The 144,179-nt window shown below is 41.9% G+C and overlaps 1 protein-coding gene and 1 long non-coding RNA gene across 6 annotated transcripts; both read left to right on the forward strand.

Moving 5' to 3' along the window:
• Positions 1 to 43,244: 43,244 nt before the first annotated feature.
• On the forward strand, positions 43,245 to 110,006 carry F13A1 (coagulation factor XIII A chain). 5 transcript variants are annotated; one of them, XM_064425533.1, is made up of 16 exons: positions 43,245 to 43,293; positions 47,572 to 48,591; positions 51,757 to 51,910; positions 57,482 to 57,670; positions 69,201 to 69,452; positions 76,075 to 76,193; positions 81,814 to 81,921; positions 84,415 to 84,589; positions 87,748 to 87,886; positions 94,172 to 94,275; positions 95,082 to 95,170; positions 96,029 to 96,182; positions 96,766 to 97,053; positions 101,125 to 101,285; positions 104,099 to 104,235; positions 108,051 to 110,006. In XM_064425533.1, exons 3-16 carry the CDS (start codon positions 51,763 to 51,765, stop codon positions 108,193 to 108,195), a joined length of 2,208 nt encoding a protein of 735 aa, XP_064281603.1. In that variant the 5' UTR covers positions 43,245 to 43,293; positions 47,572 to 48,591; positions 51,757 to 51,762; the 3' UTR covers positions 108,196 to 110,006. The 5 variants fall into 5 exon arrangements, with proteins under 5 accessions (XP_064281603.1, XP_064281570.1, XP_064281580.1 ...); XM_064425500.1 differs by lacking the exons at positions 43,245 to 43,293; positions 47,572 to 48,591 and adding an exon at positions 48,644 to 50,604; XM_064425510.1 differs by lacking the exons at positions 43,245 to 43,293; positions 47,572 to 48,591 and adding an exon at positions 50,637 to 50,834.
• Positions 110,007 to 111,819: 1,813 nt separating this feature from the next.
• LOC135288335 (uncharacterized) lies at positions 111,820 to 113,139 on the forward strand. Its single transcript, XR_010351506.1, has 3 exons — positions 111,820 to 111,939; positions 112,238 to 112,373; positions 112,918 to 113,139. It is a non-coding gene; the product is annotated as an uncharacterized LOC135288335 (long non-coding RNA).
• Positions 113,140 to 144,179: the final 31,040 nt, after the last annotated feature.

The raw sequence follows: 144,179 nt of genomic DNA on the forward strand, positions 1-144,179 counted from the left end.
CACGAGCTGTATCCTGGTTTAAAGGCACGCTTTTCCCTGGTGAACATGCACTAACTGTGGTGGTTTTTTCAAGTCCTGCAAGATTTGTACCCTGTGTGAGCAGGGGTAGAGTCTCCGCGATGCTCCTGCTACCAGCCTGTCGTGCAGCCTGGCTCCCCATCCTCCTCTGTTCTCTCAGCTGGATTTTGATTGGATGCCTGGTGTTTCCATGATGGCAAGTGATGATGGAGTTTGGAGCTCTGACAGCTCTGCAGTGAACACAGGGTGGTTTTATTTTCTAGAAGGGGATGTTGTTTGTCAGGACCCAGGACATTCCTCTGGCTGCCCTGGGTGATTTGACACCCTGGCAAGGTGCTCGGAGACCTTGGCATGGAGTCCAAAACACCTGTGCCTTTGATTTTAGCTCATGGAAAAAATTACCAATATTGTGTGAAGATTTACAAGCCACAAGAGTTTGAGTAGAATGATAGTTAATTTGTCACAGGGTGAAAAAGTAAAGTTTTGGGTGTTTTAGAATGGGGGTACAAGAGGCAAGATGGAGTAATCTGGGCATGTCCTGTCCTTCTTCTCCTTCTTCTTGTCCTCCATCTTCTGCTGGGATGATGCCACTTTTAGGTTGGTTTAGAGTAGAGATAGACTGTCTAACAGGTAATAGGTATTGGAAAATTGTTGTAAATAAAGTATACGTATTTCTTAGTATAAAAAGTTAACACCACCCCAAGGGCAGGCACTGTGCCACAACCTGACCTGCTGGACACATCTCAGCAGGTCAGAGAAAGAATGTAATAGATAAGAAAAAATAAACAACCTTGAAAAGCAGAACTGAAGAATCTCAACTTCTTCTTCGGTCATGGGACTGGAAAAAAAGACTTTCTAATACCTCGGGAGTCACCACAACCACAGAAACCTGAGAGTTGTTGAACATTTTTTTGGTAGATTTCAAAGTAAAAGTAAAGTAAATTTTAGTACTGTACATATAATTTATGTAATTTAAAAAAAAAAGATCATTAAAAGTTCAGGCCCCCAGAGACATGAGCTTGGTCATGTCATTCAGCATTCGGGGGGTCAGTGTTTCTTGTGGCTGACAGGCTCCTTTTTGCTTTGACCCTCTTTGTCCATACACATAAATCTTGATTATGAACTATTTGGCTCCCCTTCACAAAATGGATGTGTCTTCCATGATATTCCACAATCCTGGAACTGCACAGCAAACTAGAGTTAGGGAAACCTCAGCATACAGAACCCTCTGACAACACAAATGTCAGTTCAGAGTGACTTTCTAAAAGATGTGCTCAACTTTCATAGTTTCATTTCATGACTTCTTTCTTCACTAAGGATTCTTTCTGAAGCAGAAATACAGTCCCAGCAGTTTACTCAGCAGAGAATTAAACAGTTTTCTGGGCAAAAAATGTTATGTCCCACCTGGAAAGGGGTCATTTTCTGGTAACCCTCACCCAGTGCCTACACACGCTCTTCATGAAGTTGTGTTAGAAGCAATTGGGCGTACTGCAGTATTGACTGGTTTCAGGAACAGAATGGAAAGTATTTCCTTTGAGAGTTGGAAAGCCAGGAATCATTTTTCATTTGGCTGTTGGATGGATACCATTACTTCTGAAAGCAGCAGCACAGGGCAGTGTGACTGGCTTGGGACAAACATCCCAAACAGTGCATTGGTTAGGTGGAGACATTTCTAAGCACTTCATTCCCTTTTCTTACATATTCATAGAAGTATTTGTCTGGGGGAATATGCTGACCATTTTTATCCAAATTCCACATATAATGTTGTAACAATCATCTAACACTGACAGAAAGTGGTGGCAGGGTACCAGAGAGTGGCAAGTACACAGTTATAAGTGAATTTCTTCTAGCAGTTATAAAAGGTAAAAGTTTCTCCTTTGTTCTTCATCCATCTTATGCATCTGTTTTAACAGATATTTCTGTACAGCTGGAAATTGCTAATTCAGTGTGGCTGACCCAGAGAACTCCCATCAGTCAGCTGATGTGTGGCTGCTGAACACATGGCTGCCTGAAACCTATCCCAACAACTCAGGAAGACGCATGAGTGTAAACTGGTCCCTGATTTTCTTTGGTGTAATAAACCATATATAACATCAACTAAGAGAAAAATCCAGGTCAGTGGAGTTCTGTTTATGGTGAGATTTAAGAGGCAACTGCTTCCAGTCACTTGTATTTAAGTGACTGAGTAAGATCTTGTTCAGTTTTCAACTGAAATTATACTCCCTACTTATTTTGTGTGACTGAGAAAGAACTACAGGGAAAAAAAAAAGAAAAAAGAAAAAAGAAAAAAAAGAAAAAAAGTGAGGCTCTTTGGAAAATATATCTATATAGAATACCTGAAATTTTGCAGAAATGTTTCCAGGCTTTCCTGCTACATGGTTAGCTCCATGTTCAGGACAAAAGCAGTATATCCCATTGTTATTGTATGTGTGTGCTTTCACTGGTATTTCAGTAGAGAGTGAGGCAGTAGATGTTGTTATCTACAAACATTTTGGGTTTGTCTCTGGACATGCTCCAGCACCTCAATGTCTTGTTGTAGTGAGGGCTCCAAAACTGAGCCCAGGATTTGAGGTGCAGCCTCACCAGTGCTGAGTACAGAGGGATGATCACTGCCCCGGTCCTGCTGGCCACACTATATCCTGGTCCTTTCCTGGCCACACAGGCCAGGAAGCCAGGACTGGCCTTCTTGTTGACCTTAATCTGTTAAGCAGCACCCCCAGGTCCTTGCCATTGGACAGCTTTCCAGCTGTTCCCCAAGTCTGTAGCATGGCATGGGATCATTGTGACCCACATGCAGGAATGGGCATTTCACCTTGTTGAACCTCATACAACTGACCTCTGCCCATCCACCCACTGAACTTGTCCAGTCCTAGGAGTGAACCAGATGATTGTAGCACCAAAGAGGCTTCAGTATCTGATTATGAACTTTAGGTCAAAGTGCTGTTTGAAAGGAAAATCAAGTAATTTTCAAAATGTATGTTCTTGCTAAATAGGATATTATTGCAGAAGTGGGTACTCTGAGTAATCCTAAGGCAGTTGTTGCTGTTATCTAAGCCCTGGAAGTGCCATGGTGTTGCCTTATGGCAGCAGGAGCAAACCACCAAATGATGAATATTTAATGGAAAAGTTGACGTATATCTACAGTGAATCATTTGATACAGAACTGTAAATAAAACAGTGTTTTTAATGCACTGCCTAGGGCTGTTTAAGTATACCATGTATGAGTTATGTCCACAGGGGAAAGGAGCTTAGGTTAGAGTAACCCGGGATGAAAATTTGCAAACATATAAATATATATCTTTATTTGATAGTGGTAGGAGTTGCCTGACTCAGTTTTCACTATAGGTATGGGTATGTTTATATGTCTTCTTAAGACCATATGCTAAATGTTTAGATATGTCTGGTTTAAATTCAATTGTCTAAACCCCTGATTTGTCCCCCCATCCTTTTTCTCTGCTGTGTGTGTATCTGTTTGCATTAAACCAGTCTTCATGTAGGTGGTCACACTGTATTTTCTCTCTTTGGACTTCTCACCTTGGTCCAGGTGGACTGTGTTTTTTCATCTCCTTTTATTCTCCTTCACATTACTTCATACACATCCTCTGAGCCCTACACTGAATACAGGCCTTGCTCTGGGACCTGGAAGTGCTCTGATCATAGTTTGTAAGCTGTTCATGGACACAAGTGGATTTCTGCTCACAGCTAGCTCTCCACTGATGTGGGGTGTCCTTGTTCATGAGCCACTGAGATGCAGAAGTTACAGCTGTTACTGCCTGATGTGCCCACTGCTCTTTGATTTTGTATCTGGGATGTGGGAAACCAAAGTATTTATAATTTTTTTCTTTTCTTGCATTCACAATAAAAGCACAGCTCACACTGACCTTCAGTAGGAGGTGGGAATTCCTATGTTATCCATGTACAAAATGTCCTAAAATGGATACCTGGAAAATGAAGCATGAGTACATTGAGGATGCTGGATTAGAAGGAATTTTGGGCAACTCTGTGATGTAGAAAAGGTGTGCCCAGATATGGGTAAAATCTCATTTTTTCAGAGTGGCACAGAACTATTACAAGTCTACCTTTTCAAGACAATTTGGGAAACTGCTCCATCTCTCAGTAAAACTTATTGTTGGAATTACAGCTCTTCTCCAGGTCAGGTGTTTTGGCTACGCCCTTCTTTGATGTTGACCATGGGCACTTCTGAGTATGAATCCATCTCTACACTGCTCAATTTTAGGGTGAGGACCTCTGGGTCTGAACAAGAGAAGCTTCTCCACAAAACCTGAAGCATTTCCCTAACTTCCCTGTGGACTTCTGTCACAGCTCCAGAGGTCCCCATATGCAGGACTTGGCACATAGGTGTTTCTTCCTTTCTGCTGCCACACTTTCCTAATGACCGAACAGGAAGGGATTTAGAGGGCCTTTTGCTTTGTCCTATGAAGCTTCCTGATCTGTGTGAGTATGCAGGAAAACAGTCCATGACACCTTTCATTTGAATAGGTACCTTCTCTCTAGGTTTATCATCAAGGAGAAACACCACACATTTCCCAACTTCTGTGATTGTAAGCCCTATCAGATCAGAGCCTGCTTTAACATACCTCCTTTGTGTCCAAATTTGAATTCATCCTATACACTGAAGGAGGCTGGAAACTGTGGGAAAACACCGTGTAACTGAACATTAGATCCTGGAGCCTACAATCCATGGGAAAGAACCAGGGTTTTCACAGGGACCTCCTGACTTTTTGGGGGATAGCATATGCAACACTTTATTTCTTTGAACAGAGGGTTATGGACCATGCTCTTGGCCTTTCAGAAGGAAGGGAACTAGCTTCTGCAGCTTGCCTGAAATGGGAGGTGTTTTCAGATTTTGATCTCTGTGGTTATGTGATTTCTCAAGACTGACTTTATTGAGCACCTTCTTTGACAACTAGCCTCATAAGTTTGAAGCAATGTGCTACAAAATAGCTCTAGTATGGAGATCAGTATCTAGCAAGACTGGCTTTTAAAGTGCTGTAGAAAAATAGCAAGAAAATAATTGTATGTGAGACCAAAGGACATTTATCCTGCTAGCAAGTTTCAGATGTGCTTACTCAAACTTATTTTGACATACTCTGAGGACCCAGCCTAATGGCAGAGACATTAAACTTAGGCATTAAGGGAGTGGACCTTGTAAGCTGGCTGCAAGGGTACCCAAGAGATTTTATTATTTTTGCCTATGGTATTTATGGCAAAGCAGCTTTTTTTTCTAGGAATATATCTTATTTTGTTTCCTTCTAAGACTTCCCTGTTACAAGAAGTTGTTGATTTAAAACTATGCAGAAGTAAGCAAGCAGTAAATTTCTCAGAAGTGTTTCCATTCAGTTTTCCAAATGTTGCAGGCATCTAAACATCTCTCTGTTCCATGTGACAGGAAAGCAGAGCAGAAGATCAGCTTGGGGTTTTGGCAAACAGTGTGTGTTCATGGGGCCAAAGAAAGTGAGAATAACATGGTATCACAGCAGCCAAGGAACAGACACCCACAATTTGTTAGAAGAAGAGGAACCACGAGAGACTCAAAAGTCCTCTAGCTTCTGATTTCAAAATAGTTTGGTGAAGGAGGAATTCTCATAAGATCAAATCCTGCTCCTGTTTAATCAGAAAGGAGAATGCTGGTCTCCAGTGTCCTAGCTGAATACCTGGAACTAGTGGGAAACAGTAAGAGATTCTCCACCCCTGAGTCCCACTGACTTGGTATGAAGCATACATGTGGAAAGTTCCCCTTCCTCATTCTCCTGCTTGAATTCACACAGAAAGTTTAATTCCAGATTCATTTTATTTTCCTTTCTCCTGAATTTCTGTTTTTTTTGAGGGGCATCCATCACAGTGCCATCGACCATCACTCCCTCAGGTCGCTGATGCCAGCCTTTGCCTCCATGTTCCTTGCAGGGCTTGCTGAGCCCCGAGGGGGTGGCAGTGGGAGAGGGAGGCAGCCAGAGCTGCCTTAGGCAGCACTGCCTTTCAGCTGCTGCTGCTTCAGTGCTCAGCCTGACAGAGAAACAAAATGGAAATTATTCAGGAGCATGAACCAAAGTGGAAGCATCCCAGAGGCCTTTGGCAGAGGTTTATAGATGTCAATTTTTGTGTTTCCTTGGTGAATGAGTCACTGTGACTGTGCTTAAATCCTCAAAATGCCTTTTAAGCATTCAAAACAGCATTTTTTCCCTGTTCAAGTGGCTACTTTCAAACACTAACTTCAGGTATACCCAGGCCTTTGCAAATCGATGAGACCCCAGGTTTGACCCTGAAGCTGTTTAGCCACGTTAGCAAAGTCCAAAACATGGTCTAATCTTTCTGGCAGGTTTTAAAAGCTTAACGTCAGATTTTTTTTAGGTGGCTTTCCGTTATAAGAGTGGGTCCTTGTGCAGATGGATCAAAATAGAGGGAGACTGAGCTTGCAGTTACTTGCAATGTCAGGCTGACTTTATCCTAGGAATTTACAGTATAAGAAACAACAAACGGAAATAACATGCCGGATCTTGACTCCATTTTTTGTTTCTTCTCCTGTTCTGGGGGAGCTGCTACCTTGTCAAAATAGGATGTGCAGAAGAAAACACCAAAAAGAAAACAAGCAACAAATGAGGTATTCTCATCATACTGAATTTTGTGGTGCAAGATGGGACTGTTCTCTGGGACACCATGTGCTAGATCATGGCATGGTGTGTAATTTTAAACTTTCTCACTGCCAGTTTTGTTGTGTTAATATTTGGGTGCTCTGCTGAGTTGGCACTGCCGGATGCAGGTTGTTCCTTATCCATTACTGGCAGGAAACATTGCACCAGAAGGGTGGATACGGGCACCCTGGCTGCTGGGCACTTGCAATAGGAGATAATTTCCTGAGTGGCATGAGACAGCATGGTTTGTATATCATGTAAAAAGCCCATCTCTTGTGGCATTTTCCTCTGATTGCTGAGTCCACTGCAGAAGAGTAAAACATATGACACTTAAAAATAGGATATATCCTCAACCATTGCAAACGCCATCTGTTCTCGAAGAAACAACTGGTAGGAAAAAATAACCTTGGGTTGAAACCTTGCATGAAGTTGCCATTTAAGATAAGTGGGGTTGGCTTTGTTATTTTTATTTTTTTGGAGGTGTGGAGAAGGGCTGTTTGATGGCAACTGAAAGAAGACAGATATGTGGAGTGTGCGTGTTACAGACGTGCAGAGAAGTCGTGTCTTCAAGACCTGTTAAAATTGTGGGACCAAGCATCACAGTGACACTGGAAGGAACCCATGCACTATTTTAAATCAGTTCGTGCAGGCAACTGCAGCAAGGTGTCTGCCCACCACCAGAAGGTAGTTTCTAATGAAAATGTCTACATTCCTAGTTATAAACACATAAGACCTAATTTTCCGATTAGACGCAGTTCTCTGGTGAATGATATGGCTTCCTCACCCATTCAGACTCCATCCAGACTGGAAGTGAGGAGTGAATCAGTGGCTTAGGGAATGCTGACTCCATTCCTGTATGCTGCTCCCCCAAAGCACACCCACAGCCACCACCTCTGGTAACAGGAGTAAAATTTTGGAGCTTTGGCTATTCCCAAGAGTCAGCACTGCTTCTTCTGATTAAATGATTGAAGAGAATTTTGTTTTCACATCATGGCCATTTGTTGTTCTCCATGGAATTTCAGTAACTAGTCATTCCACTTACCCCAAGTCTGATGAAAGTCCTGAAAGCCCACTAGTGGACTTGGTCACTTATGCTGTTTTGGATACCCTTCTGAGAAGTCAGGTGGGCTACTTTTACCATCTACCTGTGATTTCTTTTGGTGCCAAAACTGAAGGCAAACAGGAACAACTCACCTCCTTTATGTGGGCTGATGGTTTCAGAATATCTGTGGGCTACATGCAGCCATGGTAGCACATGAAATCAGCAGGGCTCAGTAGCAATATAAAGCCTGTGTCTTGATAGTCTTGTATAGATCAGAAATTTGAAAATAGGATGGCTGCATTTCAGTGCTTCTGCCCCTGCTCTATACTAATGTGAAGAGCAGCTGACTTGTATTTAAGACACATGCCAAGAAACTGTGCATGAGGTAAAGGAAACACTGCATGGTGTTTGCTAAAATGAAATAGTCATGCTCCAAGCAGTGTCCTAATCCTGTCAACCTCACTATTTTTATGAGTTCCAAGTGGGACAACATGGTGAGGTAAGAAAAGGGCATTCTAATGAATAGGTTTGATAGTGATATTTCTGAATAATTTCTTTTTTTACATCTCACAGCGCAGGAATAGCTACAGTGATGTAATGTTGCTATTTAGAATTGTTTTCAAAGTGTGTTTTGAGTTTGGTGTCTGCAGTATTGAAAATTGCTTTGGAAATGAGTGCACCTAAGGTAAAGGCTGTGTGCATGTGTTTTCAGGCTCTGTCTCTCTGAATTTGGACTGCCATGCTTCTGATCCTCTTATCTCCAGTTTGAACATCAGAAGATTTGAAGAGTACTAGCTTGTGCTCAGCTTTTGTGACAAGAAGATGAGGGATGAGACAAATCTACTAAACACATTCTCTGCTTTGTGGGGGACTAAGGCAATAACCTGCTTGCCAGTGTTTGGTCCTAGTAGACCCAACTCCTGAGATAAAGACCTTTTGTTACTTAACCCAGGGAATGAATAATTCTTTTCTGATGTGCTGCCACAGCACATTTCTGTGTTCTGGCCTTAACTGTGCAACAGCAAAACCTGGCTGCATTGCCCCACAATAGAGCAAAAAACCGTTGTGACCTGGAGGGTAAAACTCCATGGAAGCATGAGGAGTGATGTGGCTGGCATAGTTCACAGTGGTGGGAGAGCAAGCTTCCGATTTCATAAGTGACAAGACAAAAAAACTCAGTTTTGCAAGAACTTTTTTTTTTGGTGAAACTCTTTTGTACTGGAAGAGTGTGACTAATTTACCAGTCCATATACAGGGCAATAACACGAAGCCCTGTTTGAAACCAAGTATGCTGCTCTTGCAATACAACTCATACTCCGAGATTTATGCCCTGCATGTGGGTCAACTGCAGATAACATTTTAGTACTCCAGCAACATTTCAAACACACTCTACTTTTGTCTACCAGCTTTTTCATTTCTTGGCACTGATGGTCTTGATCTTCCATGGTGGAAGTTCAATATCTCTCTTAAGCTGAAATAAAATCTTCTGTACTCTGAAATGTTAGATCAGGCTTATTATTATTAAATTTTTTCCAGCTGTCAAGCTTAATGCATTTTTTAAAGCATCCTCCTACTTTAAGGCAAAGATGTGAAAAGTGAATATGTAACAGTGCATATATATTTACTGTACATGTATTTGTTTGTGAGAGACCAGGACCAAAAACTAAATTCTGTTACCCCCTAAATCTGATGCAAGTTCACCCCTTCTTAGTGCTTCAGATCTACTTGTGAAGTTATAGCATTGCGCAGCTTTTTAATGGGCTAAATGAAAACTCTGGTTTGGGGCAGTACTAACTTTTGTCCTAAAATGTATGACTTGGCTTGTAGCACATTCCCACCATGGGCTCCTGTGTCTGCATCCTGTCGTATTCTCTTCTGTGACTTCCAACTCATGTTTGCTGTTCTGCCTAATATTTAAACAAGTTCATTAGATACAGCCATGTTTTAAAAATATAAACCACATTTTTCAGGCTATGGACCAACATGTTAAAAACCATCTGTGGTATCAATTGCTCAACTTATGCTCTCTGAAGAGCCTGCTTTATTCAAGGCAAATGCTCTGCTTTTGCAGAAAATAAAGGTGCTCATTAAGTACCTCAACTCACTTTTGAATATTTCAGCTAAGACTCTATCATTACAGCTTTTATTGTATCTAACCCTCTGGGTTCTTTTGTAAACGTGGCAGGGTTAAGTGCTTCTGTCATTCATCCCAGCTATTTCTGAGCCCAGATGTGGAGTTAGGTAACTCGCTTCAAACACATGACTTTGAAAATAGGTGATGAGAGTAGTGAGTGAAAACTAAATGAAATTTCACAGCCTGAGGCTTAGGCAAAATATCCCTTTGGCTGTTCAGGTTAATGTCATTATCAGGGGAGACTTCTTTTTCCTGAAGCATTTATTCCAGATGTGTTTCTTTAGCCTTGTGCTCTGCTTGGCTGACTGTTTGCAGTCTATCCTTGCTCTTTTGTACAAAAATAAGTTGAATTGCTAGACATAGAATTAGGAATTATCTTGGGCTATTGAAATGGTCTCTAAAGAAGGTAAAAATACTTCCGAGAGAAAAAAAAAAAAGTAATTCCAGGTTGTATTTTTTAAGCCACACTGGTTTGGCCATGCTGAGGGTTACCTTGAAATGTAGCTGTGTAAAATGCAGCAAAGCTGACATGAAAGTGAAAGGGAAAATGAATGTCGCACAAAAACTCTGTGTTTACAAAGTCACCTTCTGCACTGCAGGGACACTTTAAAGAGGAACATTAAGAGTGATAAACCTTAGCTGTAGAGATCTTCTGAATTTTAGTCCTTTTAAACATATTTGATTTTCAGTAACTTATGCCATATGAGAACAACAAAGACTTCCCAAAACAGGCTCACAAAATGCTGCCAGCTTGAGGTAAAAATTCTCAAAGACTTTCTCATTTCTTTCTCATTATATCCTGTTCCTGCCCTCAGCCACTGTAAATGGTGGGAATCTTGATTTTCCATTGAAACAGATGGGCTTTCTGCAAGTCACTGAGGATTTCTACTCTGTTATTTAGTTCAGAGAAAAAAAACCAAACAACCTCTTCCCCTGCCCTCCCTCAGTCTGGGCTGTTAGCTTTTTAGACTAATGCTTGGATGTACTCCCTGGCTAATGGAATCCTACCTTCAGGTTCTTCAGTTGTGTCTTTCGTTCTGGTCCCCACCCCTTCCTCAAGAATTTAAGCACTTCAGACTTCTTCAAGTGCTCCTGGTTGGAGCAAAAGCAATTGCAGCAACAAACAAAACCAAAACATTTTCAACAAGTCTACAGACCCTGTAGAAACCCAGTGTATGTCTTCTGCATGTGTGCAGACCCACTGCAGAGCCCAACTCACAGCTCTGCCTGGATGTGTCCTTGCCTCCTGGAAGTGACAGGCTCACAACACATGCCCCGTACTTCTGCCGGGGGAAGCTTTACCCAAGCTTCTGAGTGCATGGCTGTGAACAGCCACCATCACCTATTATAAATTTGTTTTCTTAATATTTTAACTGCTACAGTAAAAATGAGTGCTTCACCACAGGTCAGGAACCAAGTCTGACCTTAAAAAGATTTAGACTCATTTCTTACTGGCACTCAGATCCTTTTTTATGCCCTTGCTGTGCCATCAGCAACAGAACAGTTGTTTTGCCCTTGCAAGAGTGCTACAATGGGTTTTGGCCATGCATGCATAAGAATCGGGAACCAAATATCTCCAAGTTCTGAATGATTGATGAACATATATTTAGTTAAAAGACAGATGAGCACAACATTCCCTGTTTTTCTAATGCATTTTTTGCAGTCAGAGTTTGAGTCTGAGCCAGCCTGTGTACATGTACCCCTCAACTTTTCCCAGTTACCCTTGTGGCTTAGGTGTCTGTTGCAAAGATGATGTTAGCCCCTCAGAGTGACCCATTCTTCTGTCAAAGATTTTAGATATCTGGAATACGTGTCTTCTGTTAGTTGTGGCTTCTTGCAATTCTGGAAATCTCAGTATCATCTCTCACCATCATCATGCGGGACAGTTTTGACCATCACAGTTTGGGAATAACGTATTGTGTCACTCTGTACAAACTGTCTTTTGTCATGCATGCCCTTGGCAGCTCACTGAGCATTGCTCGGCCATCTGCTTGCACCAGTTTCTTCCTCAGAAGAGCAGCTTATCACCTTGGTCAAACAAGACCCCAGGCTTGCTCTATTTCTAGGTTTTCCTAGAAATATCTGTTTTAATGTCTGATTACTCTGGGGTCAGAATTCTCTGACTAGTTTTCAGTGTCTTGTCATAAGAGAGACCCACATTTTTTGATTCAGTCTGATCCATTACTGGTGTACATAGTATACAAAAATTACCACACTAAAGTAAAACAACTTTGGGACTGGCAGGGTCCCCACATTTCAATTTTGTATGGCTGATGTGTATTTTTGTAAATATCTCAGTTGAAAATGTTCATAAAACTTCCCTGTTTCAGTTCTTACTTGCAACATTTATTTCTGTTTTTTTTTGTTTGTATCACCTTAAAAATTCCCTTTTCCTATTGGAATTCCCAGGTCACTACATGAGTATGTTGGCATCCATAATAAAATACAGAGACCTCATTAAACCACCTTTCTTTTTAAAGTAGTTGGAAATGTTGAATTCTGATGGTATAGCTGGTGGCTGACTTAACAAGATAGCAAAGTTTCTTCAGAGCGGAGGTCTGCTGCTGTGCCAGGCTGATTAGCTCTCCTATTTTATGACTGTGTGGTCACAGCTGAAATTAAGATGTTAAAGTAAATTATCCTTCTTCACTTCACTGGAGTGTGTGGCCAAGTTAATCAGCAGCATGGAGTTCCTGCATGGCACACAGAAGGCAGATCTTATTGTCACCTTTCACAGCAGTGACACTGTAGAGGCACAGAACTTTAAAGACGAACACACTCTCAAATTCATTGCCATTATCACACTAGCTGATCATGTAAAGATGGTCTCAATTGTGAGGTAATATTCTGCTTACTGAGAGAAGTGTTTGAACAGAAACACAAACTCCTTTTATCGGTTGATGAAGTTGCCCAAGGTTCCCAGAAACCAGTGGGAATCTGAAAGAGCTACCTTACTGAACAGACAAAAGAATGTAGTCCTAGGACTCAACTCATGTTTAACTATGCTTCAGTTAAGCAGCTATTTCTGTTCTTACTTTTAGGCAGATTCTGGATTAAGATAGTAATTTCTTTTTCCTAGCTAGAAAATAATATCTCTTTCAGTGAACCCCCTTTCTTTCCAGCCTGTAGTCTACAGCCTCAGATGGTAATAATGATTTTAGTATATCTGGCTGAGAAAGATAGTCATTAATATTCTCATGCAGAAGTCACAGAGTGACTGTAAATTACATGGTACTCTGGAAACACAGCGGGAGGCGTTTCCTTCCTTGGACAGTTTATTACAGGGCCCTCATATTACCCATATTTAATTTGCATGGTGAGTAATGTCATTGTGCCAAGTAACAGCGTTCTCCTGGCTGGTGAGAACTCCTGTCTGTGACAGTGAGCTTTCCCTCCTGGTCTGTGGCTTGTCCTATGTGAGAGCAACAAGATAACAAGTCAGGGCTGAAATTTTCAAATTCCTCCTAGGGATTTGCCTACTGTTTTAATAGGATTTATGAGGATTAACTCTTCCTCAGCCTTTGAAAGATCTACCCTGTTGTCTTTACTGAGAACAATATAAAAGGTTTCAAGAAGTTCCTTTTGCTTTATCTGTGGCCATTAATTTGTGTGTAAGATGTTATCACTGGCAGTATGGAATTTTTTATAAATAATCACAGAATCAGATTAAACACTCAGTGGACATCAAAGAAAGAACCCTGTCTGAACTTCCTGGGTTCATTCTGAGGAGAATATGTTTAGCTGGGATGAGTGCTTCACGGGAGACCATTCTAGGGATTGTTTCCAATAACAGTGGCAAAGAACAATGACTGTTGCTTAATCAGAACAAAATAAGACACATTTGCCTAATGAAGATATATTCAGCTGGAGCCAAGTCATTAAGTGGTGCTTAAATTCATATTACAGTCTAAAATTCTGGAAGTTTCCAAATAAGTATTAAATGAAGATGTAAAGGAAAAAAATGTAATTTTTAATTAGGTTGGGGTTTTTCTGTGTTGTATTTTTACATCTCTTAAAAACTACTTAGACTAAGGTTTTTCATAGTTTTTCTTTTTTACAACTGTTAAAATACAATGGTTTACTGTTCATCAAGGTGCCTCAGCTCAGAGGATTTTAGTACATTGTTATTAGCATCTAAAAGTACAATTTTTTCATGTGCCCCAAGTTCAGGGTTTCCCTCTATGGGCAATTTTTCTGCACATGCTTGCAAAATCTGTGACACAGTAGTGTGTCCTGATGTCAGTCACCTGATGGAGCAGCATTTGGAGGAGGTGATGTTTTCAGGTGCTGACCCATGCTCAGCTTGTGGTTTCAGAAAACACTACACAGCCTTTTGCTAGCACAGCACTCATCTCTGAGGTGGGTGGGGAGGGACTTCCATGCACATGGAGATAAAGGCACCAGAGTGCTGGGTTGGAGGGGAAAATCCCTCAGAGAAAATGGAGGAGATGGTGGAGTTGCTACAGGAGTGGGGAGTGGGATTTTCTCCTCTTTTCTTCTGTATTTTCAAGACGCCACCAACATGCCATCCCCATGGAGCCTGGGAAGAGGCCTGAATGATGAAGTTGCTCAGCATTAGTGTGATTCACACCTAAACATTGTCTGTGACAAACTACATCTTCCTGCCAATAAACCAGCTGCTGTCTATAGCCTTTGAGGTAAGGAAAAGCCCAGAAGTTGTGTATGTACTGGCACAGGTAAGAGAAGAGCTGCTGGCAGATCACATTCTGTGTGATAGAATGAGATCAAAGACATATTAGTGCAAAAAGTCCAACATTGAACAGACCTGTAGTGTCTGTCAAATGGGACGTTGAAGTGTCAGATAAGTTTTGATAATGTTTTCTCTCTGCTATTTTGGATCAGATGCATTGGTTCAATCATGAATGAGAACTGGAAAATGTTGCTTAGAGGATCATATATATACTTAAAGGAAATGACCCTGAGACTGTTACCTTAGATAAACAGCTTTATTTTAAAGTAATACAAGTACACTCTGTGCTACCCTGAAACATCAGTCTCATTTGGAAAAACTTCCTGAAGTAGTTAGCCTTTATTTTGCCCTCAGAACGTCTTTGGTTTGGTTTTACAAAGAAAAAGTTGATAGTTTTGACAGATGTATAGGCTTGTTACATCCCTACTTGTATGCCAGTGAAGGTTTGAAAGCACTTACACCTCTTAACTTTCACACAGTCCTGAGATAAGGGAAGATTTCTATCAGGCATCTTCCTGGCTCTCAGATCTAAGGTCAACAATGTTCTTACTCTCTTACTGCAACGTAATGCTATAAAGCCATTGCAGCTACAAGTGTATAAATGAGTAGGCTGAGGTCCATGCTTTGCCAAATTTCTCCCCAGCAGCGTAGGGCTGATTTTCCCTGTGGTCTGGGAGGATGCACACTGGGTGATTTTCCCAGCCTTGCTGTAGTGTGGTGTCTCAGCTGGCAGAGTGACATGTTGTCATGGGGCAGCAAGCCAGGACTGAGAGTATCCATGTGCACCTTCCTTCCCTGCCTGTGCATTCATTTATGCAGGCAGACAAACTGTGTCCAAACTGCTGCACAGTGGATATGGGGGCTCTCTGGAGGCCATGGAGGAAAGTGGGTATGGCTCTGGCTGTATGCTAAAAAGTCAAACTTCTCAGGGTAACATGATTTACATGTGAGGCTAATAAATGGATGAGGCCTGGGGATCAGCTCTGTGGAAAGGGACTTGGGGTCTGTCCTGGTGGACCGACAGCTCAATGTGAGTGAGCAGTGTGTTGCTGCTGCTGCTGTAGGATGCTGTGATGCAGCAACAAGGGCATTGCCAGCAGAGATGGAGAAGTCATTGTCCCTCTCTAATCATTGCTTGTCAGGCTGCACCTGGAACACTGTGTTCAGCTTTGGTCCCCATAATGCAAAAATGTGTGGACAGGCTGGGCAGGGTCCAGAGAAGGGCCACAAAGGTGATCAAAGGCCTGGGCAGGCTGATGCGTGAGGAAAGGCTGAGAGAGAAAAGAATTTGTTCAGTCTTGGGAAAAGAGGCTTAGGGAGATCTCATCACCATGTTCTAGTATTTCAAGTGTGGCTACAAAGAAGATGGATATTCCCATTTGCCAGAAGTCACATGGAAAACATAAATCATTCCCAGGAAGATTCCAATTGGACAAAAGAGGGAAATTTTTTCACAATGAAAACAAGCAGCCTTTTAGGCAAAGGAATTATCTTTCACAGGAAAGTGGTGCATTCCCCAATATTGGCCACTTTTGAGATTCAGCTCGAAAGGGTGCTTGGTTGTCTTGCCTAGACCATGCTTTTCCAAAAATAGGTTGGTATTCTATGATTCTGTATAATAAATTACTTTCAGCACTATTGTTCCAGCTACCCCGTGAACAAGCAGTGTCTGGTGTCCAGCATTACTTATTTTTTCCACCTTGCAGTCTTCCTGCTGTCCTGTGTTCTACTGATATCAAGAATAATGGGCAGAGCAGAGGTCAGTCTCTCAGCTAGTTGTGTTTTAATGCAGCATGCAGAGAGGATTTTATCTGTTGGAATACCTTAACTGCATCTTAGGCAGGCTCCCTGAAATCCTGAAATTCATCTTTCTTAGCGCATGTGGAATGTGGCGCTTAGCTCAAAGAAAGACTTCTCTTTCTCCTCATCTGGGAACCTCTTTAAAATCTCAGCACACCCACACACTGAAAGTTGGGCTCATTTGATGTGTACCCAAGCTCTCCAAGGGTGGTACAACACATTGCTGCCTCTGCACAGCTTTCCTTTTAATCTGCTATGCTGGGGTTTTCAGCAGTGAGACTATTGCAGTGTCTCTGTAATACAGTCTCTCTGTAAAGAAACACTTTACACTATTTTTGCCAGTAAAAGGGTGAATTAAAAAAAAAGAAAAAGGCATGCTGCCTGTCTTTCTAAACAAACACATAGTTTGGGTCTTGATGCGAATCCCTAGTTTTGCTGAGGTATATGTTGATATGCCAGATGTATGAAGAGAGGTATTTTCTCTTATGGAACATATACTGTCTTCTAATTCTCTCTATTATGGTAGACCTCAAGTCAAGCCCTATTCAAATTTCCATTTTGGTTACCCAGCCTTCTTTCCCAAAATGGTACAATGCTGAGTGTAGGCAAATTATTTTATAGCTGTCATAATGGAGGACACTATTAGTGCAGTAATAATGTAAGGATTCCTAATTAGTGAAGTCAATAGTTTCAAGGGTCAATTTCAGCCTCATTCAACTTAACAGGCCTGAGAAGAGCCTATTAAAACGAAGCCTAAATGACAGAGATCATAAAAAGAGGGATTTCTGTCCTTCAGTGTATCAGGGTCTTGTTCTTTTGTTCCAGGTCTCTTTTGGTTCACACCAGTCACAGACCCAGGTCTCATTCTCAAGGTGTCAAATTATTAGGAGTCAGAGATATAAATTTCCTCAGTCTGAAACTTTCTTGAAACCTGAGGCTTGTTAGATATTCCAAGGTCTTTGCTTTAACCTTACACAAGAAACTGATTGTATTTGAGGCATATCTGTAATTAAACTGATTGACTATTTAGATATGCTATGTCTGGATAAAAATAATGTTTTTCATTCCATTGATACTTTTCACTTCACTTGAAATGGTGATACTTGTCATGTTGGCAAAGGAGAAACCAACAACCCTTATGCTCTCCAGGTAAAGAATGGCTTGCTGGACTAAAGTACTCATGAGAGAGACAAATTATAAAGTTCCTGTTCTGCTGTTCTCTTGTGTTGAATGAGATCTTGGAAAATCATCAAATAACTGCTGCTCTAGCAGTCAAGAAGCCTTATGTGAGAAACCAGGATGATGACTTTTTTTAGAATTGGCATTCTTCTCTGCAATAGTTTCTGTTGGCCAGTTTGGTCAACATGATTTTTGATGAAGACCTTCTTAGTAATCTCTAATGTGAAGAGCTTGTGTAAAACATCCTGGCCATTACTGGAATGCAAGGTACAGTTCCAAGGGATGAGAGATGCCAAGAAGGATTACCAAGTTTTTGCAAGGAATTAGAAGCAGCTGAAAGTTGAAATGAGCCTTTACTAATTTGAAAGCATGCATTCACAACCCTAGCCTTTTCTCACTGGGGATGGAAAACAATTACTGTCCTTCTCAAACTCTTGTTCCATCATGGCAGTGTGTCTCCAAGTAATGCAAACCACGGAAGGTCTGGGAGCATCTTCAAGCAGTATCATGCTGCGTCACCCCATGGAATAGCCATGATTCACCAAGTTTCAGATCTTTTAAAGATCTTGGTATCATTGAAGATGAAGGTGATAAATCATTTTGAGAGCAGCTGTTTTAAAGTAGAGATATTTTCTCTGAGGAGACAAATTTAAAAACACATTTATTGCAGTTTTTCAATTTTACTTCAGAAATGTCTGAGCATATCCCATTCAATTTCCACTTCTTGTATCAAGTATTTATTATCTCTCCAAAAAGTTGGAACTAGGTTAGAAAGCACCACTAAGTCGGTCCGTAGTTCGATAATAACTGAAAACCCAATGCTGACCACTGAAGTTCTTCTTCAAACATCTCTTTTGAACAGTGCAGGCTGTAATGGCAATAACAATTATACTTGGAGGTCTACATGAGGAAAGTATGTTTATGTGATAAGTCAAATTGGAGTTCTCTTTCATGAATCTCTTGTAAATACACATTAGAGCAATAGTCACTGGGTAAATTTCTTGTTGTCATCTGTTAGTAAGAGACTACAGATTATTCATATAAAGGGTGCTTGTTAGGACCGGATTTGCAGGACCTCTGGCTGACAAAGTGATACTGTATTAATGGAAATAGTTGCCTGTAAATAAATTGCATCTCTTGGACTCTTCATGAAGAAAATAACAGGCTTCAAAGACAAGGCAAAAAATTTAACCATCACAGTGTGCAAGAATGCTTTGCTTAATATTACAATGTTCCACAGCTGAAGAAAAATTAGTGTGATGGTTTGCTGGCATACAGTAAGGAAAGGTCACCTAGACCTTTGCCAAGTTCTTCTGATCAACAGTCATTTTTATAAAATTTCAGACAGGCAGAAAATTGTTTGGCTCTAAAAGCTGAAAGAAAACAACTGGGTGTTTGAAACGAGGTAGCTTAGTTTTTCTGGAATTCTTTGGAAACACCTACTCTAAAGTGTTAATATTTAAGCAGTATTTATCAAGTGTCCTTGGGCAGCACCCCATTACAGGCTTAATAAAGATATTAGTGGTGGTGTTGTGCCCACCCCTAGAACAGAGGCACCTTTGCACTCTTCAAATCCATTTTGAGTGGTGACTGTGCAGCACTAACCACAGCTGCAGCCAAGTCACAGCAGGCTTCATGCCTCAACACCACATCATTCAAAAGGTGCATTGGTCCTTTTCCAGAAGCCACTCTACTTACAAGAGCAGATGCAAACCTTACCTTAAAGGTTGAGCTCAGCCAGGTCATGTGTGAGAGCTTCTGGAGCTGGCACGGGATAAAACTCTCAGACCTTCTCACATCCCTCCCCTTAACCTCTCACACTAGCTGCCTTCTGACCAGCTAGCTCTTCTGGTGGCTCTGGTTTTTTCACTTATACTCTCCTGGTTTTGGCACATTCCAGGCATTATCCTAAAATGCTTTTCTTGATGGAGTATGCCACTCTTTTCCCTCGTGTCAATCCATACTCTCAGCTCTAAAGTGCCACATGTCAGAGCCCTCTTTACCTCTCTGCTGCAGCTGAAGCTGAGCAGTGTGTGTGCCATAGCCTTTGATATCCTTGCTTATGCAGGGTAGAACATTTTCTTGATGTAGCCTACCTTACATTAAAGAGCCATTTTCAGTAATGGCCTACATTGGGAATCTTACAAAGAATTTTAAAAAGCATTTGACTGGGTGAAATGAAAATGTTTCATGCTCTTTCACATAACATGTTGGACTATAGGTTTTGTCCTTTCTATACCTTCAGGTATTTGTATGCAGAATCAGTTAAAAAGTTGCCTCTCTCTTAAAAAAAAATTGAAAAACTCTTTTAAATCTCATTTTCCATTGGAGTAGTTTCCCCACTCACTCCTCTTTACACATACATATATGTTTGAAAATCAGAAATAGAAAAATAACTTTTTATTTTTCAATTTGAAGGAATGATGCTCATTGAAAAGATCTTAATTAAAAAAGGAACTGTTAAAAAGGACTATTTCACTTTATTAATTCAAGTTCTGCTTGTGAGAATGTGAAAGGAAATATTTTTATAAACTTGAGATTTTTATAAAAGCTTGTTTTTACTAGTTCTAAGGAACTGGGTTACACTAATTTGGTGATATTTCAGGGAAATTGAACAGTTGAAAGGATAAAAATGGTTTTATGTTATTTTGGGGTTTTTACTGTTACTTTGCTTAGAAATTACCATGCAAAACACAGTTGTCTTCAGAAGGCTTCACAATCATTATAAATTGCTCAAATCTTGTTGTATTAACTATTTATTCTGGAAAAAAATTCTTATTATCCCAAACTTATCCATGTAGTACCTGATCTTATTATAAAACAAAGCAAAACAGAAATCCAAACCCCATGTTTCTTAGGAAGTGAAGCATCAATTCCATGGGGGATTCCATTATTTCTAATACATTTGTCTGAATTTCCAAAGAGAAGCCAAATATTGTTTATTTCTTGGAAAAACAAAAATTGCTTTTCAAGTAAAGGGAAAGAAAGTGCTTAGGTATGACAGCGCCAAATGCCCAATTTTTTTTTTCAGTGCTTTTATTCATTCTGTATGCATTTACTTCAAAATTAGAGTAAGATATCAATAACAGTAGATGTATGGTAATGGAATGTCCTGAATTAGGCTCTTTAAAATGAAAACTGTGTGCCCACTTCCCCAGTGCACTTCTCTTCAGGATGAAGGTCTATCGAAACAGCCTGGTTTGGGACTTGATCTCACAGACATCAGGGACAGAAAAAGGATCTTCCACAGACTAATGACATCTGGAAAAATCTGTGGCTTGTAGCAGAGTGGCAATCAGATAGCCACATCCCTGGAGAAAAGTAAGGAATTTATGACATACACAGGGACTCGTAGCTTGGTATTTAAAATGACATGTTCATCCTGAAGTGAATGAGAGATTTTCCAGTAACATTCTAAAGAAATACTCCCACTATTTCTGCTGTAGAGTACCTGTGAATCAGCACTTCTTCTTTCTTTGTGCCTTTTGAAATTTCTCTGTACAGAACATCCTGTGGTTGGAAAATCACAGGAGTGTCTGCAATGCTCCAGAGGAGAGAGAGTGATTCAAAGGCCCTCAGACTGTGATGGGAAACAGAGAACCAGACTTCAGGTGTAAACTGGAGAGAGCTTTGCTGCCAGCGAGATGTCCTTTGAGGTGGCTGCAGCTCAAAAGCATTGAATTGAGAAGAGCCAGAATTTGACTAGAAGCCAAGAAAAAGACCAGCTCAGGTCAGCTAGCCTACCACGTTGCACGTGGGGGATCTGTGATCGGGCACTGTCTCTGCCTGCTCTGAAATAGTGTAATTGAAGGGAGTCTTCAAAGGTATCCTTGCCTGAATGGCAGCTCCTAGGGCTTGCCAGGCACAGTTGATGGAAGACTCAGGAAAAGACTCCAACACAGTGCTGCAACTGGTGAGAGAAATATTCATGTAACAAATTGTAGCATTCAGGGAGGGAGTGCTTGTGGAGGGATAGAAGAAGTATGGAGAGGGAGACCAAGTGATTCAAAGGCATGAAAGCAGCAGCTGAATAGAGTTGGACTCCTCCTCCTGTCAGTGATGGAGTGCCATGACAGAGACATGAAATCATGGGTGCTTGGTGACTTGAAGGTGACTTCTAGTTTTGTTATTATTCTTAGCTGGTATTTAGATACCCAAAAACCTGAGGAAACCTCTTGTACTTTATACATCACTTTCTTGACATGTCTCAGACACAGCTGAGAGTACTTATTTTGCAGGCATTTATAAAATCATGTGAGGAGGAGATGCAGGAAGCAGATATATTCAAAACTAAACGGATAATGGACCTTGGAATAACAACCGTTCAAAAGGGTGAGCTGAAATAATGGCCAATATGTTCATTATTACCTCTCCATTGTGAAGAGAATATCAATGCCGAAGTGGTGATATTCCAGTACTCTGCTGATAATTTCCAAAATAAAATAAAAACAAGCAGAGAGAACTGTAGCTATTGGAAGAAAAATTTAATATGAGTAAAGAAAAACAATTTCACTTTCTTGGAAATTATCTCCTCTGTCTTCTCATTGTTTTCATCAGAAATGTGTACTCACACCTATTCACAATTTCCTTTCCCCAAATTCTAAATGCGAAAGTCCTCAATGGGTGATGAAGACATTGCAAAGTTTTAGCCTAGCTACACAAGATATTATCTGATGTGAAAATTATTTTTTGGCATCCCAGCAAGGGCACAGGGTTGATAAATTTCTGGGCTTTTCCTTTAACTTCCCCTGACGTCTTAGACCTCTTGCATAATTATGCATTTCACAAATCTCTGACTGTACCAGAAAAATTTGGTGACCTGAGGTCAAGATTTAGTTGAGTTCTGTCATCACTGAAGCCTGCTCTCAATTCTGGTTTTGGCAGGCTGGCTACCTGGCTTTAATGAAGGTGATCTGTGAGAACTCCAAATCTGAAGACATAAGCAGAAAATTCACAAAGCTGAAGCTAGATTGTTTGAAGGCAAATCTGAAAGTTATAAATATGTGCCAGTAGCTTCTTCCACAGGTTTTGGAAATTAGATAGAAATTTCCACTGAAAATTTCATCTGCTTTGTAGTGGTTACTGCTGAGGCTAACCAGGTTTGGAGTGGGTCTGCTGACTGGATTATGTTGATCCCTTGGGCAATAAATCTTGCAGTAAAAAGAAGCAGAAAGCAGAAGGTATCTAATGGAATTTCCACCTAGAAAATTTCATTTGAGACATGGTTATCTATGGAGAACCTGATCTTCCAAACAGCCTACTCCCTGATTCCTTCCATCATATTTGATGACACCAAGCACTTTGTGTGGTCAGAGAAGCACAGATTTCTTCAAATCAGAAGGAGAGAGCGCCAGGCAAAATTTTCCTCTAGAAGCAGTCATGCAACTTACAGGCAAAATTCAGCCCTTAAAAACTGATGATCCAAATGAAGTTATTACTTCAATACTATTGTTACTGGTCTGATGTTAGTGAAGCAATGTAATTTCTCTGAACAAAATTACTCAGCTCCTTCCAGAAGAAAGAACTGAGCTCTGGTGCTGACCTCTGCCTGTCCCTGACATACTAGGGTTGTCATGATGTCTCAAAGGACCTAGGGGAAAGCCGCAAGAAGTCCTAAATCATTTGGCAGTAAGGAAAATGCCCTCTTGTCATAAGGTTTCCCTTAGCCCTATGTAGAACAAGAGTGCTCTGTCTGACAAACAGTTAACTTCTAGTTTAAGAGTTAAAGACAGGTTCATCTTTATGATACTTCTTTTAAAAATAAAGCAATTTATGTTTCCAGTGCAGAGATTGTCAGAGAAAGTGTGTTTCACATTTGTCCCCATTCCTACTCTTGGAGTATGATAATCAGGTCTGGAAAAATACACATGGACTTTTCTCTTCTGGGAGTGCTGTACCACATCACACTGAAATGGCAACAGCTGGCAATATATTTCATTTTCATCAAGTATATTTGAATGATGTTTTTTACCTTGGCAACAGTATCGATGATTCTTGTCAATCCTCCCAAAAGCAGTTTCTCCTTCTGTGGTTTCACAGTTCCTTTATTGCAAATTCACCTGGGCCAAATTCTTACTCAGCTTTCTTTTGGGGAGAAAAAAGTCACAGAAATGCCTCTGAGGATTTGTATAAGTGAATGCTCAGGAAAAATGTAAGCCAAAATATTTGATCTACTTTAAGAGCTATGGAAAACTGCATCTCTCAATTGTCCCATGCCTGTGGTATCCAAACCGCAAATGTTGAGCATTTTTTTTTCATTTTCACTGTTTAAACTCTGCCATCCTTCCCTGAATTCTTTCATAGGCTGAGTAGCAAGGTGAAAGTTCTTCAATTCAATGCCCTTTTTACTTCAGAACTGCTGACATTACTGACCTTGTGTCTCACTAAATACTCTGCAGCATTTCCATCCTCTTTTGGATACTGCTTTTTTAGGTCTCTCCTGGGTATTACAGTCCTATTGAAGGGCCAGCTGCATGAGAGGCCACTGAAGAGTGTCCATGACCTTGTAACTCCTGAATCCTCTGGTTTTTCCTCCATGGTTCCAATTAAGGTATACGACAGCTGGGCTTTTTTTCACATGTGCAGAACAGATTTGTGAAATAGATGGTATCCATAAGGTTAAGAAAGTGTCTGTCTCTTTTCGGGTGCTCTACTCAGAGTTGCCAGAGCTCTTAAGGCACCCTGAGCACCATCATATGGGTATTTCTTGGGAGAGTTTTTGAAAGAGAAGCCAGCACATGGCTCCTGAGTGTTAGTGACCAGCCTTGCATTTTTATGTAGTCCTTATGGGATGAATATTGATGCTGGAGTACTTCTGTCCTGTGGCTGTGTGTGCATGCAAACAGGTTCAGTCACTCAGGGAGGGCATGGGCTGCTCTTGAGGTAGGACCATACACATTATTTGGGCTGTGCCACTTGTACCACTCACAAGCCATGTGGATTTTGCTAGAGCAGAAGTAGTTAAAAGTCATTGAGAGCTATTTTAGACAGATTTGGAAATTATATTGGGACTGTTGTCATTTGCTCATGAAGTTCTTAGAATTAGAAGACGTAGAATTATAAAGCAACCCGAAAATGCCAGAAAAATTTAAACAACCTCATGACACTAAATGCAAGCCTCAGGACCTTCCAGGGCTTTGACTAAGTTCATTCTTCTTCCTAGAAAAACTGAATATTCCCCACATGCTTTGTCTGAGAACTGTTATTTCAATGTTTGCAAGATTGGAGATGAATAAAGTATAAAAAAGTCATGACACCTGGGTTGTAGGGTAAGCAACTCACTCAGAGCAACAAGAAGAGGTTGATTTATGGCATGCTGCTAATTGGAGTTACCCATAGAATTGGGATGTGTTATCCTGTAACTCACAGAGAGACAGATGACTAGACAGGGCACGGGGGAAGATGAGAGAGAGGTTAATTTGGTAAAATTCTCTGTGATTTACTGTGTGGTGATCCCAGCCATCCCAATGGACATCACTGTCACACAGTAGCTAGGGTCCTGCAATATGCTTCTGCAAATCTGCAAGAGACTGTTACTGGCCATTTTACTCTCTGATTTACAGGTATTTGCCCAAGGAAAGGAAGTAAAACTTTAGTAAATGGGAAAAAAAGCTTTATTAGGGCTTTTATTTGTGGCAAAATATTTTAAGAAAACATGTTTGATACAAATGGTGTTTCAATCTCCCTGGGTTATTTTCTTTCTTCTTTTGTGAGATGACTTTATTATCTTCCTGGGTTTTTTATCATTATAATGGTTGTGGTTGGTATAAGGGAAGGGTCTTATGATTAATATTTTATTCTGGCAAAGATCAGATCAATACTTTGTGCTCTCTTTTTTAAACTTAATTTAATATAGGCTGCTTCTTTTCCAGGGTTGGTAACTTCCTGCACAACTTTTCTGTCTACAGGCCTTTTATACTCACGTAAATTTTTCTCTCACAACTTTTGATTTAAAATTGATATTGTGACTTGGAAGGAGAGCTCCTTCCAAGAGGAGAGGCCAAGATGAGGTGTCCAGACTTTGTTCACTCTGCAGCTTTTTTTGGACTATATGAGCTCTTGTGAATTATGTAGACTCAGGCTTGAGTCTAGCTTGTCAGGAAAGCTGTAACCCTCCTGCAACTCTTCATCATGTCCAACAATACTCAGGAGGAGACACAAACAGGGAAACAGAGTAAGAAATTTTTGAACTCTGTTTGTCTTCCTGATTTTTATCTCCTTTTTCTGACTTTGTCATATGAGGATCTTTCACACAGATTGTGTACTTTGGTGCACCTCGGTGTAGCAGGAAGATGAGGACAGCTCTCAGATGTAGGCTGCTGCTCATGTTGCACCTTTCTCTCCTTAAAACTCTGAAGAGCAGCCTAAATATGCCTGGAGAATGTCTGTGGCTTCAACCATATGAGAGCCCTTGTTGTGCAGACAAGGTGATGAGATTTTAAATAAATGAACTAAGTATGGGTAGCAATTGCTATATCATAGCTTCTGAGGACTGTAAAGGTAAGAGCAAGATGCAGGAGTTAACAGTTCTAAAAATACTGTAAAAGAACACATGGGTTTGTGTGATGAAAGGAACTGGAAACCTACCCATCTGCTGATATTTCAAATATCTGTTAAAAGATATAAACTGTAATGGACCCTGATCCTTGATTGTCACTGACTTCCCTTGAAACAGGTTTGAGCTTATGATGGAGGGATAAATTGAAAATGTATCAATTCCTTAGTTTCTCTTTTTTTTTTTTTTTTCTTTCTCCATGGGTTGACTCTCTCTCCCACTTCTGGGAACATCAGGACCTCACTAAGAGCTGTTCCTCTATTGAGTCTTCTAGTAAACACAGCGGTTGCTGACTGAAAATCCCCTTCTCTGTCTGTCCCTCCAAGTGGATCACAGGCACCACTCCAGTAGGAAATATCTCAATCTTCTAGGTCAAGTGGGATCCCATCACTCCCATGCCTGTGGCCAGGCTCAGCCCTTTGCTTTGCTGTTGCCTTCCACAGCACATCAGTGAGGTGCACAAGGGGCCTTTCTGCTGTTCTCTTTATGAATGATTTTGGTAACAAACATATATACTAACACAGCCTTGGTTCATTATTTCAGTCCTTTCCCCGCCAGCATGGATGGTTTGACCACACATTTCAGTGCTCTGCCATACAGACTATTTTTCATGTTTGCCCAGTGGGACAGCACTTGTTTATTTTTTGAGGGGTTGTTATTATTCTTTTTAAAAGTATTTTGGACAATGCTTGCCTGTGCAAATTGGCAAGGGGAATTAAGGGACCTGAAATAACTTGTAACTCTATTATGAGGATATATCCTAGAATGAACAAATGTCCATTCTGATAGATTTGTGAAACTAGAGAAGAGATTGAATTTTTTGTGTTTAAGTAGAACTCACTCTCAGCAAGGATGCACAGTCTCCGACTTGACTCTGTGTTACTTTTGTTGGACTCAGAAGGAAGGTCATAAAGAAAAAAATGAGACCAGAGATGTGGCCAGTAAAATCTTAAAGATTCCTGTTTCATGCCCGGTAAGAATAGGAACTCCTAATGATAATAAGCAGAGAGAAAATAATCAAGGCAAGAAGGAAGGCATGTGTGAGACTGCTAGGGAGAAACAGACCTGAGAAAAAGTGATCTTGTTGATTTACAAAGAAGAGAATTTTTTCATTGAATGAAGATACTGTATAATTTTCTTTAGTAATTTTGAAGATTGGGATACAGAAATTGAGGTCAGTCTAGAGTTATCTCTTTTTACCAATGTTTCGTTTTTGTAAGAATATGCAGAGATTTCTTTCTTATAATAGGCATTATGTATTACTTGGAAAATTATTAAGAAAAGGATCCCTGCATACAGAAAACACTTACTTTTCATACTCAAGGTTCACTTGGCAAGGAGAGAGAATGAACTGGTGCGGTAATGAGTTCCCTGTTCTGAAAAAAAATTAGGAAGGGCATGGTGAACAAAGAAATAAATGTTCATAAATCCAATGTGTCCTTGAGGAGAGCAAGGCTTCTAAGGCTTAGAAGATAAAGCAGCAAGCTCTGAGACTCATGGGGCAGAAATTAATGGCAAACAGGAAAAGAATTAAAAGGCTTCAATCATTAGTAGTTTCAAAGGAACAGTTCCCTTTGTTTTCCTTGCCTTAAATGGCGGTTGATGTGGATCCTGGAGAACTAGACTTAACCTTGATGCAGAGTCTGAAAAGAAGTTTGAAAGAAACATTTGTGGCTGTTGACCCAAATGATAACCTAACACTGAGCATGGTGCTGCACAGAACTGATGTCAGCCCCACAGAACTGTGTTCATTATGCCCTTAAGATCTTCACAACCTCCTGGGAGTACCAGAGAACACCATCCCCACCCCTCAACTTGAAAGTGATAATGGGACAGAGAGGACATCTGGGCTTCCATGGGAGTGAAGCTCTCAATCAGTCAGTCAGTCTCTGGTTTTCAGATCTCTACTGTTCATGCTCTAAGGTTTGCAGTGCTGAACTGTAGCCATGTGAATGCTGAGCTTGCTGTCTGATCTACTCTGTGTAAGGTGATGCATTCCCCCCTCTCTGGTGTACCTGAATACAGTGGGATGAACACCCTCTGGAGCTGTCTCTCCAGTTACTGCTGAGAAAGCACAATCAGCTGAGCTGATTTAGGTTATATCTAACTATCTATGGTGAGAGGAGAAGAACCTAACCCAAGCCCACTGCAGACAGGTCTGAATATGTCAAAGAAAGTAAAACCAGACTGAGGGCTACAGTGAAGGTGGGTGAGAAGAAGCCAAGTGGAAATTAAGATAACAAATCCTTACTGCCGGGTCTGTAATGTAAAACATGATCTGCAGGTGTGACTGAGTTAGTGGCACTTGGCTGCTGAAGTCTGGATGTCCTGTAGGACACAGAGATCCAACGGATGCAGGGGGATATCAGGGGATTATGTGAAAGGCCACAACCCTAGTATCACTGGATAAGTGAGCTCCAGGAAGGGTTTCTGAGAGAAACTGAGTTGTGGGCAAAGAGGAGGCAGAGGCCTGTGCTGACCAAGAGGGTTGACAGATGACAGAGTGCGGAAGTCATGGAAAGAAAAGGGTCCAGCCTTCCTGAAGAAGCTTTTTTTCCAGTAGGGAAATTTAGGCTTGTCCAGCTGAAGGGAACAAAGTTTATATCATATACGGCCCCAAAAGTGACTTCACGAATGAGAGACACAAGATATCAAAGAAAACTTCAGAATGGTTGTGGTGTTCAGATCTGGGTCATTAGGTTGAGGACCAAAGACCTGAGCAGTCTTGGTAGACAGGAGAAGGTTTCTGGGCTGTGAGTTCCTGCTTTCCTCATAAAGGTTGCAGGAGGACAAAAGTTCTCCCAGAGAGAAGCAAAATTTGGCTAACAGAGTACCTTGATGCCCTATTAATTACTGTCCTTTTTTTTTATTGTTTTTTTTGCCTGTGATCTCTTCAGACACCACCCAAAACATGTTGTGCTTCCATTTCTTTCACTTTTTTCCCGTGGAGGTGGAAGATGTGCCAAACTTGTTGAAGAATTCATGCACTCCAGGGGTTTACATAACACCTGTGAGGGTTTTTATCAATCAAATTTCTGAATATATCTACTTTCGCAACCATCCTACAAACTGAGACAAGTGTTTTTATTTCTCATGCAGGAAGAACTTTGGACCAGGCGACCCATCTCTTCTAAGAGAAGAGACACATTGCCTGTTTTGTGAGGTAGCCACAAGATTTTCAGAGTACACACCTTATTGAAACAGGCCAGTGTGAGGCTATGCTGGGAATGGCTAGCAGTCTCCAGTCTAATCTGGAAACAGCCTCTCAATATATCTGATTACTCTGGTCCTAGGCTGTTGCCTTGGACTACAACGGAGGTGGCTGGAGATCCAACATCCATTGTATCAACGTGAGGGGGGAAAGTAGATGAGGTTGATTTGGGCATATTCACTGTTCCCTGAATGCTAATGAAAAGAGAAACATGTTTGGGCACCATTACAAGTCAAGCACCCTAAGGATTTCAAAATAGTGTCCTTTTTTACAACAGTAATAAATTTGTCAGTTATGTGGAGAAACATTGTGAAAAATGGATGTCTTTTACTGCATTCAGAACTGCTGTTCCAAATCCAGTGAGATAATGGCCAATAAAACTTTGAGCTGGGAGGCTGAGTTCTGCATTGCTAAAGCTTCATTATGTGTGGTTTTAGAAAATGTACACATGTGCCAGAGTGTCTCATTGTTCTTTTGCTGTTTTATTATTTTGTCACTATGAAGTGGCTCTAATTTCAACTATGAAATGCAAGTTTAGCTTATATTGATCGTGCTGTTTGTGTATAGGTCCTCAGCAACTTTGCAGGATGTTGTTAATAGCAGTTAGGTTTTATTTGCAGTGAACCATACTATACTCTGTTCCCTATCAAAACAGGTTTCATCCCAGTCCAAATGTACCCATTGAATCTTTTTCTTTTTTTTTTTCCTTTGTATTGTAGACAGGTGTAATTGAGATCCCCCACATTTTCTGAATACTTAGAGGGAGTCAAGAGCCAATCTATTTGGGCATTCCAAGGCAGAGAATGTGGCTGCATTGTTACAACTGTTTTATTAAATGGCAGGCTCTGAGATGGGGCCATAGTGATCTCTTGTCTATATAGTACACAGATTCTCCATTAGGTGTTAGGTGTCAGCCTGACACTCTCCATTAGGTTCCCTGTTGCAGCTTCTAGGGTAATGCAGGCTTTCTTTATGTCTTTGACAAATCCACTAATCCCTTGTTTGAAAAATATTTATACTTGGTCAGACTGGAATGCAGTTAGGAGCTCTTCTGTAACCAGGTTCAGTTTTCAGCACTCAATGAAAGTACTTAATCTCATGAGAAGTTAGCATCCAAATCCAAGTACATCACATTACCAGTCCACTTTTCAGTTCTTTAGGTATTATAAATCAAATTCACAACAATGGTACTTCATGTGTAGCATCTGGGGTTTTTTTCCTGACAGTGGTGTACAGTTTGGCAAATGATGCATAAGTTAGAACCCATTAGCAGATCCTTGGAGGGATGGCATTACAGACACAATGACTTCAAAAAGCTTGAAAATACTGCAGCCTTTAGGGATATGTGAGTTTATTTTGTAGTGACCAATGCTATGCTAGGAAAAACAAACACCTTGTGCTGGAACAAAACCAAGAGACAGGGGCACATGCTTGTGCAAAAAGCCTACCCAGACAAATCGCAGAATATTTTCGACCAGAGAAATGATGTGGTACCTAAGAACTGGCTTAGTGTAAACCAGGCAATGGTGTTGGCAGCACCAGGGATCTTATGAAAGATTGTGAGGACTGTGTGTTAGTGCAGCATCATTGGTATCTCTCATCTGAACAAAACTGAGCTCCTTGAGGGACTGTGGCAATTGTTTTCTCAGCATAGATGGACAAATCCTTGAAAAAGTTATTCTTTTGAACAACACTGAGACTTTGCGAGGGAAACTGGTCATAAAGCACAGTAAGACCATACCAATTTCCAAAATTATTCTGGACAGAGAAGGGCAGGAAAGTTTGTCATGGGCTGCCTCCCACCATGCTCTGTTGCAAAGGACAAGTGTGTGGGAGAGCACCAGAGTATTTTGTCAGTCCTTCTTACAAAGGAAAGCTCAGTGTTGACAGTACATCTGCTAGAGGATCAGAAAATGGAAATAGTTACTCTCCCCTACCTCTCTTCTATCTCTGACACCTTGTCTGTAATTCATGGTTTTGACACAGTGCTATAGCATGTATCTGTCTCGGGATGTGTAATTGAACTGCTGTACCAAAAGAGTGCAGAGAAATTTGCTGTTCTCCCTAGAACGTTACAGCACACATGTACCACTAGAAAAACTCTTTCTGAAGTCACTTGATCAGATTTTGATCAGTAGTTCATATGCATTTGGAGAAATGTCTTCAGTACTGTCCCTTGGATTGTGTACAGGCAATGAGGGGGATCAGATCCTTCATTTTATCTAAGGAGTCAAAGGCAATTAAAGTCAGAGCAGTTTAAAGGAGGGATGACTACTTTTGTTTTGGTTTATTTTAGAGGCAGATATTAAGATTTTGAATCTGTTTTGTCTTGCCATCAGAAGCAGTCAGGTTTATCCAAGTTAATTTTAGAGAACTAAAATATAAAGTAAAAGCTCTTAAAACCAGCACCAACTTTCAACCTTTTCAAATGAGTGTGTTTGTAAACAATACAGTATTATGAAACAGACTTCTAATTGTGTGTTAGTGTTTCCCCTGTAAGGATGCCATGCAGGGAGCAGCATTCCACTAAATATTCAGAGATCAGCTCCAAGATGCAGAGAGAGGTCCAGGTGGTTCCCTGGCAACTATATAGTTTTGATAACCTAATGGTTTTCTTCCTCTGTAACTGAGGAACTCCTTGATTCTTCTGCTCCTTCTCCCACTACTGGCCAACAGGCTACAAACCAAGTGTCCCCTTCCAGTGCCATCTGTGTTTGCTGAAACTCTGGTAGCTCTGCTCATGCCAGGCACTTTCTTCCTGCTCTCATGCCTGCACACTTTTCTGGGGACAAACACTGGCACTTGAAGGGCTTCAGTTGCCTGCTACCACGGCTTGCCACTCTGCACAGCCCTGCTTAGGAAACAGTATCTGTAAAGGAGTGCCACTGAAATCCTCTCTGATGTTTTATGGCAAAGAAGCAAAGAGGAATGCTCAGTTTGAGCATGGGAGGTTTAAAGCTTCTCTGCTGGTCTCCAAAGTCTCCCCTGGAGCAGCTGAATGGGAGTGGGGTGGGGGGGTTTGGATCTGCACCAAATCACAGACCACTGAGTAGTGGGAAGATGTGGGGGTCCCAGCTCAGGGCACACACTCTCGGTAACTCACTTTGGATGTATTTCACTTCTGATGGAAGGTGAAATGTTCATCCCCTCTCCTTTCTTCTTTATGGAATTGCTTTGCCCACTGCTAATTTAAATCTCAGGCATAAAAGAAATCTTTGTGTTCAAATAAAAACATAAGGCTTCACTCTAGAGGCAATTAAAAATGAACAGACAAAATATTATAATATACTGAACAATATGCAAATGCTTTTTTACTTCTTCCACAAAAATACATCTGCAGATCTGTATGCCATTGCAGAGATTAGTCTAGAGGGATTTGATCCATAAAACAGAACAATATACTGACTTTTGATCTTTACTGAAGTGGTGAGTGAAAGGAAATGCAAAAAAAAAAAAAAAAAAAGGAAGGAGGAGGAAAACAGAAGGTAGAAATAATTGTGGAGAATACAGAATACACCAGGAATTTCTGGAACATTTTGTGCTTCAAAAATACGCATGTGGATTATGAACTGCTCCATAATTTTTATGGGATCTGCCTCAAAAAGTCTGTCAGAAATGTTAGGGAGCCAAGGCTCTCATTATTTTAGACCAGACTCTGACAGTGGAGCAAACCCACCAGGAAGGTCCCCAGGAGCCTTTTTTAGATAAAGTTGGCACACCATGCAGAACATTGATATCACAGATATCAACAACACAGACATCACTCATAGTCTCCAGGAATGGTTCAAATGTCCAAAAACTCTGAGGCTGGAAATGGCAATGATAAATTTGTGCTGGAGCAAATGTTACCTTTACGTCAGATACTGCAACTAACGTGGTAGAAATGCAGTCTTCTGCCCAGATCAATTTTGTCCTGCCGAGCAGTCTGCTGGTGGAGAAAGCAGGAGTCTGTGATGGTGAAATCCTGGTGAGAGACTCTGTTACCTCTCTCCTCACAATATTGGATTTACTAGTTTTTATGTCACATACAGCTGATGGTACAATAGAAAGACACAGCCAATGGTTCTCCATCTGTCATCAGAAAGTTGCCTATCTGGTCTAGGGGTAGTTTCTCAAAGACTCCTACTGTTATTGTAGCCAAACTACACTATAGAGAAAGGATTAATTAAAGTAGAAACTGAATGGAAGCTGGAGGGAGAGCTGCTGTGATGAGGTATCTTCCTCTTGAATTAATGCAATTGGGTTGTGTTATGATCAGACTCTGTCACGGAAAATTAGTCCCAAAGATGACCTTAAGAAACCATTAAACCGTGTTTCCTTCTGAAGGCAAGTGCAAATTTATCAACATCATCCCTGACAGGTGTATGTCTAACTCCTCCTTCAAGATACCCATAGATGGAGGCTTGAAGTTGGGGCCTCAAAACTTAAATAAGATTTAGCCTGCTAAAACAATGAGCAGCTGTGATTACTAGAATTAAGCTTATATTCTAAGGAGCTGGAAAAATCAATCATAATTTAAATATCTGAGTGTGTAGGCTAAGTATCCAAGTCACAAAGGTAATTCAAATTTAAGCTTTGTAGACAGGTGAGACAGTAAATATCCTGGTTTTGCTGCCTTTTTCAGTTTGTTTGTATGGGTTTTATCCCTTTATTTAAAAATTGAGTGCTTTCTCTGTCTTTTATAATACAGCTTTGACTAAAGATACATACATAGCTTAATATCTTTTGGTAGGGAGGAACACATAGTTTGGTTTTAACTGAGAATTATTTTCTATCTTCATTTCATATGGGGTGGAGGTGAGCAGTGGTGGGTGGCAAGTCAGTAAGTTAAGACTCCCCAACTTCTTACCTGCCTTGACATGGGTTTGTAAAAACTGCTGTTGAGAATCCTTATTTAGTACTTACTTGGGCTTATTTGGTTTAAATGTCTGGATAACTGCTTTTGTCTCTTTTGTGCTTACTATGGCCTTCTTTTAGAATCCTTTCTCTCCAAAATTGCTGAGGGATGTATGGTGAAAATTGTCTGTGAACGGAAGTCTTGATTCAGAATTAGGTCATGAGTTATTGTCTGAGAGTTTGGTCCTTAAAACTAAACTGTCAGCAAGAATCATTGAAATTGCTAGGAAACACACTGTTAAAAAATCAGCTTGGTTTTACCTGCACAGCAAAGGAGGTTGCTGTTTGTACTTTCAGGAAGGCTGGAATTTAGACATTAGTTAGGCTTGTTTTATGGCACAAACCTAATTCTGGCACATACCTTCTTCTGTCTGATATTTTGTTCCAGAAACAATGTAGTGAAGGCTGCAGTGTTTTGAACTGAGTGCATCCTTTACAGATATGAATACCTTTTCTAAAATGGGGAAAAAGAGAAGTATATTGTGACTGACAGCTCAATCTCAGCTTTGCATCTAAGCAAAACCCTGTCTATGTGCAAGGCAGGAAGTGAATTGCAGAGCTTCCGAAATAGCACAGAAACCAACATTCTGCTTGCAAATACACCATCCAGCACTTCCACAGGGACTGCAGTTCAGTCCCCTGCAAAAAAAGACAGCAATCCTGGCGCAGAATAACATGTAAAAAGCTATGTTGTGATACACACTCACAATAAGACTGTCTTACACCAGGTAGGAAATCTTCTAATTTCTTGGAGGATGTGGTGAAAGGTTGCCTTAATTCAAAGGCTTTGTGAGAAAATGAAGCTGAGTGTGGCAGAGCAAGACTTTGGAGGTTCAGCCTGGTCCCATGAAACTGGTTAGGTCAGGTGTGTGCTAAGGGAAAGTAAGCCAGGATCCAGCACCTTTGGGTCAGTATGGAAAGCAAGACCTGGCATTTATATCTAATGAAAAGTGTCAAAGTAGCTCTAAGCAGGTGAGCTCCATCCAACAGTCTGCTTTATTTTGGTTCTTTTTCTCTTACAGTGGGACTGGGTTTAAATAACAGTGGATCTGTGTAATGAAATCTCTTAAAATGACCTAGAAAAGAGGTTTAGCTGACCCTGTGTGCTTATTCCCGGCTCCCAGAGCTGTCCCTTCCTTTCTTTGCAGAATTCTTTCATTCCTAAGGCACAGTGTGGGTAAGAATACACACGCACACGATACTCATGCCGGCAGATTATTCAGGTGCTGGTGGCATCACAGTGTGAGATGGCATTAAACAGGCCAAGGTGAAAGCAAATCAGCTCTCACTTCCTGCCCTTCCCGTGCCAGCACATGATTAATATCCCAAGGTGTAGTGTGTCCTGATGAGGGAATTGTTGAGGACCAGTGTCATGCTGGCTGCAGCTATGGGAGGTCTGCTGGCATTGCCTGGATCAGCAGCATCACTGTTCAGCCACTGCAGAGGATCCGCGGTGTCCCCAAAATATTGTGCAGGTGCAGTCTGGCCACAGGTGTGTTATGTGTCCAATGCCTTGCCTCAGGATGATCAGTGGGAAGGCAGAGTCCAAGTGCTCAGGGTGGTGATGGTGGGGAAATACTGAAGCAGTGGTAGAAAACCGTGTCCTAATTCCACCAGTGTGGCACTGGTTGTTTTTTTGCACCTCTGACATAATCTGCTGCATCAAGAGGCTGCTGAATCTACCAGAGTCTATCCAGGGAGTGTTAAGATCACAGAGGACTGAGGTTTTTTTTTTGGAAGACACAAGTCTCTAGCACTCACTGAAAACTTTTAGATGAAATCCGAAAAGTTTTGAAATTTCTAGAGGAGCAGAGTGAAATATAAGACATGGGCATAGTCATGGTGGGGTATTCTGTCATATTTAATGTAGTTCATAGTAAATGTGTGTGTGTAAATATGTATTCATCTCTTTGTTGAAGGGTTTCTGTACTTATGATTCTAGGAATTCTTCATATTATAATTAAGAGAATATATAATTCCACATCACCTATATTTGCAATCCATTGTAGAAGAAAAGTATTGTGGTAGTTTCTGTTTGGTGCATTTCAAGAACAAATATCTGAATCTGGTTTATTCAGACACACCAAACATATTTAGTTGCAATGATAGAAGTTATATAATATTTTGGAGTGTTACTTTTTATTTGCCTGAATGGAAAATAAACAGCCTCTTGTTTTTCCGCACCTCAAAAAACAAATAATCTGGGAATTGTTTTAAGTGGGAAAACACCCACCAGAGGTACAAAATGTAGAAACAGAATTGTCAGCCTTCCCAAATGATTAATCCTGGATTTTAAATGACAAACAAAAATTAATCCTAAATCATAATTTTCAGGAAACCATGACTAAATGGGAGGACAGCTTTCCGTTGGCCCAGTTGGGTTTATTTTCATCCATACTTCATGGCATCCTTTTCCCTGGTTAGTCCTATGGGATAATTCAATGTTAAGTATTTCACTCCCTGTGAAACAGGTTATGGAAGAGCAATGTAATGAAAGTTTTGTGGCTTTCAGAACACATGTATTCCTAGTCCTCTCAAGTTTCCTATTTGGAATGAAGGGAAGGACACAAGCACAGGACACGCGAGGGCTGGACCTCCACCTCAGCTCCTTGTGTGCTCTGCACCACTTCCATGCAGCAGCAGAGCTCTAGGTTTGGTGGGGTGGTGCTACCACCCTTGCTTTCGTAGAGCCCTGCAGGGATATGCCTGCAGTCCATGCTACAAATGGGAATAGCATCACCGTTTCCATCAGGTTTGTGCTCCTTTCCTCAATGTGTGTCACGGTATTCTCTGCCAACAACTTCATTGATCAAGGCATAAATGAAGGTAGGGAGCTTCCTCTCAGCACTGAGAGGATTGCTGGCTCTGCAACCTCTTAAAAGAAGGAAAAACGTGAAATCACTTTTCTCCCTTTCTCTTAGAACAGAGAAGTCATTAACCTCAGTAACAGGGAAGGGGGTAGATTTTTAATCCCAATGCCTGGGGGCATTAGGCAAGCAACTTCTCTTAATGCCAGCATTGATGTGTCTGAGTAAGTTAGTCCCTTTCTGAAAGCATAACATAATGAACAGAGGTTCCAACTGCGAAGATTTAGCCCAAGTGGGTGGAGGAGAACAGGGCTTACAAAAGAAAGGCTAAACTCAGGCCTGTTTATGATAAAGGAATATCTACATGTTTATACTTATCAATGTGAATTTCAAGGAATATATATATATATATATATATATATACACACACATGTATTTTATATATATATATATATATATATATATATATATATATATATGTAATATTCAGTGTGAAAAATAAAAGGCTCTTCAGAAATGTTTTGGTATTGTGCCTTAAAAAAATGACACTTTCCACTGCCAGTCATGACTTTAAGTCAGATTATGGCTAAAAATATTAAGGGAAGGATCACCACAGCAACAATCACATTGCTCCCCTTCTGCAGAGGAAATGGAAAAACACTCAAACTTTGCCAAACTGAATAAATTACTGAGATTATCAGAACTGTAAGGAAAGCCATATGTAAGCAACTCTGTATGTTTTTGTATCTGGGAGTGTGTGCAAATGTGTTAACTGGGTTGCAACTCATTAAATACTTAAGTCAAAGGGGGCAGCTCTGAAAATATGCTCAAGAGACAAAAAATTAATGCAGTTTTATCTTAATTGCCCAGCAGATACGATGTGAAGGGTAGAGTTCACTGCAGCAGTGGGGGACTGCAGTCCAGCGGCTGGGCTGGGCTCTCCTGCCCGTGGTGGCCTGGAGATGGGATGGAACACATTGATGCTCACTTGGTCTTGCGCCAACGTGAAGCTGAGAAAGGGCGGCTTTGCTCCCAGAGATGCGCTCTTACTCCACTCTCGTGGCTGTTTGTACTTACTTGGCATAGTTTGCTCTGCCAAAGTAAAACATGTCATTTGCCAAGGGGGGAAGAGCAGGAGTGGAAGGGTGAGGGGGCAGGAGCAATATTGTCACTGCTTGAATTGAAGCACATTATGCAGGAGTCTGCACTGGAAACCTCCTTTTACCAGGCTACCCACACTGTCAGTGAAGATAGGATGGCTTTTTTAGAGGCAGTCCAAGGACGTGACTTAGAGCAGCTGAAATGATGTCAAGTGCTTTGGTGAATTCATATTACATTAAAGACTCTAAAATCATATGGAAGCCCAGAGGACATGGCTTTTGAGTACTGGAACAAAAGGCACAGAGTGCAAAAGCTGTGTGTTCCCATTCTCTTGCCATTAGCATGAGCACTTATTTAGTTGTTTGTAGGTCCAGAATTAAACCCTGGATTGTTGTCTGTCAAGGGGGCTGCTATCACTTTCTGGCTTGGATTTCTAGCTCAAAAGCTAGAAATCTAGTTCCATTATTTTTGGGATCACACATTTTAAATAAATGTGACTTGGTCTGTGCCTTTAGCCTTTTCTACTTTCCAGATTCACAGATGTTTTGCAAAGGAGGTGTGTGCTCCTGCTGAACAAATTTAAACCTTCTGATAATAGACTTGCTTTTCTTTACTCTTTTTTTTAATGTAGGCCAGTGCAGCTTGGGCTCGGCCAGATGATCTAAGTGATGCCAGTGATATCCTGGCCCTTTTGAAGTGACTACTGAATGATGGGTTCAGTATATGTTGTATCTATGTCTGTTGATGCAGACTGAATTCCAGGAATGACCCATACCTGATGGTAACGTCGCTGGAAAAGGGTTACAAGGCTGCTGCTGTCAGAAGCATATGGGCTCTCTGACCTGTAGGACATGCTGTTCAGGGCCCTCATGTGCCAGTGCCAGAGAAGCACATGAGCAATCGGGAGACTTCAGTTTGATCAGGCTGACTTAAAACTCCTGCTGTTGCCTCCAGCTTGTAAAGAGCAGTTTACAGTGAATTTGGTTGCTCTGCAGTATTCTGCTTTCTTGGTTTTTTTAAGTGCAAATTTTAAAATTTTCTTGCCAACTCATTTGAAGAGCCCTATGGGCCCTTGCTCTCTTTTCTGTTTTTTGATGGCTGCCACCTTGCTGTGCCCACTGTGGTTCCAAGGCTGGCTGCCTGCTTAACCATGGGGCCTTCCACATGGCATGGGTTTTGCGCTGGTTGGGGGTGACACTGAGCCACTGGTGTGGGGAGAAGCTAACAGCAGCAGCTGGCATTAATGAATCCTACATCACGAGGATCAAGGACAGCAATCCCAGAGCTCAGAGGGTTTTCATGGAGGTCCGGTGCAATCTTGATATGTGAGTGAGTGGAGGAGATGAAAGCACATCTGGATGCACTAAGGAATGCCTAAGCACTGGAATTCTAATACTTAATTCAATGTTTGTGCATTAGTTGATTTGGTTTGGTTTGTTGGTTGTTTTTTTTCACAATCTCTTTTTAAGATTTGCTTATTTTTCTGGATAGGAAAGATGAGTGGTATATATGGTTAGATGTATGTTATTGTGTGTGGAACCTTTAAAGATAAAGTGTTCCCCAGGCTGTGGTCTAGAAGCAAATTCTATGCATCAATGCAAGATAGCCTTTACAGTGATTTAAACCCTTGTTTGTTTCCTCTGTAGTTGTTATTTCTCTCCCTGCTAGTTTGATTTAATTTGAAACAAAAAACTATTCTGGTTGTAGGCAATTTTGATCTAGGCATTCAGGAAATGGAACAGGATTGCATCTACGGAAAATACAACCGTGAAAATCCTACCAGGACAACATGTTTCTTCCTCCACCATCCTCTCACAGTCAGATCTGATCAGGATGTCTACTCTGTACCACCCTGACCTACCTGTTAGGAGGACAGATTCTGAACTGGATGATAATGGACACAGATTTTCTTTCCCCTACAAAATCGCTGTCTCCAAACTAAGGTCTGTATTTTATAATCAACACTCCAGTCTAGCAAGCTAAAGTGACTCCCAGCTGCAAAACTCATATCTGAGTTCCTGATAATGAGATAATATGTGAAAATCAATAAATTTCTTCCATCCAGATTTATGGGATGAAAGCCTCAAATATGAGGGATATATCTAAAGCAGCTGTGGGTCTTGCCTGCTTTATACTTTGGGAATAACAGGCTCAGTACCCTCTAAGCTGAACTCGGCCCCATGGAGTGCCTTTCTGGGGACTAGTTTGTTCTGCTTGTTGTACTTTCCTGTCAAATGTGATGGGAAATCAGTGATGAACAGGAGGTCCCTAATCTCCATGGATACTCGTCTCTGCATGGTGTCAAAATCTGAGTTGGCTGTTAATTTTCTCATATTTTGCATATGACTAATTTACTTAGGAAGGGAGGGAAAAGAAGGAGGTTATTTGAGATTGAAGTAAAAAATAAGAGAAAGGAAATTTGGCAGTGGTTCTCAACTGTAGCTGCTGGGAGACCTCCAGAAGCCTGTCCCATACCTGCATCTCCCAAGCTTGTTGTCAGCTCTCACGCTTTGTTCTGTGCTCAGAGCAGGGTCTCAAAGGAACACAGCTGCTGCAGCTGCTTGCAGACCAAAAGGTGACCTTTCAAGTATGATGCATTATTTAGTGCATTCCTGTCTAAAATGGAAATGAAATATTTTTGTTAGCATAAAGATTTGTTTGTCCTTTCATTTGGATGCATCCTTTTTGCATCACACAATAGTGTGGCGTGCACACCGCTCCTTGGGCTTTCTTCGGGGCAAAGTTTTTTGTAAGACTTCGAAAAAACACTGACTGTTTACTAGAAGGACCCTATAGCCAAAATGTAATAGACCTCAGTTCAGAGGTACCAAAAAACCCAACTTATTTAAATAACGTGCAGGAATGAAATCTTCCTGGTGAAGTGTATGTCTTTAGACTATCAGCTGATACTGGTAAGTACCATAACCAGCTGTTACTTCAACATGAAGTGTTGTGCTTCTTCCAATTAATCAAGAGTCTCCTGGAAGTTGCCATAGCAGGGCATTCATTACCGGGATGTTTAATGCATAGATTATTAATGAGTAGAATATTTGTCATTTGCATAGAGAGATGCTTCAGCAGTGTTCCCAGTGATCTGTGATAGCCAGGTACTCAGGCTCTCTGTGTATCTGTTCGGTGAAGGAAGGGAGGCAGATGGGACCAATTTTTCACAATGTCTGACATTAAAGCTCCTACATGGTCTTCCAAACAGAGATTCAAAGAGGCTGGAACCTACCTCTCCTGCTGACTGTGAATGAAGACTGCAGTATATTCAGCTACAAGTCCATCTGCTCTTTAACTTTTTTTAAAAAAATCTATCTAAAAGTGTTTTTCCTTTGAAGCTTCCAGCACCATTTATGAAGGCTCAAAAGGGGTATTATTCATATATTTCAGATGAAAAAAGCTGAACTGTCAAAGTAACATCTGACTTGAGAATAGCCAGTATTCTCCAAGGCATCAGCAATTAAGAGGACCTGGAAAAAGATCCTGTGCCTACCAGGAAATTTCACTGGTCTCATCAAGCCCCAAAACCCAGGAAGGAGAAAAAATCTGCAGAAATGAAGAAGGGCCCAGCAGATCATGCTGTCTTGTTGAAAAGCCAAGTGATAAAAATTTTTCATAAAATGATAGGTATCTGCTTCTGCGGGATTATTTTTAGCAGTAAAAGAGTAGATGGTGTAAGATAAGTGAAGAGGGATTCCATAAATAACTGCATTTCATTTACCTGTTTAGTATCATCTTAATTGCTACAACAAACAGCACAAAAAGAAAAAAAAAGAACACCTTTCTACTCAGAAGATAAACTGCTTTTAAAAAGAAAGGAATGAAACCCAGGTCTGTAATTTTTAGAATCCCAGTTCACTAAAATGGACGAGACTGGCGAAGCAAACACCTGAGCAGCTTTGAAGACATTTCTCTGGCATGTTCTCACTGACTCTGAGACCTTGTTTCCAGCCACAGTGTCTGCTCATCCTAGTGCAGCACCCTTCAAACCAGCCTTCCCCAAAGGATTCAGCAGACATGGTCTGAGAAAAGAGCTAAGCACAAGCTGGTAAGCACTCACTGCAGGGACTTCTAACTGCTGTGGGATTTAGTCAAACAGTAAAGTACAAGCTTCTACTATGACTCATCTGGTGTAAAACTAGTGCTAAGTATTGTACATAATTAAGACAGCATTATTACAGTGAGATGGCACTTCTTTTTTTGGTATGGTTAAAGTCGTGAAAAGGTGCAATGCTTGCAGCCTTCAGAGCTGTGAAGATGAGGAGTTCTGATAGGAGTTCATTCTAAAAGATATCATGGCTGCAGTGAGTTTAGATCATAATTTGCGTTATTGCTGAAGCATTACATGCATATTTCTGTTGCCTTTGTGAAAAGCTGTGGTATTTGTGAGAATAAACACGACCTTAGAGTCATGTTCATTAGATAACACTTGCAACACTGGCCTTTCTACACATTCCAAGGGTTTTCATAATTTTTAAACCCAGAAATCAAGCATTTATTTTGAGCCACATTTTTTAAAAAGGTCTCAATGTTTTTTCAAGTAACAGGCAGGAGAAATTATAATTGCCATTGAATGCAACAGAACATGTAGTGTCAGTGAGCTAGAGATTCAACATTTGAACTCTGTCTGTCAGCAGGTACAAAAGTATTAGTAAGACATTGTCCCTACCAATGGGAAAATTTGAACAAGTATGTCATTCCAATTTGCTTACTTGTCCCAACTTTTTCCTTCAGATGTCCACAAATCAACTTTGCTTTTAGTGAATGCATGATCTTGGTAAAAAATTATTGTGGTATAATGCAAAGAAATTCAGCTTATTGGTCATTATAAAACCATTTGTTCAAGTTACTTGATTCTCATTATCCTTGGCTAGAAACTCCTATGGTGACAAGATGGTGACATGGAGTCACCATGGAGTGACATTTTAAGGGACATGGCTTTAAAAGAACCCATTTCCACCTGTGTATTCCAATGGATGCCTTTGCAGTATGTTTATGCTCTTACTGGAAAATCTATTGGCTACTTCTTCAACCTAAATTTACCACTATTTTTCTTATAGTTTCCTAACATGCTTTTTATACTGTGTTTTATACACATCTCTAAGGAATTATTACTGGAACTACAGAGCTTCAGGAGGAGTCCCAGGCAAACAACGCACTTGGGTGAAGACATCTCAACAACAGCCAGTGAGCCTTTTCTTTTGGTATGAGTTGAACAACCTATAATATTTTACAGGTCTGAAGATTCTGAATTCCAAGGGTCTTTCTGAAAAAAATGATCATTTAATGTAAAAGATAGATCAATTCCTGTTTTGTTTGCACTGCCGCTTTCCGGATGAGTTTCCAATCTATTAGTGAAGCAGTAAATGTTCCCCCAGCAACCAACCATTGATGTTTTGAAAGCAAATCAAAAGCAGTGTAAGACTGTTGAAGAAAACGGCTTGAAAGGAAAAGAGTGAAAGATCATACTATTCCTATGGTAGCTGCAAAAGTCTGTGAAGATTACAGCTGAGAGAGGGATGGGTGAGAGACCAGAGAGAGACCAAGGACGAGATATCTTCCTGCAGAGTTTTGTCCTAACATGCTTTCTTTCAGGCTCACAGCCTAAACAGCACAACTAAAACTCTGTAGGGTTGTTCTGTTAGGGACACACCACCAGAGGTGGAATTGTGTGAGAGGATGGATAACCCTCAAAAGGAGAGAGCACCTGTTGACCATAGTTTTTACCTTGGACTTTGTTCAGCCCTGACAGGATTTATAGACATGTAAGAGAATCTGGACATGTAAGAGAAATGCTGTGCATGCCTGCTCTTTGTAACATAGGGTTTTCACTTCAGCTGAGGGGCCTTGGACCTTGCTGTGGGTGCATGCAGGAGTTGCAGTCCTGATGTACTCCCAGCTGCTCTGACTTTTATCTTTATTCCATCCGTGAGCTCACTACAAGCCAAAAGGGAAAAGTATTTGTATTCCACTGTGCACATTGACAGTAATTTTGTGGATGCAGCACAACACGGTAGAAAGAGACAGGTATATGGAGCATTTAGAAGGCAATAATTTCTTCTAACTTTTTTATTTATTTATTATTTTTAGCCACACTCCAGAGGTTATAGTGGGAATAGCTAAGGAAAAAACTTGCAGACTTCACAAAAATAAAAGCCTGCAGCTTGTGCTTGATGGGTTTATTTGGCACATGTCTGTGATTATGAAAGAAATTTTGAATAACTTTTGAACTTCCTCTGGATAATGATTCATCCTTTCAATTTCCCTTTTCCCTCCAGAACATCCGCCATTAACAAACCAACTAGTTGCAACGTTTTACAATCCACATTTGAAGCCATTTCTCAAAAGATTGCACATTTTCTTGAATAAACAATTACTCAGATCATTTGCACAGAGATAAGGTCAGTCTTGGGACTGAAAAATGAATTAACACCCCTCTCTGGAAACTATCTTTGAAATGGTCAAAAAGCAATTGCAGTAGGAACATGTTAAACTGCAACTTCATGTTGCAGAAATGCAGCATCAACAGGCAGCTTAAATGTTTCTGTACAAACAGATATTGTACAACCTTGGTTTGGTTGAGTTGAGCCCATTACAGGGTTTAGGCACGTGCCTGAAGATGGAATTACACGACTGAAGTTAAGATGTACTTAAGTGTTTTGCTGTGTTTGGCCTATGCACTACATCTGTGTTTGTATTAGGAAGAAAAGCTGTTCTACAAGACATTCAGGCATTTAAAAATATATTTTTGTTCTGAACTGGAACAGGAAGTTTTATCTTTTAATGAAATTTAGGAGGTCTTTAATTCCAGAAATCTTGTAATTGAGTGTACTTGAAACATTGTGTGTCAGTAATGTTGAAATTATTTGAGACATTAAGATTGAAATATTGCATGTCCACATATGTCACTTAATTAATTAGAAGCAACTGTTAACTAAGCATGCCGGAATTGCCTGGGTTATGTATTACCACCCCCTGGATACAGAAAAGAGCTGTGGTCTGGTCTAGCTTCTTGGCTGAGATGCAATATTCTGTGAACACGCTTCTCAGCTGAGCAGTAAAACAAGGATATTCATCTGTGCACAAAGGAGACCTGGACCTACTAAGACCCACTCAGTCCAACTGGATTTAGGTAGGAGCATCTCAGGTGTCTTGTACCACGCCGTTGCTGCAAGTGCTTCAGAAATGCAGGGCACAGACCCTTTACTTTTGCTTGTAGGTGTTTTGGGTTTTCTTCGGCTTGTTGGTTCTGCCTTTGATGTATCCAAGATAATTCCATACTGTCCAGGAGCCATGGTACAGCACCATCCTTTTCATCTGCTGCTATACATGATAACTGGGCCCCACTGGAGCTGAGGGCTGCAGCCAGCCAGGGTGCAAAACTAGGCTGCAGTTACTTAGAGTCAAGCTGGGTCTTTGCAGGAACTTTAATGTTACCTTCAAGCCTGTTCTTGCCATGGACATCCCACTACCTGAGGACTGGTTTTAAATTTACAAGCTAAAATTTGCAAATCAAAGCTAAGCATGTTTTGGTAACTTCCTACTAACTATATTTCCATAATGAATTGTCATTTTCTCGAAAAAGTTTCAGTATTGTGGAATCAGCCTTCACTATAAGGAGACTCATGCACTGGGAAAAATTCAAGCAGCTCTCTGAGTATATAGGAAGAATGATAGACAAAGTCTTACCAGACTGAATATATTGCATGTTCTGCCTGTGTCTAGATATAGTGGCTGTTCAAAAGAGAGTAGATATCTGGAGATAGTCTGTGAAGGGGAATCATGCTCTGTTCCTCTCTCTTTTCCCTGCTCTTCAAGTTACATCTCTTATCTCAGCCTCATTGCCTGATAGATCAGATTGATCCCCAAGCCAAGGGCTTATTTGGGTAGGTGGGCTTAAGAAGACAGAAACAATTGCTTTAGAGAGGAAACTTTCTGTGGCCAAGGCATGTGGCATCTGTGGTGAATTTTATTCAGACAAATGTTTCGTCTAAAATGGCCTTTCCTGCTTAAGTCTCTAGGTACTTATGGCTTTGCTTGGATGTCCTGCCCTTTTCTTTTGGGGTTGAAATAAATATCTGAGTTTCACAGTCTTTGTGTCCCTATCAGATCCTGGGTCAGTTGGCCAGCAGAGAAGTTGTCTAATCCCATTTTTGAGAGATGTTCTTTCATCTTTTAAGGCCTCAACTCCAGCAAAACATAAATTTAGCTGGAGACTGTGAATATTGACCCTTATGACAACCCCCTCTGCCCTTGCTTGGCTCCTCTCTTACTCTTCCTGTAAGAAACTAGGGCAGTTTCTAGTGTCCAACCAACAGAATTCTTTGAATTTGGATGTAAAAATAGGAGTGGGAACCTGGATTTCATGTTATAATAGTTACTATTATTAGTATTAGTATTAGTATTGGTATTATATATTGCTGCAGTTACTACATGGTATGGTTAGATTTCTGCTTGAAGAAACAGAAAAGCTTCACAAAGGAGTATAAAAAGATGTATGTGCTTTCCCAAGCTTGTGTGTACTTTACTGTAATCTGACACTTACTGCAAGAAATACATATTATATAATTGGCAGTGGCAGACACATATTCTGATAGAAAAAAAAATGTATTGAATGATACACTGTGTATCACTGATAGTGACTTGCAGCAGAATTTCCATAAAAGTAAAGGATAATTTAGCACTTGAAAGTCAGGCCTCAAAACCAAAATAAAATGTTTTTCTGTTTCTGTACCTAGCCTTGGATATATCTCCTCTCACTGCAGACATCAGCAGTGTAGACACATATGGCAAAACCCATCACCCCAAGCTCCCTTTGCAGTCAATACAGGGAGCAGGCACTTTTAGGCCATGATTCATCTGACCTATTTACATGTCTGCTGTAGGAGGAGATGAATCACTGCCTAGACTAGATCTGTGCGGAGGATAAAGGGAGCCTATGATGGCCAGCACAGATGTAGATGCTTGTAAAGATCTACAGTTTGAATTTAGGCTTTCAGTTTGCAACAACAATTTTCCAGAGAAGAGTAAAATTTCCTAAGCTGTGTTTTTCTAGCAGAATATGTGTATGGATATATACATCTATGGTATTTTTCTCCCTGCAACAGAAACATTTGCAACAATATCTTTTGAACACTGGCCCTATATCCCCTTCCAAATGTTCTACCATCTGAAGAGCTGCCATTTTATCTCTCTCTGCCTCTGCCCCTCTTTTACACATACAGACATGTGTACACATACCATATTTCAGAGCTGGGCCCTCTGAGTTTTCAGCATTGACTTAAAATATTCCTCTGTGTGTGGTAACCAGAACTGCTGTTACACGCAGACAGATATTATAACTGGGTTTGTTTTTTAAAAAAAATCCAAAGCAAAATATGGAAGCAAAAACACCAAATGAAGATTTCTGAAATTTCCCTCTGTTTAAAAATAACATTTTTATTAGTTTGGGTTTTTTTCTTCTAGGATCTGCTCTACTCTGCCTGCAGCCTTGGTGAGGCAGAGCATCACAGGAAGAGGAAGATAAATTCCTGGGAGACAAGTACTGATGCAGAGGAAGGGGGAAGACTAGACTTGATCGCCTAGGAAAGAGTGCAGGTTCCTAAGTAAAGCTGTGAGATGACAAGAGAGAAGCACAGTTGTGTTATTATGTATAGAAGGCCAGAGTTGAGAGTCTGGTTTCTTGAGGGTGATGTCCTGGCGGGTACTCTTGTGCACATGCTGTAGTATAATATTCCAGTGCATTCATACATCCATCTACGCTGCAAATGGCATGGCAGTGATATTTTTAAAATGAAGAAGAAATGAAACCACCCTGTTGGAGAGCTTTACAATGCTCAGCTGTTCCCGAGGAGTGCTTGGTGTAGTTACAGCAGGCAAAACATCCCTCCCATCTAGTCACTGGCACACAGCACAGCAACCCATTTATGTGAGCACCTGGTTGATCAGTTTGCCTGTGACAGATCTTGGCACACCCTCTCCTCTGGCTGTAAAGCTTTACTGACTTGTGTGTTTTTTCCCCCACAAACTCTTGTCTGGCATGGGAGGACTTGGAACAGAACAACTCTGGCTCTGGCAACAACAGGAAAGTACATTTTAGATAACCCTTTATGGTGCAGCCATTTAAGGGCTTTTCTGTGGGGTTGGAGAGGAAGGGTTGTCCATCATCCAAAGTCTATTGCTGTGGGAAGGGTGCCTGTGACTGCAAAAGCCTTTGGCAAAGGCCACGAGCATCTGAAGGCTGCTCTGAGAAATGGATACGGGCTCACAGCTCCCCCCAGGCTGCTGTGCAGAAGTGAGCGCTCTTCCACCGGTCATCCCAGGGCATCATTCATTAAACATAACGCCCTACAGGAAAATCAAGGCTTTGTGTTTTCCATACCCCCTCCCGCATCAGCCCTGACGTCAGTAGGTTGGAACCACGGAAGTTAAATTAAGGCCAGTGCAGTCTAATAGGCAAGGGATAGCAAATGCTAAGAAGTCAAGGTAATGAGAAAATACCTGCCATCTGGAGCTGTCATAAGCATGAATTTACATCTCTCCCCACAAAATAAATAAATCACAGCCTGCAAAACATTACTCTCCCTGGATGCAAAGTCCCACTCCTGCCACTGCCACCAAAAATTTTGGCCTCCCCGGTTTCTGCGCGGCCGGTGGCTTCTGCCGAAAGCCCCGGGGTGACGCGCCTGGGCGCGGGGAGACATCTGCAAGCGCTGCCCGCTCAGGCGCGACGGCTGGAGCGCAGGGATCTGCTCTGCTGCAGCCGCTCTCTCTGACGGAAAGTTTTCCTCCTGGCTCTGGCAGCACCGCAGCCACTTGGGGAAGCACATGACTTCCTTGGGAGACGGTGTTTCTTATTTGTGTTGCAGGCCTCCAGCAGGCATGGCACCGAGGCAATATTTATATCAGTTTTTGTAACATCGTCGCAGCAGCTGTAATTTTGGGAACTGAAGTGCTGGCTGGAAGTGGGAGAGAGAGGCACAAAGCACAACACGCCACACAGAAATGTGGATGCAAGGGGGAAAAAAAAAAAGGCACGAAAAGAAAACTGGCAACCAGCCTCCTCCCCCAGAAAGCTCATTGTGTTCCCCGGTGCCAGGGGTGCTGCTTGCCCTCCAGATGGTTACCACAGGGCCCATCTGTGCAAAAGTGAGTCAATGGCAATTGCAGCTCAGGATGTGTGTGATGGGATCAGATCTGTCCCCTCAGGGTGCTCGCACTCCTGGGGGAGCAGGACAGGGGGAGTCCTCCAGCCAGGTGGCTTTCTGTGCAACAAGCCAAACAATGTTCAGCAGTCTTCTCATACCCTTCAGCTATGAGAAAACATGATGCAACACTTACCTGTGTGCAGGTAACCAGGCTGCCCCCAAAACTGCTGCAGCCCCATGCTGTGCCTTGGCTACCAACCCTAGCAAGCTCCTTATCCTACCTACTGGTACCGTCATGCTGCTCCCAGGTGCCAATCTTGGATCTCTGATCCATGCTCTGCATGAGTCCTGACCTCTGTGGAGTTACCTTGCTGTGGCTGGGAAATCCCCAGAGAGGTAGGATAGGGGTCCTGTCTTCCAAATTATTTACTTCCCATGAGAGGTATTCTCTCCTTTTCTGCCCCCTGGCTTGATTTCCATGGTGTTTAGCCATTGGAGGTTTGAGAATTCTCTGGTATGGGGCTGGAAGTCGCAGCTGCCCAAAAGACAGCAGTGTCGTCTTCATGTGTCTCCTTGTTTCTTCATCTGCCCTGCAGATGCAGAGGCAAGTGACCACCCTTGGTGGGTGCCATGTGTGCAAGAGGGGCTCTCCACTGCCCACGCATGTTCTCAGTAGGTGGTTTCTACCTCTGCTGCCAAACACCAGCAGCTGGCAGAACATAGGCCTGAATTCTTCCCTGTTCATTGCTTTTTCTCCATGTAACTCCACTGGCCTGTGGAGTTATATCTGACAGAGGAGGTGTCACACAGTCTCCAGTTACCTTAGAGCTTGGTGAAACTTGAAGTTGACATGAAGATAAAAAGCTCCCACAGAGTGTAGCCCCAGAGCTGTCAGGTGATGCACATTTCATGATGGGCAAGAGCTGATGGTCATTTGACCCAAATATAGCTGTGTGGTGCAAAACACCTTCATTGTCCTGGACAGCAAAAGGACTCTAGAAAAAGCTGGCTGCCAATGAGCTCTCCAGTTCATGTGTCCTGCAGTCCTCTAAAGGACTGCTGTGAGGACCAAGCAGGGGAACTATCACTGTGTCTGCCTGGGAGGACTCCTGAAAACGAGCACCCAAAGCTGCATCACAGGCTCCCCGAGGCAGAGACCATCAAAGACTGGCAACATAGTAAGCATGGCTTCTTGGACTGTGGGCCTCAGAAAATCCCCTCCAGTTTCCTATTTCTTATGCTTTTGTGCCATAAGGACTCCTACTTTGTCTCAAAAAGAACTGAAACTTCAATGGCCAAGTTGTTTCCTTAGCACAAACATTCTGAAATGCTCCTGGTGAACATAGTTGGGGTAAGAAAGGCAGGGAGGGGAGGGAGGAAGAAAAGATATGCCAGTTGTGGTGGCAGATCCTCTGAGGTGGCGTTGGGAGGGCTTGGCAACACTTTCAGCATTGTCCTGTTGCAACAGGAAGGAGGAGGATATACAGAGGTTATTTAAAAGCCCCCAACATTTTCCCTGCTTCCATTGCACTGCAGAAATTCTGCAAGGGAGAAGAAAAAAAAAGGCTATCTGAAAAGAAGGTACCCTTGATAACTGAAAAACTTCCTTGTAGACCTTACCTCTATTAAATAATTGCTACATTTTAAATTGCTGTTTTCAGGGGCTTTGGGAAGAAGTTTTCTTCTCAGTCATTAATATTTTCTTAGAAGGGTTGCATGGCTTTTTCACTGCTACATGCTTACACTGAAATAGATGTGAAAGCAGTTTTGAGTAGCTCAAAAAGAAGTCTCTGATCAGCCAACATCTAAGATTTCCCTTAAGGATGTTAGTGGGAGAGAAATAAGTGGATAAGTGCTTTTTTTTCTTTTCCTTTTTTCCTCTTTACCCCCCTCTCTCTTCCCCCTCCCCCTCTTCTTAAAAGTAGATTGTCTGGGTGCAGGAGTTAGCCCTGTAGATATTGGATGTTTGTGTGCATAAGGACAAAAATACAATTCTCCACTTATCCACAGACTGTTGTAGGCTGTAATATTTGGCTTGATTGCAGTATGACTTATAATGTCATTTTTATTAGGGAGAGGTAGTGTGTGATGCACTTTCTGAAAATATAATTTGCTATTTTGGATTCAATAATGCTTTTATGGAGGATGAGAGAGTGAAAGATTTTCCAGTTCTTTTACCTGAAACTTCCTAATGTTTTTAGTGCCCTGCTTCTCCTAGGAAAATACTTCTCTGTTAGACTTCCCTCTCCTTCTCCCGCCCCCTCCTTCTTCTCTTATTCATGTGTTTTGATGAACACAAAATGCCTTCCAATCCTTAGAGAGCCATACTTATCATTAGACTGATGTTTTCTGCCTCTCAGGTTTTATTTATGTAAGTCTAAAAATGTGTAGCTCGCTGGCACCCCACATTGCCTTTGGCTTCTCCCATCTTGCACGTGCCATGCTAGCTCATGTTTGCTTTTTCCTTGAGCTCTTTCTTTCATGCTATTGCAACTTTTTTTAGCACAGGATGTCTGAAACAACGAGCACCAATGAGGAGAATAAACTTCCTTTGAATGGGAGAAGAGCCATCCCACCAAACTACTCCAATGATGAAGAGAATGAGGTTCCTGAGATGGAAGCTTTTGGATTGATACCTAGAGGATTTAATCCTAGAGGTACAGTGTACAATTAAGCTGTAAATCTATTTTTACATCTTCCATACTCTTAGCACAGGTCTGTGAACTAAATCCAAACCACTTTTTCCTTACGTCTTTCCGATTCAGACAGTTTTTCTTGCTGTTCATGGGAAAACTTACTGAAACCACCTGTGTGTATGGAAGTGTTAACATGGGTTATGGGTAAGGAAAGTGAGGAGTAAAGAAGCTGAGTGACCAGTTATCGGCTTGAACTGTGGGACTGGTTAAAAAAGGCAAGAATGGGTTTTTTCCATTTTGATCACAATCACAGAGTCACTTTAAGAAGCCACTGGCTTCAGGCACGGCTGCAGCAGCAATGGAGTGAAGGGCCAGAAGGAGTCTGTGCTCTTAATGGCTCATCTCATTTATATGGCCTTAAACTGCCTGTGAAACTTCTGCAAAATGTGGTCTGGCAGGGAAAACTTTTGCTATATATGTTCAGCTCACTCACAAAAAATGAGACGAAAGGGAATACCCATGTGATTATTTATTCACCTGTGAAAAATGTTTTAATCATTTGGCTGGGGAAACAAAACATCATGGTAGAGAATAGACAAATCAAAGTATGTTCCCAGTGTCAGCTCTTTGGAGTCAACCAGAAATAAAAAATATGTAAAATCTGGTTTAAAAGAAAACAGGATTAAATTCTGAATGACTCATTAATGAAATTATGTTAAATTTTTTGCCTATTTGAATTGAACAGCAGAAGTTGTTGAATGTGGCAGCTCAGGGTAGCTGGATGTAATACTACTTAATGCTCATAGGGGACTTTTCATCCAGAGTTGAAGGAGTGCTTAATAAATGTGGACAAGAATTAATTACTGAATTTCACACATTGGGAAACAGGCAAAGAGATTTTAAGTGACAAGTTGCAAAGCATTATTTCTGTAATCCTAATCATGTGCTTTAACCACACTCCCCTCCCCACACACCCCTCCCTACCCCCATCTTAATACGCACACATTTCTTTTATAAGTATTTGTTTTTAAAAAAATGCCTGAGCAAACCAACTGGCATGTTAAGACTGCAGAAATTTTGCTTGAACCTATTCTGACAATCCTGTAGCTCTGGGGCAAGTGTGTATGCTTAAATCGTCAAATGCAATGCAGTGCAGGTCTCAGCTAGACACTGTTTCAAACCCAGCACTTTCACAGAAACTGGAGATGTATTACTGTGGGACACCTTAGAAGGAATGCAGCCTGTAGCTAAAGCCCACCAGTACCAAGAGAAAGATTCCTGTTGCTTTTTGATGTGCTTCACATCAGTCTCTGAACGAAGTCTGGTGCTTGTGGGCGGCAGCCTCCTGCTTTTCAGAAATGCAGTGGAAACTTAGGAATGTCAGGTCAAGTGAGTTGAGGCAGGAGCCCAACATGTCCTTAAGGTGATGCTGTTGTGAGAAGAACATCTTTTCTTGTCCAAAGCAAGAGTTTTTGTAGCCATTGGGTAAACCTGGCTATGGGACTGGTATGGCTGAAAAATAAATCTGTGCGTAACAGCAAAACTCTTTGTACAGCTGGATCAGCTCTGCTGTGCAATTCTCTCCAATGCTTGTAGCTAAAATATGCAAGGGGTGACCAGAAGGGTCCCTGAAGGGACCGTAGCAGCGTTTTGGTGCACATCAGCTGTGATCTGAGCCTGTGGTACCAGCTGATACAAGCGTGGTCTCTGGACATACTGTTTGGGGCAGGTTGCTTAAGTCACCTGTCAGAGCATGTTAAAGGTTTCTTGCCCCATGGAGCTCGACCTGACATTCAGGAGCTGAGCTTGCCCAGAGCACTCTCAGTGTTGTTCTTGGGGGATAAAACGATTGCCCATGGCAGAGCAGGAGCAGCACAGTGTGATGAGGCCCTAGAGCTGGGAGGACATGCTGGCAGAGAGCTGCTTGTGACACCTTCCCCTTCTCCTGCACACCCCTACACTTTGGGCTCTCCAGATTTTTCTGTGATGGTTCCCAGATTTCATTGCCATAACACACTGAAAAAAAGCATGCAAGTGCTTTTATCTCTGCTGTTACAATGGAGGTATTTTCCAGCCTTTGGACACCTGATATAAATGTCTAAACACATGTCTTTACCTGTGTCAGATTGTAGCCAACACAGAGCCATCAGGTGAGTGGAGATGAGGGCACAGGCTGTTTGGAGAGCCACTGGATGTCACTTCCATGGTGATCTGTACCCTTCTCTCAGCTCCACTGCCTGCAGCAACCAGCCATCAGCTGGCCATAATAAGCTGTTACATACCAGGCTCACATCATTTAGATGCCTAAATTTAACTGAATTCTGCCCTTGATCTGTGCAGTGTAGGAGTCTACAGCTGAGCTAGTCACCCTCGTTTCCCTTGACAGCCAACAGAGAGAAACAGGCATTTTTAGGGTGTGATTCACTTGACCTATTTTAGCTACTACTCTCAGATGAGGTAAGACCCTGTGCTTGCCTAGCTCTCTGCTGACACCCACTTCGACTCCGCTGAATCACAGCCGGGGCGAGCACGGCGGCTGCCAGGGCCGGGTGCATCCCCAGCCCGGGCAGTGGCTGCCTGCTGCTGGAGCTGCGGGAGGAGATGCTCATGAGAGGCATGGACGGCTTCTTCAGCAGGAAGCCTGTGTCCGCGGGAATATCCCTGTGCCGTGTCCTCCCCCCGGCTCGTCCCGGCCAGCTCATCTCACCACAGTGTGTTGAGAGTGGGCTCGGTGGGAGGACACAGCCCTGTCATCCCTCTCACCCTTGCAGAGTCCAGTGAGTCGCCAGGCATTTGTGCTTCCCCTGCTAGCGGAGTGATGGACACTTCCTTTGGAAATTCACACTATTTTTTGGAGTAATTCAAAGCCCTTCCTCTCTGGTTGTCTGAAGAAACCTGATGTTTGGAGGCTATTCTTTTTATTTGAAAAACTGCTCAACTTTGTGCTCATTTATTGCTCTGCAAGCCTAACATTACACAAGGTTTAAGAAGGCATCACACTGTTGCCTCTTGTGCAGCAAACCTGCTTGCCCTGAACAACAGACCAGGCTACAAGCAAACCCTGAAGTGGACCTGACTTCAAAGGAGGTCTCGACTTCCACCTGTCCCTCACAGCTGAGCATAACCTGGAGTTTTCCTTTGGATCACACCCTGGTGTTGGTCTTAGCACATCCCATTACCCTGCTCGTGTTTTGCTCTTTGTGATTACTATTACTGTAATTAGCACAGGCTCAGCCATGGGTTACTTCATCTGGCAAGCTTAACATACATTTTAACACTGAGCCCAAAAATGAAATGTGTTTTTTGCAGATGTGTATGGCTGTGTTCTGAGAGGAGCTATGTAAAGTCCTGCAATAAAATTAAGCAAATGCTGAACTGAAAGCCCAGGGTGGCTTAGCTTTGCAGTTCCTTGAAGGGGCTAACATGCAGAGGAAGGGTGGGGTCACTATTGCCCCCATCTCCTGTTTTATCGCAAAATGGAGAGGAAAATAAAACAAACCCTCAGCTCTGTTTTTATGCCTCTTTGGAATGAGGGAGAAGCTGCGCCAGTTTCTTATTGATAGTCACAGAACCCCAAAATATACAGCTTTTACATGTAGTGCTTTCAGCCCAGATGGGTTTGAAAGATATAAGGGGAGAGATTCTTCCCTGTCCCTGCTTCATCCCTGTGCAGAAAATTTCTGCCTTATGTAATTCAATTGTGAGTTTTGTCAGCATTTTTGAAAGAGCATCAGTAAGTTTTGCAAGGAGGGAGGTGAAGACATGCCCTACTTCACTGAGGGGCAATGGGAATGATTTCTGAGCAAAATGTTACATACAGACATGTCTGTAACCTCAGCCAGTGCTAAAATCAGTGGATTTTTACAGAAGTTACTGCAGAAGCCTGGTGAATTGAGCAGAGAATAACAATCACGTTGTCATGGGACTCCAAGCCTGACTCAGGATTGGGCAGAGTATTCTAGCCTTTTTGCAGATCAGGGTTAGCAGGAGGCAGATGGTTTTGGGTTCAGTTATAAAGAGGTTTTCCATGAAAGGTTCCTTATCATGCTCTGTCCTCAGGCATATTACTTTCCTTCTGTTTCCTAAAGGACATGGATAGGGATCTAAGGGATGATACAAGCAGTAGTGGGACGTACTCCCATTGCCATTACTCCCCTGTCATTGGCTGTTGCCCAGAGCCCAGGCTGGAGTAGGAGAAGGACCATGCTGACCATGCTGACCATGCTTCCCATCCAGGGAGGGTGCTGCCTGCAGGACTCTGCTGCTTGTCCAGGACTGACAAATTAAACAATTGTGCTGAGCTTCTGTGAAAGGGGCCACATTCAGCCTTCAATGACTTGAATGTCCGACTCATTTACTGAGCACATCATTCTTGCCCACAGTGTGCTTAGTAGAAAGCCAAATTAGCCACCATCACAAATACACATAGCTCCACCAGCTGCTGTAAATGTGCAGCTCTTTTTGCCAGGCATGAGTTTGGCTCTGTCACTCCAAGCATAAAATGCAGGAATTAGCTTGTTTCTAACTGTCAGCACCTGGAAAGACAAGCTGAGAGCTGCAAATCTAGCTTTACTCTGCTGTCTCTCTCCTGGTGGTGAGTAGTAATGGTCCTGCTCCTCCTGGCAGAGGTTTGTGCCTAAGCATGCAGGCGAAAAAACAATGTCCAGTTCATTTTCATGTGGTTTCTCACAGTGCAAGAAGACTCCCATTGTGCAGATTCATGGTGTGGTACAGTCATGTAGCTTATGGTGTCTGCAAATGCCTGTGGCTTTCCCAGTGCCACCCCACACTGGTCATTTGCTGAACAAACTATCTATAGTTTGCTATAACCCTTTATACAGCCTAAATTTGAAGGGAGCAAAGCTTTGCCTGTGTATGTTATAGATACCTACTGCTGCTTGCCTGTAACTCTATGCTGTAATTATATGCAGTAATGTTATATTTAGTTTTCATAAGAAGACACTAATAGCAGTGGAGGTGTACTGAGAAGCTGAGACAAGACACATGCAGTACACCCAAACCTTATCTAATACAGGCAATCCAAGTTCTCAGCTGAATGCAAGATCATTAGCTGCCTCTCAGGCTCTTCAGCTCTCAGTTCTGGCAGCATTTTGCAAATAAGGTATTTAAGTGTCACAAAGCCCCTGTGAATTTGCATTTTACAAAAGGGGGGCTGCAAGAAGGGAGACACAAAGCCCCAGCCATCCAAGTCCCACTGATTGCTCTGGTAAACATGTGGCAGCAAGGCCCAGACTTGCAGAAAGCCAATGCCAATGGAAAGATGGGTCCAGACTCTCCTTGGGGTCATTCAGCTTCCAACACCTAGCAACCTGCTCTTTCTGTGGTTGCTCTCACCATGCACTAGAAGCTTTTCGGCAGCTGTGAAAATGGCATGTGGACAGAGAAGTGTCTGTCCATAAGCCTCTTCTCAGCCAGGAGCATGTAAACACCAGACAGATCCAGCAAGTTCCTGTTGCATGGTGTTCCTTCCCTGGAGAAAGGGAGGGCAGGGCCTGTAACTTCGGCAATACCAATATTGACATTCCAGCACACTGACTCCTTCCCCCTCTGCTCATTTATGTGTCTCTGCAGATTACCTGCGTGTTGTGGATATTTACATGTTCAAGGACCCTCACGAGATCAACAAGCAGGAGCACCACACTGACAAGTACTACAACCCCAGGCTGATAGTGCGTCGAGGACAGGCTTTCCAAATCCAGATTGACTTCAACCGACCCTACCAGCCACAGTCAGACCAATTCTGGCTGGAGTTTTTGATGGGTAAGTGCCTGGCAGAGGCTGTGTCTTATCAGCAAAGCAATAGTCTCTCATAAACAGGAAAACAGCAGAAATGAATGGCTGGGTCTTTTCCTGTTATGATTGATAAACCATAAAAACAGACTTAGCCGTAGGAAAAGAAGTGTTTTTCTAAACAGGGTTTGAATCCTTTCTTGAGAAAATCAGCAGAATTTCTTGTGAGAGAAGAAGGAGCAAAATCTGGGGGTTTCTGTTTCATAAGTAGCTGTACTTTTTTGAGCTTTCAAAGTTATGTCTGGTTAATGCTGTATGGCAATGCTGAAAGGTAGGTGGAACAGGAAACGTCTTTTGTTAGTGTTTAGGAGATGTAGGGAGGAGGAGTCTATTGTTTGAAGTAGGAGAGGTGAGTGTATAAACTGAGATAGCAAAATATTGATTGCATAAAGATGAAAAGTTACACTGGGTGGAAAAATCTTGCAACTTTCAGCCTGCATTTACAAACAACTTAGTAACAAGAAATAAAGTTCAGTGACTTTAATTTTGGACTGGAAACAGAATAATGGAATCTCTAAGGTTGTAAAAGACCTCTAAGTTCATTGAGTCTACAGGTTAGCCTAGCACTACCTTGTTTTGCCTCCAAACAGTGTACCCAAGTAGAGGTCGTGATTCCACTTCCCTGGGCAGCCTGTTCCAATGTATGGCTACCCTTTCAGTGAAGAGATTTTTCCCAATATCCAATCTAAACCTCCCCTGGCACAACTTGAGACTATTTCCTCTTGTTCTGTTGCTTGTCACCTGTGAGAAGGGACCAGTTCCTCTCCTTTCAGGCAGTTGTAGTGATAAGGTCTCCTCTGAGCCTCTTTTTCTGCGGGCTAAATACCCCCAGCTCCCTCAGCCACTCCTCACTGGACTTATGCTCCAGACCCTTCCCCAGATCTGTTGCTCTTCTGCTGGACACAGTCCAGCACCTCAATGTCTCTGTTGCAGTGAGTGTTCCAGAACTGAAGAGAGGATCTGAGGTGTGGCTTCACCAATGCTGAGAGCCTTACTCAGGATGATATCAGAGACTTTCTTGTTTTTTTGCTGAAAGAGAAAGCGCTTTTCCTCTCACTGGGAAATCTTCATCAGAGACCCAGGTCCTAAGGTACCTGTTGACTCACTGAAGGTATGGGACTAGAGAAAGGCATGACTTCACTAGAAAAGGAGAGAAGCTAAAGGATTTCCTGCTGTGCTCCAAAGATAGCCCCACCAAATTCTGGTCCCTACAACACAACTCTGGGAAACACCCAGCTTCATCTAGATTGATCTGGGAGTTTCTGTGTTAAGACATCAATGTTCCCCTTATAGAGTCTTTAAAGTAGGTTATAATTGATGCTTTAATTTACTTTCCTGTGAGATGCAGATCTGAAATTTGTAATGCTGAGTCTTTTCCATCATTGAATTATGATGATGTGGCCATTTATTAGATTTGTTGCCTTCTAAAGCTAGATAGGCGTTTATCTCTTAAACATATGTGCAGTGAAAATGTTACTGGCTGCACATTTTTTTTCCATGGCTCTCTTCTTTCTAATTTAAATTAGGGTTGGGAGGCATGTTATGACAGTCCAGTGAATGATTGGCTGAACAGCTACAAGTGCCTTTAAAAATTTAATATGCATAAATATCATTAGTTCTTTTGGGATTTAATTAAATTCAAGATTGTTCCCTTAATCTTTATATGTTTAAAACAAACAGCTGTATCAAGAAGATGTGGAAAATGGAACATTTGTTTTTTATTGCACTCTCTGCAGTTTGCATTTGTTTTAATCAGATATTCTATATTGGAAGAAGAAAATTAACACTTCTTTTGACATTGCACAATCCGCTTAAGAGAACACATTCACTTGTTTTTCTGTTGCTCTTTCCTAACACATCCATCCGTGGTTTGTACCTTGAATCTCTAAGTATGGATAAAAATACTCTCATCTTCAGCCATGGTAGGAATGGGGTTAATACAGCCTGAGCCAGGGGAGTCTCTGCAATAAACACAGCTCTGAATGATTCCTTTGGAGCTAGCCCTGAGTGTGTGGTGGAATTTCCCTCCCTCTTCTTCGCTGTTGCTGTCCTTCCTGTGACATGGGATGGATGTCCATGCGTGGTGGCTGACAACTGGCTGCAGATACAAGACAGTGTTCAATGTTATTGCCCTCCCCTGTTTTTCCTTTGCTTCTGTGAGCACCACAGCCCTCATGTTGCAAGGACTTTAACTCACAGAGATTCATCTGGGAGGTGTTCATGCTCCTCTTCTGGGAACTAGTCAACACTCAGCACTCTGCAAATGTTTCTCTTTGTGAACATGTGCTGAAAAAGCAGTACATTTGTTCTCAGAGGCTAGCAACAGGAAGCAAAACAAACACAGTCCACAGCAGAGAAGGAATATTCAGAAATTATATACTTGACTCTTGCCACTTCTCCTTTTAGTATCAAGTCCAATGTTTAATGCTGAGAAGAGGAAGGAAATTTACTTAGGAAAGACAACTGGCTGCTGAATGTCTTAGTGCTGTGCTCTCAGACCTTTTGTCAGAGGGAGCTGTGGCCATTTTCATCCAGTTTTTTTTTTAGTTTATCTTCCTGAAGAGCTGGCTCTCACCTCTTGTACTGCCTGAACAGCAGAATCCAGACAAAAAACTCTTCCTCAGGTTGCCTGTGAGCAAGGGAGAGAGGCAGGCACCTCCAAACAGAGTTTAACCCTGCTGTCTTAAAGTGGGATGAACTCTCTTCTGGATTTTTTTCTTCCTCTCTTGATTCTCTCTCACAGACCAGACTCTGTCTTTAAGAACAACAAAAGCAAGGAAGGTGAATCCTGCCCTTTGGTACTGTCAGGCAGAAACTATCCCTAGGGAGTGGCTCAGACAGCAGCCCTGCAGCAGAGGCAGCTTGAGCTCAGAGAAACTTTTTGTTCTGAAATGAGTATACCTCCTAGGAATGTGCTGAGTTTGGGAGATTAAAGTGATGGACACACAGAAATATTGGCAGGCTGTTGTAAGATGACCTTTCCAAGGAGTACTCTGTGTGCCTGAGCAGTAGATTTCAAATGGTGCAGCAGAACTGTTGAATAGAATAACCTCAATTGGAGGGGCCTCTGGAGGTTTCATGTCTAGCCCGTGGTCAAAGCAGGTCCAGCTTCTCCAGCATCTCTGGGTCTTTCCCCATGAGCGGGTTTTGAGTATCTCCAAGAGTATGGATGTTTCCCCAGACGATGTGGACCAGGCTGTCCTGAACTGCAGAATATTTTGAGTGGTTCAAGGTTCTATTCTTGTAAGGTACAAAGCTGGTCTATAGGGATGTGTGGCCTTGGCTCCCAGGGAATTCAGTTGGAGCTGGGAAAACCTGAACCCTCCTTTTGCAGGGCTGTGCCTGCAGTGGAGGCTGTTTGTACAACAGTGTCTACGAAGCTATTCAGAAGTTATTAGTTCCCAGCTCTGAGAAAGTTTCCCAAGTTGACATTAATCCATCACAGAATTTTTATCTATTAAAGACTAATTTTGATCCTGAAAAATGTGACAATTGTAATGGATTGGTCCTGTGGGTGTGCACAGAACTATGCTATTTCCGTTATTCCCTAAAATTTACTTTCCTTTCTCCGTTTTTTTCACTCCTATTTTTTCTTCTTTTGCATCATTAAAAAGATGATTAATGAAGCAAGTAAAGCAAGTAGAGACTGCTTAATCCTTCTAATTGATAATGAATCAAGGGTACCTGGGACAAATACTTCTTCTGTCATGTGAAACAAGATCTGAAACACTCAGAGAACAATCTTTAATTGCAATCCTTTTTAATACACTGTCCATTTAAATGCCATTTTCACAGAATTAATGGGTTAAATAGTATAAACAAATATATATATATGTGTGTGTGTGTGTAAATATATATATTTTTTGTGTATCTGTATGTATATATATATATATATATATATATGTGTGTGTGTGAATATATAAATAGTTCACCCCAATCTCTTGAAAGTCAGTTTTACAGACATCCTTCTATGATAGTTCATTATGACTGAAGTCATTCTTGCTTTAACAGACTGTTTTCTGTAGAGTCATCCCTGGTGAAATTGACTGAAATGCTAACATGTGAATTATTATAATTCAGTTTTGCACATAATCCTTTATTAAATTAAGACCATAATTGCCTGCCAAAGTATGGAACACAATGAATGTGCCAAAAAATCCACATGGAAAAATATTCACTTATAAAGAGAGTAATTAGATGTAATTCCAGTTCTTGTGCTGGACCTCAGCCCTGCCACAGTACCTAAGGTTTGACAGCTGCTCCAACACCACATATTTCCTTCATTTCTGCCTACTTCCTGGCTTTTACAAGAGGAAAGATGAGCATCACCACTTGGGTGAAACTTGTTTTATTGGTCTGGGGTTGCAATGAAAAAGCCACAAGAGAAGTGCAGATGCTGTGCTTACATCTAGTTCCCCACAGTGGGATTAATTCCAGTTTGTTTGGAGCCTCAGTGAACCCAGAAGAGCCAACTGACTTCTTCACTCATCTTGATCCGTCCTGACTCCTACCTTTGTGGTGATGGGGATATTTTGTGTTCCTCTTTGTTTTCCACAGTGCAAGGCTTAGCCTGGCTGAGCATAGCTCCCACACCTGGGACAACCAGTTTGTTGTGGGTGCTGCAAAGTTTCCACTGGCAGTGCTGCACTGGCAGGAATTTCTCTGAAAAACAGATGAATGATGAGATGGGCTTATACAGCCTTCAATCTTGCTTTTAGTAGTAGTTTCCAGTACGTGGCTGTAAATCCTTGAGGGGTTGATGAGTTTATATGGTGTATCCTGACTCTAATGATGTATTTCCCCACATCCTCATAAATTGCTGTCTATTTGTGTTTTCCTTAAATGGCTTCATAAATCCATATATATTGGTCTAGCCCTAAATGTTATTATGGACGTTTTATTCATTGACGCACTTCTGGAACGACCGTAAATTCCAGTCCCCCAGGCTACTATCACCTTTCCACACGTGTGCATATGTGGATTCCCATGCACCCGTCCATAAGCTCTCCTCAGGCTTCTATAAATCATTGGCTTCTGGCCTGAGATCAGAGCAGAGACTTACTGCTCCTTTTTCCACAGTCTTCCCAAGCCAGTTCCAGAGGGATAGTTATAAACACATCAAAGAAGCTAAGAACATAAAGATTTTAGAGCTGATCCCATATGGCTTATTTAGGTGATACCAAATTCCCACTTATAGTCAGCAGGATATCTGAGTTCAACTAAATAACCAGAGGTCCAGTTCAGGATATGCACACCAGAATCAATGGAGCACTTCATACTGTCCTACAGTGTCCACTGCCTTTCCCTGTTTTCACAGCAGAGCTGGGCCAGGAAAGATTCCAGGGTTATTGAGATTTTGATGATTTTGTTAGGCAGTAATTCTGCCTTAATGGGAAGTATTGCTCCCTCTGCTGACCCTGTTCTCCTCAGCAGCTCTGGGGAAGGGCAGGTTGCAGCCAGCAGAGGTGCTGGAACATGAGATGTCCCCCAGCACTAGGGATGGAATTTTGAGCTGAATTCTTACTCTGGGTAACAGTTGCTCTTTGGAAACCTCTGGATCTTCATGTTTTAGGAGATTCCTTGGCATTGTTAAGAGAACTAACCGATCTAGAGGACACACTGAGTTGGTAGGTAACTCAGCACTGTGAGTTTTTTAGATCCATGTTTACAAAGAAGTTCAAAAGATTGAGAAGACAAAAACACCTGATGGTCTAAACTTTGAGTCTCATTTTGTGACAGAAAAAATAATTTATTAGCAGCAGGACATATTTCCTAGAGATTGCCTCCCAGCAAACAAGACACCTGTTTGCCAGCTCTTAGCAAAAAACAAACCTCTCCACTTTCTGAACAAAGGCATTGGGGTATTCTTTTCCTCCCCTCTGGAAATTCCAGCTGGGCCCCAGAGGAGTAGAGAGGAGGGAGTTCCTTGAGGTGGTCTATGAATGCAATAATTCATGCAAATCAATCTTTATCAGGCTGACTTTTGCACTGCTTCAGGAGCATCAAGTGGCACATAAAATCTGGCTGTATTTTTTAGTTGTTTTACTAGTTAAGGTGTGTGGCTCTGATGTGTGTTTTACAATCGTAAAGTACTAGAAACATTCACTGCTGGGACAGAGTGGCCAGATGTTAAGGATTCATAACTAGAGCCATGAGGAAAACTTCTTTCAAGATATTTGAGTTTACTACATTTCCAAATTTGTATATAGCACTTCTGAAGGCAATGGAATTTGAGGGTGGTAGGAACCCAGACGAGATGTTAGAGATTTAGAGACTACTGCTTTTAATAAAAAAACTGTTTCTTCTTCTTGCTTCTTTTGATTGTTTGGAATTTTATTGGAGCACCTCTCCTGTTTCTTTCCAATTTGTTTTACTCTGTTTCATGTCATAAATCCCATATGCTAACACCTATCTCCAAGGCTGCTTGCTATCAAAAGGCTTACCTCTGCTGTACTGGTGACTTCCAGCTCAAACTTATTTGTCAATATATCACAATTATTATACTCCCATGGATGGTGCTGAAATATATTTTTTACCCTTTATATGAAAGAGTGTATCTAGATAAAACAAATGAACTTATTAATTACTTAATTAATTAATTGTTAATTACTGTGTGTAATATATATTCAAAAGGGAGACAGACCACTTGACTCCTTGAAAAGCCAATCTTCCAAGGAGGGTTCCTAAAAAGACAAAGGCTACTGAGATACAGTTTTGTTCACTTCCTTATCTTTTGACGTATCCCATTTCCTTCAGGAAGGAAATGTCCTGTGAAGTTCACTAGGTCTCTAATCTCTGTGCTACCAAACTATCCCTCCTCGCTGCTGGAAGTAAAGCTCAGTTGTGTGGGACCTATCCAAGAGCACCTGCTGGTCCCTCCAGTGTCTGTGCCAACAGCACAGCTCTAATTCAGCCGTGGCATTTATGAGCTGTTTAATGCACCCACACACACAGAGCAGTGTGCACATGTCCACTGGGGATCAAGGGGAAAATTAAACTACATGTAGTCAGGAGCTTCCAGGGACAGGATAGAGAAGGAGAAGGAGGAGAATAGAATGGAACAAGCCCTGGTTCCTGTTAGTCACTTGTAAAGAACGGCAGAATTGGATAAGTGGAGGAGGACTGCTCATGTTTTGACAGCTGAACTCACTGTACCTATCTCTTAGCCTCTCTCTGTTGCTGTAAATCCCTCTCTGGTGTGGCAGTTTTACCCAGAATTTAACACAGCTTGCCTCCGTTCCTGATGGGACCAGAGCTGACATGCTAGGGAGGAAAGGCATATGTTGAAAATAACTGACTTTGAACGCATGTGTGTGGCCACAGTTCTGGGGTTTAGATGTCTCGTTATTTTTCTGCTACATAAATAGATTTTGGCAAGCTTTAACAAATGCTGCACTTTGCTCTTTGCCCCTGTAAAGTGTCTATGTGTGACAGGGGACATTCCCTGCATGCCCACATCCACACATGCTGCAGTCATGGTGACTTTTGCCATGTAGATATTTACTCATGTTTTTAAAGTTTATTTTATGAACTCCTTTAATAGCAACAGCAGCTACTTTGCTCCTCTTTTCCTGGGTTCCTGGAAACCCCAAGAAGTCCAGAGCTAAGCTGAGATGCAACTGAAGTGAGAAGGAGCTTTAGGACCCCAGCTTGGTTAGGTACAGAAACCAGGGTGGAAAAAGAAAGGATAAGAAAGAAGTATCAAAGGATCACAGACATGTGCACTGTGCATCAGGGAAAATAGATTTGTTTGTGTCATTAAATGTTCTGTACAAGGGAGGTTTCTGTAAAAATTAATGTCTTCTGGCAGCGCTGTGGCTCAGGACCTATCACTGAAGTGCAGAGTGTTGGAGGCCTGAGAAAGGGGGTCACTGTGAGTTCTCTCTTCTCCTGCTTCAAAGGCAGGACAGTCGGTAGCTTCTATTCAGTCCATGGTGTCTTTGAAGGAACCTATAAAAAGAATCACCCAGTGCAGGAATCTCCAGACTTTCTGAGTTCACAGGTTGGATTTTCCCATTTTCATGTGCTGTTAGAGTGAGCAGACAGGAACATCCCAACAGCGTGATGTCACACAATAACTTTGTCTGCCACAGAGCAATTGGCTGTGAAATGTCCTCGTGTGAGGGCCAGAGCCTCCTACACCCAAAGCAAACGTGAACACTGGGGAGTGAGGCAACCACAAAGATCTGGCTGTGGAGCATGGTTCAGGCTGCCAACTCGTGGTGCAAATCAGAGCTGGAGAGATCCTGAGCCAGATAATGCTGCTGGCATAATGTCAGCACCCTCCTGTCAGCATAAAAGGGTTTATCTTGTCTACATGTTCCAGTTCTGACGTGCACTCAAGCTGCCTCCTGCCTCTCTGTGGGTTGGTTTAGCACCAGAGACCCTTCAGAGAGTGCTCTGCCAGGCATTCACAGGCTTTTGGTAATGAGTCTTTGGATAGTATTGAATCGTCTTCCTTGGAGACTCAGCCAGAGAATGAAATCACCACTGCACTTTACTCCTTCTGAGGAAGGGCCAACATTGCAGATATCCCAGCTATGAGCCAGAAATGTGTGCTCAAGATGTAGATAAAGGTCAAAAGGCCAAGCCATCCTGATAGGATTTCCCTACAGAGTTGATAAACATAGTACTGAGCCTATGTAAGAATTATTTGGCCAGCAACCTTAGCATGCAACGCCAAAATTACTCAGCTTTATAGCACTCTAGTATCAAGACAACAGATGTGTGTGTATGACACTAGTGTGGCTGATGCTGTCAGGTGTCTAGATGTGTGTCTACAATTCAGGTCCACAAACTCCTGACAGAAGTAACAATTCTCTTACTCTTTCATTTACACCCCCTATTCTTCCATTTGCATTTTGTTTTGTTTGGGTTTTGGTTTGGTTTAGTTTGGTTTGGTTCTATTTCAGAAGATTAGGACAGATTCTATTTTAGAAGATTGTCCCCTCTTCAAAGAAAACATTGGAAATTGCTCACTCTGCTCTTGAAGGCTCTGCCCATCTTCCCAAACTTCCTAGTGGGTTCAGGGTTTATGTAACCATTAGCAAGCACCAAATCATGCTTGTCTGTCAGGAGCAAGCTATGTTCTCTTGTATTTACTGTTTATAACACCCACAAAGCATCCTGACTTCTAGGATATCTGTCCCTGGCAAATCTGCTATGTCTGCAGGGATGCAGAGCATCCTTGGTGCCCCAGAGCACCTTCTCCTCATGAGTGAGCAAGCCAATGCAGTGACCTCTGAACTCTGTGGGGCCAGCTGTGTGGGGCTCTGGGCTGAAAGAACCTTGCATCCTCCTTCAGCAGCAAGTACAGCTGCTGCCCTGTCAAGCAAAAGGTATATTAGAGTGTCTCATGGCTTTGCTTGTTTGGAAGGGAAAATGGGGTTTTGAATTTTCAGAAAAAATGAGAATACCAGCGGCTTGGTTCTTCGCCGAACCTGCTTATGAGGTGCCAGGGGCAGTGGTCCCATAAGGACTTGAAAAGTTTTTGTGGTCTCTTTGAGATCCTATTTGGTTCCAGTAGGCAGATTTTCTGGGAAGTGATTCTACAGTCTCCCCATGTACACGTGGCATACGCAGACATGGTGGTGCAAAGTCACTGCCAGAGCACAGCTTCTACCGTCCCCAACAGGCTCCTACACCGGCATGCAGCTTCCAGCAAAGACAAGAATGTCAGTTCCTAACCATGTTAAAATAGTAATCTCTTCCCCCTCCCACCTTTCTGAAGGAGGTATGGGAGGTATTTTTAAAAGTAGCACATGTTAACAGTTTTCAAGGATATCAGTTCAACTGCTTGGTTTGCTCTGCTGCTTTGTTTGCGTGGACTGCTTTTTTTAGAAGAGGATTATGTCAAAACTAGAAGCAAAATATCAACTGTAGAGGCAAGCTGGGTCGTGCACAGTTGCACTACAAAGAACATGTTCAGCTCCCAGATCTGTTACCTCTATAGGTTCTTCTCTCTACACTGGCTTTCTTTTGATGGTTTATATTTGAAGCGTCCGGTGCTCTATCTTCTAGTGTTTTCTATTGATTTTGCTCTCTTATTCTAGTCCTTTATTCTTCTGTAGGTCTTTTCCTTCCATTGTGTTCCTCACTGATCTGAATGAGTTTCACGGGTTACAGCATCCCTGGCCTGCAGGGCAAAGTGGGCTATTTATGTGCACTGAATATCTGTGAAATGAAAATTCATGTGCTCAGAATAATATCTTGGATGAAGCACAGTAGCCCCAGATTTCTCAGAAACACAAATGTCGTGGCAGCTTGCAAGTTTCAGATTTAAAGCTGGAGTTGTCCTTTCCCAAAATGTAGCTGTGTTCAGATCTGTGATTATCTCTACATCGGCAGTATAAAAATAAGCAAGCAAGAAAATGAGTTTAATTTTGAAGTTCTTAAATAGTAGGAATGAAAAATATAGAAGTCTGTCCCTCCGTCTGCCATCATTGCTTTTCATTACCCTATTTTTGAATGAGAGAGATTGAATTTCAGCCTAAAATATGAAATGAAGAGTAGATTTGAGAATGAGATAAGGAACTCATTCTTCTCACAAGCGTCTCTTCTGTCTATGCTTCTGGTTGGCTTCCAGATTTAGTTTGTCTCAGTCTCAAGGGGTGGAGCCTCACACAGCTTTAAATCCTGGCACTGTACGTGTTTACATGTAGCCTATCTGTCATGTAGCTGCTTTTAGAGTTGGCGGAGTACAATAAGCACCTCTGGGGTGTGATTTGTCTTACTGTGAGGCAGACTCATGTGAGGTGCTTTGGAGGCATGTCATACTTTGGGACCCATTTCTGGTAGAGAAAGTTTGGTGATTCAGCCCCAGTGTGGTGGTTTATGTTCTGGGCATCAGAATTGGTTCACACTACGTCCCTGAGGAGTGAGTGCTCGGGGGGAACCGAGCACTGGCTATTTGCCTGTGGACTCATTTGTGTTTCCTCCGTCTGTGCAAACTTCATGAAAGAGCCTTGGCCTCTGCTTGGCAGTGCAGTATGCAGAGAAGAACAGGGTTCTGCTCTGCCAAAGAGCCCCAAAGCTGATGTCTGTGCCCCAGAGGGCACTTGTGTGCTAGTGACAAGGGTGGTGGGTGCATCTGAACTGGGGAAGGGACTCCTACCTAAACTCCCAAACTTACCAACAGTCTAGCTGGTGTTGCTGACACCAAGGCAAGGAGCAACTAGGATAAACAATGGTGAGCAAGAAAAGCCTGGACAGCCCCTTCTCATGCTGGCAGGGCTATCTATGCTCCTGGCAGTTCTCAAGCCAGTGAGACTGGAGTGATGTGGGAGTGGGTGTGGGGACAGGCTGCCTGCAGGGAGCTGTGGCAGGTGTTTGTGAGGCTGTGCTGTCAAGTCACCAGGCCCTGTGAGGGGCAATGAGAGAATAGGTTATTTTGCCCACTAAAACCTGCCACATCCATTGAAAATAAAACAAAAGGACAGAGGACTGCTAGAAAATTAAATAACTGTCAGAACAAGGTGAACCTCTTCACTTCTCTCTCCAGGTCGCTACCCACAGCAAAACAAAGGCACCTACATCCCAATTGTAGTAGGCAGTGCGCTAAAACCTGGTCAGTGGGGAGCGAAGATTATCCACAGGGAAAACAACTCCATTCGGCTGTCCATCATGTCCTCTGCCACCTGCATCATTGGGAAGTTTCGCTTGTATGTTGCTGTCTTGACTCCCTTCGGCATCCTTCGGACACGCAGGAATTCAGCAACTGACACCTACATCTTGTTCAATCCCTGGTGCCAGCGTAAGTACCTGGTCAAAGGCTTGCACTTTGTGCTGCTGGGCTCGTCAGGTTTTAGGTGGGTTGGTCCAGGAACAGGAGCGTGGTACCAAAGAGGTTAGAGACATGTCAGTTTGGGTCTGGAAAATTTACAGTAACTCTGCCAAAAGTCAAGTCTTTCAGGCTGGGGAATAGCCCTGTGTGAGCAGGGCTCCATGCTGGAAACAATGCCTTTGTTTTGTCTAAACTCTGCAGTTTTATGAGGCCAAGACTGTGTTTGCCAGTCCAAGCTCCATTTCTCATAGTAAACATACCCCAAGGCTTTACTCTGACTTGAACAGGCAACACTGAGAGTCTCCAGTGTGCCTGAGTGTGCCTTAAACAAATCAATATAAGCATTTTTTTTTCCAGGATTTGGTGTGGGGCAAGATGTGGCAGCCTCACATACTCTGTTGTCTTACATTGCTAATTGCCACATTTGGGATTGAATATCTGAAGTCAAAATATTGCGGGAATTCAATGGGAGCTGCTGCTCCTGCACAGGTTGGGTAGAGTCAGCTTGCTGGTGGTGCCTTCCTGCTGCTACATGACATTTGCCCTTATAACTTCCCTTTTAGTGGTGACTAATTAGCAATGGTGCCCTCTCTGAGGAACAAAACATTTTCCAAATGAGCCTTTTTTAATAATACAGTGGGTTGAATAACATTTTTTTTTAATATCTCCCAGGATCCTTGAAAGAAATCAGGCTCTGTGCTGTCAGGGTTGTATTTTACCCAATGAATCCTGTGTCTGGCTTTCAGGAGAGGGCAAGGAGGACCAGAGAGGTTTGACTCAGCCTTCTGACAGGGTGTAGCACTGTCTTAGCTTCCGACATTTGCAAGGCTCCAAATCACATGTATTGCAGTATATTTAGGTCACCAGCTAACTTCAATATTCTCCTGCTACCCTTCCTTCATCTTTCCATTTGTTTACCACAGTGTTTGCATCAAATAATCCTGTACCAAGAAGTGGTACAGCCCTCCTATCAAGTGACAGGGAAGTTTAGCATTATTAGTAGAGCCCATTATTCAGCTGCACTGCTGTCAGTACATGGAATGATTTGTGCTGGATTCATTACTTGCCCCTAGTCCAAGGGAATATAAGCAATGATTAGCTTATGCATTATTTAAGAAGATATAGATTAATGCTGAATAAAGAGGAGTTAGTTAAGTGGGAATAGGAGGGAAGGGCAGGGCCAAAGGCCCTGCTATACTGTGAGAGACTTCTGAAAGCAATGTAAGGTACCTCAGAGCAGTGTGCTAACACTTTGTTCTGGAGGGTGGGCAACAGAAAGAGAGGAAACATTGCCAAAGCTACGATGAACTGTTTGTTTTAACATCAGCAGACCCGCAGCTTCAGTCAGGGAAGGTAGAAAGCTCTACCTAAAGGTAGAGCACTACTTGGTTTTAGTCCTGGGTGTTGTAACAGCCAGCACAGTGATGCTGCAGTGGCTCAGCACATCTTTGGAAAGGGATAAACCCCAGGGAAAAGCTTCTTAAATTGCCTCACTTTGCCTCGTGATTAGCAGACAATCAGCCGGGGCTGCATTCAGTCCTAATGTGGAGACAAGATGTGATGTGGGGGGGTTGTCTACCCTACTGTGGTGTGACTGGGACCACACAGGCTGATGTGAGATGTTATTCAGAGGAAGTAAGGAAAAATCGATCCCTACTTCACACCTCCTTGCCCAGCAACTCTACGTGCAGACTTATCCACCATTATTCATGGTATACAGACACTGTGCTCTCCTGTGCCCTCCCTCCCTCACACATGAGCTGAATAAGTCCAAAAGCCAGCAAGATTAAAAGCACAACATGGGAGTAAACCCACAGGGAGCAAGACACGCATGGCAGGCATCAGCAAAGCTGATGGAAAAAGTCTGCCTTAGGAAAGCAAAAAAGATTTTCTGGGCAGCAAAGACATGTTGTGTGACCCCAGATCCAGAGCAGGCATCTTGAGGACCACATTTCCCTCTGCAGCTTACATTTTCAGGTGTGTCTCAATGGCTTCAGGTCCTGTCCCTTGCTTACTACTGTGGTTTTCATTTCCTGCTTGTTTCATTTGGATTTGGATATATCCTCCTTTCTTGTTCTTCTTTTACTCCTAGGTAGTTTGGGCTAATTGGCTCCTATATCTGTCTTTCCCTCCTCTCCTTTTGTTAGAAAATCAAGGACTGTTTCTTCATGCTTTATCCCCTGACTGGAAAAGATTTTTCAGTGGAATGACAAAAGGGTAGAAAAACTGAGGCAGTTAAAGTGCAGAGAAAACAATAGTTTGAAAATCTTCTAGGCTTGTTTGCTGGTTTAATAGCTGAGCAGAAAAGTCTGAGTGAAAAGCCTCATTAAAAAGAGAGAAGACTGATGCCAGGAATGAATGGGGATTGTTATAGCAGGGAGCAGAGTGTCGGCTCTAGAGCCTGCTGCAGCTTTCCGACTCATCATCTCGGAGGAGCATCAATATGTCAGTATGAGCTTTTCTTTAAGACAGAGGCATTTGTGCCCTTTCTTATTACTCCTTTTCTCACTATAGTTCACTTTTGACATATTTTCCCAGACAGGATTGTTTTTTTGTCATGCTGCTTTAGAAGAAGTTTGAATACTTTACCAGTCAAGCTACAGAGTACTTTGCTTCCAGAATCATCATATGTTTTTATATATTTTAATCCCTTTAGCTATATTTAAGACTGATAACCAAGAATACTTTAAAGACACAGGGCCAAACTCTCCAAAATTATATACACCAGCCCCAAACATCTGGGAATTCACCTAACTAGTGGATTGAGATTTCAGTTACTCAGGTGAAATTTTCATTACTTAATAAGCAAGGTAAAGTCTGTGAGGTGAGGCAGCATCCTTTCTACAGCCAGATGACATGGCTGGATAAAACAGATGTGCTTTTGGGCATGCAGAGCCCTCTTCAGTTCTGGAACAGAAGATACAAATGGCAAGTAGTTAAGGATAACTTCTTGGAATTTAACTAAACTCTTGGCAACATCAGACTACATGAAAGCGGAGAAGAGCTCCTTTGATCTGGATACTGTGAGTTCTTTCCAAGGAGCTGTGAGCTCTTTCCAAGCAGTGCTGAGTCCCTGCAACTTTCTGCTGGGGAACATTAAGTGCTTATCAGGAAAAGACCTTGTGCTGACTTCTGTGACTCTCTCACAGGTGGAGCTGCATAGTGCAGCTGAGTAAGTTGCAGACCCTGTGGGCTGAGGTGTGCATTTTGCTTACCCAAGCCTTATGCAAGTGGATTTCATTTAAGCAATTAAATATATTGCAACTTTATTGAGTCAGCTGCATATTTCTTCTGCTTAAATATTCTAACAGAGTTTGAGGATTAGTAACATGTGGTTGACTCTGGACTCATCTCACATGTTACCAGTCATCCAAATTTGGCCCAATAACATTTTCTTAATTTTTATAGGTAAATCTGAAATTTTATCACTTGTGTCAGATATTCTGCATGGGCAAAATTCACACAGAGCTTCATCCTTTTGCTACATTAATGTAGGCAAGTACTAGTACTATTCAAGACAGCATACTGATCTTGATCCTGGGTAGAGTGCTTTTTGTAGATAACTGCATGCACCTCTTGCAGCTTGGGGTTTGTCACAGCGCTGTCCTCTTCCCAACATGAGCCCTGCGGGTTCCAGTGAGCCCAGCCTCACATTTCTGGATTCCCTCGGGGTCACACTGAAGGGAGGCTGGGAGCTCAGGGCAAACCCGCTGCTTCCACTTCCTCCTGCCTGCTGGTGCTGCTGTGCTCAGCTGTTGCTCTCTGCATGAAGAAATGGCTTTTCCAGCACCACAGGGTGGCTGTGCTGGGGTTAGGGTCCCTCCATGCTGGGTAGAATTCATTCACTTTCCCAAACAGAAAGGGTTATTCTGCACTCCTCATGTCTTTAGCAAGGGATTCCTCACCTGCAGTGCTGTCTTCACGTGAAGTGTATTTTCACCTTCTCCAACTTCAAACAGAGTAGCATAGAAGCTAATTTGCTTCTTTGTAGCATTGCTGGTGTCTTAGTAAATTCCCAGGATAAAAGAACAGAGTAAAAAAACCCTCTGAACTGCTAGAGAAAAAGAACAAACAAATCCAGCACATTTCTGTGGAATTCTTCTGTTTGTCAGATGTGAGCCTCCACTTGCACAAAATAATTAGGAGTTGCATTATGTAGAGCATGCTTAGCATCAAAGTAGTCACAAATGCCTCATATTTTTTTCTAAACAGTCTCAAGGGCAGTGAAAGCTGTCAAAAATCAAAGCAGCTGGCTTCTCTATAAAACACAAAAGACCTTTTACCTTATCAAAAACACAAATATTTAAAATAATCGACAGAGAAGTTAATCAATTTTCATCTGATTTAGCAAAGATCATGCAGTCTCAAAATAACATAAGCATCTCAATTGATACCAGCAAGATCAATGTTGATATTTTTAATCCCCAAAAGAAAACAACAGCTGTCAAGAAGGCATATGCACACACTTCACTGAATGTGTAACTGCACAGAAGAAGGTGTGAATTCTCCTTCTTTAAATGAATTCTGTGTACTATTTGTATGGACAGACTTTAATAAAATCCAGAGCTCAGTGAGAGAATGCAGATAATCGTTCAATGTGCAAGTCAGGCAAATCCAGCCTAATGAAACAGAGCCTACATGATCTGTAACACCTGCCATATCTTTAGTGGCATGTTATGCAGAACTCGTTGGACCACAAAAAAGTCATGTAATATACAGTTTCATAAGTATATGAGAGTCCCTGCTTGCAGGAATGGCTGCAGCCTTTTCATTCACTGTCAAGTCTGAACACTCTCTTTCACCTCAGAGCCTCTGAGTACAGTAAACCCATGATCACCCACTTTGTACCTGGGTGCAGGTTGAGGTTGGCTAGGTCATGGGTAGTGAAAAGCTTACAAACTTCTTAATGGTCCAGCTTTTAGAAGCAAGGGGAATACCACCCTGACAAATAACAAGAGTGGGTCTCAGAGCTGTCTGTTTTAGATAAAACTCCACGAAACCTGCTGTTCCTCTGCTTGCTCCAAGCTGTACTTAGTCATCAGGGTCTGTACAGCAACTGCCATAAAGCAAAACAGCAAGCACAGATCTCCTCAAATGCAGTACAGGCTTCTTGTATTTAACCCCTGCTTCTCCATCATCCTTTGCACACCAACGTGGAGGTCATTATATTACATATCTAGGCATAATCCCTTCTGTATATATATATAGACTTAGAAAAATATCTTGAAGAAAAACAAAACTTTCAGAAGGGTCAAGTGTGTATATTGGTAAAGCCTTTCACCTAGGTGAGGCCAACATGACCTTTGCCACTGATTATATATATATATATATATATATATATATATATATATATGGGGTTTTTTGGGTTTTGGGGTTTTTTTTGGTTTTTTTTTGTTTTTTTTTGACTCAGGATTTAGCTTATTTTTGGCCAAATTGCAGATTCATGGAGAAATGAAGTAGCTTTTGAGGATGAGGTTTACAAGAAAGTGCAAATCTGATTTGCATTTCAACAAAACACAACACAAATCAATAGGCTTTTAAAAGTTAAATCATCCTTCAGTAATTTGTAATGGGGTGCTGAAGAAATCTACTGTGAGAGTAGTGAATGTAGTTTTGTACTTGCTCATATCAAACTGTTGGAAATTCCTTTTAATTTGCTATCTGGAACCACAGTACTGATTTCCTTTAATTAATTAATTCCCATGCTATTAATTGTTAACGTGTATCTTTTAGTCTCAAAATGGAATCATTGGCAAAGAAATCTTCAACTATTCTAGCGTCTCAGCATCACAGCCTACTTCATACTTACCTGTGAATGTCTGAACGGTTTCATGTCATTCAGAGTTTCTTATGAACATTAATAATGAGTTATTTACATATGTAAATCATATTTGCAAGTCAAGGATGTATGCATATACTCTTGGTTTTTGATATAAGTCCAGTCTAGAATGTACCCTTTGTATATATTTTCGTAAAGACCTCATCCAATGACTTCCAGTTCTCACTTAGACACTTGTGAATATGAATTTCTCCTCTTATTACCTGGTCAGTCAAGCTATGTGGGGAAGGGATACTCCAGTAAATACCTAATGCATAGAAAAGACAATCAAACCTTTCTCTTAATATGTTATAAAAACTGTATTCCATTTTTTTAATGCACTACAGATTTTTCTTTAGATCTCTTGACCTGAGCTGTTTTCCATTAACATTAATAGGTTTGAAATGGTTCTTTGATCTGTTTGTATAGATGCAGAATTGCATCATGGTGCTCCAACTTTTAAATTAGTTGTACACACTAATCATAAAATTCTTGATAAGATGTGACATTTTAATCATACTTTACAGATCCTGAGAAAACTGGCAGGAGTTGCCAGCAACATCTTGCATGTTTTTAAGTTGTGTATACTCCTGACTAGGATGACTACCTCCTTATCCCTGTACTCTGTTGAAGCAAGTATTGCTTTGTTTGATGCAAGAGGGGTACTTTTCATCAAAGATGAATGCATTATATGCTAAGATATATGCACATTTATCTGTCCTATGTGGAAATTAGGCACTTGTACTAATATTTATTTTTGGTAAACTAATGCAGTGGATGCTGTGTACCTGGATGACGAGAAAGAAAGGGAAGAATATGTTCTGAATGATGTTGGTGTTGTATTCCATGGAAACGTTGAAGATGTAAAATCAAGAAGCTGGAGTTACGGGCAGGTGAGCTGTTTAGATCTTCTCTGGATGCTCCCAGTAGGACAGCAAATGAGTTTAATTGACACCAGACTGCGGCTGAGACTGTGGGCTCTGGAATGCATTATTGGTTTCTCCTTCAGAAAGATAAGGGGTATCATTTTAATATTGCATGAAGTGAGAATATGCCTAATCCAGAAAAGCAATACTATAATAGCTGATATTTAAAGACCTTGTTTCAGGGGCATATTTCAGATACTAAGAGGCTGCCTGTTGGAAGTTATAATCATTAGCTGAGGGTTCCACAGGGCAGAGGTATTTCTGCTGCTGCATTATTGCTGCTTCAGGATCAAATCAATTTATGAAAAGTAGAGTTTTCTGTTTGGCTTTGTTTCATTTTTTGACAGCAGGTTGTATTGCTTTTTTATTTTTCTTTTTAGCTTTAGCAACTTGGTGGAAATAATTCTGTTCTTCTTGGGAGTCAGATAGTTACAAGTTTCCTAAGACAAACTAATATTTAATTCCAAAATTTTATTCTGACAGAATCTCTCCCTTTTCTGCCTGGACTTGATAACAACAGTCTCCAGTGGTCTGTTGCAGTCTGGGAGAGACAACCTCCACTAAGATGGACTGGGGTGCTGGTGTGCCTTCAATAATATACAATTATAGAATAATTTGGGTTGGGAGGGATTTTTAAAGATATCTGTTTCCACCACCCCACCATGGACATGAACATCTTCCATTAGACCAGGTGCTTGGATTCCTGTCCACCCTGGCATGGAACACTTCCAGGGATGGACCATCCACAGCTTCTCTGGGTAGCCTGTTTCAACAATTTACCATCATCATTGTAAAAAACTACTCCTTTATATGCAATCTAAACCAACCCTCTTTTAGTTTAAAACCACTACCCCTTGTCTCAGACTTTTTACTTGCCTATTTTACCTCAACCTTCTTGTAAGAACTATCTGGCCTAAAAATCCCTATGAGATGGAAGAATTAATTTATTGTGTTAGAATGGGAAAAGGCATTGCCAAGCAGAATTCAAATGATAGCAAAGCTATAACCCTAACTGTCACTCAGAGGGGCTCCAATGGACAGATACTGGACATGGTAATTTGTCTCATCTCCTGGATTTTCACAACAGCACAATTAAGAAGGTATTTCCTTATTACTCTGGTGATGGATCCATTCAGGTTTTGTGGCACCTCCTTAGCACAGCCTTGCAGAAGGGTCCTTACATCTTGCTTTCTCTCCCTCCGCTAAATACCACCTCAAAGCTTGAGCAGGATGAATTGCCAGTGTGCTTGCCCTGAAGATCTCTTTGAACTCACATCTCTTTTTTTTTCCTAATTTAAGGGTACAATTTCATCTTTTTTTTTTTTCCTGTGGCAGCACTGCATTAGGGAGTTCCTGCCGCTGCTCCATTCCTTTGGTTGTGTCAGTGCTGTTATTTGCAGGGTCTGACTGGTTTCCTGACTGAGAAAAAAACAACCCATAAATAAGAAGCAGGGAAGAAATTCCATAAACTGATGGTGCCTCTTATATAAGAGATGTGGAACCAGATCCTGAGGCCAAAGCTGGGCTCGCATGTAAGCTGACCAAAAATGCCCCCTCCTGGCCCTTCTCTCCCCCTGCAAGCACTTGTGCAACCTTGAGAGCTGATCTAGCTGAATAAGCATCTCCTTGATTTTTTATTCTCCCTGGGTAATTTCTTGGGCTTGCTCTGTTCCTAGATTTGGGATTCACTCCATGACAGATGCAAGGGGGAGGAAGAGAGGGGAATAAGCAGCTGGAGGTGGAAGATGCTGCTTAAACCAGATGCTGGATTTATGTCCTAAGATGCTAAATTTATGGCCTGTGGTGTCTTGGCCTGAGATGTTTATATTCTGGGAATCTGGCATCTTCCTGACACAGATACCAGCCTTCCTTGAGAAACTGCATTATTTATTTGGTTTTGTTAGGAGGTAGCTCTGCCTCGGAGGTTAGGGCAATTCCACAGTCCTTTCTCATGTACTTTGGAAATGGAAATTCCTGTGTTGGTTGAAATCAGAGAACCTGATTTTCACCCCGTGCTGTGGTGCATCTTTTGCTGTTGGTTGCCCATGTGAAAGCTGTGGCACATGCATCTCAACAGGCCCAAGCCAAGAGCTTTAATGGAATTAATAACTTTGATGGGGTTCAACAGATATGTTAATCTGCAAAGGAACAGAAAAATATTCTTATTGTTCCCTTACTTTCAGTCAAAGGGAGGAGAGAGTGTTCCTGATCTTACCCTGTCCATTTACAACCTTTAAAAACATGTTTTTGGCAATCCCAGATGTTAAGAACAGCAGCATTGCTGTGAGTGAGTAAAAGCACCAGCAGAAAAGCCTATATTTTGACTATATCATACAATTATTCTTTTTATATATATTATATATAGCCCTTTACAACATGTAAGTAAAAGCACAAGGCCACACAGAGTCATAGGGGTGAAAGGTATATGGTCATATACAAAAATGCAGATAGACTTGTGCATGGTAATGCTCTTAAGCTAAAAAATTACTTAGGATAATGACAGCTGGAAACTTTAAGTCAGGTTGTAAATTGAAAAGGAGCATAGAGTTCAAAACTGGTTGGAGATGGTTCTCAAAGCTGCTGTCTGTAATGAGAAGCATCAATATGAGAAGAGAAAAGGAAAGAAGCATGGACAGAGGAAGAGAAAACACCAGAACAGTTGAAACATGGCTGCAATGAATGAGGATGGAGGTGTTCCTTGTAACATGACTGTGATGCCTCCTAAGAAAGTTTAAAAGGCAGTCACTCAGAAAATTCCATGGAGAATCCAGGGGAAATTTGGCTTTGGAAGACATCGAGGCACATAGGAATTCTCTAGCTGAAAAATGTCAAAAGTTGGATGCTATATTGATAATTTAATGTTGACTACTGGTTTTGTGACAAAAATGAAATAAAACAGGTGGGCATAGAGTTCTGTTGCCATTGTGGCTTCTCTCAAGTCCACACATTGATTAGCTTGGAAACCCACTGTGCCCATGTAATTCTACAGCACATGGGTTTGGTCAGGTCAGACCACAGGCAACATGAGGTCACATCTGCCTGCAGCTGACTGTGAGAAACACAGCCACAAGTCAACCTGTCCAAAAAGTGATACAGCCTCTCTTGCTTTGGTTTAAATGGAAGGTCATCTCATGGAGACAGTTTAGCATGCAGGTGGATGGCCAGGACAGCTATGTGTGCTGCTCTGTATCACAAGGCATATCAGTGTGCACTTCACCTGGGTGTTTTCTTGTGCCTTATTTTCCATCTGCATTTTTTCCCAGGTGGTTTTACCAAAGTTATTTTGTTCCTGAAATAGGTTTATTTTCATTTCAGCTTCAAAGGAACAGACAGGGGCTGTGCCTGGATCAGGTTCACTCACCTGTCCTAGCTGCCCTGCCTACTACTTCTCTGATTCCTCTGATATTTCAGAGATGTTCAGCCTTATAACTGTTATTTTTCTATTCCACTTTGCTCTAGATAGGATTTTCTTGCCAAGAGTGAGGGCAAAAAACTGATTTAGTTTGATTAATTATTTTAAAATCCCTTAATAGTCAAGAAGGGCAAAACTGGCCTTGGTGTTAAGGCTACTCTGCATCCTACACTACTGCAAAAATGTAAGCCAGCTAGCCTTTGCAGCTTGTGCTCTCTTCCCTGTTGATCCACTTATTCCACAAGCATTCATGTCACTTTGTAAATGCTGAGGTGGAAGGCAATAACCCTGATAGCTATTTATTTCCTCTTTATTCTTTCTGTATATACTGGCAAGACTGACAGTGTCTCATAAACTGTAGATGAGAAAAGTTTAATTTGCAGTGATCTTACTGATCTTACTGATCTAACCCAGGCCTGATCAATTGAAGTGCAGATAGCAGATTTTGATCCTGGTAAAAGATTGTTGGGCCAGATTAGAAGCAAATTTAATTTGAACCATGAATGACAGCTACAGGGGCCCAGAGTTTACATTTTCTGTTGTGACGATTCTCCTTAGGATAGAGGTTCTCCACGGCAGTCATTCACCAGACATTATTTGCGTCACATCCCAGTGGAGGGGACTGGGGTGTGCAATTATTCAGCTTCCCAGTGATGACAAAATACTGGTAGTAGGTCTCTGAGAAACACTAATCCCTGTTTCCCTATTCCCAAACACCATTAATTCAGTTTTCTCAGACTATAAAGTGATCATTAGCGAATACCTGCTCCAGAGAAAGTAATTCAGTACAAGTGTGGGTGATAATAAGAGAGGTGTGCTGCCTTGGAGGATGTTTGCTGAAAAGGATCCATATGGCAGTGCTACCCTCAAGGCAGAAGTAGAGGACTTCCATTGGCCAGGAAATGGCTGAAGATGGTGAAACACGACAGTGCTGCCCCTTTCTTAGCTTATGCCAGAGCTCAGTTTCCAGGATGTCACTTCTATCCCTCCCATCTTCCCTGCTGTATCAGAGCAGTCTTTACTCTTTGGGGCTTCCTTTTCAGCTCTCTAACCTCACTGTCCATTCTCCTCTCCCCAGACTGCCAAAGCAGCAGTTTGATATGGGGTCTTCTCATTTTCTTCAGGAGGCAAAATTCAGGATGGCCTTATCTGCCAAGGAGACCTAAGCCAGGCTGTAGAGAGTTAGGAAATCAATCCAGCTCCAGTAGCAGCTTGAGAGCAAAAATCCTATTAGCATCAATCATATGTTTCAGGATGCAAGCATAGAACATAAAACCTAACACCATGGAGTTTCTGTCACAGACTTGAATGTTAATATAAGTTTGTGTATCTAGAAGATATTTGTTTTATTATTGTGCATTTCCCTGTCTGCTACCATTTTCCAGGGGACAGAGGTATTTTCCTTTGCTATGCAGTTTCTTCTAAGGAAAATGAAATACATAGCAGGGCAAGTTCTGTGACAAATGGTTTGTGGTCTATTTAGACACCTCTGCCCTCAATTCATTCTTGTGCTTGTTCATGCTAGATTGAAAAAAATGTATACCTTTTCACTTTATTTTTGAAGAAGACTGCTTTAGGTCACTTGGTATTTTTGATGTCTAAATTTTTTAGACCAGGATTAATCTGTATAATAAGCTTTTGGCTTGTCAATTTTAAACAGATTTTAAAAATAACTTTGAAATACAAGTGTCTTCAAATTACCACTTGCAAACCACTTATTGTTCAAGCTCCCAGCAATGCACCGGCTGTGTCGGAGAAGCCCTGGAATTAGTAGGTCTGGAATCTGTGAAGGACATGAAGTCCTTTGCAAGTAGACAAGCCTCTTGTAGTTATTATTATATACCCTCCTATTATATACTTGTTAGCACTTAAAAATTCCATGTCCTGTCAGAAAGTCTGTGTTGTCATTTCAACCTTCTGGGAACTGGACTAAGATTGAATTGAAAATTACACTCTCTTCCCTCACAGACTCTCACATTTTTATTTTTTTCCCACACATGGGTGATTATTCCAGAAGAAAATTTCTGTTGTTAAACACAGAGCTTTGTTGTGACCAGCTGATTTTGAAATTGATCATCAATTACAACAACAGGGAAAATAGCTTTGCCTGTTCTTTCCAGAATAAAAAGTGAGTCAATTTTCCCCCTGTGTCCCTTTTTATTTTCTTTTATCTAGTTTGAAGAAAACGTTCTGGATGCTTGCCTGTTCCTGATGGACAAGGCAGAACTGGAGCTCTCTGGTCGTGGAAACCCAATCAAAATCTGCCGTGTTGCCTCAGCAGTGGTATGTAATGGATGCCTAGTATGTGTCAGAAGGGACTCATAAATCAAAGCTGGGCTGATTTAACTGGCCCTCTTGCCCTGACACGCTCTCTACAACACACAACATATCAGTTGTCCATTCTGACAATTGTCCATTCTAGGGTCTGACGTTTTATTTCTCTCCACTAAAGTTCAAGCAACTGCTGTTGGCTTATTGCCTTTTCCTGAGAGTTGTGCCTCACTGGTGGGAAAGCCACTTTTAGACATTGCACTCCAGGCATATGTGTTTTTTATGTGACAATGTGCTCATTTCCAGTAGCTAATATAATTGAGAAAGCTGTTTCTGCTATAGACAATACAGTGGCATGATGGGTGGAATTTTGGATGGGGAACTGAGGGACTTTATGTGGACTCCAGTGCTAACCTCAATGGGGTCTTAGAACACTGCAATGGAGCATGTTGTTATGTCTGATCCAAGCCCCAGATGACCTAATCAGGCTGAGAGCAGTTATATAAATGGGCTGTTTTGGCCCCAGAGGAAAACACTGTGGGAACTGTCCTCTTTAACATGAGGTCCACAAAACATACCCCTGTCAGAATGAAAGTAGCTAAAATAACTGAGAAGACTATCCAGACCTCCATTCTTTCCAGTTGCCAGGCACCAGGAATCATGCTATGGGTGCAAGAGCAGTCCCATCCCTAATATTCAAGATGCTAGACTCATCCAGGTTGTGGAAGACAGAGGCTGAGTCCTCTCTTTTGCCTTATTAGATGATGCTTTCTGCTTCCCAGAATAATATTCTAGTCATTGAGCTACAGTAATTAGATGTTCTCCTTAGCCAGCTACTAAAATAGACTGTCCACAAGACATGGCTGCTGGAGATGGATGATTCTTAAACCCATTTGTTATAGCATTTGCCCAGGCTTTAAGAAAATGAGTTCTTTGTCTTAGAAGACATTGAAGTGGAATTTCCAGCCTTTTAGTCTTGCATGTTAAATAAAATAGCTTCAGCAAGAAGTATTCTCTCTCTATTTCTCTTTGTCTTTTGACATTTTAGTTAGTTCTTTCATCCCAGATGCTAGAAATACAGTTTTGGACCTTTGGATAGAAGAAAGAATCAAATGTGGTTTCCTCATCCCTGAACTAGTAGATGCAAAAGTCCCTCATGTAAGGACTGTGGAAGTCCTTAGGACAGAATTGAACAAAGTTTATGAATCCGAATAGGGCTTGGATATTAGTTAGGTTTTGAGCCACTCAACATTTTAGAGAAATGGAGGAGTTCACCATTGAAAATCCAGGACTCAATGGACTCTAGGGCTAATCTGCAGAATTGGGCCATAACTGGGTAGGGGATTTGGTCATTGAAATCTGGACCCGAGTAAGAAGTGGGCAAGAAATGCTGAAATCCCACCTGTGTTACTTAACCTCATTCTTGCTCAAGTTGAAATGTGGTGGAGTTGAGCTTGTCTGAAGACATGCCCCCCCATGCTGGAATACTTCTGAGGCTTTCTGGCATGGCAGAGCAGGTGGAGTCCCTCTCTTCTTCCACTCATTACAGTCAGAGCAGAAAGTGAAGATCAACATGCTGTCCTGTCCTTGAAGTGATTCTTTTCTTGGCTTGTTTCCTATACCAGTGAGATGGGCACAACCTCTTAACCCGTTGGTTATGACTCTGAATACTTATCTCAGTTCAGTCCTAGAGTTCACAGGAAGTCGATTTTCTAATTATAAAAGAGTAGTTAATGCAGCCAAAAGCTTTTAAATGGGAATTGTGATTTATTTGGCTGGCTTGTAACTGTTCCACATTAGCATAATTAAAAGGTACAGCGTGAATGAGCTTTTTGCACAGCCTCAACTGGTTTGGTTCAAATTGCAGCTAGGAGAAGTATTGCTTGTTAATGCCTATCAGTACAGCCATTAGTCAGCAAAACTCTTTGCTTTTTATAATCTTACCAGAGGAAAACTTACACAGCAAATTCCTTCTTGTTTTCATGTGGGCCAGACCAAAGAAATTTGTTTCTACTCTGAAAATAACAGTAGAGAGGAGTAGTGGTTCTCCTCTCAATCTGTTGTAAATCAGGAGTGATTTTATTAAAATCTCTGGGCTGATATGGACATAAAAACAGATGATGAAAAGAGTACAGCTTAATATTTCTGAGACTTGTTTACCAGTATGTAACTGATTCTGTTTACTAAAAATACACAACCATAAGCATGTTTAATGTTAATAAAACTTATTAACTGGCAACATGGATACTCAGTGTGGTGATTTAATTTTAGATTTATTTTTAAGTGTTTGACCTTCATTCAGAATTGTTCGGTGGTGGAGAATCCATGGCCCTTAACAAGATTGTCCTATTTATACCCCTACCTTCATAATGAAACACTTCTATCTTACTTTCTAGCCTAATCTTGGCTATCTTCACTCTCTCTCATCCTATCAGTTTGCTGAGTTAAAGAGCTTTATGTTATTCAGTCTCTGACACCTCTAATGCTCATTTCCTTTGATTTTAGATTAACTCCAGGGATGACGACGGTGTGATTGCTGGATCCTGGAACAATTCGTACGATTATGGTGTTGCACCTTCAGCCTGGACGGGAAGTGTGGACATTCTCTTGGAGTATTACAGTTCTAAGCAACCTGTCCGATATGGCCAGTGCTGGGTTTTCGCTGGTGTCTTCAACACATGTAGGTATCAGTGTGAAAAGCTCTAAGCTGCTATGTGGCTCCTGCTCAACAGAGTTTTTAGGTAAAACCAATTAAAATACTTCCTAGCTCTGTGCTGTTCAGGAGTAAATAGTAGAGATACTTAAAAATACATGGCTAAAATAGATGGTCTTTAAAAAAACCTCAGGTGTGTTCTTTAGGTCAGCTGCTCTTCCAAACAAATCTGTTAACTATTTATTGGCTCAGAGAAATGTACTCAGTGACTCACAAGGGTGAGTTTGTGTGAAAGAAAGTTGAGCCCTTCAGCACAGTCCACATTTCTGTCAAGAATTCTTAGACAGTGTCCTTGTTGTCTAGACCTAAAAGATTAAACTACTACTCAGCATGGGATATGTGATAGTGTTTCTGCTCCAGAAAGGCCAAATCTTACTACTGAGTATCACTCCTAGAAAAATAGAGGTGCACTCTCCCTGCACCTGTTAACTGAGCACTGTTAACATTTTATGTGGTGTTCATGAGCCAGAAGAATGGAGAAAATAAATGATGGTCTAGTTTATGAATTGTCTAGCACTACAAGGTTAAGTCTAAACACATTTGGTCAAACTAGAGTTCTAGTGTTGCAGTAAACAGAATGCTGCAGGTCATAAAAACCAGTGGGGAAAGCAGCATTGGATTGGTCCCATATTTTGACTGTCTAGCACTTTCTAACAACAACATCTGCTTTTGCACAGAAACACACTTTGTGGCCTCCTATGGAGTTGCTCCAACAGGTCCATGTCCTTCCTATGCTGGGGACCCCAGAGCTGGAGGCAGCTCTCGAGGTGGGGTCTCAGCAGAGCAGAGCAGAGCAGAGCAGAGCAGAGGGACAGAATCCCCTCCCTTGTCCTACTGCTTTGGATGCAGCCCAGGATGCTGTTGGCTTTCTGGGCTGCAAGTGCACACTGCCTGGTTATGTTGAGCCTCACACAGTGGGTTTGAAAAAGTTCATGCAAATGCTTCTTACGGATGCAATTCCTCACAGTGGACTCTGTGGGCCGCTTTGTCTTTTCTGCCCGTTCCCTTATCTGGATTTCCCTAGATCACAGACAGACACACACCAGTTCTCCCACCTTCCCCCCACACTTGCCCTGAATCACCACTATGCAATAATTTGCCTGCAGGCCACTGTGAAACTGGGGCAATGCAGCAGAGCCTGGAGCCTGCTGTGTCAAAGGGAGAGGCGTATTTATCTGGGGCAAAACTTGGCTTGGTTTGCTGACTAAGTTAGTCAAGTCAGAGGCCTGGTACTTTGGACTGCAAGTATAAAGTTTGTTAAACATTATGAAATGAAAATATTGTCCAGTGTTGGCTGATCTGATGAGAGCCGCTGACACATCCAGCTGCTGACCACTGCACAGGGGACAGTGAAGGTCCAAACAATCACGTGCAACCATCAGGGTTGTTTTGAGGTGCTTTTGAGTCTCTCATCTGTCAATGTTTTATCATTGTGACCAGTCCAGCTTTCCAAGGTCACTGTATTGTACACTCCAGATACTCATCTGTTAAAAATGCTAAAACATTCCAAAAAATGGTCATTAATCTTGAAATTGTCAGACAAATTATTTCCAATGAGCCCTGATGGCTCATGTGCTGGAAGCCTGGGAGGGCACTTGAATTAAGTTTAATCAATAGGTACATATGGTATTGGATGCATCCAGGTAATTTTTCATCCAGGAACTTGAAATGAATGTGCAGTGTTACACTTTATTGGGAGTCACAGTAGTGACAGTAATGAATATACAAAACCCAGCAGTAGCAGCAGGGCTGTTCAGCACTGCAGCATTGGAACTGTTTTAAAATAGGATTTTCAATAAAAATATTTTCCCTTTAAAAAACCCCACAAACCCCCCAAAAAATCCACCCCAAACCAAAAACCACTGCCACCACGACCACCAAAAGAACAACCAAAAAACTGAAAAAAACCCAACAAAAAAAGATTCTTAAAACCCCAAAACAAACAAACAAAAAAAAAACCACAACCAAAAAAACCCCAAACAAACAAAAAACCCAAAAAACATCAAACCAAAACCAAAAGCAAAACAAAGCAAACAAACAAACAAAAACCAAAAAAAAAACAAAACAAACCCCATCAACCACCAAAAGCCCCTCACCCTCTGTTTTCTGCAGAGCCATGTTGGCTCCTAAATTGAAAGTCAGGACCCTTTTCTGGCTGAGACAAATTATGTCATCTGGAGTAGCTGAGATGATGTGTCACCCCACAGAGCCATTCCCCTAGCCCAGGGTTGTGCTCCATGCCTATTTATCTGCCATGATACACAAAAAAGACAGAAAACTATTGATGCACTGTTGCAGATTATGGACATAGCTGTAGCATTTCCACAGTTTTTCCACTTCTCTTAAATTTACCACTTGTCAAATGGTAAGAAGGGTCATCAGTGCTGTTTTGTGATGGTGTGAGAGTTAGGGCTAGGGGTTTTTTTTTTGATCCTCCTTTTAAAGTCTTAATGAAAGAAGGGACTATTGACTACAATATGCTGTTACTTGGCAGGCAATATTAATTATGTAATGTATTTTATTCAGATACTCAAACCTTATCATTTCAGTTGCAAATAATGCAGCTTTTCCCCATTGTTAACAGTAATTTTCTACTTTAATCTTTGTGTTCTCCAGATCCCATCTGACAGCAGACATCAAACAGGAAAACTCCAAATTAAAACTCCTTAAAAGGAGATACTTTTTATTAATTTTCTTTTTAGCATAGTCTCATAATTCTCCCAAGTTACTGATACTAAGAGATTTAATATACTGTGTATCTCTTGCAAGCTCAAACTTCTTTTCCTGTGTATCCCATTTGGTCATGCAGCTGACCCATTGCACCCAGATTTGACCTGAAATTCTGCCATGTGGTCACTATGCAAAGCTGCTTTTAAACTATTGGTAACCAGATGCCTTGGTTATAACCCTTGTACCAATGGGTTTTTTATAATGCTCATAATTTTGAGACCAAATCAAATATTTAGCATGTGCAATATAAACCAGATAGAAGGAATTATTTGGGTTGATTTGACTGAGTTTTCCCATTTTATTCTGGTTATTACTATTTCTGTCCTCTCACCCTGTCATCCATGAACGCCATCTCCGTATTTGTCCTTCTCATCACACTTCTGTCTTTGCCATAGTTCTGAGATGCTTGGGGATACCTGCAAGACTCATTACCAACTACTCTTCTGCCCATGATAACAATGCCAATTTACGGATGGACTTCTTTCTGGATGACGAAGGAAAAGTGGACACCAGACTTACAAAAGATTCTGTCTGGTGAGTCCTGGAAAATGCCTTTAATGTGTCAATGATCTAAGTAGTAAAAAACATGGTGACAGTGCCTGTATTGTGTTTATTTCTCTGTGCATTGAAGAACACTGCTGCCTTATGTGAAACAGAATGAATAGATTGTTGGTAGGCTGACTAATATGAAGACTTGTGGTGTAAACAGGCAATCCCTGGGGAATCCTGCTATTAATGTTCCCATACAGTGCTCATTTAAGCACACTGGAGAGCTGGAATGTGCTTGTGCTCCTTAGGGACCAATTTTTCTAAAAATGGAAGGGAGTAGGATGGGTACTTCCATCCTTCTGGAGCCAGGCTCCAAGGGGTACCTCAATACCTATGAAAAAACATCCTTTTTGATCTGCTTGTGCCTAGTTTCCATATTTGTAGATTGGTTTTACATTATTGCACAAAGTCATTGTTGCAAAGAAGTGCTTTCCAAAACAAACCCTGTTCAGCTGAAAAAGAAACAAGTCAAGGTACCATAAAAGATACTGAAATGCTATTACCAGATTTATAAAAAAAGGAAACTCCCTAGGGCCAAGAGGAGTTTACACATTCTTTTTGAGAAGGCAGTCCTCTAACTGGCTCTTCAAACTCCTACTGTCTTCTGCCTGACAGGAGAAGTGTAGCATATATTGATTATATGCTCTGTGTGGGATTTTGGCCCTCAAGCCTCTCCTCCTCAGAGTGAAGAAATGAATGTGACCTGTACATTCCTATATTCAGGAGATACTTGTCCTATTCAATGTTAATATACCTGACTTGTGTCAATGAGATCTTCAACTCATTAGCATAGCAGCTCATCAGCATGTTTCATTAATAACTTAATCTCTGGAAGTCTTTGTATTAAAACTGCAATAAACCCACTATGTGGTAGAGGAAGTGACTGAACATGTTGCTGTGACATCTTTTATGTGATTTCCATATTCAAGAAGAAATCTAAGGAAAGAAGGTTCATTTATATGTGACGCTTGTGTCACAGCAAGACAGAGTAGTTAAGACTAGAAGGGACCCTTGGAAGTCACCCAGAGCAGGTTGCTCGGGTCTGTGTCCAGTTGGGCTTCGAGTATCTCCAAGGATGGACACCTCACATCTTCTCTGGGAAACTTGTGCCAGTGCTCAACCATTTGCACAGTAAGAAAAGTGTTTCCTGATCTTCACACAGATTTTTCTGTTTCAGTATGTGCCCATTGCTTCTTGTTGTGTCCTTGGGCTACTGAGAAGAGTCTGGATCTGTCTTCTTTCCCTCAATCCCCTAACCAGGAATTTATACACATTAAAAGATCCTACTCAGCTTTCCCATCTTCAGACTGAACAATCCCAGTTGCCTTAGTATTTCCTTGTGTACAGTCTGTGTTGTATCAACTATTCCTTCCAGTTTTCTTTATCAGCAAACTTGCTGAGGGTACAGGGGGTCTCGTAATCCAGGTAATAATGAAGCTGTTAAACAGTGTCAGACCCAGTATTGACCCCTGGAGTACACAACTAATGACTGAGCTCCAGCTGGGGTGATCACTACTGATCACAACCCTCTGATCCCAGCAATTCAGCCAGTTTTCAATATATCTTGCTGTCCATTCGTCTAGCCTATACTTCAAAGTTTTATCTGTGAGGATGTTCTGGGAGATGGCACTAAAGTCAAAAGGACCAACCCCCATGCAGCGGTCTCCCCTTTGTCCTTTCAGGCACTCGTTTCATCAGAAAAGGCTCTCAGGTTTGTCAGGCACAGCTGGCTGCTTGTAAATCCATGCTGACTTCTGCCAATCATCTAGTCCTTAATAAGTTTGGAAATGTTTTCCAGAAGAACTTGCTCTATAACCTTCCTAGAGATCAAAGGGAAGCTGACAAGTCTCTCTCTCCCTGGATACTCCTCTCTCTTGAAGAATAGAGCAACATTTAATTTCCTCCAATCTGCAGGAACTTCTTCCAATTACCATGATCTTTTGAAGATAGATATGAGCAGTCTTACAGTGACACTGGCAAGCTCCCTTGGCATTTTTCATGAGATTACCTCATATTTCCCATCAGATCCATTGGACTTGTGTGTTCAGTTTGTTTAACTGTTCTCTATCTTGTTACTTGTCTAGTTTTCATTGTTCCAAACCTCCACACTGGTCTCGTGGGCTGTGATTCCTGAGGGCAAATCTTAGCAGTAAAAACCAAGGCAAAGAAAACACTGAATGCCTTCTCTTCTCCTAACCCTTTGTCACCAGGTTGCCTGCTGTGTTCAACAGCAGACCCACATTCCATAGGCTTCCTTTTGACACTGATTGCTTGCATTTCCTACTGCCCTTCAGGTCCCTTGACATATATTTTTTGCCCCATTCTGGCTTTCCTATACCTGTGCCTGCATGCTCAGACAGTGGCTCTGTTTTCCTCCTGGTCACCTGTCCCAGCTCTCCACCTCTTTCTTAAACATCTTTTTTTTTTTTTGATGTTGGATTTTAATTTGGACTACCCTGTGGACTTGTGCCACTGCACACACTGTTGGTTTCCTGCACACAAGGATGGACCATTATTAAGTCTGGAGGAGGTGGCTCTTGAAAAACATCCAGCTCTTGTGCATCCATCTTCTACTCAGAACTGCCTCCCATGGGATGCTTCCAAGCAGGACCTTAAATAGGTTGAAGCCTACTTTCCTGAGATCCAGAGCTGTGGTCCTGCTATTTGCCTTGTTGCCTTCTGTTAGTATCCTTGGGCAGTTTTGCTTGCTGTCTGTGAGACAGAAGGACTCAGCATGTCTCATGGGTCTGGTCCTTTTATGGCTCAGAGAGCTGTAAAGGAGAAGTCTTCTGAAACCTCCTCTACCTATAAAAGATGTGAAACAAGAGCCAGTGACTGGGAGCCTCAGCACACAATCCATACACACTCAGCATTGCTGTGTTTTACAATTTTCACCGTCTCATCCCTTCTCTCCTTCTCCTAGCCTAATCTATGAAATACATCCCACTAATTTTTGACACTTCCTTTTACTTCCCTACCTCTATTTTTCTCAGCTGTTTCCCAAGAGTTCTTAATTTAATCTCTTTTCTCCTGCATTATTTTGGGACAGGGTCAGATCATCCAAAATCATCCTAGTCCCAATGAAATCCACATGCAATTTTACACTAGTATTTCATCCTTCCATGCTACATTGCTTTTCCTTGGCTTGATAACTTTTTTAACTGGCTTGTTCATCCTTTTATCCTCCTGGTGCATTTATTAGTACATGGTGCACATAACCCTTTGGGCATGACTTAATATATACACCTCTTTTCATTTCTCCTCTGTGTCCTTTCTTTTCATTACTCTGTAACATTCCTTGGTAGCCCACATGCTGCCTTCTAATGACTTGTGTCTTAACCCTGATTTTATTTTTAATGCCTCTTTTATTTCTTTTTTTAAGAGGACAAGTTCAAGGTATTTATAATGATTTTTTAAAATGCATCTCTCACTTTTATTTATAATCTCTTGCGAACTGGAAGCAAAGCTCTTTTTCTTTATTAATATATCATTTCTATTGTACTCTAGCCTTGTACTGCTGGAGCTGATCCGTCTTCAGGTCTTAAATACTCTCAGACTTCAGGGATATTTGGAGCCAGGATTTTTAGTCCAATCAATCTCTGAGTGTGGGGCTCCCTCTGAATGTTATCTGACATTTATTTATTTTTATTAAAGATTTTCTTCTCCCTCAGGATAGGAAACAACACCACCACCAACAAAACACATATACAAAATTACACAGACTTTGCAAAAAGTTATTTTTATAAATCTGGCCAGATTTGGGGCCATCAGTACTGTCTGTTCCCTTGTCTTTCTTGATGATGATATAAAGACACTTAAAGAATGTTTCTCTTGGATGGGAATCAAGACTCACTCCTACTGTGAGGTCCAAGCAGATCAACATCAGCATCTCAGCAGAAATTTTCTTGATGTCACCCAACCTCATGGGAGTTCAACCATGTCCAGCCCTGTGGAGAAAGCCCTTCTGAGACCTCTGCTCTCCCATTTAGTTTCAGATCACTTTGCTCTAATTTCTCAACAATATTATCAGTGCCTGACCCTAGCAGTGCCTCTCAACCTCAGTGCCTGAACTTGTTAGCTCATAAAAGGGCAGCAGCTGCTTCCAGCATCTGCCTGTCCCATAAGCAATACGAACTACTGTTCCTGAATTGTCTTCCAGGCATAAAACCCGCCTGGTCATCTTTTATTAATTTCCCCATTGCTTTGTTTAGTCTATCTGTAATTATCTCTGTAAATATTTAATGGTCACTACATTGATCTCTATTGCCATTCTTGCTTTCTTTAATGTCTCAGGCTTGCTGTAGAATACAAGAATTATAGAATCAGTTCAACAAATTATGGCCACGGAATTAGCTCCTCAGCTACACTCACTTCTATAGGGAGGTTTCTGCTACTTTTGGAAAGGCAGATGTTTCCCTCATCCTCCTTTTCTTAATGCTCACTGCTCTATAAGCAGTGTCTTTCTGTCCATTCAGATTCGATATCCTTATGTGTACTTGTCATTTGCATGGAGGCAGACCTAAAATATTGCCATCCTGTTGCGTCCACACTACACCAATAGAAACCAGAAAGAAAGGTCCTATCCCTAAGACAAATACAGAAAAAAATATAGAAAAAGTGTGTTGCCTAATCAAATAACTGGACTAGATTTGCCATTTTCCACACTGTTACCCAACTCCCAGCCTTGTTTTTATCATCCTTTCCTTTTGCCTGCTCTTCAGGTTCTTCTTTCGCAGAATACAAAGCCAGTGACACATGCAGCTTTGATTCAAAGTGAACCAGAGAAGGCTTCAGGGCAGGGATTGTCTTTCTTATATGTTGGCATAGCAGTTTGCAAATACCCACCTTCCATGAAGTGTGTCCCCATTCTCAGGTAGCCCTCAGCAAAGTTCTGTGAGCATGATTCAGCACTGACTAGTCAGCAGCATCAAAAATTCTCTGAGTGTGCGTCATTTTCCTTGAATAATTCCTTTTTCTGTAGTGCTGCTTCATTAACTCTCCTAACTGACAAGTTTTACCCTGATGCAAGCTTTCATTTCCACATTGAAATGTCTTGTTAGACAAGCTTCAGATCCTTCTGACTGCTTCATAGCTGGTTTTCACCTATTATTAATGGAATGGTCAGAGTTTAACAATCCCCATTTTGGTTGCTAATATCATTGCGTGTACTAGAGGCTATATCAGCAGCTGCACAGATGTAAGTTTATTCAGATCTGCTGTAGGATATGTATAATTTGCAAGCAAAATTGCCCCTTTCTGTACTCTTTCCTTCTTTTATTTTTTGCGGTAATGAAATTCAAACACTTTGCTGGCTTTACTGAGATATCCTCTTTCCAGATTATCTTTTTATCTTGCTTGTGCTTTCCCTTGAGCATCAGTAGCACTGCTGGAAGTTACAACATCTGTCCATCTTTTCTGTTTATCTTTGAAACACCCAGGGCAGACTGTGATGGTGCTGCACTGTTTTTTTAATTATCCTGAGCATCCAGCCAGGTGAGAACATTTTGACCCTGAGCACCTAGATGAACTACTCTCAGAATTTTATAATTCAGGTCACTGTCCTGGGCCCTAAAGATGCAAGTTGGCCCACAGTGATTTTAGGTAGGTTTTAGGAAAAGATGTATGTTTTAGGAGCTCTGACATCATGCCTGGCACATGGGAAAAAACTTATAAGAAATCTACATTGAAGATAGCTTTAGAAAGGCTGTGCAGGGTCCTTTTCTCAACAAACATGGAAGCCAGCAAAGCATCCTTGTTTTGAGCCATGGAAACAAAACTACACACTGTATGTTGCAGAGTTGATCCCAAGTCTCTTAATAAGAGATGCCAAAGCTTCAGTCTGAATAATTATAAAGCAGACCATCTTTCATTGGCTTGAAGATTCAAAGTTTGCTTTAGCAGGCAGATTGAAGAGGTGTCTGGCTGGAAAGGAATTCTAGTCTGTGTAGCTTTTCATATACCCCAACAATTTCCAAAACTGGCATATCTTCTGAGACATTTACACTCAGAACATATTAGAAGAATCAAAAAACCTTCTTCAACTTTCAGTCAAGAAACTACAAGGAAGAATTGTGGCTTTCAGATTTTAACAGCTAGGTACCAAACTTATAGACCTAAAAATCTGTTACCTTTAAAGAGTCAACGTTTCTATCCCTGAAGTGGCAAACAGTGTTATCGAAGCAATGCCAGGACATAAATACACAGGATTTGTTTTTGGTCTGTGTGCTTATTTCCAAGAATTTAATATACTGGTCCCATCTATTTTCTAAGGAATTATCATTGCTGGAACGAAGCTTGGATGACCAGACCTGACCTTCCTGTTGGCTTCGGAGGATGGCAGGTTGTTGATGGGACACCTCAAGAAACCAGTGATGGTAATATTGCTTGAAGTCCTCCTTAGTTCACTTTCTAGTGTTTGGGATCTCTGTTTCAAACAGTGAGCTGACGATAGGTGAGCCAGTGGCACCATAAGGCCAGTGACAACTTCTTGAACCAAATAACCACATGCCTCAAGGCCTTGTCCTGATCTGTTCTGAACTCTAAAATAAATCTGTCCTTCTTATAACACTGCTCATGATGCCCTGGGACATGAAATCCTGCATGAGAAAGGTCCTGCTTGGTACTGAAGAGATGTGATCCTGTTGCCAAAGATGGCTTCTCACATTTTAGAGTACCTATATAGGAGCCTGATCAGAATAATTCTCCTTTACTTCATGCAGCCCTAACTGAACTACATTAGCAGGCAGTAGACAGGAGAGAAAAAAAGTTACTAGTCTTTCTTTACAGTCTTTAATTTCCCAGCCCTTAAAATACAATCTTCTCAAATTTGTAGCAAGGTCTTAGCCTGTGGTGTACCTGACTCCTTCCAAAAGTATCTGTTTTAACCAAACCCATCTGTAACTGTATTTCTCAAGGTGTGCTTGAGACCTACAGTGGATGTTATAGTGCCATTAAAGGTACTGAACCACCAGGTTGCTCCAGATCTCAGTCTGTGTTATCTACAGGTCTGGTAACAAAATTAAGGTTTTTGCTCCTTGATTACAGTTCCTGTAAACTATTAGAAGATTTCATCAAATCCCAAGAATTCTCTTTCCTTTTTTTTTTTTTTTTGAGAAAACATAATATCTTTACATGTTTTTAATTTATTTAGTCTCTCACTTTGTCTCTCTTCTCCCCATAGGTATGTACAGATGTGGTCCAGCCTCAGTTCAAGCCATCAAACATGGTCACGTTTGCTTCCAATTTGATGCTCCTTTTGTCTATGCTGAGGTACATAAGTGAAATTTTTTACTGCAGTGAGTGATATCTGTGAGACCATAGTGAGACAGAAGATAGGGCTCCACTTCAATTTATGGATTGAGAAGTTACTTCATGTATACTTCATGTCATAGAACAATCTCATCATTATGTTTTGACATGCCAGCAGGTGTGATATGGCTCTAATGACTGACAGAGATTTCTCTACTCTCTGCTCCCCAGTGCAATAATAAGAAAAAGCTGCTCTGCCTTCATTGAATCTTAAGGCTGCAGTCATTTTTCCTTCCAAGATTCAGCTATGCTGAATGGGTTGCTAGCTCTAGCTGCTCATTCTTTCTGCTCACCACGTTCCTTTTGGCTGCTGTGGGTCATGGAGATCTCACATGGGTGATTTGACTGACAGATCAGAGAGGTAAATATCTCAATAAGGAGATAGAGGGCCTGGTCTGGAGCTTTAACCTCTTGCATCACCAGAGGAGGCATGCCCAGAATTGCAACACTGCAGAACAAGTTTCTCTCTAATTGAATTGTAAATGGCTTAGGACAGAAAAGAATGAAGATATTTTAGCTATTAAGCATTCTCCTCTCTATATCTAAAGCTTTTCGGTACAAGAAATGTGTAGTGGTGCTCCTCAAATTTGAATGACCTCTCTGTATCCTTGTAAAGTTTACACTTTGTAATTCTGGAATTGTGAATGGTAAAATGCATCTCAGCATACAACTATTTCAACTAATTTTAAATGTGAAATGTAGATGTGAGTAATTAGTGGGACTTCAAATCAATGTGTCATTATTTTGGGGGGGATAGACTGACTCCTCTTCCTCTCTCTACTTCCATATATCTCAATCTTCTTTCATTGAATTTCATAGGTGAATAGTGACATTTTCTACACAAGAATGGAGAAAAATGGTACCCAAGTGGTAGAAAACATTGACACGACCCGTATTGGCCAGTTGATTGTGACCAAGGAAGTTGGAGGTGATGGAATGATGGACATTACTGAGGAGTACAAGTTCCGAGAAGGTAACCTGAAATGAGCTGTAGCCATATGGACGTAGACTTATCTCAGTGAAATCCTGGATGATGACTTGGAAACCTCTATCACTGAGGGAGTTTCATGAAAAGCTGCCAAAGTGCTCTCTGGAATTCCTTGTTTGTAACTCCTTCCCAGAAACACTGTAGATGCATTGATCATAAGGCACAAGCAAAGCACAAACTTTGCTGCTCTGAAGTGCTTTAGACTAAGTAAATTGTAGTGAGAGTAAAGGCTAGTCATGGAGTAACTCAAAGCATTCAAAACAATTCAAGGCTTTCTGTACAGGTGTTTAGACGTTTCTTATTCAGGCCAGATGTTCACACAGAGTTAACCAGTGTAGCTGTATTGATAAGAATTCAGCTACTTCAGTTTGTCTGATATGGCTTTAACACCAACTCCCTTGGCAGCTGTGAAGTTATCCCACTGTTAATGTTATCCCAGGAGAGTTCATGATCCTCATCTGTTTATTTCAGCTACTACAAACTATGGAAGACACACTCTTATGATCAGTAGGTGGGTTAACGCTGCACTTCTGTTTTTTTTCTAAGTCTGGTTTTCATTCATTCCTAGGCTCAGATGAGGAAAGGCTGGCTCTTGAGACTGCTGTGATGTATGGTGTTAAAAAGCAAAGTATCCAAGACACCACATACCAGCCACAGACAGATGTCGACATGGACTTCCAAGCTCAAAAGGCAGTCCTTGGCAATGACTTTAAAGTCACTGTAACTTTCAGGAACAAGAGTCGCAACTCCTATACTGCAACCACCTACCTTTCGGGCAACATAGTGTTTTATACAGGAGTCACAAAAAGTGAATTCAAGAAACACTCTTTCAGTGCAAAACTGGAACCCTCTTCATGTAAGTCTTGCATAGTTATTTTCTGTGTTATTAACTTTCACCGGTGTTTCCATTGGGTAGAGCCAATTCTAGTGGCTCGGGGTAGGAATATTCTATTGGGTATCAGAAGGATCCCCTCCCTACCCTGGGCTAGATCCCAGGGTCATTTAAAGCTGAGGCTGTTTTCTTCCTGCATAATGCTCTTTTACACAAAGCTGCATGTCTGGGAATTGTTAATTTTTCTTCTTTGGTACAAACGAAATCAAAGGAGCACAGGTATTAAGCTGCAAGGTATTGTTTTTCCTTTGAATTGCTTTGTTTTCCTAGCAGCATTTTAGCAAGTGAAGGGGAAGATCTGGTTCCACAGGATGTCATGTACAGAGACAAAAGGTTGTATTTTTTTGTCTTACCTGGTAGAAGCTGACAAGTTCTGAGTAGATTCAAGTGAATGTTTGGTTTTGGACTGTCTGGAGGACTCTGTGGTTCAGGATTTCATATTTACAGTGATCTAAAAAGTTTATATGTAATGACAATGTGCCATGATAGAGCAGGGACATTTGTCAGCTGGGCAGGAGTCCCAAAGTTGAATTATCTTTACAGATGCAGCATTTACTTTTCATAGTGCCCTCTGGAATACAGTAGGGAGATCCTGCCTCCCGCTTCTCATGAGAGAAGCAGTTCCTGGCAGACCAGCTCAGGAGGCTGTGGGCAGGTTTTGGTACTGCTCAAAGTAGGGAAGAGGGATGTTCTCCTTTTTAAATTTGGACATAATCTATTTCCTGTCAGCCATTGCAACAAGTGTTTAGGACCAGCTGTACTTCCAAGTGCTACCTAGCAGGCTCTAGCAACAAGTGACTGCCAATCACTTGTTCTCCTGACAGGCCTGTGTCCTTGGTGTCCTTGGTCAGTGCTGCCAGCTCAGCAAACATCGTGACCATGCCCACTTACAGAGATGAAGTAGAGGATCCTTCACTTGAGTTCCCTGCTGAGAGAGTCAGCAGCCATGACTTTGCCTTCTAGACACTGCTACTGGGCACACCAATCTTTCTGAGTGCGGGAGGAGTGGCAGGACTTTGGGAGCCCAAAGGATGGGCCTCCTGGACTGGGTCTGCTGCTGGATCACAGTAGTCCTGGCTGACCTCTAAGCTTTCTATCTTCTCTACCTCATCCCAGCTCAAGAGACACTATGAGCCCTCTTTCTTCCAGGAGGACTAGTTTTGTCTCAGTGAGAAGCCTCCATGGAACCACAGTTCCTATCAGGCCACAAAAAAATTCCTCTGCTTTCTTCCTCACTTTGAACATCATCTGAAATGGCACATTTTGTTTGGAGCTCATTATTCTGCAAAAAGTAGAAGTCCACTGATAAAGATCTTCTTGTGAAGATTAATAAAACTTCTACCTCCAGCTTGTAACAAAGCCCTGAGAGCTACTTGCTGATTCTTTCTAGCTCTGTGGATCATTTGCAGGGGGCCTGGAAATGGGCATTGGATTGTTCCAATATATGCTATCAAAACACAGTGTGAGGGCTTATAGTGACTTACATCAATTACTAAATATCTAATCTGAAATACTGCAAAACTTTTGGAGACTTGAATAGGTACAGCAAAAAAATCAGTTTCAATAGTCCTGGTCTAAATTCTGTGCCACTTCTTGGATGAGGGAAAATTCAGTCATCTTGTAGGAGAAGTGTCTGTTACATTTTCTGGCTGTGATTTGTGCATGGTTCCAGGACTTATTTATGTCTGCTCTTGTATCAAAAGTCTGTGTAGGGTATTGCTACCTAAAATACAGTTTCTCCAGTGCTTTTAGGATCATCTGGCTCCTCTCTGCAAGAAATTAATTTAACAGATTTTTAAGCATCACTGAGCATCACAATTCATTTTTTCTAATTGAAGTAAATGCTAAGAAAAAAAGCTTCTTGAAATAGTGCTGGAAACTCTGAATTGAGTGATGGTGAGTGAATGCAGACTGGGGAGAGGCACCCGAAAGAACAGAACATGGGTGTTTATGTATGTGTACCAAGAGTATGTCCCTATCACTGCTTCTGGACAATGAGACATTTTTAAAGTTATTCCCACTTTTCAAGGTGGGAATTTGCTTATATCTGAGCTACAGCCATCAACTTTTGGGGCACTCTGTTTGGCAACAGGACAAAAACTCCTCACAAACTGCACCACTGCGCCATTTCTGAAGATGATACATGAAATTTGAGCATGAATTTTTTCACCTTTTCCTTGGAAAGAAGTACATGTAGAATCAGGAATAGTGTCTGAGCAGGTGGGCAGTGTGAAGGAGGTAGTGTGATTATCTGCAAGTGCATGAGAACAATCTGTCAGGGATGTAATTGGAGGGTACCTTCCAAGGCACTCAAGCAAGATTTGTTCAGGTCAAGAAGTGTGTGTGTGTGTGTATATATATATATATATATATTTTTATATATATATATATATAAAACAAAAAATTACAATGCTAAACAGATATATTAAAGCATTCTTCCAGCCCAAAATACTGAAAGCATAAGGCAAGCTAAGTTTTCAAACACGAAAAGAATGAATTACTTTCAGAATAATGATTAAAGGAATTGTGTGGGATGAAAACATCTTTGAGGATTTGAATAGCATAAACCTTCCAGTGCCTTCAAAGGTGCTCTGGGATCTACAGAGTTATATTTAGTTTTCTGTATTTTTTTGAAAAACTATAAGGCAACTCAGTGTTGTGTCTCCCTTGGCTTTCCCACATGCAGTAAGTGGTACTGACAACTTATCAGCACAACGAGTGCTAAGACAATGGAAATATATTCTTCTTTTTTTTTCCCTGAAGTGATTAAATTTAAACCAGAAAGCTTATCTTTTCTTCCATTGTAAAGTAAATTTCTCCTGGTTTGTAACTATTTACTTTATTTATTTACCTTATTTACTTATTTACTTATTTACTTTTCAGATGAGAAATACCTTGCCTGATTTATAATTTACAGTTTAGGGTACTATGGGAAATTCTTTTATACAAGATGAAGAGTGAGAGGGAGGAAGCAGGAACACATCAAGTAATTTTAAGGCCGGCCTAGTAAATCCAGGTCAGGTGGCCACCAAGGGAATAGCTTTGAAACCAAATCAAGGAATTGGTTTTGATGTGAGCAGATCAAAAGAGCGAGAAGGGGTGAATGTCATTTACCCAACTGAGTTCAATTATCTCAGTGTTTCCAGTGTATGTCACAAATACAATGCAAATAACGGATAACAGTAATCATCATAGGTAACAGATGGGAGATCTTGATGTCTTTACTAGGGTTGTAATGAATGTTTATAGAGAGAAGAGCTCCAGGTCTATATATTTTCCCTGGTCAGTTAGTTAGCAGGTCTGATTCTCTGCATCACATTCTCACACCATTGTTGGCCTGGGAATTGCAGTTCAATATAGTTAAAATTAATGATTCCCTGCTTCTCAACTGTCTAGCCTACAGGGACTTGTTTCTTCCGATAATTATTGTCAGAGAGCACGTGAAAGCTCTCTGGAGGGCATGGTGGTGACAGGAAGACCTTCTTGCTAAATTTTGCAGGCAAGTCCAGTGTAGAACAAAGGCAAATATCCAGCCATGTCCTGGAGAGCAGATGATCTCCCAGGTAACCTGCATGGACTCACACCCCCCTGTTGCTGCTCTGGTGGCATCCCTAGAACAGGAGTAAATCGAAAGAGCAAATATTTACAGGAATGATACTCAAAAGGTGGTTTGGACATCTGTGCCCAATAAATACGTATTTCCAGCTTTCCTTCTCATTTATTTTGTGGTAGCACCTAGAAGCCTTCAATAATGACCTGGCCCATGCTGAGGGTACTGGGCAGGGGTTGTGCACAAACCCAGCCCTTGCCCCTAGAAGCTCACAGCCCAAATGGAAAGAGGGAAAAATTAGAGGGGAAATGGTGTAGTAGAGAAATTAAATCAGTTCAAGGGAAAAAAAAATCAAAGCCATTTTTTAGCTCAAAAGCCACCTTTTTTCCAAGTTACTCATATAATTGGCACTGGCCATGATGAGAGGAGCAGTTAGTGATAAGATTGCTTCAGATGCCTTTTTTCTTTCCTGTGTCTCCCCTCAGCCACCTCTTTTGACATTATGATCAAATCAAGCGAGTACATGCGTGACCTGCTGGAGCAAGCCTCCTTTCATTTCTTTGTGACTGCGCGGATCAATGAAACGGGGAAGATTCTGGCCGTGCAGAAGGCGGTAATGCTGGATATTCCCGCCCTGCGGATCAAGGTAGCTCAAGGTTGTGGTGGAAGGAATGTGTTCCCTACAAGGGTGTTGCATTGACTTGTGGGGTGGAGGAGTGTGTGTGTTGATGCACATTAGAGCATCTAACATGGACCTTACAGAGCAGTGGCTGGCTGGAGGGTGTGAGGGTGTACAGCTACATTTTATAGCGCATTGAGCATCCCTACGTTGAAGAGACAGGTTGACAGCAGCACTGGTAGGGAAGAGCTGAGATAATCTCAGTGGAAGAAAGAGGGGAAAAGATCTGAGAAAGCTGATGAAACTCAAAGGGTAAGACAGATTACTCACTCAAGTCCCTCAAGTTCTTTAACTACTTCAAAAGTCTATTATGTTTAAAGCAACACAGCACAGGGGCCTCTTGATGAAGAGCGAAGAACACTGCCATTGAAGTGATTTTGCTGGGAGAGCTTCCACAGGTATTGTGGAAAGTTTCTCCAAACTTGAACGGGCAGCACTGATTCAGAACAATGTCTTAGGACCTCAGTGCTTTGCTGCCACTCTAAAGGTAGTCAGTGGTGTTCCATGAAAGCTGGAGTGTTTCTGCAGATAGTGGTGTGGTACCTATGGAAACGAAGAGTAATGTCTGTGATACTACAAGGAGCCTACGTTGTATGGCAAAGACAAGGCATTTTAACTTAACTGGGATTAATTTAACAAGCCCCTTTAACTGGGATTTAAACTTCTCAATTCACAACTGAGCATCCAAATAAATTGCAATAGTCTCAAAAGCACCAAGCCTTCATCTGCTTTGAATGATGGAATTTGGATATGCTTTTTTCCTAATACTAGAAAAAAAAATCAGAACACACGTTCAGAAAACTTTATATAAGTATGAATACAGCTCCGTAAAATTCAGGACCTTGAAAGAAATCCAACTTTTCCCCTTCTATATATTTATTTGAACTAGTGCTCAGGTTTCCATATAATAATTTATGTAGCAAGTGCAAAACAAGCTTTTTTAGAAGCGGATCAAGACTGCATGAAAATTTGCCAACAAATCTACTCTGTTTCATGGTCGTTAGAAATACCATGATGTTCTGATCAGATAAATGTATTTTCAAACAAAATATTTTTGGGACTAAGCATTCCAGAGAGGAGGTAAACAAGACAAGTAAAATACCTATCTTCAATAACCAAATTTTAAAAATAAAGAATTCTTTCAATTCAATACTTAAACAGAACATTTTCTACATCATCTCAGAGTTTCAACTTCAAAATAGTTTGAAACTTCCTCTCTGCTGTTCTGAAGAACGGATTTTTAACATATGGAATAGACTGTTGTCCAAAACCTATGTTTCCAAGTAAAACTAAGTTTTTCTCTTTTCTGTTGCTTTGAGATGTATGAAAATACACTGAAATTTTAAAAGCTGGGTTTTTTAAAGGGATGGGGGTGGGGTGTGTGTGCATGTGTGTGAGCATGTATTGATAGAGGAAATTTTGATGTATTGTTTTTTAATGAAATTTAAGATAGTTTATCTGTTTAGTTTTCTTGTGAAGTTTGTTCGGTGGGTGTGATTGGCAGACCAAATTTCTTGATGTGAGAGTGAGAGAGAAGAGTCAAAAAATTAATCTCCCATTACGTCGTCAGATGAACCTTTGATCTTTGTCTGTTGGTCTAAGAAGATTGGCAGACTCAACAGTTGAGGAAATTACACAGTATTCTAACCTTGAGATCAGGTTACAAAAATAAGAGCAGCAAATACATATCATAGTCTCAGCTGCAAGTCTGGGACTTCAGGATGATTTTGATTCACACCCAGTGATCCTAAATGATCAATTGAAATTAAGATGTTATAAGATCTCTAATTGAGCCAAGACTTCTGAAAATGCCAGTGATGTCCCTTTGCATATTTAGGTGGCCAAATGCCATTGAGAGCTTAGTTGTATCTCCTCCTTTACTCCAGTTATTTTATTGGGTTTTGGCACAGAGTAATCCTTTAGATCAGAGCCTATGCAGCTTTTTGCAAATGTCATACTTCCTTAAAGAACCACTTTAAATTTATTGACAAGATACTTGATTTTCTTAGTTACCTTTCTCAAGGCCCTTTAAATCCATTGATGGACTTTGAAGTGGGCTGGAAGATCTGCCAGCCAAAAGTTAAAAACCCTTGCCGGAGCAAAATAAGTATACATTTTCTGCGAGAAATACTGAATTTCCAGGGGGATAAAGAGACCCCAGTCTCCATTCATGTAGCTGTTGTTTAAAAACACATTTCTTTGGAAGTTTACTATTTTCCAATGCAAAATATATTGCCCTTTTGCTTACACAGGGTTTGGAGGAAAGCTGGCCTTCAGGCCTCCATAAGGCACATGTGCAAAGTCAGAAACCCTTCACAGCACAATAAGAGAATGCAAAAGCAAGGGGAAGATGGGCATGACAATTTTGAGGGTGTAACCACATAACCTGGTGTTTCTAATTTAGGGTAGTCAGACCTGACCTTCTCTTCTGGAGCTTATGTCCTGAGCAATCCCTTCAGTGCTGGTGGGGAGCCTGAGAAGGTGGGCAAAATCTGGGAGAGAGGCCCCATCAGCTGGGCTCACCCTCAGCTGGGCCCTCAGCTCCAGAATTGTACATACAGATTTCTAGTTTTCTGTGGAAATGAGGGCCAACCTCTTGATCTGCCATGTGGTTTGAGGGAAAATTACAGTGGATGAAAAAATGTACCATCCAACAATTTTGTTCTCACTAGGTTTTCTTTGCCTCCTGCAATTTTGCTGTGTGCTCTGTTCTTCTGCCTTGCCTGTACTGTGTGTGTTATTATCAGTTTCTGGTGCATTGTCCTTTCCTTGTCTTGCAGACCAAAGGTGAACTGGTAGCTGGTAAAGAAACGTCTGTGATTGTGGAATTCACCAATCCTCTGAAACAAACCTTGGAGAACGTCACGCTCCGCCTCGAGGGACCTGGCATGCTGAGAACAATAAAAAAGCAGTTCGGGTAGGGAAGAAAGCACAACCAGCTGGGAGTTTGTCCCCTGCTTGCTCACAGTAGGAAGCTCACAAGAGACACTTAACTAATGCTGTGCTGAGTAATTTAATTCAAACAATCTCTCTGTGCTTTAAAATCCAATACACAGGGGAGCTATAGGTCTCAATAGTCAGTAGAAGCAGGGCTATCCAGAGTGATTGTGAGAGCACTTCATCTGCTCAGTACCAGGGTTGGAGGAATTGGCAGTGTTTGTGGGTAGTTGCTAGTGCAGCTCAAAGTTTACTTTTTCACTGTATTACATTATTTTTAGCACTTGACAATAGCACCTACAAGCCACTATTGCAGAGAGGAAGATTAATCGTGCACTTGAAGTGTTTACTGCCGCTCACTCAGCATGTGCAAATCGAGTCCTGTGCTGTTTTTCAGAAAGGGCTTTTCTCTGCTCATGTTAATCATGATTATACAAGACGTTCAGGTACCTCAGATGATCTTTTCAAGCTCATGTCAAGACACAAAATGTGTGTTGTTTGCAGAGCCTGCTGGCATAGCTGCGGTGTGTGTGTGAGTGCACGGCTCCCCGAAGTAGCTCCACTGCACAGGGCTGTCCTGGCACACAGACATCTTCCCAGCACAGGGCACTCCCAGATCTGAGGAAAAGGAAAGCTACCTTCATTATTCTCAGAGTCACACCTTACACTGACACCATGATACCCCTATGCTAAGCAAGTTGTAAATCCTCTTTCTGTTTGAGTTCAGTGTTATGAGCTTAACATTAGCCAAGGGTATATAACAAAGAAACTTGGAAAATTTTGAGGCTATGGGCATCTATGTATTTGGGCTTAGTATCTATCATTACCTGAGCTGATGGTCCCCAGGTGTGTGTAAAAGGAGTTTGAGAAATTGCCTCTGCTTCAGCAGCTGCATAAATTGTCAGCATCCTCTGCAGCCGGCAGGGGAAGAGGTCTGATCCTGACTGCACCTGGGACAGGGATAAAAAGATCAAAACCAATCTCCAGAGTAGAGCTGATAGAAAAATAACCATGAAAGGGCAACATACTGTGTTTGCTTTGTGCACAAGGTATGTCACAGATGCTGCTGAGCATGACTCAGCATGGTCCACAAGAGTTACACAAGTTGTGGCAATAGCCCTCATTGCTGCCCAGCTGTGCCAGCCTCCCCTGTTGTTCTGCATCCTTTTTGATCCAAAAGCTGCTGGGGACTGCCCTCACCTTCAAGGATGTAGAAATTATCAGGTGCATCAAAGGCACAAGAATTAGGGGAGAAAAATGACTCACAGAACACACGTCATTTTACTTAGAGTCACCATGTTTTCCCCTTTTCAGTAATGCCCTTGGCAACATTGAAAATGGAAATGGATCAGCTTAGTCATTTTAAGATTTAACTTCTCTGAGATGAATGTAGGATGCAGGTGATACACATGGAGGACAGAGCAAGGGGCAGTTGTAGTTTATTTAAATAATAATCACATTTGTCTCCATGCATTCAAAATGATAAATGGCTCCAGTGTGATGATGGCTCAGCATATTATGCAGAATCATTCATCACTTAGTTCTCTCCTAGTAAAATCAGATCAGGGTGGCTTACTCCATTTGCAAAGAGAATTGAACACATTCTAGGTTTTCCCCACCCTTTCAACACTTCCCTGTTTACCAGGGACTGTTACATATGGGATGGAGCTTTTACAGTTCTATGCGAGGATAAGTTTTTTGGCCTCAGTGTACTTTTCAGTTTTTCTGTATCACTTGAGTGGCTCCAAAAAACTGATCATGTGTGACCTAGCTAATACAACATTATTCTGGCAATGCAGTGGCTGGGGGGCTTCAGTCTTGACCATTCATAAAGTCTATATATAGATAAAGATATTGATATTTAGCTATTAGCCTTAGACAGATGAGGAGCTTGAGTTATGGAAAAGCCTTCGGCGGCGGCGGCAGCAGCTCTTACTCAGGGCATAGTCTTTGCATGACAAATGAGAATTAACCAGGCAGTGATGGATAGTGCTAAAACGATTATAGCCAAGCATACTTTCACACTAGCAGGTAAGTAATTTTGGGTGTTTCTACATGTCAGAGCTAAGCTAGTATTAACATCTGTAAAAAGAAGCAACTTGTTCTAGAAACAGAACAGTAGAGACACAGGAAAAGGCAGGTTTGGTTTCCCAGCTCAGCTGTTGTCTTCCTGCACGTGCACACACATACACACATATATATATGTACTGAGATGAGAGCAGTGTAAAACAAACATGGTAGTGCTACCCTCTCTCACTGGAGCCCTGTGAAGCTGTGGCCCAAAAACCTTCATCCTTAGAGAATCTGGACCCCCAGCTGCTCAAGAAGTCTGCCCAGCAGACTTCTATGATTACTTCTTCACTTTTCATTCAGATAATCCCTTGCAGATAATTCCCATAAACTCTGAAAGGTATTTTACTTTCTTCAGCAATTGAAGTCATCGGTTTATCATGATTCCATGTTAGTGGTCATCTGGTACCTGCAAACCGACCAGCTATAGGAAACAGAATCTCTCTCATTAATAACAAAGATAAAAAAAGGGAAAACACTTGCTGGAAGCAGTCTGCACATGCTCACATCAAAAATATGATCTTTCTCTGCTTTTTTTTTTTTTTTCCTAAAAGTGGGTACATGCCCCAAGGTGCCTCTATCTGTGTATGCAAAAAGGAGCTGGAATACCTCATTTTACCAGGGGCAGACTTGCACTGAAACAAATACTCAGGTGGGAGGATTCCAGGCTAGCTCATTTAGAGCTAATTAAGGTTTCCTGTCTAGTGGAAGCTTGTGCTAAGCCTGGGCAGATATTTCTGTCCTGACCCTGGCATATGACATGGCACCTGAGAACCAAATCCTACCAGATGAGAATTTGAAACAGTGACTGAAATATAGGCTTGCTTTGCTCTCACTTTGCTCAATTGTTTTCAGTGAATTTAGAATCCTCTTATTTAATGCCGAGGAAAAAAAGAATACATTTTCATAAATAGCTCCCACTATACTGCTTTTTCCATTGCTTCCTTTGGAGCAGTTTTATCCCAGCATCCACCAAACACAATCAATCAATCAATAAATATCAGCCTTTAAAATCTGCACACAGAACTTTGTGAAAGCACTGAGAAAACACAGAAGCCCAATACCTGAGGCTGTCCATGCATCTTAATTGTAGCAAAAAAGTTGAAAATCAAGAACAGTGCAGAGTGCCGTTGTTTTATATATGAGTTATCAGGAGTCATACATAATGTAAAAGAGTAACCAACAACAGCAAGACTGCCAAGAATATTTTGGCTTGTTTGTATGGACATGAAGAAGTCATCTGAAGGGGCCACTGAGGAGATCTGCTGATGGCAGGGTGGTTCAGGGCAGGAGTGATTGAAGTTTGCAGAAGAATGACCTGAACACCTGGACTTACCTAACCATTTAGGAAATCACCACCAGGCTATAGGCTATAATAAACAGGAAATATGGAATTACAAAGTAGAAAAAAAATATATGTTAGATATAAAGAAGGTCATTCTGAAGGTGATCATGAGAGGAAGTGACAGGAGGCAGAAGAAAATGGATTCATTTTGGAAATTTAAAATTAGCCTGGAGGAAAGGCTAGAAAAGGCTTTAACAGGGTCAGTTTGGAGAGAAATAGAAGATGGAGAGAGTAATTTATATGACGTTTATGAGAATGAGTGAAACATAAAAATTTGAGACATGTTATACTATCTACCTTCAGTTTCTCCAGTTTTGTGCCAGGTTGAGAGCACTGGCTGACTGACTGCAATATTGAAACTTTTCTCTTTTTTTATTCAGGAGAATCCCGATGAACTCTACATTGACCTGGGAGGTAAAATTTACCCCACTGCGACCAGGTTTACGGAAGCTGATTGCAAGCCTGAATTCTGATGCTTTGAGGCATGTGTATGGTGAGCTGAATGTCCAGATTCAGAAACCATGAACCAAGGTGCTGCCTTCTTCTCTCATTTAGCTATTTTTTTTTAATATCATGGTAAGAGGTGGCTGATGGAGAGGTATAAATCTGCTTATTGTTATTTTGGTCATCCTTCTGCTGAAAAAACTTGATAAAACAAACTAATTGGTATGACTGGGGAGAACATAAAAAAGCACCTGGATGCTGAATGATTTAAAATTAGCTATATGTAATTAAAGGCAATTCTAGGTCATATTATTCCTGTAGCTCACTTGTATTTATGGTCTTTTCCATTAGTGCTGCAAGGGAATTTGAAAAGCTCCATTCGCCAGAGTAATCTGAACTTTAGTTTTAATTAAGGCCTGGTATTTCACTGAAAAGGGAAGGGAAAAAAATAAAGAACCCAGTGTTATAAATTCTTAGACTGTATTACACAGTGTTGTGGTAGATCATTCAGGCTGCATTAGAAACAGGTATTTCTAGCTAAAAGGGTCTTCTTTATCTTACAAATTAATAGTGTTGTGGTTAGTGGAGAGCTCACTTTGCTGGAAGCATCTCTCAGGATGTTTTATCTCTAGAATATTCTCAGCCCCTTATTTTGTCTTCCAGCTTCCCTGTGCTTTTTCTCCAACTCTCTGATGTGTGCAGACACTCACACAGATTCACTTCATACCCTCATCAGACCCCATATGCAGCTGGTGTGCTGTTCCTCTACTTTGCTGGGTGAAAATCCACAGTTTTTCTGCCTCTGCTCAGAGTTTATCACACAAAACCTGCACTTGCTGGTCATATCTCTTGTGTAAGACCTGTTCTCTTTTCATCCTTCTCTGCCTTTTTTTCTCTCCTGAACCCACCCTGTAGACCCATCTCCCACATGAGTGTGTCAGGAGTGTTCGCTGCCCCAGAGCAGTCCAGGCTGGCAAGTGGGATGAAGGAAAGAGGAGTGGAGCAGGGACCCTGAGGGTCTTCTCCTGCCAGTGCCACAAGCCTAGCCAGTGTCCTGCACTGTAGCTGGGGGTGACTTTAAAAATATGGGCATGAGTTTAGATTAAATGGTGCCTGAAAGTTCCCAAGAATCACGGCTAAAGCAGAATGAAGACCTGTTACATGAGTAACCCCAGGAATACAGAGGGACAGAAATCATTTGGGAAAGGAGTAAAGATGTATCCTGAGAGTCAGAAACTTAGACAAGCCACAGCAACTCCTCTCCTCTGGTCATGGTGTGTGTGTGTAAGAGCAGATCAGGTATTAACAGCACAGGGGAGCCTGTTGAGCTTCTAAAGTTAAAAGGAACACCTTTCTCTTCAAACCCTGGGGCTTTACTGGATGGCCATGTCATTTGGTGGTCTCAATGAAAAGCAAGGGAGATGCCTTCCTTCCCTTCTTCTCCTCTTGTTGCTGCACATTGCCCATGGCAACTCCTGTAAGACCTGTAACCAGCTGTTAAGGTCTTGGGAGAGGAGAAATGCAGCTGCTCTTTTTACTAAAGCATGGGGAAGAAAGAAAAAATTCATACCACCTCACATAGTCTAGGAGTACCCCAGGATCCAGTAAAACCAGAATTCGGGGGGCTTTCACTTCAGGAATGGACTCGCTTATTTTGTACAGCTTATGTGACCACATCAGAAACATTGCCATGTCAAAGTCCTGCGGGGTAGAAGAGACTGAACAATGTGTTGTAAGTGCAAGGTGACAATCTCTGTTAGATAATTAAGCAGTCTTACCAATCTCTACATCTTTTAATAAAATTATCCATTTTGTGCTCTTGCATATAAACCTGCTTTCTATTTCAGGCATTTTATAAATACAGTGTAATAAGAATTCAAAATAAAGTGTGTCTGGTTGCACTTGTGTGTTGTATTCTGTAGTTTGATTAATTACTTCTACATAGCAGCACTGTAGACACCAGTTGCTGCATCTTCATTGTAAAAATTACAAAGTGCACTTCTGAGCCATGTGTCTTTTTTGGTGCTAAGGAGAAAAATTTATATTTATTTAAATGAAAAATAATATTACAGGATAATTTTTACTGGTTTCCTTAGATTTTCCTTCTGCTTCAACAACTAGCTACCTAATGAATTGGAGAAGGTGATGATTTCCAGAGAACATCACTAGTGCCAGGAAAAAGAATCCCTGGAATTTGTTTTAACTTGTCAGACATCATTAAGGCACCAGCCTGCCCCTAATGAAACCTTACCTATGTCCCATATTTAAGGAGTGCTTCTCTCAGCTAAATATTTCAAGTCATTTTACTCACACACATTAAGCTGAATGACCTTTGCCAGGAGACAGGAAGGATTTTATTTATAGTTTATTAGAGAGGTATATTGAAGTGAAGTGATGGCTGGGAACAGAGACCAGGGATGTCAGCAGCCCTTGGCACCACCAGCCCTCTAACTGTGCACCAAGAGGCTCACAAAAATCTAAGGAAAAAATGAGGATGGCCTCTAGGATTTCAGCAACTTGCCAGCCCGTGCGTGGGCTGTCACATCAAACACAGGTAAAACCTGACTGGAGGAGAAGGGAGTGCTGTGATTGCACTTTATGTACATATAGGGTGTGATCAATATATAATGAGGACAGATTGGCAGCCTCAGATCTGGAGAAGCTCTGAACCTGAAATGAGTTATAGAGTTCAAATTCTTCAGCTGAAGGTCTTTTGAGAGGGGTCTTCAACACAACCATCACAGCTCAAAGATGCACTGGGGAGGAAACAGTCCAAAAACAAAGAGACCGAGCTGAGACTTCCACAGCTCTCACAGTCCAGCAGCTCAGAGATGCTAAATGCAAAAAAAGCCACTCTTGAAGCACACCTCATTTGTTACCAACTTGTTTCATCCAAGCTGTTGGGCAGGTTCCTCCAATAGCCATCAACTTGTCACGTTCCAAATCTTGCTATGGTCAAAAGGAAACACATCTTACACGCAGACCTGGGAAGAATATATTGTTAGTCTTGTTAAAGATAATCTAATCAGATAATTATTAGTAACTGGAATAACTAGGTTGTTATTATATTCTTGTATCTTTAATATAATGATGCTAACATTTATAGTCCAAATTATATTAGGTAAAACTGGTACACATAAACTTTGTAGCATACTCCACTTTCTCTGCTTTTTTATGCACCTCTACACTGCCCCTGTGATGTCTCCAATCTGGGTGGGGACGTATGTAAAAGCAAGTCACCAGTGTCACAAGTCCTCCACCAAGCAGAGTCTGATATTAGTGGGGAGAGTTTATCTTCACTGGATAAGCACAACAGAAAATATCTTCCTTGTCACCCTATGATACATCAGAGGTCATTTTTACAGACTTGTACACTCCACATCTTGTTCTTTCTTTTATTGATTCAGCTCCACAGTAGATCCCAATTTGCTACATGATGCATTTTACTTCTGTAGGATATTCAGTGTTTGGTCTCCTTTGTTACATTTAGAATTTTTCTTACCTACCTCCTAATGTTGCACCCTTTGACAACCACTTATTAACTACTGGTGAGCTGTTTGTAGCCTGTGGCCTCCCATATCATCCTACACCTGCACTGTCAAGGCCCCTGTTACCATCCCATCCTAGTGAACCTTTATGCTGCATTTTATTTTGAGGTCATAAATAGTTCATTCTACAAGGAATAACAACCTGCACTTACTGTCTACTAGTTGCAAAAAGGACAAACAACAGCAAGAATTTCACCATGCAATTAGATAAAAGCACAGCAAAATCTAAAAGAAAGCCAGGAGTAGATACCAGGGCATTAGATAATTGCTTTTACAGGTAAAAATCTTGACAAGCCCTGGTGCCTGTGCTGCTAGGTTATCACCAAGCTGTGACCTTTCTCAAGCAATGGCAGCGTCTGATTTGTGCACCAAAAGGAGAGAACGTGACTGAGCATTGACTTTTCTAGTGACTGGTACTACCAGTGATAATTGGTTTGAACTGAAACTAATCAATAAACACTGCCAAATCAGTGACACACCTGGTCCCCTTCCCCCTTCTGCTGCTGGGCATTTTCCTTCCTGCTATGCCATTTTCTCAGCATATTGCTTTCAAATTTGTCCTTGTTTTTCCCAAGGAGAAGGCTGTGGCTGCTGGTGCTAACTTCTAAATTTGAGTGACAGAGGAAAACAACGGAAGACAACCAGATGAGAGGAGGTGGGAAAACCAGAATTGATATCCCTGTTATGAAAGAGGAAAGTCTAAAGTACACTGTAAGTGTCGATGGAAGGAGAGGAATTGTCTTGTATATTGGAGCCAGCATGATAGCTGGATGAGAAAGGGAGAGATGAGTGTGCCCTGTGAGGAGATCCAAGCTGGACTCAGCCTTTTCCATAAGTCACCTGCAGCCCAGCTCAAACAGGGTTGTGCCTGTCTGATCTCTGCAGGATTAGCCTGGGAATAAAAGGGGCTCCTTGCAAACATGCACGCAGCTCCTGCTCAGGTTTTGGCTGCCACAGAGTGGGCACAAGGCCCTGCCGTATGCTGGAAGCACCACCCAAAGCCACAACAACACACAGACAGGACATGATTGAAGGGGAGGGGAGAAGGTCATTATGCAACTGCCTGCATCTTGCCATCCCTGCAGCCATAATCCTGGCATATTGATTGTGTGACTGTTTCCTCAGAATCCACTAACTTATGGAAATGGTGTAGATCAAGATTCCAGGGTGGAAGTTATAAATACATTGGCTTACCCAAAAATCTTTTGAAGTGGATCCAACAGCAGACAGACTGATGAAATATTTTTGCCTCCAGGTGTGAAACAGGGGACACCCAGAAAGTGATGGGGGAAGAAGAATGAGCACTCTCACTGTCTGCTTGGTAACTATTTTGTTCATTGCTGTGTGAGTTGTGAGTTATGAATAAGAGAACTGCAAGTTGGAAACATCATGAATTAAGTGATGAATCAGTGAAATGGCATGTTAGACTGGTTTGTGCAAAGTTTGAAGTGTGTGTTTCTTTCCTAGTAGGTTCACAGAATAAAGTCTAATTTATGTATTAATTTTAATACATTTTCCTGAAATTTCAAGCAATCCAAATGCATCATGACAACCCTAATGGAAGGAGTGGGAAACATCAGGTCTAGTGAAAATTGTAGTAGCAATGAATGGTGTTGCAGATGCAAGTATTTTGCTTATGCAACAGAAATATCCTGGTTGGGCACAAGTGCAACACAGAAGTTCTGTTTAGTAGCTTTGGTGGCTCTTTTTTTGTGATCTTTGAGGGCTTCCTTAGATTTTGGCATTTACCAAGGCAATTCCCAAGTGTGCTATCAACAGATAGAATCAAACATCTTGTATTTACTTTGAAACTCATTCTCCCACTGACCTCCTTTGACATCTCTAGTGTCGGGAGAATCAGAGGGAATTCTTCCCTCTCCAACATGCAACATATAGTTTCATAGACTTCTGAACTGCATTTCATCCACATCACATCTTCTTCAGATTTAGGAGTCCTACCTCAGTCATTTTGTTCATGTAAACTCTTCCGTGCTTGCAACCAGTCTTGTTTCTCTCCTCTGAACTTCTCCCAACATTACGCCACTATAAGTACCATTTAAACACAGCAGTTTTAAGTATCTGCCTTTTGAAAGGATGCTGCTAATGAGTGACTGGCCTACCTTTGCAGGGAGAATGTGGGTCTCTTGGCACCCAGCTTCGTTAACTTAAACCTAGACTCAACTGTGGCTGAAACAGATTCAAAACCTACCCTTGTTTCGAGATCTCTACCATAAAGGTTGAACACATTTTGTGCATTCGCATGCATTGTTTCATTAAATACCTCTACTCTGTCAGAGAAGCGTGACTACCCTTAAAAAGACCACAGGTCATCTTTCTACAGCAGTGTATGAACAGTAAGTAGGGCATTAACATTTGAAAACCAACCGATCTCTTTTATCACTGTGTAGATTCATAGGATTATGAGATGTGCTTAAATGTTACCTGCATGCTGCCCTTCTTCAAAGTAAATATGTCTCAGAATCTTTGTGGTTGTATGGTACTCTAAAGGTTGTTTTATCTGATTACAAAATTCCTCTGCTTGGAAATAACCTGCAGAATAATAGTGAAGTGCTGCTGTGAACTTCAGACATCTGCACAGAAAAAAACCTCAGAGACTAAGGGGTAAATCCAGTGAGCTGTAACTCACTTTTAATATTCTTCACCTATATTTGCATTAGAAAGTTTTACAGGAAGAGATCTTTAGAGTGAAGCCACTGGCACTGAGTTCCCAATAGCTACACTGTATTTTGGAGGGTTTATATTAGACTTGCCATCTCTGGTCTGAATGGCTGTGAGCCCTTGGAGAGCCTTTTGTTGCACTCTTCAATCACTCTTCACTCTTCAATCAACACAGATAAAATTAAGCTGATCCAATGTGTGCTCTTAGATCACTGTGACATGAACTAAACATGTTCTTCAAAAACATGTTACTGGACAGAAGATGTGAGGGATGGTCAAAAGCTCAACATCTGTGACAGCTGCATGGCGAAGATCTGACTGGACAATGTGATCTGAGAGCATCAAAGCATTCACCATTTCTCTGTGTAGATGTACTGCTACAAAAGTTCTCTCATCACTGCTGCTCACTCCAACAGCAGTGCACCAAAAAATGCACCTTCAGAAGAAATGGTAGGAATGTTTAGTAGTCCAGCTTTAAGGAAAAAATTCTCTAGTCTCCCACAGGTCTGGTTTTGCATCAGCAGGAATTGGTGGTGCTCTCTCCAGAGTGGCACACTAAGGCTGTGTGATCCCTAGGAGTATCTTTATGCTGATATAGCTGTATCTGTGCTTGTACCACAATGCATGCTTTGGGAGCCAGTCTCCTTTTAACCAAATGCTGTGCACTTCACTAGTGATGCACACTGCCTCCAAATCCCCTTTGCAGCTGGAAAAGTTTGCCCTGCTGTTTGCTTAGAAGTTTGTTGGGTTTGTTATCCTTTATAGAACAAACAAGTTGAGCTAATTTAGGGACTATTATAAAGATGATGTTCCAAAGCCTCTGCTGCCTAAACAGTTTAGTTTGTAGGAAGACATTTTCCTTTACTAAGAAAAGCTTTGCACAGGGCTATTATAAACCCCACTGCAACATACTGATGAATTATTTTCTGCCTTTCAACTGGTTTAAGTTAGGTAGCCACAGTTTTTGCAATATAAAACAATACTTTGTGCTCCAATCAGCTAGTTCTGGAAGAGCTTTTAAGTAATAAAACCTATTCCCAAAGCTCTGTTGACCTCATCAGCATTACTGGTGCCCAAGAAAAAAAAATACCTTTGTGTTCAGAGACTCAGCAATGGGGAAGTGTCATCATCAAACTGCAAATTAACTTGCATCCAACTGTGGTTACAAATGAAAATGTGAGGTTAAGCAATAGGAAAAGCCACCATTTTGAGGAAAAGGAAAAAAACCCCAGACTTTAGATGGGAGTGTAGGAATTTAGGAAAGTAAAAGAACCTCTACATGTGATTTTTACATATTTAGAAATTGAGTAGCAGGAAACAAATACAACTAGGAACAATTTTGAGAGAGAGAGGCAGAAGAGACTGTGTCTAGAAAAACACAGACATGCCACCAGGAAAACTGATTATGCTACTCTAAATCTGTAATTCATGTCACCAAGTGGATCTTGGTTCCTTAATATCACTGCTCAAACAAACAGCAGACAAATATGTCTATTCCTGCAGCACACAAAAGGGACTTTATGGCTCAGACCCCTTCTTGGGTGCTTTTCATCCACAACAATTTGTTCAGTCTATGGGTCTCTTTTGCACAAAACCTGTACCTAGAAAATAGGTGCTTAGAAACAAAGCATAGACTAAACTGATAATGATGGTGGGCCACAGCTGCAGCCTAAAGCTTTCCAAGATTTCAGCACCACATTACCTCTGATTCTGTCTGCTTTGTCCAGAGCTAGTAGCTCTGGCTGGACAGGCCCAAGCATGTAAAGGCACTCTGGGAATTTTTCCTTTCTAGGCATGAGCCATACTCTACCAGTGCTGGGTCAATGTAGAAGACATTAGCAGGTGACAAAGCCAAGTGCTCAGAAACAGGGAATACATGATGGATACTGAGTGAGCCCCTTTGCAGGGTGGTCATCACCACTGTATAGACCAATTACACACTTTTTTCCACAGGAATAGTCTCTCCCTTGGCCAGGATGGATGGTGAGGTTGGGCAGGAAGGACTGTGATCTGAGCACAGCCCCTGCCTGTTGGATCCCAGTGTCAGTCCTGCAGGAGTGGAGGAAAATGTTGTGGATAAGGGAAGGGATCAACGGGAGGCCAAGATGAAGGCCATCACTATTTAGGCTGTGTGTGCCTTCACTGGCAATGCACTCCTCTGGTGATGGGCTGGGGGGTCTCTTTGGGATGAGCAATCAGCTGTTTGTGGCTCTGGGAGATGGATTGCTAACACAGGGCCCCAGGGTCACATGCTGAGTCCACTAAATGTGGCAGGGGTGTAACTTCTCTCAAAAATCAACTATCAATTGAGCATCTCCATTTTCCAGGCAACTCTGGGTTTCCCACCACCCTGTAAGTTACAGAAAGGTACAACCAAGGTATACAACAGAATGCCTGTGAAGAAGGAGAAAATCTGCTTTCTGAGTAGAGGTTGAAGAGCCAGTGGGTGGGAAGAGCAGGACAGATTTGGGTCAAAGTTCTCCTTGACTCTTTACCCCAGTCCTCTCTCAGCTTCCTTGGCCTTGCTGAATTTAGGGCAAAAAGTTGAAACACACTTCAGAGCCCACAAAAGGAAAAAAGCAGGGATGTCATGGAGCTGAATGGGAGAAGGAAAAATTCCTGGACAAGACTGGGTATCTATGGTTATTGCACTGGTGGTGGGATCCCCCCTTTTGAAACATCTGTGGGAACAGAAGCTTGAGGCGGGCTGGCTGTGCTAGCAGCTTGAGAGTGGGAGTATCCCACGCTGCTTTCAGTGGAAGTATCCCATGCTGCTTTCAGTGGGACTAGCGTGGCTGAAGTGATGGGCCACTGCAGTAACCAAATTTAAAATTATTTAATTGTCCAGTTATTATAATTTTTTATTTTAATTATTTGTTATATTAATTATGTTGCATGTCTGGGCAGTTGAACACTCCTATCTTCCAGTAAGCTCGGGGCTTTCAGGAAAAGTATAAGCTCCACACTGAGCCTACCAGCTCAGAGCTTTGGTGAACCATAAACCCAGAGTGAAGGAGTTGAAGGCTGGAATTAAAAGCTGATATGTCTGGGAGATAGCTGAGATAAGTTTGGTAACTGCCTATACCAGCAGATACCAGAAATCTTTCTGCTCCCCTTTGCTTGGCCCGATCACAGTCCTTGGTAGGGGGAGAGTTTTGATATTGTTTTTCACCTCTCCACCTCTTGAAAAGGAAATAATACACATGAGGAAACACCAAATAATAAAAGATAATTGTGTTTTTCCTCTTCCTTTTTTGTTTTTTTGTGCTCCATTAATTTTGAGCTGTATTGTTGGTCTGGCTGGGTTACATTTACTATTGCAATCCACCCTAGTAGGTTCCTGGTAAAGGACATGGGCAATTGAAGTGAGCTCCAGGAGCTCTTCCTAGAGTACATCAGAAAAGATAAAAAATAACACAGAGAAGAGCAGGCAAATCTTCCTCAGAAATGTGGTTGTTGCTTCTCTTGCTGTCATATAGGTTGACTTCAGGGGATTTCCAAAAATTAACTGGAAAATCAAGGGGAATAATGGGAATAAAATCAGAGAACCTGAACGAAGACCATAGCTCCATAATATAAGAATTAACTAATCCCATCCCTGAAGTCAGAGAAATGGGAAATATTTCTGAGGATCAGTCTTTTGTTGAGAGAGGCAATAATGTCAACCAGGTAGAGCTGGTGATTCAGGATAAAGCATCTCTGAAGATGATTTTTGGGCATCCTTGTGCAAGTCTGTTCTCTGTTTTTTGTCCTGTTTTACAGCTGGGACAGAAAGAATAAACAAGCTTCAAATTAAAAACTGTATGATGATCAAAAAGTCTTATGTTATTTTTTTTTCCCCAAAGACTAAGCATGGGCTATGTATTAAAAAAATATGTATAAATCAGAAACATGGTATTATTACTCCAAGTTATTATAAATCCTGTATGTAACATAGAAGTAGACAGAGGAGTTAAAGTTATTCCATATATAACCTCTCCAGCAACAATCATCCCAGATGGTTGCTTCCAGTGAGGGTTGATATACAGTGAGATACAGGGTTGTCTTTCAAAGGTACTGACTAAAATGTGCTCAGCTCCTGCTGACTTCAGTGAAAACACATGGTCCCTCCCAGGAAGAGTCATGTCTTACCAGAACACACACAAGATCATAGACAATGTGCCAGCTTTTAAAAGAATCTATATTAACTATGTTTTGTTGTGTTGTAAAGGCAGGTTAAAGTGATATCTGAAGCAGCTGCTGTTGCAGGGTTGGGCTGGCTTACATCAGATCTTGGTTTGGCTTTGTGCTCTTTATTGACTAAAACAGTATTTGATTACAACGGCGAGATCTACTTTTAATTAGCCCAAGTTGGATGCTTGTATCCTGGGTCTTTGATAAATTTACTTTGATACTAGTGCAAATGCTGAACACACCATTGCTGTGTCATCTTTGAGGCAGAAATTTCTCCTGAGAAGAACATCAATTGAGCATTTCTGTGTGTCAAGCACAGTAAACCAACATTCCCATACTCCAGCCAGGTTTTCTCATTTCATCAGAGACCAGAATTTTTACTACTGCATCAGCCTTGAAAACAGTTTTCACCTTGTTTCCTCTCTCAACATTTCTCTAAGTCATCTTAAGCATCTCACTGTGCTGGAGGCTGATCCAAAACGGCTCATAGTGATGTGGAACAACACAGTAGGACAATTTTGGCACCCTAGGAGTACATACACTGATGTTTTGATGACTCTTACCCAAAATTAGCCATATCTCTACCTCCTTACAAGCTTGTTTCATTCTATTGCCACAGTCTTGATGGTTTCCTACTACCTCTGAGTCAGTCACTTCAGTTGATAATGATTCTAAAGTATTGCCTACAGTTTTTCCTTCAGTTTTCCCTTTAAACTGATCCACCGATTTTTGAAATATTAGCACATATACAGGTTGTTGATGTAAAAATTAATCAACTTTGTGGTAAAGTACATTACATAGCCTATAGCCTGAATGTTAAACTGGTCTCCTGGACGTTTGATGGGAAGATCTGTAATCGTTTTGAGGTCTGAGCCTAGCTCTGTTTGACTCAGTAGCCTTGAGTACATTATTGAGATCCCAAACAACTCAAAAACCAGGCACTGAGGTCTAAAGGCAAGAGCACCAGAAATCCAAGAGCCAGTGCTTCTCTCTTGCTACCTCTTCATTGCAAAAAACTCTTTCCCTGCAGTTGTTTTATTTTAGAAGGTCTTCCAAGTCATTCCATTTAAATGCTTGGGCACCATCAACCAGAATGCCCTCAGGATCTCCACTCATGCATTACACACATGCACACCCATGCTCACCTTCGGGCATCCTCAAAGCACTCGCATATCAAGGATGTTGAGCCCTGGCCCTTTGGAATGTATCAAGTTGGTAAGAAAGGGGCTTACTTCTTTTTTTTTTTTTAATGCCTATTCTTGAATGTATAAAGGGCTTTCCAAATGCTGCTGTGAAGAAATAGCCTAATGTGTCACATGGCAATAATCAGGCTAAGGGTTCGAAGAAGCAATAACAGGATCTGACCACGTTCTACAGAGTTAATATTTTTCTGACAACTCCAGTCTATACCATGGCCTTTGCTGATCATTCTTCCTCTTTCTCTGCAGTGCACTTGTCGCAGAAGTCCCTGCCCAATCTCTCCATGTGGGCCCAGGGGTACACTTAAGTACTCCTTGCATGAGAATTATCATCTGGGATGGAGCCCTTTGGGTTTGGTGCTCATTTGCTGAATTCCCTGTGCTAGCAAACATAATATGCAGAATTCTTGCCTGTGCTTTAAAGACCTACTTACACCTTAAAAATAACTTTTTAGAAAACAATTCTCCTTTACCTTTTCCCCTAAGCCAGACAACTCACTCATGTCCTGAGTTATATATATCTTTTTTCCTTATGCATTCCTAATAACACCAGTGGTATTTTACTGGAAAAAGCTTCTTGCTTGTCAACAATTCCTCCTCTCCTGCAGCTAATTTCCTCATTGGGATCACAATTCTCTGCAATATCTTCATTGATTTCTTCTGCAACTGTTAATAAAACTTAGTTCTTTATACATAATTATCTGTAAATGTAAACTGGCAGGATTTTAAAAAGTGACTAGCGATCTCTGCAAGTTCATGCTGCAAGAAAGCTTATTTTCCTAAAGAATATTCCTCTGCCTTCTGAAAATAAGTTTTGCCCTCTAAAGTGTTTCAGGCTGCATGCCCATAATGAAGCTACCAAGTACCTACCACTCACTGGCCTACAACCCTGAGTGTGGAGCTTCATGTCCAACTCAGCACGCTGGGAACACCCGCAGCCCCTCAACCAAGGCTGTGCTCCCAGTCCCCTCCACTGCTTTCATGACTGCTGCACAAACCTTTGCAAGGCTACCACCCCAACCTGCCCCCCCAGGCACACATACACCTTCTCATCCTCCCATACAAAGCCTTCAACACTTAACTTTCATCTGGTGAACCTGCTAGCAAGGTTCCCAAACAGATGGCAAGTCTCGCGCATGAGACAAATTTCTATTTCTAGCCCCATTTTGCAGAACACAAGAGCTCTGGAAGAGGCTTGCTCACAGCCTCGCAGTGAAATCACGGAGATGCGAGAAGCAGACGGATTCTTGGACCTCCCCTAGTGCCATCCTCCAGCCCTGAGGCCAGGGTGGGGTGTGCCCTCTTGACAATACCTCTGCTGCTCTTTCAACCACTGCTGGCCGGCCACCCCAAGAGCTCAGGCTGTCAAGCAAGCCAGCAGTCATGCCTTTAAAAACTGAGTGGCCACAGCTCATGAGAGATTAATTTTCAGGCTGTGTCTGACCTTCAGCCATGGGTTTCAAATCCCTGCATTAGATTGCAAACATGCAGCATAAAAGGAACAAAAGGTGACCAGAGAGTACAAATACAAAATTGTCCAAAGTGGAGAGCTGATCTCTCCTCCAATTTTTTCATTGTTCTTTTGTTTTAATCTGGGCATCTGACATACTGAGAGGGTCTCATGTGAGGGGAAGCAGTCTCCTTCCCTCTCAGAAAGGGAAAGTTTGTGGACACTGCAGACAATGACGGCTTTATCTGTCTCCAGTGCCTGGAAAGTTGTTTTGCTTGTGAAGGGCAGCCAGGCTGGAAAACAGTGAGAGGAGGTCCTTGATCCAAGGTTTCACTGAGACCCTCAAAGGACAGGTGGATGTCCTTACCCTCTCTGTACAACGTAAGTGGAGTGATGAAAAGGGAATTGCCACACAAGGGCTGAGAGAGACAACTGAGACAACTTCCAGTTGTTCAGGCAGAGAGAACAGCAATGAAGATCTGGAAAGGAGGATGTATTTAGAGTTGCAGGTGCAAGAAGCTGTTGGGAGAGCTTAGAACTGAGCAGTTAAAAATCTCCTGGATAGGCGGAAAACACAGGCTGTTGATGACTTTGGCCACCACAGGTGAATGGACCTACTGGTTGGACACTCTGGGTGTGGTGACTCTGTGTGCAAAGAAAAACACCTGTGTTATGGTGGCTTTGAGCAGGTGTCTCGTGGGAGTGGATCCTTCACAAACGAGTTTTTGTAGGCTGTTTTAATAAATCAAGAAAGAAAGCATATTCTGACCAGCAATTCCTTGTTATTATTTCAGCTAACTGCAAACTCTGCTACTATTTTGGCTCAGCCACCTGTTCACAAATCTTAGTTTGTTGCTAAGTGTCAAAATACCCTAAATCAGAACTGGTGTCTCAGCTAGCAAGCAAGCAGCAGTAACAATTATGAGTCTGCAACTTGATTTACATACAGGATCGCAGCGCCTGCTACTATAAGAACAGCAATGATAGAAACTGGGAGGTATGCATGAGCTTAAACAGAAAAATCTATCACAATGATGATCACTTTAGGGAAAAAGCCCCACACATTCAGGGGATTTAGAACATTTTAGTATCCTATATCCTCCTCCTGAATTACTGAAACTTTATATTCATGCTGACTTAAGAAGTCAGTATTTTTCAGACATGTCCCAGGAATAGATTTTAGACATTTTAGGGCTCTTTGTTTTTCTGTTTCTGACTAGGAATAAGTATTTTTATGCAGAACAAAGCAAAAGTAATTTTGAAGTATTTGACTCTAGGAGCATTATGGTCACCACGTCAGAATCTGGCTATCAGGACATTTAAATTATGCCAGTTTGTTATTCTTTATTTGCTCTGTTGGCTCTGGCTGTGCTCTAGTGAACAAGGATTGGCTGCAAATCTCATTAACATTGCTGGAAAGTGTTCATGTGTGCAAGGGATGAGGCTCCAAACACCCGAATATTCATCAGAAATGACTCAGAGACCAGAAGACATTAACTCACAACAACACAAGTGCGGGGCTGATGCTCCCAGATACAATCTGAAGTCTGGGATGGCTGGGGGAATTCATTACACAAACTAGCTACAGTGGGCCAGCACCATTGAGAGTTGAGCAGTGGGACCAGCAGGGAGCATGGAACATCCACACGCTCACCTGGGGTTCCTTTCCTTGATGACACTTAAATGCAAAGTAAATGCTGGAATTCAATTTTGACCTTCACTCTTTGAAAGCATAGAGGAGGGAAAAAAATAATAATAATCTCTTACCCTTTCTTTTTCCTTGTTAAACCAGCAGGCTCTACCCAGCGGGCAGTACAGGGCTGCTTTTCCTTCTCTTCCTCCACCCCAGCAGGAGCCACCAATACCTCAAACTGTGCCATGGTGGGAGATCTGCCTGGAAAATCCGCTGCAAAGGGAGGTTGCAGGCATTTGCAACCAATGGGCCCAATTCAGAGAGGTCATCAGAGCTGCTGGAAACCGGCAGGATTGGGGCAGAAGGGTCAGAGGGTCTCAGCTCAGGAAGAAGGAATAAGAGAACAGATAAGAGTGATTTGCAGCACCCAGAGCCTGAGCTTACTGGCACTCTAGCAGAGGTAAAACAATGTCTCAAAGGGACACTTGAGGCTTCAGGTGTAAAACTACACCTGGCTCTGCAAAGCATAAGAGCACTTGATGATGTCTACACGTGAAGTAATCACATGTATAGAAACATGATGGAGCATGTGCATCCTGACAGGGGCATGTTGGAAAAACCAAGGACTCCTAGGAGGAAAACTTGTTATCTCAGATAAGGAGAGGAGAGGAGAGGAGAGGAGAGGAGAGGAGAGGAGAGGAGAGGAGAGGAGAGGAGAGGAGAGGAGAGGAGAGGAGAGGAGAGGAGAGGAGAGGAGAGGAGAGGAGAGGAGAGGAGAGGAGAGGAGAGGAGAGGAGAGGAGAGGAGAGGAGAGGAGAGGAGAGGAGAGGAGAGGAGAGGAGAGGAGAGGAGAGGAGAGGAGAGGAGAGGAGAGGAGAGGAGAGGAGAGGAGAGGAGAGGAGAGGAGAGGAGAGGAGAGGAGAGGAGAGGAGAGGAGAGGAGAGGAGAGGAGAGGAGAGGAGAGGAGAGGAGAGGAGAGGAGAGGAGAGGAGAGGAGAGGAGAGGAGAGGAGAGGAGAGGAGAGGTGGAAAAGCAGTTTAAAGAACTGGTAACAGTGTGACTTTCATCTGTAAATGGCTTTTGTGGAAGTTCTCCCAGTCTGATATAATTTTCCATGAAGGAATAAAAAGAAAGCCATTGTTTAAATCCATTAAAGGTGGTAAAAATAAACTGCACATCAGTTTGGTCTCACCCTCAGCACAGAGGGAAGGAGGATCCATTTTTGGGCAAATTAAAGCCTTGAAAGTTTGCCTTCAAGTTTAGGCAAATAAAAACCCAAACTGAGCAAACAAACTCCCTCCTCCCCTCAGAAAAAAAAAAAAAAAGAAAAAAAGAAAAAAACCCTCAAACAATCAATCAATCAATCAATCAAACAAACAAACAAACGAAAAACTAACAAAAAAATCAAACCCAAGTCCTAAAGGAGAAAGGAAAAGAAGGGAGGAGGAGGAGATAAATCTAATAGAGTCACTCCCATGCATAAGAAGCCCAGGAGACAGCTCCACTAAACACTATTGATCAACATATGTAGATATTCAAGGAGAAACCCTTTTCCCACTTCTGTTGTAGACTTCAATGATGTAACAATTTCATGTGTTCTGTTGCAAATGAAGTGTATGAAAATTCAATGTAAAAAGCCCATCAAAAAAATGGATCAAGAGCAAGGAGGGTGTATTCTTCATCCGTATATAAAACTGGACGCTCTGCATGCACTGCAAAAACACATTTACAGGAACATTTTTGGCATGGTGCACAGGAAGATAGCTTCATATATAGCCATCAGTGAAATAAAGAATATGAACAATGCCAACTCTCTTGCCATAAAAAGCCTTACTGTAAGAGCAAGAAACTAAATAAAATACATGTACTACCTCCTTTCTCCAGCACCACATGATGTACAGTACAAAGGTATTTAAAACAGCTCTAATTGGATAGAGTATAGCTTGAAACTGTCCTGAAAGGACATAATTACAATAATCAATGTAATAATGTGGGATAAGACCTTGCATTATGGCTAGACCTGCACCTTGACTCAAAGGGATTTCTCTCTAAAGCAGAGCCCTAAAATCCAGGTTGTTTTGCATTCTGAGGCTATGTTTGACAAGCATATGAAGCAGCAGCTGCTCCATCATTGCTCCATTTCAGATGTCAAAGTCTGACCCTGTCAAACCCACTCACAGCCTCATGTGTTCTGGTGAGGAGCTGGAGAAATGCATGGACTTATTCACCAGGGCACTGTTCATTCATAACGAAGTCATGTGTGCTACCCACATCCATTAGCCTGAATTTGAAATACCACACAGAAAAGCAACTGCCTAAAATTTTCATGAACTGAGGTATTGGTCCTTGAGACATGAATGGAGAGAGAATTGGAAGCGTGCTTGTGATGATGAGTCATGGGTTTAAGGGGATCTTGCCAGGTAAATATTTTCTTTGAGCCTTCCTCTTTCTATTACCAGCACTTATCTCACTGCACCAGTGAGACTCTGCAGGGCTGCATCCTTGCCTGGCAAATTCCAGCTGAACACCTCAAGCCACCATTTCCTGCTCAAACACTAAATGGTCACACCAAGACTGGGACCACAGTGTGGCCTTTAATGTAAAGGATTTTGCAGCACCAGTCAAGAGATGTTCAGCTTTTCTGGACATGCCATGAACCAGGTGGTGGCAGAAAGGCACCCATCCACCAAAAGTTTCTCCAAAGGCTGGAGAACATTATGGCCCATGAAGGATCCATTTTCAGGAGGAGCTTCTACACCGAAGCACGGGGTAGCCCTTCAAACACTGCTCATGACATGAGCTTGTAGGAATGAAAGGAATGTTTCAACAAAGGTCTGAAAGACAAAATTACTTGTAAAACCACCTAGGTTTCCAGAAGATTCTGTATTAAGACATATAGATGAATTCATGTAATCATCTAATCGGCTACCCACCAGTGATGGAGGCTGCACAAAGTAGCCAAATTGCCCCGTTTCCTGCTCACCTTTGTGCTGGAGTATCTACATGAAGAGAACAAAACCTACATTTTGGGATTGTAGCTAGGGAGAGAGATCTTTGAATTTCCCAGTCAGTCAGCTGGTCCTCACAGTTTGGAGCTACACCTCTTGCTTCAGGTAATGAGGAGCTCAAAAGAGAATTAATTTTTTTTTTCATACAGAGAGAGGATTCAGTGAGAAGGGCTGGCAAATCCAGCCAGGTGGAGAAGGGAAAGAAGAGCCTGCCATGAGAAAAGAGAGAGCACAGAGAAATGAAAACTATTAGAAGGGATTGAGTTGGAAGTGATGGAAAGAGAAAGAGGAGGAATCTCAAGGGCAGGCAGTACCAAAGGTGTTGCTAGTCGTGGTGCAGAGTAACATGGAAGGTTATAGAGACAGAGGACCTTGCTGATGTATGTACAGAGAACATGTGCTTCTTGTCCCTTGTGAGGATCACAGTGAGTTGTCCCTTGTGCCTTGGCACAGTTTGGGTGAAGGACCTGGATGGCCTCAGGTGGACTACTGGCTTCCTCCTAGCTAGTGTCAAGTTTATCATCAAGGTAGGCAGTGCTGAGATACACCAAGTGCACCTTTTGTGTGACCAGTACTGCCAGGGTGTGTGAATAAATTTCCTACACACATCAGTGGTGTCCCACTGGGTGATGGAGGGGTCAGGATACCACTGGAGAGGATAGTGTGTCCCACTGGTGACCCCAGTACAACTGGGGTACGTCATACCTCCTGCATGCTGTAGTGGCCACTTGAGATACCTTAAACAGCCTCAATTTGTGGCTTGGGCAGCAGTGCATGGCTTTGCAGCTCTCTTCAAAGTTCACCTGCCCTTGGACATGGAAGATGGCATAAATACACATAATTATTTCCCAAAGTGGAGACCACAAGTACCTTGAAAGGCAACCTTTCACATCCAGACATCAGACATCAGTGGGCCATTGACAGGACATATGCCTGTACAGGTGCAAGGTGCTCTAGGTACTAGAGGGATCTTGTGTCTCTATTATTGTTGTTTGGCTGAAGGAGGGGATTATCCCATTCTGCTCCATGCTGGTGCAGCCTCACCTCAAGTCCTGCGTAAAATCTGTGCAAAATAATATCAGAAAGACACAGGGCTATTAGAGAGCATCCAAAGAAGGGCTACAAAGATGGAGAAGGGGCTTGAGGGGAAGCCATATGAGAAGGGGCTGAGGTCACTTGGTCTGTTCAGCCTGGCAAAGAGGAGACTGAGGGGAGACCTGCGGGGCAGACACTGATCTCTTCTCTGTGGTGGCCAATGACAGGACCTGAGGGAATGGCCTGAAGTTCTGTCAGGGGAGGTCTGCGTTGGATATCAGGCAAAGATACTTTACTCAGAGGATGGTTGGACACTGGAACAGGCTCCCCAGGGAAATGGTCACGGCCTTACAGAGATCAAGGAACACTTGGACAATGCTTTCAAGCACATGGTGTGACTCTTGAGGCTGTTCTGTGCAGGGACAGGAGTTGGACTTTGATGACTTGGTGGTCCCTGCCTGCTTAGGGTATTCTGTCATTCTGATTCTCTGATCTTTCCAGAGGTGGTGCAGGACAGGGCAGGTGCATCCTCAGCAGGTGTATCCTGTGATGTGCAGTGTGGATGCCCTTGGGACAGACAGCTCACGAAGGGTTAGGATGCAGCAGAGCTGTGTCCATGGGCAGCCCTGTGTCGAGCAGGGTCGGGATGTTACATTGAGCCTAAAGTCACTTAGCTCATGATTCCCTGCCTGCCAACAGCCATGCATTATCTTCCATCCTCTATTGAAACAGCTGGGGCCGGGGCCCCCTTGCAGGAAGCATGTTTTGTTTAATATCCAGCACTGCCATATTGTGGTTCATGATTCTTGATGGGAGATTAATGGAATTGCAAAGCTCCATCACTGAATAGTAACTCAGCATAGATTAAGGAGCAGGGGGCAAGGGAGAAGGATTTGAAAATATTGCTGTCACAGGCCTCCCCTCTTCCTCATGTTCTCTTTTCACTCTAGCTCTCTAATAAAAACCTTAATCTAAAAATAATATCATAGAGAAGCTTTTTGCGTTGACATGTGAAACATCTTGCCTAAGAGCTGCAAGATATCATCAGCTTGTGGAGCCTGTCAGAAGGTCATCTCTGTGACTGAAGTTTATTAGCAGGGCTGACAAGGTTGTGCCTGCCTGTCTGTGCTAGCAGCAAATCACCAGGTTCCTGATTCAGAGCCTCTAACAGCAGTCCCGGCTCCTAGTTTTTATTTGTAGGACTGATTGAGGGCACTGTAAACCTGTAAATGAGCAGTCCAGAGACCTGAGTTAGAGTCTGGGGGATCAGTCTTGGTGGGGAACAGCTTTGTAAGTGTGTGCACTGCCCGTGATTCCCCTGGTTTGCTGAGATAGAAGCTCCAAAAAAGAAGGAGCATGTGAGGTAATACACAAGAGAAGTAGGTTACCCATGACTTACTGGTATTTTTTAGCTCTCTGGCCTCTAGAGAATGGCACTCTTGGAAATACACAGCTGTCATGCAGACCTTATCCGATAAAAGGCAGTTTGCCTGGAAAAAAAAAAAAAAAGCTTTATTTACTGAATTCTGATGCTTTGTACCAGATGACTCATTGTCACACTTCTTTTCCCCCTTCTCAGTGAACTAGAATCGTGTAGCAAGTTACTTTCATCCATTATGGCATGTTGATAAGATGAAAGGACAAATTTTAAACTTTAGGATTTTTCTTATCCTATAAGAGCATCATTCTTATCCTATATGAGCATCATTAAATTTTTCTCTCTGGTCAGCTGGTTGGCATTTTGAGCTGATGAGTGCCATTCAGTATTGGTGATCTCAGACCTCAAATTTACATACTTTATAAAATTTGGTTCTGGGGCTTCTTTGCATTGGTTCTGGGGCCCTCAAGTTGAGGGGATGAAGGTTGTTTGAAGTTCCCAGCTCTGCTTGCTGGATTTTAGCCAAGAAAATTTGCATAAATATAATTCCTTGGCTATAATATTAAAAAATCACACAAATTACAGTTTCCCCCATTGTTTCCCAGAGTCTGGTCTAGTTCTCTAGGAAGCTGGCAAAATAATTATTCAGTTTTAATTAGAATTGGATAAAGACTTAGAATACAATGGACCAACTATTTATTTTGCATGGAGTCGACAGAGTACAACTGGCTTCAATAAAGATGTGCCAGTTTACAGCATGTGACAAACTGATAACATACAGTTCCTTAACAGCTAAAAAATGTACTAACTTTACAGTCACAGTTACATCAGGATGATGTCAGGATTTGTGTGTCAAATCACTTGGATTTGAGCCATTTGAGGAAACAGGTAGGGTGAATAATGAAAATCAAGTGAATATTTTTTCTTAATAGTAGTTCCACCTCCGTTTTTCTTTTATGTTAAGTGTCAAAATCACAAATTTTTGCAGATGAGACATTTTGGTATATGCTAGGCTGAAAGAAACCTGGTACAGACCTTCCAGCTGAGCATACACCCCAGCTTTTAGACCAGAAGCAGTAATATTTGGTAGATTATGAAAGCTAGGCAGACAAATAGACCAAGCCCTTAATTACACATCCTGGAGAATTTCTAGATCCTGTTAAATTGATTTATTCTATATTTATGAAATGAGAAAAAGGTCCACATGTGGGAGGCTCAATTTGTATAGCAATAAGCTGGAAGATTGAGACAAGACCACAACTTTATTACATATATCTTTTTTCCTTACAAAAAATAAAAAGGTAATTAGTTAAATTAATTACTTTAATTATACAAACCCATTGTAATAGCTTTTGATCATGTTAAATAATGACATAACACTTATGAGGTAAAGTTCACCTAAGAAAAGTCATCACAGTAGGTATTTGGGCTCAAAGGGGTGGCTGCAGTTAGCACACAGCAGGATTTTATGTAGATAGAATTAGGATAAAGAAAATTGATTTTTAACCAACCATGAGGACCACAAAAAGAAAAATTACCATGTTCCTTAAGGGAACAGAAGAGCAGCCACCCCCATGGGAAGAGAATTAGACTTCATTTCTCAATGAAGCTGAATTTCAGCAAGATTCAGTAATTAAACTGCTTGCTTTAGCAGTCCAGATATTTGCAGCCAAATGATTGTTTCTTCCTGCTTAATTGATAGCAAGGCACATTTGCATTCAGCGCTTGTCTCAGTCACAGCCACACCACGGCATTTTCTGCTTAGAGGCCAAGGGCTGGAGGGGAATCCGAGCGCTTGACAGAAGCTGGAGGTCAAACCTCACCACCTCCACTTGTGTGGGACTGCAGAGCCTGGTCCTCCAAGAGCCACAGCAAGCTCTGCTTGTCACTAGCTATTCCCATCAAATTAAGGGAAATTTTGAGATGGAACCCCGTTGAGGCTACGTGTTTCACAGGCAGCTTATCTGTATTAAGTTGTGCCGGTAATGTTGAAGCAAACATTTGCCTTGGGCTCTGAGTCAGTTTGATCACTTTTATTACTGCCTGGAAAAGCTTTCACAGGGAGTGTACCACTGCCACATGACAGCTGTCTGTCAACAGGGTGTTTTGAGGAGTTACAAGGAATGAGGTGTTGGAGGCATGTGAGATTGCTTGAGATTCACCCTGAAGTTACAGCTTCTTCCTAGTGGTTCAAAAGCAATTTCTGTGATGCTCCATTCCTCCAGGACTTAGGAATTAAAAATAGAGTAGATAATTTGCACTGGCTTGAGCCCCACCACCACCAGCATCAAACCTGTGAGCTGTCACCTGTTGGTTTCTTCGGGAATACAAAGAAGTTGATCCCAAATAGGACGGTGGGTACAACGCCCTGGGGCTGACTGGCACCCCAGGCTCCTGGTGCCAAGCAAAGCTGCTGCTTCAAGCCTTCCTTGCACCACACAACAGAGCTGATAACCTCACTGCTGACCACAGAGCAGGAGCAACAAGTCTGTGGGAGAAGAGGGAGGAGGGGTGAAACAACAAAGGATGGAAGTTAATTTGAGCAGACAGAAAGAGAAGAGGAAGGAAAGGAATAAGGAAGGATGGCATTTCAGTGGGCTGGTAAGGAGGAGAATAAATGTATCTGGGAAGAATTGCATTTGCTCATTCCTTTCTAAATTAAGACTTGTAAACTAAAGTAAAGAAAATAATTGGGGAAAACAAGAAGCAGGTGCAAAGCAGGATACACTGCGCGGCCGGTAATGAGGAAGAGGATTTTTCTTCATCACGCAGAGGAAATGCCAGGATAACAAGGGAAGCAGATGCTGCTGCCTGGCAGCTTGAGTGAGACGTAATGTCAGGAAAGTCAGGAGGGGACAACACTTGTCACCTTTCATGATTTTTCAGTCCCCATAATGGACTTTTTTATCAGATTACAAGATTTTTTGAACTGGAGAAAAGAGTGAAAATGGATGTCTTGTTGCAATACATGAAGGACAGAAGAACAGCAGTCAAGTGGAGGGACTCAGATGGGTCCCAAATGGAGACAAAAACACACCAGTGTGAAGAAAAATGCCAAAAGTTCTCCCTCAGCTTGTGTACAAGCAAAATGCCTCCTCACCTTATCAAATCCCTTGAAAATTTGAAGCGCTGGAAAACATTTTCAGTAAGATAAACAAGAAAGCTAATCCCCAAGTGGAAGTCTATATAGAAACAGAATATAGAAAGCTGTTTTAAGGGATTGTTTCCTTTAAAAATTCAAATCCACTGTAAGATTATATGAAAAAAATTTTTAGTTTTGTTATTCCTTCAGAAATTCCCTAAGCTGTGTGACTGGACTTGAGCTCCCCTAGGTCTTCCTGCCCCATGTTCACACCTAACAAAGCAGTGATTGATGGATGTTAGAATAAAAAGGCTGTTCTTGGGCCCCTGAGGGACAGAGGATTAGGTATTAGCCAAGCTGCTATTGCAAAACACCACCATGATACCTACTGGCCCCATGGCTGGGATAGCCATCACCTGGTCTTGTCAGTGAGGGCTAATTTGTAGCTGCAAATGAAGACTGTGAGGATTTCCTGCTGCATGAGCTCCCACACAGGCTCAAGCCAGCTGCACATACAGATGTGGTAATTACTTCTGCGTGCAAGTTGTCAAAACCTTTTTTTGTGGCAAATCTTACATTGAAAAGCTGGCCATGGATCTGCCTGTGTTCTCTCCCTGTGAGTTACTTTGTGATATTGCTGATCACAGATCAGACAATACACTCCTGGGCTTGCCAAAATCGGGGCTTGACATGAGTCAGAAACTTTGAATGCATGGATTGATTCCACCAACAAGATGAAGCCACAGTACATCTTGGATGGGCATAATTTATTTCAAGGTCACTGGAAGGCACAGTGGCCTTCTCCAAGATGCAAACATCACCACCCTGGCTGCATCTTCCAGCAGTCATCAAGCCATTACTACTTCAGGTTGGCTACACCACCTGCAGCAGTGCTAGAACACTACTTGATAATTCCTGATGTCACTCTCTCCCTCCTACATAATTTTCATTCACTGCCTGATTTCTCTTCTTTTTGTGCTTGTTAGCTAATAACTAGCTAAGTCAAAGTCACCTTTTATCATGTGTGATCCAAAAAATATCCTAGCAGTAATACTCAGAACAGTGAGACATAATTAGAAGCTTGCCAGTTGCTGAAGCAGCTGTGATGAATCTGTGTTTCTCCAGACAGTTTGCTAAAAAAAAAAAAATCAGTGTGGAAGAGGGTAACCTTTGTGATGGGATTTGCTGTGGTTTTTTTCTCTCTTTGTATGTGGTTTGCATGTAGTTTCTCTAAAAGAGTAACCAGAATGAACAGCCATGGCCATAGGTCAGGAAGGATTCCCAACTCTTCCATTCCTACAATGCAGGACACTGCAAGACCAATCCTAAATTCACCAACAATATAGGAAAATATAAAATTTTTCCTCTAATTGGTAAGGGAGCAGAAAAAAAAGGTGTTCATGCAATAAAATTTACTGCTTTGTATTTCTAGTGCTTTCACCACTTGCCCCTCCCCTTTTTTGTCTTCAATAAGAAACAAAAAATTCTTTAATGATGGTTGTTACTACAAAAACAAGCCAAAAATCACTTGCTATAAACCCCTGATTTAAAGTTGATTGTTTAATCTTGCAGCAATAAATCCAAGACTTTACATGAGATGCAAATCTTATTCATTCTTTAGCCCAAGACACTCCTTTATCATTAACTCATATGCATCAAAAGGCAAAATTTAGCCTAGCATAGCTCTTCTTTTATGATCTTACATGTAAATATTATTTTTATATCCCCTGAGGTCATTTAGATATTCTGAAGAAATTAGAGACAAAGATGGAGCAATTCTCATCTCGAGTGATTAAATCAGCTTAATAGAAACCCAGGATCAAGGAAGAGCATTTCCTTCCTAACTCTCTGAGCTCCTGGTGGGCTCAGCTCTTGGGGCAGGAATGAGCCACTAACCACATCCTTAATCACAGCTCCTGAGAGATGGCTTGTGTGTTGGCTGCTGTATTGTATAGGGTATGGTTCCCTGTTACAAAAGTCCAGACTAGTTTTACCCTAAGTTTATCAGACTAATTCAGATCACACTAATTTAGATCTCACTTCAAAAATAAAAAAGAATGCACCCCATGTGTGCCATGACTTCACATGATTTTCTTCCCTTTAAGAAAAAAAAGCAGGCGAACAATTCAGCTGGTACAAATTTCACTTAGTGTCTGAAATAACCAGAATGTATTTCAAAATAAATTCTTTACTTGTGCTGTAATTTTCTCCAGACCTGAAGAATAATGAACGGTTTTATATCCCCCACCAGCTCTGTGGTTCCTCAGTGGAATTCTTCTCTCCAGCTTTCCAAGTTCAGTCACTTTCTCAAGATGCAATTTCAAGCAAATAATACTAATAGTTCTGTGCCTAGCATTCCTCTACAGTCGAGGACCTGGAACAGGATTCACAGGGGAGTTGTTTGTTTTGGGTTTGTTGAGGGGTTTTTTGCCTCTTGTGACAGGTGCCATCATAGAATGTTCTTAAGTTAGTAAAACTGCTTCTGGAGTTTGCTACAATGCTGTCTTTTAAGTCTGCGCTCTGGTGATCTGCACCCTCCTTATACACTTTGTGGAGCTCATTACATTAATTGTTTGACCTTTCCTATAATGAAGTGAACATTCTGCTGCTCTCTCTACTATCCTTCCTGCATGACCCTTCCAGATCTATAGCAGGACTGTTGGGCAAAAAACTGGCTGACAGGTTGGGCACAAAGGTTTACAGTGAATGGGGTGATATCAGGCCAGCAGCTGGTCACTAGTGGGGCTCTGCACAGCTCTATTTAGGGCCAGTGCTCTTCAACATCTTCATAAATGACTTGGATATAGAATCAAAGGTATACTAAGTTTGCTGATGATCCTAAATTGAGAGGAGCTGTTCACTCCCTTGAAGGCAAAGAGGCCCCTCAGAGAGACCTTGACAAATCAGAGACATGGACAATCCCCAACTGCATGGAATTCAACAAGGGAAGGTGACCGATTCTGCACCTGAAACGGGACAGCCCTGGATGTACAGACAGACTGGGGAATGAGAGGCTGGAATGCAGCCCCATGGAAAGGTACCTGTAGGTCCTGCTCAGTGACAAGCTGAACATGAGCCAGCAGTGCCCTGGCAGCCAGGAGGGCCAACCCTGTCCTGGGGAGCATCAGGCACAGCAGGGCCAGCGGGCAAGGGAGGGGATTGTCCTGCTCTGCTCTGGGCTGGGGCAGCCTCACCTCCTGTGCTGGGGGCAGATTTGGGTGCCACAATATAAGAAGGATATTAAGCTACTCGAGAGCATCCAAAGGAGGGCCATGAGGATGGTGAAGGGCCTTGAGGGGAAGCTGTATGAGGAGTGACTGAGGGTCACTTGGTCTGCTCAGCCTGGAGAAGAGGAGACTGAGGGGAAACCTCATTGCAGTTACAGCTTCCTTGTGAGGGGAACAGGAGGGGCAGGCACTGATCTCTTCTCTGTGGTGACCAGTGACAGGACCCAAGGGGATACGTCCTGAAGTTGTGTCAAGGAAAGTTTAGGTTGGGATATTAGAATCTTTAATAGGTTTGGGTGGTTGGGCACTGGAACAGACCACCCAGGGAAATAGTCACAGCCTGTGACTCTTGGGTTGTCCTGATCAGGGACAGAAGTTGGACTTTGATGATCTTTGTGGGTTCCTTCTCACTCAGGATCATAGAATCATACCATGGAATGGATTGGGCAGGAAGGGACCTTAAAGATCACCTCCTTACAAACCCCCCTGCAATGGGCAGGGACACCTTCTACTATGTAGCTAAGGAAGGCTGCTCAAATCTTCATCCAGCCTAGGCTTGAACACTTCCAGGGTATGGGATGGCCATAATGTCTCTGGGCAACCTGTTCCAGTACCTCACCACCATCACAGTAAAAAATTTCTTCCTAATACCTCCTGTAAACCTACCCTCTTTCAGTTTGAAGTCTTTCTCTCTTGTCCTGTGACTACCTGACCTTGTAAAGAGTCCCTCTCCAGCTCTCTTGCAGACCCACCTGAGGTACTGCAAAGTGCTGAAAGGTCTTTGCTGGGCCTTCTCCAGGCTGAACAACCTCAGCTCTCTCAGCCTGTCTTCATGGGAGAGGTGCTGCAGCTTTCTGAACACCTTCCCAGCCCTCCTCTGGTCAACAGGTCCATGTCTTTATAATGAGGGCCTCAGAGCTGGATGCAGCACGCCAGGTGGGGTCTCACCAGAGCAGAGTAGAGGTGCAGAATCCCCTCCCAGGATATGACTGGCTTTCTGGATTGCAAGTGTGCATTGTCAGGTCAATCTTCTTATTCACCAACACGTCCAAGTCCTTCTATTGTTAAGAGATGCTCTGAGTACATTCTGTGAGTGCTTGGAATTGCCCTGACCCCAACGCAGGACCTCACACCAGGGATATTCTCTGATTAAATAATTCTATGAGCTATCAGGGGAGCTCTTCTTCAAACGTAGCCCAAGATGGAGAGAGATACCACATGGATCCCTGGTAATGGTAGCTGATGCCCTGTTCTGTCCCATTCACATGTGAAAGGACATGAGGGACCTCTGACAGGCAGAAGCTGCTGCCATAAAGAAGCATAATACAGTGGGTGAAGCTGAAGATGGCTCCTTAAAAACCTGTAAATGTTAAAAAAACATTAATAAATCATAAGTAGAATCACACTTTTCAACCATACAAATTTAAATAATGTTGCTATGATTGATGTGAGATTGAAATTTCTTGGCTTGAAAGTCACATTGGGCTTAGCAGAGTAGAGTTTAAACTCTGTCCTGGAGAGAGAGAGAGCTGAAACAACCTGGACTATCACCCAAAATACAGACAGGACACTGGCCAGTGAAAAGTCATATGGTGTGACTGGCAATGCTTTACAAAGTGAATTTGGATGAAGTACATGTCTGTGAATAGGAGCAGTAAGAAAATCAGAAGGTAAAAGGAAGAGAACATAAAAAATGTTGGGAGCAAAGTACAGGAGGAGGAGACAAAGGGGCATAAGTAAGAAAAAATGTTATTTTAAAGAAAATTTCTGAGGGAAAACAAACAAAAGACATGAAGCAATAAAACAGAAACATTATTTCCTGTTTATGGATTCTTACCACACAAGGGAAAACAAGATGTATTTCCACAATGGGCAGATCTGTTGGATCACATGAAAGAAACAACCAGCTCCATCAACCATTCTTCTATCAATCAGGAATCGGGGACGAAGAAAGGAACAGAAAGAACCAGGATTATATTGAGGGAGAACTGTTTTTTAAAGCCCGGGAGCTGCAAGGGCAAGAAATACAAGGTTAAATGTAGGTCAGCTGCAGAGCTAGGGAAGTCTCCAGTGAGCAGAGCACAGGCTAGGATTTGAGAAATCTGATGGCACTTCAGATTTATCTTCCACTTCACTGTGCTGCATTTTAGTCCCACTGATGTGAAAGAGAAATCTTTCCTACCTACCAAAATAAGCAGTGAGGAATAAAGTAATTTAGCACTCTGGAGATACTGGTGAGATTTGCTGCCAGTTAGACAACAAGTGAACTCCAAGAGTGAGGCCAGCTAGGTTTTCATGTTACTTGGGACTCCTTTGCTTGGATAAAGCCTGAAAACCTCCTACAATTTGCAGCTCTTGAGCCCAAATATACTTGCAATGCCAGACCTGAGTCTCACCAGAGCTGGTAGGAGTGTGGTCACCTGGGCAGACACTGAGGTGAAACAAGCCATAAGGTGATGCTGGTGCTAATAGTGCCCAGACTGTGCCTGCATCAAAGGCTTCTAGCAAAAGGCATGCTAATCAATAGAATTTACAACTAAATTATTTTGATAACTAATAAATAAACTATATAACTTTTAACATAAAATACGTAACTAAATATTATTTGTGAACTAAGTCCAGCACGAAGATTAAGTTGACCATCCAAAGCAGCAGGAAGGTCAACTGCCCTTCTCAGCCATGTCCTAGAAGCACCAAGACACAACTAATGTTCCTCACAGGATTGATGGGACGGAGAGTTTTCTTAGTCATTCACAGCAAGCAGACAATTGCTAGGTTCTTTTTCTCGGGCCAGGTCTTATGAACCCTCAAAAGGGAACCTAACACACCCAAGGATAGCTTAGCTATTACCTTTGGAGGCAAAATAATGAACAGGATGGCTTCTGCTGCAGTGTTAGAAACAAAAAGGTTTAATAAAAGGCAAAATAACAAACAGAAAACTTCGAGCCAGGTACAGAGGTCTGCTCCTGGTATAAACACCTTCACAAAAGCCTCGTGGTCCTTTTGTTCTCTTCTTTTCTACTTGATGGCCCAGGTGGGACTTTTTGGCTTCTATCCAATTAGATGACCCTGAGTGTTTGTGAAGCCTCTGGGGTCCTATAAGGTGGGTTTTCACCTGATTGTTGAGAGAAACTTCTGGGCTTCTTTCCTTTTTGGGGGGACAAAGGCTAGCTTTGCCACTCTGTCATTAGGGGGCACTCTCCTGCACTCCTACAGACAATGACATTTCTTCTGCTGTCTCTTCGCAGGGTGGGAGGAAGGAGGCTGGCTGCATGTGCCACAGGACCTCACAGCAAGCCGCTGATGATAAGGGCCCCAGCAGCCCTTGCTGGCTGTCCCATCCCATCATCAGCAACCCTGAAACCACCAGCACTTCCCCTCTCATCTGACACAGTCCCTCTCTGGACACAGACCAGCCAGCAGAGCCTCCTATACCACCACATAGCCACACGAGCCTATCTCCCAATGTCTGTTTAACTAGCAATAAACCGCAGAAATTAGTGAAAGAAAGGAACAAATATGGACCTTCTAGGAGGCTTTAAGCTGCTTACCCAGTTTTCTGTAGTTTTTCTAAGGTTGTCCTCTCATTCGTAAAATTCTGATATAGACAGAAAAGGGTTGCCCAGTCTGCTTTGCTTGTAAAAGCACAATAACTTGGGCAGGTAGGTGGACTTTTTCTTTAAATCAGTGCATAAGGTTGTTGTTGGCATGAAGCAAATTAAAGTCAGAGGCATGTGTTAAAATAATTGCTCTGCAAAATTCTTCAAATTAAATAGTGTCCTTGTTAAAATATTTATAGGATAATAATTTTTCAGATAAGAAGCCTAAATAGTCACATTAAATGCTCACATACCTCAAGTTTAGAGATATGGTGTTTAAAAATAAAATTTAAAAATCCCCCAAACTGAAAATGCTATACCAACAAGAAAGCCTAGTTTCAGTGTGAGGCTCATCTCTCTAAGAATCTTTGTCAGATTAACTTCAGACTTTACACACACAAAAATCCTTCTCTGGCTAGAGAAAATAATTGAAAAATTGTGAGTATGAAGCAGCTTTTTTTTTTTTCAGAAAGTTAGGAAAAGAAGGCTGAGTCAAGTGTAAAGCTAGGTCTAATCCTCCCAATGGAATCACTGGAATATTTTTAATATATTAAATATTTTAGGTTTTAAACTCTATACCTCAGTCTCACTGTATTGCATCTATGCACTAGCAGACCACTAGGCTTCCTATCATTTTTCCTGATACTTTTTTCCTGTTTCAAGACTTTCTGCTGGAAAATCCAGTTAGAATCCAAACCCAATACAGCTGTAGCAGTTGAACAGTTGCCTCACTTTTGAGATGAACGGTGCAGCTTTGTCCTCAAGTGCACTCACTGCTGACTGATGTGAGACACTTCCCAGGTGATCGCATCCAGATGTCTCAGGAACTTTATCACAGGGATACGAGGGCATTAGCTGTGGGGATGGGCTGGAGGGCCTGCAATAGCCTTTACCTGATGGCCTCAAGAGATTCCCTTCTCCATTTCATGCTGAAACAAATATATGCCCAGCCACAACCACTGCTATGAGCTGTGGCAAATGGCTCTGCTTTTACTTTCACAGAGAGAAACCCACACAGCTCTTCTCAGCACCTTGTATTGCCTTGGTGCTTCTGGTCTTGGCTGTCTTCTTCAGCTTTGCAGCTGGTTAGAGACTTCACCAGGAGAGCAGAAATACCACCTGTTCCCTTACAATGGCAAAATCAGCCCATTGTGACCTTGGTGCAGGCTTGGAGAAGGTGAAATCTGTGGCCTTCTCTGCCGAGCTTGGAGGTGAGTGTGCAAAGCATGAATGCTTAGCAGGAGCAAGCAAAGTCTGTTGAAGGCTTGCCTAAGCAGTTTGCAGGTATGCAAACACAAAATATTGGCATTTCCTTCAGTTTCATTTCTTAGGCTACTCAGTGTAATCCCTCCTTTTGGTAACAGCAATTCTTGGTGGCGTTTTCCCCATTAGAGTTCTTGGATGCCAGTAACTTCATTATATGTATCTTATTGCACACAGCACGCTGCTTCCATTCTTGTACAATGCTCATCACTTCCAGGAATTGTATGAACTCTAGAAGAGTCTGATCCTGCTCTTATTACAGGTAATGTCCAAGCTTTTCCATGAAACCCATACATGCTAACTATCCATTTAATCTCACTCAGAAGGAATGAAAATAGCAAGTGGGAGGAGGCGGGTGGGAGAGGGGTGTGGTGCTGACTCTGCAGCAGCCAGATCTTGAAAGCAGCCCCAGCATTTAGGCTGCTCACAGCCTCAAAACACTGTGCTGGCAGCCAGGATCAGCAGCATGGTGGGGTTTGTCCTGCCCTGCCACTTCCAACATGGGATCAAATTGATCTGCGTCCGGTACCTGCTGCTGGGGATGTGTGTTTATTAAGGGTGGAAGCTGACCTCGCTGTGACACATGGCATCCACGAACCTAAATTTCCTTCCTTTAGCCATTCGTCCTTCCCCTGCTCAGCCTGGCAATCTCAACTGCAGAATTTCCTTCAAGAAAAAAAAAAAAAAAAAAAAAAAAAAAAAAAAAAAAAAAAAAAAAAAAAAAAAAAAAACCCACCAAAACCAAGCTGTGCATTGCAGGGAACCCAATTATGATACCAGAGCTGAGATCTGGTCACTAAGGCTGCTAGAGTGAGTTTGCTACTGAATTTCCCAAATTTTATTTTTTTTTTTTACATTTTGGGAAAATTAGCTGGAGAGACACTGGAAAATTCACAAGCACCTCATATGCTTCTAAGTAAGTGTAAATACCTGGGGATGCTCACTGATAAGTTTAACAGCTTCTGTAGGAAGTCACTAGCTGTTCAAACATGTAATTATGTGTTAACAAGCTTAACAGGGCAAAAAAATAACAATTATTCAGTAAGTGGAGTATGGGATGCTTTTCTTCCTTGTTTCCCTGCAGATTGGAGGCATCATATGTACATTTACTTGTCCAATTTAAAAAATACAATAAAATTACCTTTTAGAAGCCCTTCAGCAGTTTGACAATTTTGTCATTCTAGTTCTTTCAACAATCAGATGGACTCAAGGGCAACATTATTTCCTGGCCAGGAGTGTGTGGAGCAAGCTATGACTTCTCACATAACCTGCTTCCTTGGACTCCTGAAATTCATACTGCACCAGCAGTGCTTTTCCCAGATGACAATTCAAAGCCTAGAGAGCTTTGGGTTTTACCCTATTTAAAAATAAATACATGCTAATTATAGGACAAAAGTAAAAAATCTCCATTCTACTGTGCTGTGCAATTCTGCTGCTTGGCATGGGCAGAGGGTTCAATGCACCTTTGCTGTGAGCAATGGGGAGGGCTGAAAAGGAAAAATCAATGCCATTTCTTGTTCAATTAAGTTCATTGTGATTCAGAACCACCTCCTCACACTGCAGAGCCTGCAAGAGATCAGTGCTGCAATCACTACCTTTTAACAGCTTGTGTTCTCCGTCTGGACTGCACAAGTCACTCACTGGCAGGGCATCACACTCTGAGAAAAAGGAAAAAATGGGGAAAAGAAGAAAAACCTCCTTACGGGACCCTCTGAAATACATTTGTCGTTAATCACGGGTCTTCAGGTGGGCAATTCACAGGGGGAAGAGAGTTTTCTCAGTGAGTCATTTTATTGCGATGTCAGAAATACTGCTGTCTTTTTACCCTTCAGTATAAAGTTCGCTCTCCTTGCTGCCTGGATGAGAAATATCTGCAATACCTACCGTGCTGCTTGGCCTCGCTCAGGCTAAGCACCGTGATGGTCTGGCTCAAAGACTTTTGGAAGTCAATAGAAATATTCTGACAACTCTGTTGGACAACAGCTCAGACCAGCCCAGGAATCAGGGGGTATCAAGAGGTCATGTCAAAGGATTTTTAGGGGCTCTCCCTCCCTCTCCTTCACTTTCACTGTTCTGAGGCAACTGTGAAAAAAAGTCTGTGCAGTAGAATGGGTAACCTGGAGAATTTCTAATCCCAAGCTCCATCCTGCTGAGGATGCCAAGGTGTACCATGGTGCAGGGTGCCCCCTCAATGCCAGCACCAGCACCGGCACCTCACAGGCCTGCTCGGCACCTCCCAAAAGAGGAGACCAGGATGCTTGTGAGCATGTCTCACTCTAGTGACAGGACAGACAAACTGCAGCAGCCTGCCTCTTCCCAGCCTGCCTTTAATGGCTACTGCCTGCTCCCCAGCTGGAGGGGCTTGTCCAAGGCCCTTGGGGTTCAGTCCCCAAATCACTCGGGTCTAGCAGAGCAAACAAAAACATGACAAAACCCAAAGATGAGAATGATCAGGCAGAGAACAACATAAGAAAGAGAAGTAACTCCTTAATGTTACTAGGCAAAGGTCTTTGGTGCTCACAAACGTGGTTTTAGGTCCTGAATGCATTTAAGCTAATGGCAATGGATAAGTGGTGCATGAAACACCTTAATTCACAGCCATCCACATCCCTTTCCAGCCTCTTTATTGCACTGCTAGATCATGCTCAGGAGCAAGACAAGTCCTCAAGGAGGCTCCTGGCTGTCTGGTGCTCTTATACACCTACCAACAGCTTAGAACTTCTCTTGACTTTTCCAGCTGCAATCACCTGCATGCCAGCTGACACATGACAGTGATATTTGTGCTAATTGTGCCAACTGGGGCATGCACAAAACAAATGTGGCCCAAATGCAGCTGCTGAAGAAGGATGTTCTTTAATGAATGTGTGCTTCTCTGTCCAAGTCATGCCTTTGTGAAATCACTTTGCAGTTCACATCAGGAAGAAGCTTTCTACTCAGATTCTCAGGACTTATCTCTGACCTTTCCCAGTTTCCAGTGTCATAAATAGGTTCCTGAAGCTAATAGTAGAGAAGGTGGATGAAGAAGTTGCCTGTTCTCAGCATCTTAGCAAATCAGACTGCTGATGCATGTACAGATCCATAATGTGTTTCCTTGTCACAGAGCCCTTTTCATCTTTGCATACATCCTTCTTCCTAGATTTCATCCTTCCTGGGAAAGTGAGATCTCACCTGAAGTTCTTGCAATGCCCTGAGTGGCTGAACATCTGCCCTAGCAATGTTCTCATCAGCCCACAATTAATTAACACATTAGTTTCCTGCTCCCTAAAGCCCCAAGTTCCCCAGAAATTTTGGTTTTCATGACTAAGGAATGATGAAGAAAAATGTTGAAGCAATATCTTCCTATGATAGCTGGAAATCTGATAAGGTTGGTTCTTTAAATATGTATTTATGGTTTTTTTCTAGAACAAATCATATTGACTGTTACAAAGAGAACTCAGAGTGGTATTTCAGTTATTGAAGTCCTACTGTAACTGAAGGTTAATAGCTGCTGTGGCAGTAGATACTCTATAAATCAATGGCAGAAACACGTGAATCAGAATATCACCCCACTGAGGTACATCCCATCTCACTGTGGTCAATAGAAGTTGTGCTGCCAACGTCCATGGAAGCAAGAAATGTTCACGTGTCAGCAAATTTTAATACTAGTTATTGATACATATTGAAGATATAGGCTTTATGCACCCAGTGTTTGTTCTGACAATGGCACTGTTTACTCCGAAATTGAAGTTTGGTTCTGAACCAAGATCCAGAGTTTGGTTATTGTCATTTGCAACCAGAGAGGCTGAAATTATCATCATGCCATGGGACTACACTCAAGGTTATTACCAGGCACTCAGGATGACCTCTGGGTATTTGGGCCAAGGTGTCGGGTAAGAATGTGAAAGAGTGAACAGCAGCTCTGGCACGTTACCTGCAGCTCATCACAAACCTTCCCATTCCTCATGTGATGTGGATTTCACCATAAGGAAGCAGTCACTGGAACAACCTCCAAAAGGATGGGGTGGGCTCCCCAGCATTGGAGGTTTCCAAGACATGACTGGACAGGGTGCTAGATAATCCCATCTAGATTCCCTTTTCCATCCAAGGTTGGACCAGATGATCTCTGGAGGTCTCTTCCAACCTGAGTTGTCCTACGGGTCCATTCTATGACAATAGGAATTCTGGATGCCAGGAAATCTACCCATACAGGCCTTTACATGGCCATTTTCCAAGTCTGTATACTTCCCTGTAGCCTATAATCAACAGTTCACTACACTTGCCATCAAAGTGAAAAAAAAAACCCAAAGACTGGCTTTAGGCTTCTGCTTCTTGAAGGAAAATTTCAGTGATAAAGATGCCAGGAGCTGATACTGCTTTTCTTCTGAGACTGCTTCAGTGAAGCCACCGCACTCTTTTGAAACATCCACAGGCACCTTAAGCAAATCATGTGTTGCAAACATAATTGTAGTGGGTGTGAACTCCATCTGGCTCGGGAAGCGCAGGCTGGCATGCCTCCCCTCAGCTCGCTGGGCTCAGCAGCAGAGCCAGTGCCACCATCCCAGAGAAAGGGGTCACGCTCATAGCAGCACTTTGAGAGCATGCACAGGCACCCTCCTAAAAATACATCCCAGAGGAGTGCAGCTGAATGCAAACACTGCTCTTTCTGTAATAGATAGCACTTTCCTCACTGGATTGGCTGGCACAAGCTGATCATGGTCAAATGATGCCTTGGTTTTTGAAGGCTGCTTTTTAAAAGAAAGAAAGTACTGAAGAATGAACACACACAGAGACTGAGCTTTTCAAATGAACATA

This window comes from Passer domesticus, chromosome 1 (assembly GCF_036417665.1).
Source record: "Passer domesticus isolate bPasDom1 chromosome 1, bPasDom1.hap1, whole genome shotgun sequence".
Lineage (NCBI taxonomy): Eukaryota > Metazoa > Chordata > Aves > Passeriformes > Passeridae > Passer > Passer domesticus.

Coding starts and splice junctions, on each gene's coding strand:
- F13A1 (XM_064425500.1), top strand. CDS start 50,581: ATGCTCCTGGTGAACATAGTTGGG. Junction 81,922..84,414: donor GCCGTGTTGCCTCAGCAGTG/GTATGTAATGGA, acceptor CTTTGATTTTAG/ATTAACTCCAGGGATGACGA. Junction 104,236..108,050: donor ACAATAAAAAAGCAGTTCGG/GTAGGGAAGAAA, acceptor TTTTTTATTCAG/GAGAATCCCGATGAACTCTA.